The 108,205-nt window shown below is 48.7% G+C and overlaps 2 protein-coding genes and 1 long non-coding RNA gene across 10 annotated transcripts; all 3 read left to right on the top strand.

Annotated features, from left to right (window-relative positions):
* The first annotated feature begins 14,042 nt into the window (after positions 1–14,042).
* Positions 14,043–60,190, top strand: GRHL1 (grainyhead like transcription factor 1). Of its 2 annotated transcripts, none has more exons than XM_067703709.1 (16): positions 14,043–14,246; positions 17,473–17,659; positions 20,170–20,240; positions 22,109–22,499; positions 23,548–23,624; positions 25,072–25,228; positions 25,414–25,525; positions 26,498–26,592; positions 45,200–45,358; positions 49,616–49,703; positions 50,941–51,080; positions 52,157–52,194; positions 54,284–54,375; positions 54,712–54,797; positions 57,292–57,356; positions 58,535–60,190. In XM_067703709.1, exons 1-16 carry the CDS (start codon positions 14,227–14,229, stop codon positions 58,647–58,649), a joined length of 1,893 nt encoding a protein of 630 aa, XP_067559810.1. In that variant the 5' UTR covers positions 14,043–14,226; the 3' UTR covers positions 58,650–60,190. The 2 variants fall into 2 exon arrangements, with proteins under 2 accessions (XP_067559810.1, XP_067559812.1); XM_067703711.1 differs by having other exon boundaries at positions 14,045–14,246; positions 49,616–49,667.
* A 9,027-nt stretch (positions 60,191–69,217) lies between these two features.
* LOC137205478 (uncharacterized) lies at positions 69,218–86,830 on the top strand. Of its 4 annotated transcripts, none has more exons than XR_010934162.1 (4): positions 69,311–69,827; positions 70,443–70,499; positions 70,640–70,870; positions 75,788–76,202. It is a non-coding gene; the product is annotated as an uncharacterized lncRNA (long non-coding RNA). The 4 variants fall into 4 exon arrangements; XR_010934161.1 differs by lacking the exon at positions 75,788–76,202 and adding an exon at positions 86,195–86,830 and having other exon boundaries at positions 69,313–69,827; XR_010934163.1 differs by lacking the exons at positions 70,443–70,499; positions 70,640–70,870; positions 75,788–76,202 and adding an exon at positions 86,195–86,830 and having other exon boundaries at positions 69,218–69,827.
* Positions 86,831–95,735: 8,905 nt separating this feature from the next.
* On the top strand, positions 95,736–107,290 carry KLF11 (KLF transcription factor 11). 4 transcript variants are annotated; one of them, XM_067703705.1, is made up of 5 exons: positions 95,736–95,943; positions 97,538–97,807; positions 99,089–100,049; positions 103,081–103,364; positions 105,804–107,290. In XM_067703705.1, the coding sequence occupies exons 1-4, from the start codon at positions 95,902–95,904 to the stop codon at positions 103,359–103,361; spliced, it is 1,554 nt and encodes a 517-aa protein (XP_067559806.1). In that variant the 5' UTR covers positions 95,736–95,901; the 3' UTR covers positions 103,362–103,364; positions 105,804–107,290. The 4 variants fall into 4 exon arrangements, with proteins under 4 accessions (XP_067559806.1, XP_067559805.1, XP_067559807.1 ...); XM_067703704.1 differs by lacking the exon at positions 105,804–107,290 and having other exon boundaries at positions 103,081–105,614; XM_067703706.1 differs by lacking the exons at positions 95,736–95,943; positions 105,804–107,290 and adding an exon at positions 96,034–96,201 and having other exon boundaries at positions 103,081–105,614.
* Positions 107,291–108,205: the final 915 nt, after the last annotated feature.

The raw sequence follows: 108,205 nt of genomic DNA, 5'->3' as shown, positions 1-108,205 counted from the left end.
CATCCATTCTAATTGGGCAGGGACAAATAGTCGACAAATAAATAATATTTGGGGTAATGAAGTGTAATGAAGAAAAAGTAAAGGGTAAGTGATCAGGTGGGCCATTTTGTAAAAAGTAATTGAAGGAGGACCCTCTGGGGAGGTGACATTTGAGCCGAGACCAACCTGTATGAAGTACAATGAAGGGAGCAAGCCCTGTAGCCATCCAGAGGAAGATCATTCCAGGCAGAGGAAACACGCAGAGGCTCTGAGGCAGGAGTACGCTTGATGGATTCAGGGAATAGCAAATCGTTTGGGTCAGCTGGAGTTTGGGGGTTGAAGGGGAGGGAGATAATAGATGGCTTGGAAGAGGTTGCCTTCAAGGCCATGATAAGGGCTTTGGCTTTTGTCCCAAGTGTGTCACAGGAAGCCATTGGACATTTTTGAGCAAAAGAAAGATGTGATCCAACCTATGTCAAAAGGATCAGCTGCAGTTCTTAAATGTAGGAATCATCAGCATATAAGTAATATTTTAAAACGGTGAGACTAGATGGGGTCTCCTAGGGAGTTAATATAGAGAGAAAAGGTTTTCATAGATGCTCTTTATGAAGTTGAGCAAGTTCCCATCTACCTTAGTTTGCTGAGAGGTTTTGGTCAGGAATTGATGTTGATTTTTTTTTCAAATGCTTTTCCTGCATCTGTGAGATGCAGGTTTTTCTTTTTTAGCCAGTTAATATGGTAGTTTACACTGAGTTACAAATGTTAAACCAACCTTAGATTCCTAGGATAAACCCCACTTAGTCATGATCTATTATCCTTTTAAAGTACTGTTGAATTTAATTTGCTGAAATTTTGTTAAGAAATTTTGCATCCATGTTCATAAGGAATGTTGTTCTGTAGCTTTCTTTTCTTGTGATTTCTTTATCCAGTTTTGGTATCAGAGTAATGCTATAATCACAGAGTTGAGTTATGAGTTATGAAGCATCCCCGTCTCTTCTTGTTTGTTTTCCAGAAGCATTTGTGTTGGGTTCTTCCTCTTATATAGGAGGTGCCCAATGCATGCTATTACTGTGGCAGTAATCCCCCTCTTCCCTTTCAGGCAGTAGGTGGATAAGCTTTTCCTGTGGTTGAATAGTTTTTAGATGTGAGCGCACTCACTCAGAGAAGTAACACTTCTTTATTAGGCTTAAATGTAACTCATAAGGTTGAAATGCATGCAAAACCTTATTTTTTTTCAGTTTGTGGGTGCTGAAAACTTTTTATACCTTTGAGCAATCTGTCTCAATATTTTTAAGTGTATGGAACTTGTTAGCAGATAGTGAAGTGAAGCTCATCTGGGTCTGGATTGGGAAAGTTTTCTTTGTGGGAAGGTTTTCAACTATAAATTCAGTTTGTTTAATATCTATAGGGTTATTCAGGTTATCTATCTCTTTTTGAGAAAGCTTTGCTCTTCAAAGGACACTTATGAAAATGAAAATTTAAACCACTGGCTGGGGGAAAATATTTGCAAAAAAAAGTTTGCAAAAACAAGCCCTGACAAAGGGCTCGTATCTGTATAAATAATTCTTACAATTCAATAATAAGAAAGCAAACAACCCAATTAAAAATGGGCAGAAGATTTGAGCCGACACTTCACCAAAGAAAATACACAGAGAACGAATAAGCCCTTGAAAGGTGCTCAACATCATTAGTTATTAGGAAAAAGTAAGTTAAAACCAGAAGGAGATACCACTACACACCCAGTGGAATGGCTTAAATTTTAGAAGACTGCCCATAGTAAGTGTTGGCAAGGATTGGGAGCAACTGGTGCTCCCAACTGCTGACGGGAATGTAAAATGGTACAACCATTTTAGAAAACAGGTTGGTAGTTTCTGAAAAGTGAAAAATATATCTACTATATGATCCAGCCATTCCACTACTAGGTGTCTACCCAGGAAAAATAAAAGCATTTTCCACACAAAGACTTGTACGCAGATATTCTTAGCAACTTTATTTGAGATCACAAAAAAAGGTAAACAATCCAAATGGCCATCGACAGGCGAATGGATGCGGTGTACATCCATACAAGGGAATACTTAGCTATAAAAAGAGACGAACTGTTGAAACAAGCGACAACACTCTGCTCAGGGGTGGGACTGGGGGGAGTATATGAGAAGCATGTCTTTCTATAACTTAAAACATCGCTTTCCAAAGATCTGAACTGGAAGATTATTTGAATATGAATTTTATGGAATCAGCACCATGATTTGAAGTGCTGTGGTACTTCAGCTGAGTGAAGAGTTGAATTTGCTAACAAGCCCTCCAGGTGATTCTCATACACCTGGAGGGCTAAGCTCATGGCCATGCAAAGATAGCATGCATGTGCAGAAATTGAGTTAAAACCACTGGCCTCAGGGCCATCCACAGGCAGGGGCACTCAGCTCCACTCAGCTCCAACAGCCGCCTTCCATATCCTCGCTGGGAGCTACTTCTGGGTCCTTTCCACCCTCAGGGCACCTTAGTAGGCTGGGCAGCCATTCCTTCTGTGCTGCCATCACCCCACCCGTGTTGGCACAGGGCACCCTGTAGGGGGTCTCCTCAAGCCTTCTCTGCCTAAATACTTGCCTCAGCTATTTCTAAACTGCAAAAGAACATGATTATGAAATAAGGCAGAAGCAGGCAAAGTGCCATAATGGATGTGCAAACAGAGCCCACAAGGAGCATTGACGGGGAAGAGACCTACACCCCTGGAAGGCGCGGGCGTGGAGGAACTGGATTCCTGGGCAGGCTGCCCCTGCCAGAAGCGGGAATCAAATCTTTTCAAATTGATTCCCCTTTCAGGGGAACTAATAAATTATCTTGCCATTAGAGTGACTTGTGATACTTGTTCCTTTGGATGGAATCTCTTTTATGAATAAATCTCATTTAGTTTTGTTTTTTTTTTAGTTAAATTGCTTACCACTGCAGTGAAACATAATTTTACAATTTAGGGGACCACCCTAAAGGGAAGTAGAACCAAGTAGGATTTCACATGGTCTCAGATCCAGTAACCATTGTAATAGTGTGAAATCAGATACTTCTAGGGGGTGAAAATAGAATACAGCAGATACTTCTGGGAAAAAAGTCTTCAAATTGTTTTATGTCTCTCAGTGATCAGTCTAAGCTCATGGCCATGCAAAGATAGCATGCATGTGCTGAAATTGAGTGAAATTTCGTATTTTTAGTTGTCTTAGATCATCAAAACATCTCGGAAAGCACAGCTGTGAAACGCACTCATTAAGCACCTATCTACTTATTGAACATTTTACACGTTTTCTCACTTGATGTATTTAGATAAATCTATCCATCTACAGCTACAGCAATTAAAGGTTTCATCACAGTAGATTAAAGCAAAAACTTTAAATGTGTTAAAATTTTTCTTTAAAAATTTAAATCCGGTGAAAATACAATGAGCGTCTTTTCCCACGAGAATACAGAACATTGTCCCAAACAGTTCATTAGTCTACAGGAATAGCTCATACATGTTGAACGTAGTTCTGTTGGTTTGGGGTTTTTTGTGTTTTAATCCTTAAAAAAATGCAGGTTTCTTTAGGCAGCGTGAGATTCTGTGTTAGACTTAAAAGGAATGGGAGTGTCTCCTACCTGCCAGGTTTGGCTTCTCTTGCATGGGATCAATCAACATTGTTATGGGAACGTAATGATTGTTCACAGGGCGAGGAGCCTTATCTCACCTGAAGGGTAGCATTTCCCTCTGGCCGGGAAGCAGCAGACCTGTCACTACCACTCAGAAGTGGTACTTCTATAGCCCAAAGGAAGGAGGCCGAACACTGACCTGCAGAGTGTCTATAGTCCATTGTTATCTCTTTGGGATTTTTCCTCCCTCCATTGGCACAAAGCCACCTAGGGGGGGAAAAAAAAGAAGTACTAATTCCACCTTATGTTGACACAGAAAGCTATACTGCTTAGAAGGAAAGAAGAAGCATTACTTCCGAGTCTCAAGGAAAACCTTGAATAGAATTTCCAAAGTATGGTGGCTATAAAATTCTGTTGAGTTATTAAATATTGCAGATAGCTAGAAGTGTTTAAAAGTGTGTATTTTTATCTTGAGTATTTAGCCGGTGACTTTTTAAAATTTAAAATGCCTTTGCATTCTTGAAAGCCGAGTAAATTCACACAGTATTGTCTCACAAAATGTTTTCAAGAAGCCCTTAGTGTATGTTCCCTTGTGAAGTATTTAAGCATAAAGTGATTGTAGTGCCGGACTTACCTGATAATACACTACGACTTGAGAAGAACTTACAAAAGAGTCCTTTATTGACTATAAATTAAGAACCTGCTATTTCAGCTGACTTGGGCTTTTGCCCTCTGCAACAATGAGTTCCTTCTGGAAAATTATCAAATATCAAATATCCATAAAACAGGTAAGGTACATGCTTTATTGATATCTGAGTTGAACAGGCTGACTCACACAGATATTCCCAAAGGAATTTTTAAGTTAGAATACCACTTAAATGTAATTATCTTTTGTCACCACTGTTGTCCACGTTAATTCAGATTAAGTGATTAAGTTAAACATTACCTAAAATGAAAAAAATGGTCTCTGAATTTTAAAACTCCCAAAGTTAAAGTAGCAAAAATGTGTTCTTTACCATGTTAGAGGATAAGAAAATGTTATAAAACATGTTTACTGACTTTCGCCTTTCTCTTCTTAGAAATTCACACCAGCAATAAAAGTCTCCCTGGGACGGTCTCTGCTTGGGGTCCCTGGCACCCTAAGCAGTCAGCCTGCTGGGGCCCTCAGGCAGGGGCCAGCCCCTCGCCACGCCCATCTAGCCACAATGTCTTTCTCAAAGTGCAGCCCAGGGATCTGCGTCTTGATCAGACGGGGCTCCCCTGCCTGCCCCCTTCTCACCACTGCCTGAGGATCAGAGTGGGTGGATCGGCCTCAGAGTCTGCATTTCATCCCCTGGCACCGCACTGCCCATCCCCAGGCGCAGAGGATAGGGACTACCCCCCACCACCTGCCTCCACCTCCCCGACCCCAGCCTACTTCAGTCCCCCCTCTGTCTGAAAAGGCATCAAAGGGAGCTCCATTCTTTCAGTTCCTCTGCACCCACAGCGCCTCCTGTTTTTGGCATTTAGTATAGCCTGATTCAGCGTGTGTCCTGTTGTCCTAACTAGGCAGGAAGTTGGAGACTGGGGGCCATTTCTCATGGCTCCATATAGAGCCCCACATCCAGTATTTGTTTAATAAATGCCTTTGATGAAAGTAATGATGATAAAAAAAGGAAAATTACAAAAAGCTTCCTACTTTCTTATCAGTTACCACAGTGCAATGATCACTACTGAATGAACGTAGTTGTCTGCCTTCCAAATGTTGGTTTGGAATCAAACTGAAGTACTTTTAAGACAGAAGGGGGAAGGAAATGGGCATAACTTTTGCCCACGGTCTACCTGTGGCCTCATCCACTAACTATATAGTACTCAGAATGTGCCAGGCACCGTCCTAAGCACTTGACCCAAATCGCCTCTATTAATCCTTGCGTCATCTCGGATGATGTGGTGCTGTATTATTTTACAAATAAGGACATTGAGACATTCTGATCCCAGGTAGCCTAGCTCCAGAATCCGTGGGCTTTACCAACTTACAGAGCTATGTCTGGAAGACCTCAGCCCCTGGTGATGTCAGTTTGGAATCTAAGGAACCGCAATGCTACTCCAAAGAAGAAAACATTAACATATGTGAGGAGGGTGTATCCTCACCAAACCCCTCCTCCAAGCCTCCTCCCCAAGCCTGTTTGTCCTTTGTGCTCAGGTCTCAATCACAGCTCCGTTGGCTAACCACCCAAGCTATATGTTGCCAGCCCTCGCTACCTGTCACCGCCAACGTCTCATCCGTCACTCAGCCCTGGTAGTTCCACCACCGAGTTTCTCTCTGGCTAGTGTCCAATCTTCCGTCGACACAGTTACCGCCCACCTCAGGCCCTCATCTCCTCCCCACGGGTAGGTTGCAAAACCTCTCACCTTTCCAAACATTTCTCATTCCTCTGCCAGTTATTTTCCAAAACTAGAGCTAATAGCACTTTGAGGCTCAAAACCCTTTGATGGCTCCCTGCTGCCTGCAACCCGATGGGCTGGCCTGGGGTCCATTACAACGTGGCTCCCACACGACTTTCCCTGTCTCACGCCCTGCGCCTTCTCCCTCCATCTCGGGCAAGAGGCTTCTGAACACTCGCGCTCGGCACCTTTCTCATGCTGTATTCTCTGTCAGGAGTGTCCTCCCTTGTCTCAGGAGAACCTTTATTCCTCCTTGATGACCCTGCTCAAATGCCATCTCCTCCACTTTCCCCACCTCAGCTCCCAGGCAGAATCCATCCTTCCCAATGCATGGAGCACACGTCTCATTAGGGCATTTACAACATTCGTGCTAACATGCCTTGGTCTCCAGATGGAGCAATTTGATTGCCAGACAGTGAGTTGAGTATGTACCTGTACACCTGGGGCTGGGTGGGAGATTTTGAGGTTAAGACACCTGAGACCTTATATGAAAAATAGAGTTCACAAAGATAAAGTGATAAATGTAACATGTCATAGAAGCAGCACATTTAGGAGATTTTACACATCTAATTGGTGATAATGAGGTTTATACAATTAATTTCCACTTACCACCATAGCTTATCAGAAACTTTGCAGGATTTCTCTTCTACACATTTTCAGTGAGACGCCGGTACATCGGTTTTGCTTTACTAAGGATCATATGTATACTAAAAAGCACGTTTTGTGCTTTGCCTGGTCCTCCATCTACTTGTTAGAGCCTCTGATTTCTTTTCTCAGAGCTGCTGTCCTCATCTGTTGATCCCCACAATGACCCCAGGGTAGAGTCCCATGGAGTTTTGTGATGCTTTGAGGCACTTTTATTAAAAGGATTGAAGGATACCTACGTAAGTAATGCTCAACTGTCTCCCAGCTCCCAAGTAATACAGCCATAGTGATGCCCACGATAATTTCAGACCAAACACACACCAGTCCCTTTCCCCTCATGGAAAGCAATCCTGATTTCTACTTCTTCTTTCTCTTTTTTTTTTTTTTTTTTTGCGGTACGCTGGGCTCTCACTGTTGTGGCCTCTCCCGTCGCGGAGCACAGGCTCTGGACGCGCAGGCTCAGCGGCCATGGCTCACGGGCCCAGCCGCTCCGCGGCATGTGGGATCTTCCCGGACCGGGGCACGAACCCGTGTCCCCTGCATCGACAGGCGGACTCTCAACCATTGTGCCACCAGGGAAGCCCTCTACTTCTTCTCTCTTGATGCTTGTCTCAAAGTTCTCCTGATTTTTCCCTTCTCCTTTTTTCAATCTCTAAATCTTCCTTTCTCTAATTACCACCAACAGATGCAATTCAAAATTCCAGATACTGGAATTGATAGTCTCATGGTGTAGAAAAGATACACAAAAGTGAGTGTAACTACACATAAAAACCGAGTTCATGAAATGTCAACTTTGGGCAAGTGACAGTCCCTTTCCCTGTTTCCTACCTATGAGGTTAATATCTCTTGTACTAAAATTTGATGAGATGCTACAGCTTTAAATGGATATTGTTTTATAGCTGAAGATGTTTTACCACTAGACACCTTTTCTTTTAAGAGTAAAATATGCAAATGTGAGCCAGCAAGCAGAGCCAGGGCCTCCCAGCCCCCCTGCCTGTGGCGTTTCCTTGAACTGGCAGGAAGCATCATGGCTCCACCTCACTCCGTGTTAGTCACAGGCAAGAGAGGTTTCCTGTTGCAACTGTTGAGCCTTCACTGAAATGACTGCTCTACAGTGAAGCCATAAGAAAAGAATGTGAGATATCTGGGTTCTAGTTGCCAGAAGGAGGGTGACACCCAACTTGACATGGCTCCTTCTGCCTCCATTCAGAAACAGGGAGAGAGTCTGGATGGAGGGCCACGTATTGGACGAGACTCACCTGAGACCACAGTCATCCTGGCCCAGCAGGTGGCCAAGGTGAGGCAGGGGCAGAGTCTCCAAGAGCAAGCACGTTTGCAGCAATGCCACTGAAGACATTTGAAAACAGAGTGTGTGGCGAACACAACGTGGAGAGTCAGTGCTTGGGAATCAACTTAGAGAACGATCAAACGCCATCTCCCAAGCCAGATGTTGTCACAAGGAGCCCCGGCCATGGCCCTGCCACATTTAAAGTGTCCAGGCTGCTTTATGACGGGGCCACAGGCGAAACCCCAGAATATCAGGCAGAAATACTCACATGTCAGCTGCACCACCCCCTAGAGGGAAAGTGTGGGATTTGGAAATGAGATGCCTGGGTTCATGTCCCGAATTTACTGGCTACGAGACTTTGAAAATATTGTTTGATCTCTCTGGACCTCGTTTCTCCATCTACAAGATGGGCGTAACCCTCTCTACCTCATAGGGTTGCTTTAAGGATCAGGTGACTCAGGTACGTGATTGCTTTGAGCACCGGCTACCTCCAGGAGGTTGCTGTCATTACCATCCTGAATAACAACAATCGTTGATCCTCTGTAATGTGCTTATCCCCATGTTAGATGATGAGGGATTTTTTAAAATATGATATATAGTTTCTGTTCCTTAAGCAGCTTATAATACAGTGAGGAAAATGGGGAGATGGAACATTTAATGTTTATTGAGTTCTAATAGGTCTGGCATTGTTTGAAACACTTTTCATGAAACAAAACAAACCTATCAGCCCTTGGTGACAGGGATCTCTCACATTCCCCACTTGAGGAAATTGAGGCTCAGAGGTTCCAGAATGTCCTAAATCACAGGGCTGGGAGGCAAGGGTGGAGATTCCACACTCTCCCTTCCACACCCCATTTGCCCGGAGCGGATGACTTTCATCTCACAAGAGGCACTGGCAAACGGGGTGAGACACAATGGCTCTGGTGAACTGGCTGGTACAGATTCTTGGATGTCAGGCATGGAGGCTCTGCCCTCATCTTGCTACTACTTCAGCTATCCCTTCAATATGGGCTGTTTCAGGGTGAGGTCCCTGCCTGTGACAAGCCCTGCACATGGCTGGTCAGGCTGTAGTTAGGTTGCATGGCCAACAAACAAGTGCTTGGACGGATGGGACAGGGTTCCTGCCCTGCTGGTCTCTAAAGAAGATGGAAGCAAACCATTCAGGGCCTTTGAGCCAGGCATCGCGTGAGATTCTTTAACTGCATTATCCTTTGTAACTCTGCAAAACTTGATACTGTTTTCCTCATTTTACAGTTGAGAAAACTGGGGACTGGCAGTGAAGTAGACTGCTTAAAGTAAAAACAGGAGGTAGATCTGAGGTTTGAATCCAGATCTTATACACTTCAAGTCATCCCCTCAAACTCATGCAAAACTGAATTAACTAAAAGGCACAGATGCTTGTGATGAGTGGTTATTCAGGGGTAGCTGAGGAGCTGGGGGAGGAATTTGTATGGGGTGGGAAGGGTTCCTGGAGGAGATGGCATTGGAGGTCGGCCTTGAAAGAAGATGCAGGACAGGGGTGGTGAGGTGGAGAGAAGGAACAGCACAGGAAACCAGGGGCCTGAAATTGCAGGATGTATTCAGGGAACTCTGTGATGGGGTCCAGGGCATTGGGGGTTTTTAACTGGGACATAAATTTGGAACTGTAGGTTGGGGCCAAATTGGGAAGGAACTTGAATGCCAGGCTTAGGAGCTTGGACTGCAGTCTGTAAACTGTGGGTAGCCAAGATCAGAACTATTCTTAGCAACCATTCTTAGAGTTGGGGGACACTGGAGCTGGAAGGGACCAGATGACCTGTCTAACCTCATCCTTTTCCAGAAGCCCAAAGAGAAGTGACTCTACTGAGGTCACCAGCAGGTCAGTAGAACTTGGACTAGAACACAGGTCTGTGACTCTCCCAATCCACCTCCCGGTCCGCCTCTTTACTTCCACAAGTCTGTTAAAACCAGGTGGTCGGTCTCCTACGGGAGAGGGGCCCAAAATTCATTTCCTATTCTGAAGCCCACGACTTGGGAAGTTACCTCAAAGATCCTCCTTCTCTTAAAAAAAAAAGGACCCAGGGGCTTCCCTGGTGGCACAGTGGTTAAGAATTCACCTTTCAATGCAGGGGACACTGGTTCAATCCCTGGTCCGGGAAGATCCCACGTGCCGCGGAGCAACCAAGCCCATACGCCACAACTACTGAACCTGTGCACTAAAGCTCGAGAGCCACAACTACTGAGCCTGTGTGCCACAACTACTGAAGCCCACGCACCTAGAGCCCGTGCTCTGCAACAAGAGAAGCCACCACAATGAGAAGCCCGCGCACTGTGACGAAGAGTAGCCCCCGCTCGCCGCAACTAGAGAAAGTCTGCATGCAGCAACGAAGACCCAACGCAGCCAAAAATAAATAAAATTTAAAAAAGAATTGTTGATTAAAAAAAAACCACTGATTGCTTACTCATAGTGTCTAGTTATCATACATCCATACGAAGAAATAATATGCAGCCATTTTTAAGGTGCAGTAGATGTATAGGTGCTGACATGGAGAATGTGCAAGACCCTAAAGTAAGTGAAAGCAAGCAAGCTGAGGAGGGCTGGGCACAGTATGCATCCCACTGTATAAGAAAAGAAAACATGTGTATGTTTGTGGATGCATATGAAATATCTGGAAAGCTATACGAAAACTGGTAACAGTGGTTATCTCTGGGGAGAGGGACAGGAGGGAAGAGGGAGCAACTCTGTGCTCTAAACCCTCTGTATTGCTTACATTTCCTTCTTCTGTTTTTACTATCAGCATGTATTATTTTTATAATTTTAAGAATAGTAAAAAAATTTTAAATAAGGTATTGCCAACAGCTCATAGATATGGATTTTAACTTCTATTTTAGAGAGCTCTTGGAGACAAACTAAATAAGCCAATACTCAGATTTACAAAATAGACCCAATTTTTTTATTAGTACATCTAAGTTCTAATAACCTCGGGCCTTTACTGTTCTTGTTTTTGGATTTATGGTTTGATATTTATTCATTCATCCCATATTTATTTTGTGCCTATCGCGTACCAGGCAGTGGGACTGAAGCACGAGGTCGTGCGTCTTCTGCAATAGGAAAGCCATTTAAGCCAATCCCCGATGTGGTCCAGATGGGAGGAGGCTGAGGGCCAGAAGAGATGCCTGCAGAGGAAGGTACCCATCCAGTGAACACTTCCTGGACAGCTTCTATGTGAATACCAGGAGGCTGGGGACCGTAAAATGAAAGCGGTACAATCCCTGCCCTCTCTTGAAAAGCTCCCACTTATGGTGGAGACAGAAACAAACAGAAAATCGAGTATTACAAACAGAATGTGCTAAGTGTGGTGATGGGGTGATGCACAAGTACCGTGGGTGCACGTGGGCCACTTAACCCAGCCTAGAAGGCCGGGGAGGACAGCTGGAGGAAGGGGAGGGGGTCCTAGCCCAGCCTGGATGCTTGAGTGGAGTTTGCCAAGCAGGAAGAGGGGGAGCAGGGGCTGGGGGGCAGGGCGTGTTCTTAGCAGAGCAGAGCAGGGCCAGGAGCAGAATTGCAAAAGGGTGGGCGGAGCTGTTCAGTCACACTCGTGCTAAGGTGTCTGGACTTTATCCAGAGTGTAAAAGGTGACATGATCTAAAATTTGTGCTTGATAAAGGTCACTCTGGCCACATCTGGAGACAGATTAGAGGAAGAAGAGGGACGGATGAGGTAAAGAGACATTGTTTCCCAACTTGAGTCACGTCTGCGGCACAGCTCTGCTGATTTGCACCATATCTGGGGACCACGTGTACTATTATTTGCTTAATCATTTTTAAGTTAGCCCACTTTAAAAATATAATTTATTTAAACAAGATAGTGAAGAATAAAAAAGAACAGCCTCCCTGGCTCCAGCGTGGTACCCAGGGCTAGAGGACAGAAACTGGAAATGGCAGAAGGGCATGTTGGTGAGAAGCATCTGTGGTTGCCGGTTTAGGTCCCAAGAGGCCTAGAGAACAGGGAGCAGGAAGTTGGTGGGAGTGGATGAGGGATCAGCTGGTACTGAATGAAGGCTCTAATGGCCTCCATGTTGCTAAACGCCCATCTTTCTTAACCTCCTGGCAGTATGTGACCTGGCTGACCACCCTTCCTCCTTGCTTCCTTTTCCTCCAGTGTTGGTCCCATTCTTTTCTGTCTCTCCGCCACTGAGGTTCATCCCATCTCCAGGCTCTCAATACCATCTCTGTGCTGATGATTCCCAGATGTCATTTCAAACCTGACTTCTCCCAGGACTCCAGGCTCATACCAAACCATCTGCTGATACATCTACTTGGATCTCTAATAAAAACCTTGAAATTAACATGACCGAAATGAAACCCCGACCTCCTCCAGAGCTTCTCTGCCTGCAGTCTTCCCCATCTCAATGATGGCCAAGCATTCTTTTCAGTTTTCAGCTGAAAACCTTGTAGTCTTTGACTCTCTGTTTTTCCTCTCACACCCTATATCCGATTTTCAGGAAATTCTGTTGGTTTTACCTCCAGAATAGATCCAGAATTTGACCACTTCTCACCACTCCACCCTACCACCCGAAGCCAAGCGACTAGTACCTTTGGCCTGGTCTCCCTGCTCCCACATTTGTCCCCTACCCCCCAACAGCCAGCTTATTTACTTTCAAACAGGAGTGAGGTCATGTCACTGCCCTATTCCAAACCTTCCAATGCTTCCTCATCTCACTCAGTAGATGCCAAAGACTGTACAAGGGCACCCAAGCCCCACAAGGAGTGTTCCCTGCCCCCATTACCTCCCTGAATGGATCTCCCTTGTCCTTCTGTCCTCCAGCCCTTCTGGGCTCCTGCGGTTCACCGAACGCACTGGGCGACCCCACCTTCCCCAAGGCTGAGCCTCTGCCTTTATTTTGTCTACGGTCTGTTACCGCAAGAAGGATGCTGGAAGAAGGCAGGAAATTTCGTCCCCTCTTTTCACTGCAGTATCCCCAGCATCTAGAACAGTGCCTGGCATAGAATATTTGTTGAATGAAGGGCAGACCCTGGAGAAGGGAGCTTCGGCTCAGGAAGGACAACTGCGGCCAGGAATAAGTAGGGGTGGAAATGGATGGAAGTTGGCTGGTGAGAGGAGTGAGACGGCTTTAGGGGTGCCGGGAGGGGCGGCAGTCGGGGAGGAGAGTGCGGGGTGGCGGGTAAAGTCGGGATGTGGTTCCCAGAGGGCTAAGACGTAGGCAGAGATGGAAATTCGAGATTGGTGGGGTCGTCCAGAGAGGTGGGGCCCAGGAGACGGGAGGGGCAGGCACTTGGGACGGAGGCGGCTCCCGCGAGGCTGGGGCGACCACGCCACGGGCACCCACGCTGGCTGCACCGGGGGCGGGGGAAGACGACGGGTTAGGAGACTGTGGCAGTCTTCCAGTGACTGTCACATAGTGGACAATCTGAAGTGGATGAACAGGGGGTTCTAAAGCCAGAGAGTGTCGGTGGGCAAGACGAGCAGGGAGACATCTGAGCCTCCTCGGGTAAAAGCCAGAGCCTCGTAAGTAAGTGCACGCGGAATGAGAGGTGAGCGGGGGCACGAGGAGGGCGGGGCGCTCCACAGACCCCAGGCGGGAAGGTGCCCGAGGCAGCCGAGCGGCGGACCGCGGGCACCGGTGAGGGGCACAGCCGCCGGGTGGGGAAGCTCCACCACTGGAGCAGCGGGCGGGCGAGGAAGGAAGAGCGCCCAGCGCCCGGGAAGGCGGCGCCAGGGCACGGCCCGTCCCGCGGGTGGGCTGCCGAGGGCCGTGACCGTGGGGCAGAGCTGGGACGCAGCGCCTGGCCGCCCTGCCGTGGGAGCGCGGAAGACCGCCGAGGAGCTGCAGGTGCGCACTGGGAGCCTCGCGGCTTTGCCAGTCCGGACGGGTGGGAGGCGCGAGCGCCGGGCGCGCCACACGGACGCGGCCACGCGGAGCGGCGGACCCCCGCCCGCGTCGCTCGGCCCCGTCGCCTCCCTTCGGCCCCGCCCCGGCGCCCCGGCGCGCCGGCCAATCAGGCAGCGCCGCCAGGCTCCCGGCCCCGAGGCCCAGCCCTGTGCTTGAGCGTCGCCAGCCAATGGGAGGCTGGGCCCGGGCGCCCTGTGCTCGCTGCCCGCGCGGAGCCGGCTCAAAGCGAGAAAAGCGAACCCAGCCCGTCGGGGCCGCCGCTCTGGACCCGCCGCCGCCGCCGCCGCCGCCGCCGCCGCCGCCGCCGCCTCCTCCCCCCGGATCGGGTGTACTGTCCCAACCCGAAAGTCCAGTTCTGCGGCCCGGCAGCGGCGAGCGAGCACGATGACACAGGAGTACGACAAGTGAGTGAGGACGCTGGCAGGCGAGTCCGGCCGTGCGGCCGGGCTCCTGTTGCCCGGCCGGCCGGCCGGCCGGCCGCACCTGCCGCGAGGCAGGGCGGGCGGACGGGCGAGGCGAGGGCCGGGGCGGGTGCGAGGTCTGGCGGGCGGGCGGGCGGGGGGCGCCTGTGCGAGGCCGGGCGAGGAGGCGGGGGTGCCAGGCTGGGAGGGCGGGCGTCTCGCGTCTCGCCGCCCGCCTTCTTCTCCGCCGCGGCCTCTGCCTGTCCGCACCCCAGGCCGCCTTTGTTCCCCCGAAGACCCCTGAGGGGACCCCTGCCTTGGGGGCCTTGACTCCTGAGAGGAGCCGCCACTCCCGGCCTCCGCGTCCTGGTCTGGGGGACCACCCCACGGGCGCGCCCCGCTGCTGCTCTCCGGTGACCCGGGTGCGCGGCGGGAGCTTCGGGGCGCCCCGCTCGCGGGCTGGGGCTCTGCCCGCCGGCGGCCCCGTGTCCCCACCGGGGCGTTTTCGCTCAGGGGGGACAGTGGAGCTCTTTGGGACGCGCTCCACGGCTGGAAAGGGAGAGCTTCTCAGGTAATCTCTGTCGCTCAGCCGTGTCATTCGGCCAGGCTGCTAGAACTTCCGAAAGGAGAAATTGAGGGGAAAGTGGAAGTGCTCCGGTGTCCTGGCATTTTCTTTTCCCTGGCTGAGAAAATTGTTGCATTTTTTTCCCCACTTGCCTCACTGATGGTAATTACGGATTATTGCAACTAGCAATGCTCAGAAATATCAAGAGGATGGAACTTTGAAATCAGGATGGTAGACTAGAGAGCACTGTGCTTACTAACGTGCTTTTTTGGCGATCGTGATTAAAGAAATATTTTCACAAATGTAAGGCGATAATGTAACTGGGTGAGGGACAGTTCTGTATTTTCTTTGCAGCCTTTCTGTAAATATAAAATTGCTGCAAAAAACAGAAGAAACAGAAAACCGCCAAAAAAACCCAAGTAAATCGCACCCGACCAGTCAATGTATTTGAGATCAGTAAATCCAGGGCAGAGGGGTAACTCTCCCAGCTTTATAATTATTTGCTGAGGATCGCTTTGTTTAAGGGTGCTCTTCTTGTGGATGAGAGGTTTAGATATTATTATGTATGGATAACTTAAATTTCAATTAATCTTGTGGTGTAGAATATGCAGATAAATTATTGCTTGAACTGTATTTCAGAAGTCTTCCAGAGATCATTGGTGAAGGGTTTAAGACTCAGGGAGAGGGCAGTGATGAGGCTTTAGGGACTAACAACAGCCTGACTGTCATGAGGAAGTAGACTAAAAAAGGCAGCTGGTTTCGTGTTTATTTCTTGACTTATAGTTTAGATAAGGCATATTTCCAGAGCTCCAATTTTGGCCTGAGGCATAGTTTGGAAATCTAAGACACCTTCAGGGTGATCACAAACAAAACCATTGGCAAAAAAATATTTGTTTTCTGTTGCTTGTGCAGATTTGGGATGGGGGTGGGAGAAGAAGGGAAGCTGAAAAACTAGCATTATGGGAATTGAATGAGCCAAGTGCTGTCATAATCTTCTGGAAGTAGGTATTACACTATTAATAATAGCGCAGGACACCAAATCACCCCCAGAGTACCACTGGTTCAGTGGCTGTTGTTCTGTCCTCCTGATGGCGCAGGGAATGCCCCTTTGTATATTACATTTTTTTTTTTTTAATTTGAGATTTGTGGGAAGTCTTCATTTTTAAACCAACCATGTGCTTTGAACAACCCATCGTGTTTATTTTGTGTTAAAATAGTATACCACCTCAAAACTTTTCCTACCAAATGTGAGCTCCTAGGACTTTAGGAGTAAAAACATTGGCTTTGAAATAAGACAGTTTTGACTGAGGATAATTAAGTTGTAGGATTTTTTTTCCCCCCTTTTTTCAAAGATGTTCTCCTTTTTCTGAATCTGTATCTGTTTTTAAAGGGCCTGGGTGACTGCCAAACCCTAACCTTGTTGATTACTTGAGACGATAATCAATCTTTCTACATTCACTTTTAGAGTAGGTAGGTCACCTTTAGGCAATTTACATATTTCGTTTGTGTGTTGCAATGAGAACTGATCCTTTAATTTGCTTTGTTAGGATGGTGATAATTCAGAGCAGTTCTGAATATTTAAAAAGCTTTTCTTAAAAAAAAAACTGCTTGATTTTGCTGGAGGTAGTGTTCCACTTTTTCTCTTTATTGACTTACTAAACAGAACCACTGAACAGTTACTGAGGCTGTTTACATTTCAAGTTTTTGGAATCAGTCATGTTTGCTTTAATCTTTTAAGTTAAATCTTCTATAAGACTCTACTAAGTTCTCCGTTGATTTTTCTGGATTTTTCCCACCGAACTACAGTGTTAAAGTGGAAGAGTTCTTGCCCAGTATGAAAAACCAGTAAAGATTTTTAAAAACTGATTTCTCCACTTATTTCCTTAAAAACCTCTTTTTGTTCAGTGGCTGCATTTATTGTTGTAGATTCTTAAGTGTTTATCTCTACGATAAACAGTTAACTCCCATGCCAGAGAATTGTGCCTCCTTATTGATTTACAGTCCCCTTTGGCCACATTCCATGCTCAGTCTGCTGGTAATCAGTAGAATATTCTAACTCTCTCATATACCCCCGAGGATTAAACCAAGTCGCCCTTTTTCTTTCCGTCTTCTCCTTCTCTCCCCTTTGTTTGTAGTTTTTAAGGCATGGCATCACCGGGAGAAAGAGGGAGATATCATATACCAGCATGGTGATTGAACCATATATATACTCTGTGTAAGAGGGTACAGTCCTGAATGTATATGTCTGAAGAGAGTGAATGTTCTGTTTTGCCTTACTTTGTCCTTGTGTTTGTTTTTGTAAAGTGTTTGCATAGCCTGACATTTTCTTGGAGTGGGTTTTTGACTTTTGGTTTTGGGGTTATTTTGTGCCAGGTAGTGTGTCCTGGGTTCCATGTGCAGGTTAACTGCAGGTTCCCTGTGCTGCCTAAATACCTTATAGCTTACTGGGTGACCCACTGGGCTGCATTTAAGCGGGTTGTCTTCTGATCTTGTCTTAATTTAACTTTACTAGGGTCATTGATGAAACAATGGACTATTTTATTGGAACATCAAGGAATTGGTTGTTTGCCTTTTAAAGAATTAGCTTATGATGACCTGCAGTAGAAAAAGATGTGAGATAGAGATATATATATATTTTTTCTTCTTAAAAAAATTTCTCCTAAGCAAACGGCCAGTGTTGGTTCTTCAGAATGAAGCACTTTATCCACAGCGTCGTTCCTACACTAGTGAGGATGAAGCCTGGAAATCTTTCCTGGAAAACCCTCTCACTGCAGCAACCAAAGCGATGATGAGCATCAATGGAGATGAAGACAGTGCAGCTGCGCTGGGCTTGCTCTATGACTACTACAAGGTGCGTTTGCCTGCTCTTTAAAAACCCTAACAACAGCCCCAGGCACACTTGATTCAACAGCATATAAAACAGTAATTTGCTGGTAGAATGTAATGCAGGTTGCTTCTGTAGTGACTATAAATAGTTTAATGAGTACTTTGACTTACTGTGGTTCAAAGCTGAAAATCTACAATCGTAGAATCAACGGGTCATTTTTAAAATGTGTAAAGTAGCCAGCTGTTCTGGCTCTATCTGAAAGGTGAAGCTCCCATAAAAGATGTTACCTGTGCCTTAATGAGATTGATCATTTTTCCAGAGGTAGTTCTTAGTGCCATCAAGAGTGGACGTTGGTTCATTTACCTGTGCTCTAACCTTTATTCCTATGTAGTCAGAGTGGTTTCCTTTTCCCTAAATGATCTTACAGAGCATTTGATTTGATTGATTTGATTGTGGGATTCATGAAAAAAACAAAACCCGTATTTTCTAGCCTTGGACTTTCTGGTTCTAAGGTCAGGATATATTTTGTTGCCTGTTCCTAGAGATTTGGATTAGTCTTAATTAAACACAGCCTGTTCTCCGCCTGGAGTTTTACATGGTGTTCCTATCTGGAGATGACACCCCTGATCTGTACCGTCATCATTATCCTAATAATACTAGCTACCACTTACTGATTACCTGTATTGTGCTAGCCATGTTACCAGAATGAATGTGATTTCTGATCCCTCCAGCAATCCTGGAAAATATGTGCTATTATCCCTGTTTTGCAGATGATAAAAATAAGATTCTCAGGTCACACAACTAGTATGTGTTGCAGCCAGGGTTTCAGGTTGCGCCCAAGCGCCCGCCTCAGTGTGCCTCGCTGCCCTGTGGGGGGCAGGCTCTGCTTGCTGGCTTTACTTTGGCGTTCTTCTCTCTGACCCATAGCCCGTATATATATAAACTGTAAGGTACAGCCCAGGAATGGCTATATATTACAGCTTATTTTTACCATCTCTTTGTTTTTGAAACGTTCAAACCTATAGAAAACTTAGAATAACAAGATAATTAACTCCCAGATACTCTCACCCAGATTCACCAGTTGCGTGCCCTCTGTTACATTCTGACACTGTATTCTTCTCTGAATACAAGAAATGCAGAGGGTAAAAAGCAAAGAAGATAGTTTGATTATCAAAATGGGGGGGGCGACCTAAACAAAAGATTTAATTGTTTTCTGGTATGAGGCCATGTGTCCAGCTTGTGTTTGAGGTCTGAGGTAAGTTTTTTTCCCTTAAATATGAATGGAAACTTGCACAGTAACCGAGGATGCTAGAAGAAACCCTTGCCTGGGACGTGTGCCACAAATAGAACTTGTATTATCTGTTCTTCCTATGGCTTGTTTTATTGACTCAGTGTAAAACCATAAATTTCTATGTATTAAGTATGAAGTTTGAAGTTACATATTTTTAATTGAAACTTTTGAGAATGGGAGAAACCCAACAAGTTTAGTGCCAGAAAGACCTATGTAATAACACTAATTGCAGTGGTTGTATGTGTGTGTATTTTAAATAAAGGGTCATCCTAAAAGTATTTTACATCTTAGGAGATAAATCCTCATGTCTGTCCATTAAGGGTGGCAATCTTAGTAGTACTGCATGTCAGCCTTCTTGCAATAGCTGTAGGGTTATTTATTTTCCTTTTTAAATAAACTGACTTATTTGTTTCAATTCTTTGGGTGTAACCATCAGTCATTTTTATATAATAACTTTGGTAAAGCTTTAAAAGCGTGTTGTTAATACGTAAAACAATAATTTATTTTGTCTTTAAGGGTAGAATAAGAATGTAGGAATAGAATTTCTACGTTCACATTGAAAACCAGTTTCAAATATCTTAGTGGTTTTGGAGTACATGTTGGGAATAAGTCTCAGCTGGGTTGATGTCTGCAGTACACCCAGTAATGTTTGCCTGCTGTCACCTCCTATGCAAAGGGGAGCAGAATCAAAAAAGGAATAGACCCAACAGAGTTTGATTTGTCCTTTGGGTAACAGACAGTGTGAATCCCAACGTATCTAAAGAAATTTATCATTTGGAGCCAACATTTGGATCTTGGAGTGAACCGTTAATATGACTGATCATTTTGGTTTTGCGTTTGATCTGAAAGGAAGGGTAGCAGAGAAGAGCAGGGAGAATGTTGAAAGAGCCCAGTTGTGTTTTCAGTAGCTTCTTCTCTATTACATTATGTAGATAAATGGGTAGAACCAGACCAGAGGTATTTCTTTTAACAGATAAAACCTAAACTCAATGACAAAGTAAATGTTGGATTTTCTGAATTTATTTGGCAACTAAATAAAAGTTGGTTTTTACATATCAACCCGGTGACCAGATTGTAAACTCCTTGAGGGCAGATACTGTCTTATTCGTCGCGTGTCCTCAGAGCCTGGGGTTCGGTAGGCAGTCAGTAGGCATGTGAATGGTTGAGCTTACTGAAAAGTAAGGACTGTGTCTCTACTTCATGAGTAAGAACTAAATTGTTGTCATGTGTGTTAATATCTAAGGTTCCACGAGAGAGAAGGTCATCAACAGCAAAGCCAGATGTTGAGCACCCAGAGCCAGATCATAGCAAAAGGTAATGTTTAATACAGAGCATAGAACAGTACACTTGAAAATGCCAGGTTTCTGTGAAAATAAAGCAAAAGTTTGTTTAAATGAACAGGCGCTGGTGGAAGAGATGGGTAAGTTGGCCTCTTAATATCTGAATTCAGATTTCATTACTGATTTGTCTCTCACTAATAATTACGATTCTATTGCTGAGAAGTCACCCGTTTCTTTAGGTGTAGTTGCCTTTTCTAGAAAACAAAAGCAATAACTTTCTCCGCACCCAAAGGGATGTTTTTAGTAACCACGTGAGTGCACTGTTTGCTTATTTGTCTTTTAGGTTCTCTTAAGAAGGATGTGTCTTAAGGCAATGGTGGGGGTCCATTAAAAAAAATAAGTATCAATGGTCTTGAATAACTGCCTAACTGAGTAGAATTTAATAAAGTATGTTCAGCTGTATTCCAAACTCCTGTTGAGGTTATTTTTGAAATCTTTTAGGTTAAAACTTTCAGAAATTCAAATTAAGCCTTGACTTTATAGCCATGAAGAAAAAAAGTTAAATGTGCCTTTTAAATTGCCCTGTGTTCTATTAGTAATAAAAGAATAAAACATTTTTGAAGAAAGAATGATCACTCAGAATCCCACTGTGCTCACAGTTTAGTTGTTTGCCGTTTGGGCGTGCAGGCGCATTTTATGGGGCTGTGATTATATTCACAGATAGGATTTTCTTCTACTCAGTATATTTCATAAATATTTTCCATATTGCTGTTTTAATCTTCATAATTTGGAAAAGGGCTTATGGCTTTTATTTTTTAATTTTTGTTATAGGCACTTTCAAACATAACAAAAGTAGAGAAATAGTATAAGCCAGTAGCTACTCAGCTTCAACTGTTATCAACTTACTTCCTCCTTTTTGATCTACTCTTCCCTCTTCTCCAACTTTCTAATTAATTAATTTTTAAATTTTATTTTTGCTAGAATATTTTAAGGCAGACCCTAGCTATCCTTAACATTAAGGCTGTTTCTGATTTTTGCTATTACAAAGCCTTAATGAACAGCTTTCTAAATAGCTTTTTCCTTTCTCGCTAAAGAAATTTCTTTAAGACAGTCTTGGGAGTGAACTTATGGTTTAAGGTTTGAATATTTTATTGATCTTGAAATGTGCAAAGTTGCCGAATAGCTTTTTTCCCTTAAAGGTATCAGCCTGTATGGTTTGAGGGGGCTTTGAAGATGTATCAATTTTACTCTAAACTAAAAATCATCTTATATTGCCCAGGATATTTATTAAGCCAAAAGTAATTTGTGCAAATATAGGGAAAGCAAGTGAGTCTAAGTACTGGGAGAGGTGGTGGTTGAGGACCAAGTACCTCACACTTCCTGAGCCCGCGTGCCAGGCATCATTATACGCATATTCTCGTTTCATCCTCATCACCACCTTGTGAGGATAGGCACCATCATTATCCCCATTTTATAGATGAGCACGTAGTTACTGAAGGATTTTGAATCTACCTTGTCTGACCGTAGAGTCTGTACTTTAACCACCAGCCTGTACTGCTCCAGTTAATCACGTTTGTAGCTTCAGGCTTCTAGTAAAATATGATCATTTTATAGGATTATTGGAAATAAAATATAGTAGAGGAACACTCTGAGTTCTCAGCATTTCAAATGAAATTTTACTCGATACTTCTGGATTTTACTTGCCCTGTAACTATAGAGCGTTTTTTTCCCTTTCTCTGGTAACGGGTTGTTGTGCCATTTCCTATTTATTTTGTTTCTACCAAGTATAGTATTATTATTGCACGGGACCCAATAGCCCAATGCCATTAGGAAGATAAAAATTGTCAAGGAACTGTATCAGCATTGAGTTTGAAAACACAATTTTCTTTTCTTTTCTTAAAGAAATAGCATCTCAAACGTGACTGAGCAGCCCCTCATTTCTGCTGGAGAAAACAGAGTGCAAGTGCTGAAAAATGTGCCATTTAACATTGTCCTTCCCCATGGCAACCAGCTGGGCATCGACAAGAGGGGCCATCTGACAGCTCCTGACACCACGGTCACTGTCTCCATAGCAGCGATGCCTACCCACTCCATCAAGACGGAGACCCAGCACCACGGCTTTACTGTGGGGATCCCCCCAGCAGTGTATCATCCTGAGCCCACAGAGCGTGTGGTGGTTTTCGACCGGAACATGAATGCTGACCAGTTCAGCTCTGGTGCTCAACCCCCAAATGCTCAAAGGCGTACTCCAGACTCTACCTTCTCAGAGACCTTCAAGGAAGGCGTTCAGGAGGTACAGGAAATGAAAGCATCTTCCTAAGACGCTGTGTGTTTGTATAAGTATTGGGTTCCACCTCTTCCTTGTTATGTAAGCTTGAAACTCAGCCTAAAGTCAGTGGATTGGGAACAAAAGAGTTGTTTTTCTTTTTTTCTTAAAGAGAAAAGGTCCATGGGTATAATTTGTAAACTAAACCTATAAAACCAGAAATTATTATCAAGGGCACATGGCTAATCTTACAAGCAGCTGAGTTAACAATTATGATTTCAGCAAAGTGATTTGCTGGAGAATGAGAAGGAGAGCTGCATACTTAATCTTCCGTGGACAGCAGACATAGACACACAGTCTGTTTTCGGCTTTTGTCCTAGACCAAAACAAGCTCCCCGCAACTGGTCTTAATATAAAATGATTTATCATATATTTGCTTAGTGTTTCTTGCTTGGTACATTGTCAGGGAGGCGGGTAGAGCTTGATGACAAGTGCATTGTGTGACATTTACCAATTAATTCCAATTACTTCTGAGGGCTCTGTGGTGATGAACACGTCACTCGGGTAAAAGTTAGGGGCAGAGGACGTTTGGAACTGTATTTAATGACTTATGGGGGAAAGGAGCATCCGTCTCCACTTACAGAGTTAGTAGAATAGTAACCTTTCCTGGGAGAGTGCACCGATCCATCCAGCCATGGTGCTGACTTGATACTGTATCTTAACTTGGTGCAGCGATAGAGCTAACTCCTAAAAGTCGTGAGATTTTGGTTGCACATTCCAGAGTTTGGACAGAATTGGGATGTGTGGGAAAGATGGGAAGAGAGAAGAAGGAAGCGCTTTGTGGGAGCACTTATGTAAATTGTCTTAATTTAATCAAGGGATGTATAAATGGATATTTTTTTCTTTTTAATTTTCTTTTAAAATTTTTTGTAGCGTCAAAATTTTTGTTTCAGACAAACTTTGGAAGAGTGGTGGGTTGCTGTAAGCCACATGCTCTGACGCTGTACCAGACGTTGGTCTTTAGTGAGCCTGATAACCAGTTACATCGTTGTGGCTTATCACGTTGATATTTCAGGTTTTCTTCCCCTCGGATCTCAGTCTGCGGATGCCTGGCATGAATTCAGAGGACTATGTTTTTGACAGTGTTTCTGGGTAATAGTTGTCTTTTAATTTGATTTGTAACTTTCAGCTTGTATGACTTACTTCCTTTTTGTTAATTTGATCTTGGAAAATCAGAGGTGGCTTTCGCAGCTTTCAACTTTACTTCCTTGCAGTCAGTGTGGTGACGTCTTTGCTGGAGGACGTTTGCTTTAGTGCATTCAGTTTTGCACTCTGAACTGTGTTTCATGTTTCCCTAATTCTTGGTGTTGGTGCTTTTTCTTTCCTTCGGTTTCCTTACGTGATGGTAGTAGTAGTGGTAGTAGAATGGAATCTCAGAGAAGAGGTGAAGGGATTAAATTAGATCTGAGGTCCCTTCTGTTTGCAAAAGTGTATAATTCTGTGAGAATTTAGGAATAACATCAGGTGGATAAAGGCTTTTATATTTTTATTAGTCTCACTAATGATAAAATAAATGGAGTCAACTGTTTACTGGGCTGACAACCTCTTTTATATGTCACAAAATTGCATCTCAGTCTGGAAATATCAATATTTTCCAAGTTATATATAAACATCTTTAGTTTTTTTAGGAGTGTAATTTCGTTTTATGCATTTTTATGTGTGCTGTATTTTTAAATAAAAGTTTTATTTAAAAGTCTAGGATTTTATGGGAATTGAGACTGCCTTATAGACCTGCCTCAAGGTACAGGAGTCACAAACTCAAATGCCTTCAGGATCTAGGATAGGGGTCAACAAACTTTTTCTGTAAACGATCAGATAGTAAATATTTTAGGCTTTGTGGGCCATACAGCCTCTGTCGCAACTGCCCAGCTTTGCCCAGCTCTGTCGCTGAAGCACAGAAGCAGCCGTAATGTGTAAACAAAGGGCGTGGCTACATTCCAATAAAACTTTATGTATAAAAATAGGAGTAATTTGCCAACCCCTGGCCCAACAAGGTTATTAAAAAACTTCAGGGGAATATAGACGTGGTGCTATAAGATAAAAGAAAATGTAGACAACCGTGGAGCGCCATCTGAGTACATTTAAATTATAAGCAAAAACAACAAAAAAGTGCTGGCAGGCCAAATCACATTTAGTCAGAGGCCTCCCGGCCTCCTGTTTGCAACCTTTGCTGGGTAAATACCAGGTTGGTAGCATGTCTTGTGAGAGTTCCTTCCGGAGTGCTTTTCACTCATTCATATCATTGATATCCTTTGCCTCCAAACTTCTAATTTGTTAACATCACTTCACAGATTTTCTAGTAGGCATTTAGTAGTCCCACATCTGAGAGATTTGAGAATTTCTGGGTTGCTTAAGATTATATTTACTCTGGAAAAAGCAGCAACTGCTATCTATTTATAGCATGACATGGTCAGTTGGATGTTTCTAGTCATCTGCTCTCTGCATACATCCACACTAAAGCATGTCAAGTTTGAGCTCAGGCATTTAAGAAGCTTCCAAGAGAGTGAATTAGAGATCTGTGAGTTTTTTTGTTTTCTAGGAACAACTTTGAATATACCCTAGAAGCCTCAAAATCGCTCCGACAGAAGCCGGGAGATAGCACCATGACGTACCTGAACAAAGGCCAGTTCTATCCTGTCACCTTGAAGGAAGTGAGCAGCAACGAGGGCATCCACCACCCCATCAGCAAAGTCCGAGTAAGTCCTGCTGTCAGTTCTCGTCTCTGGGAAAGCTGGTCAGAGCTTACTAGTTCCAGGTCTGAGGCAGATCTAAATTAAGATCTGAAATTGCAGCTTTAATTCACCGCAAAATCGAGAACTAAGTTTTCCAAAAGGTACTCACGCCTTCGTGTCTTTACGTCGTGACGCATTCTCTTTCACAGAGTGTGATCATGGTGGTTTTTGCCGAGGACAAAAGCAGGGAAGATCAGTTAAGGCACTGGAAATACTGGCACTCGCGGCAGCACACGGCTAAACAAAGATGCATTGACATAGGTAAGTAGCTCCGGAGCCTGCTTTTATTCCCAGAGGTGCAAGCATCCAGTTTTCTAAATCCAGTTATTTTTGGCAGTGATCAGCTTCCTGCCGAATGCATTTGAATTTTTATGCCAGCTACTGATCTGTTCCAAACATTGTCCTTGGCCTCCTGGAATCGGTGCTCTTAACATTACTTCCTTCATGAGGACATATGCCCCATGTGGTGGCTTTCCATGTGACACTGGGGCCAGGAGCTGTAGCGCCAGCTCGTGTAAGAGTGTCCTGCTTTTCAGTCTACAAATTGTTTGAGGGGTAGTGTCTTCTTTAAGAGATTCTGATTATTTGGAGATGGTAATAGGTGGAGGGAAAAAAAATCACCAAGTTAAAGAAAATACTGCTGCTGTGCAGCAACACACACAGTCTTCCCTAGTTACATGTTGAACTGCATCGAAAGTCTCTTCTGTCTGTAAATAGACCCAGAGATTCATCACTTGGAGTAAGAGCAGCAGACCTGTGCAAATCCATATTTAGTCAGGTAGCTTTGTGAAAACCCGTGTTCTTGCCATGTATATAATTTTCATGTAAGACCATTGTCTGTATCGCAAGATGGCTCTTAATCTTTGTGTTACTTCTTTTCTTTGCCTGTGGTAATATTCATGTTCTCTTTCAGAAGAATGAAAAGAACTGAGTTCCAGTCTTGATTCTCTGGACTTAGTTTTGTGGCCTTGGGACAGTTATTTAAACTTTTTAGACCTAAGTGTCCTAATTTTGATAAAATGGGATAAATTTAAAAATGTCTAAGCTTGCCTCCATTACAAAAATTGTGATTCTTTTTCTTCCTTTTTTGAGCTTCTTTCAACCCAGCAAAATGTTAATTTAAAGTATCCAGCAGTGATAATATTAAAAGCTGAATCTTACATTGAACTGCTGTAACCTCATGTTGGAAACTAGAAACCACGACTTTCTTTTTCTTTCTCGTCCCTCATACAGCTGACTACAAAGAAAGCTTCAACACCATAAGTAACATTGAGGAGATTGCTTATAATGCCATTTCTTTCACTTGGGACATTAATGATGAAGCAAAGGTAGGTAACGAAGTCCAGGGACTCCTGTGTTAACCAGCTCTTTGAGGAGTGGGAGGAGCTTAGTGATTGGACAACCGATTTTTTTTTTGTTTTTTTCAGTTTTACTTGTTTTCCCTCCTTTGCTAAGGAGGAGGGAGAACAAGCGAGGCTAGGAAGGCAGGTCACGGCCATGGTCATGAGGGGCTTGAAGCAGGACAGGACGAAACAGGCCCCCTGCTCAGCCTGTCCGTGTGTCCTGTTCCTCAGCCAGCTGGTTCTCACTTTCTGTCTTTTCACTGGTTCACATTTTCTGGACATATGGCACTTTCCCAGATGTACAGAACCGTCCCTCTCCCCTGTCTGTTCTCTTCTCCCGCAGCAGGGCCAGCAGCCACTGTCTGGCCTCGAGTCTGACTCCTCACTCTGGGCTCCATTTCCTCCTTTGCAGAGTGGAATCAGTTCCTGACTCTTCCCTCCTCCGGGTGTGTAGTAAGGGTGATTGGAACAGGGCCTGTGAAGCTGGTGACGTTTCTTCAGAAAGGTCCTCGAGTACAGGTTGTCATTAGTGCTCCGTCTTGTGTCGCTACCCTGGGAACACAACTTGCTTACGGTTCTTCTCTCTTGGGCTTTGACAAGTGAAGAGTTGCCTCCAATTCAGATGGTCATTTGGATAATTGTATTTGGAAGTTTTAGTACCTTTTAAGAAAAATTAAGCAGATTTTTCAGTCATGCTGCCCTTCCTACAGCCTTCTTCCCTTTTAGTAGAACCCATCTCTTCACTAAATTATTAGCACTCTGGTATTTTTTTTTGCCTTAGTTTAAAATTTGGAGCTCAGGCAACACAATAGAAACACATTAATTTCGGGCAGTTGCTCAAGTCAGACTGATCTTTACTGTTGGTTGCAGTCGTAGGAACACTTTTGTATATCAAGGACCAGGTACAAAGTTACCATCACCTTCCTGTCCTTTCTCAACCTTTCTTCTATTTTCTCTTTTATTTATTCAACAAGAATTTTAGCAATTATGGAATAAGACACTGAGTTAGGTGCTAAGTATTGTAGAATTTAATTTTTTCCCACCTAGCCTTGCTATTAAAAATCATATGACTGGATTCTTGAGACCCGTGTTAACTTTGTATTATAATTACTTTCCTTTTGTACTATGGTTATGGTGTCTAAGGCAAAAGTGTGTCTTAAGAGTGCAGGATGTAGTAAGTGGGGTCTGCCAGTCTGTTAGGAAGCTTAAGTTGCTGTAATTGCCTTAAAGTTATCCTACTGACCACCTCCATCCTATGCAAACGTCTTCAGGCTGCTTAGTCCAGAGTTTGGTGCTTGATTAAAGAGTGAATTCACTACAGAGAAGCTAGTAGAAGGAAAAGTAAACATTTCGTTTTATACAAATGTTGTTAGAGTTATTCTGAAATTAAATATCATAATAGGACTCAACGTGCAAGCAGCCTGTAAGAAGAGTTGGCCGTGTGCCCCCCGGGTGCTTCTGTTCTTAAATCAAGCTAGGGAAATTTGTCCTATTTGCCATTAGGGCCTGATGGAGAAATTGCGGAGGAGCTGATCAAGCGCATCGAAGTCCTGAGTTCATTTTTCTGACTTATCTGTGACCTTGGACTGGTCCCTTGATTCACTGGCTTAGTTTTCCCCCTCTTTTCCGCCTAGGAGAATAAAAAGGCCACAGTGGTCAACTCTCTTCTTTGCTGGGGTGTCGTCAGGACTAATAAGCACTTGTCAGGGTACATGGAGATCTTGGCGGAAAGGCCCTGCGTGTGGGCAGGGTGCTTTGTTTGATGTGTCACTCTTCAGGGTGGGAGTAATGGAAGTCCAGATGACGGGTAGGGTTAGTGGCTGGTTTTACTCTGAAGGCCTTCAGCTTGTTTGTATTAAGAAGTATTGTCGGAGGCATGTCCTAAGTAGCCTTAATAGCATTGTTAATTGATGTAGGGAAATTCAGTTTCATTCTCCTTTCCAGACCCCCAGCACTGACTTGATTTTTTAAGCCTTTGCCAGCCCCCAGATGGGGCTCGTGTCATTTCTTAATGAGGCTACTGCCTTTTGAAGCTGATATCAGGCATCATCTTCAAGTGTGTGTTGAAATTAAGTCTGTAGATATTTTGCTTTCCCTGCAAGTTGATGTTTTCTGTTTTCACACTGAAAGTACTTGATGCCCCAGGGCAACTAGAGTGAATAGATATACATGCAGAATCCTGTATAGATTTTTTTCACTTCTTATTTTGAAAGCAACCCACTTTCTTGTTCTAATTTAGGACACATTTGTTGATTCTTAATTCCAGGTCATTCTCCCCCACAAACATAGGGTTTCTTGGAGACATGTGGCATTCCCTTCTTCCCCCACTTTTTAAAGATATCTAATATACCCTTTTGGCCAAGCCAGGAGGAGCAAAACCAGAATTCCAGCCCAGGGTCAACATGAGAATCTTCTCTGTAGCTTCTGCTGCTCTTTGGAGGTGATTGTTTTTAGGACGTGTCAGGTTGAATCTTGAACACCTTGGCTTAGGTTCTAGGTTGGGAAAAGCACTGTCCAAGCTAGACTCATCCTGTCCCTGTACACACTCCATCACCGGCATAATCATATACTTGCTGTTACCATGGAAACTTGAAGACGTTATGAAACTTGTTTAAAAAAAAGTTATTAGACTTCAAAGCAGCAGGGGAGAAGGAAGTTGCTTTGAAAAGCAGGAATATCTGAGAAGCAATCCCCCCGGTGGCCCTGATCTCTCTACTGTATGTACCTATTTCATTCATTTTTCTGTACTCCACACAAAATTAGATTTGTTTGGGTGGTCGGGCATCTTTTTAAGAGTCAGGAATATCTACACAAATTATAGTTTATCTGACATTCACATTTCATTGAGAAATAACTTAATCAGATTTCTTCCCTCCTGATATATGGCTGAGATCAGCTGCTTGAGGTAATTTTGGCAGGGAGAAGAAGTGGTTCCCTTTGAAACATTAAAATATGGTGCTCTGGTGAGATGCTGAAGTTTACAGTTTGTAAGATAGGAGGGCACTGGTCACTTTGGGAAGAGAGGATTAGGAAATTGTTGGGCATGAGGAGACATCAGGAAGGTGGGAGGAAGATAGACACAGACTTAGACTATAGAAAGATTTCATCCAAAGCCAGCTGTGCACCTTGCCCCCAGTTGCAGGACTTCATAACTTTACCCAACAAATATCCAAGTGCCTGCTGTGTCCATGGTACTGTGCTCCATCCCGGCAGAAACGCTGGTATTGTAGTTCAGATGTATTGTGTGTCAAATAGGCATTTGTGGCCTGAGATCCTAAATATAACATCATGTTTCTAAGGAAAAGAAACTTTACAAATGAACTTTGGAGCCGCAAATAATTTAGAAGTTGGGGTTATCTGTTCTGCACCAGTTTCAGCATTTCCACAACCAAGTGAGTAACTCTAGATAGGCTGCACATCATGGACTAGGGTATAATTTTTTGCTTGGATTGTAAATCTAAGAGTTTACAAGAGCTTTGAGATTTGGATAGTGATATGAAGCCTGAAGATCTAAAATAAACAGAGGAAAAAGAAGTTAGGGAGAGAGAATTAACTTCTTTGAATGTCGGTTTTATGCCAGGCACTGTGCTGAGGTGCCTTCTCTGCGTTCACACTTAACGGGTCAGTGCTGCCTGCTCAGTACCCGTGAGAAAGTGCTTAGTCCTCCAGGTGGGAAGATGTTTGCTGCTTGGTCATCCAAATGAGATCACCTGAGGAGGTAAGAATCTACACCTTGTAATGGACAGAAGGTGTTCCTGACGGGGGAATATTTAAAAGTGTCAGCATTCATATTAATAGAGCAGCATTATGGATTCACTAATATAAATTCCCGTGGTAAGTAGACCACTTTTGCTACAGGGAAACAGTTTATGTTGATTGTTGGATGAGTGATGTTTACCTACAAAGGAGAGGAAATTATAAACCAAAAAACCTCTGTATGGAATCAAGTGAACATTGAGTCAGCCAGCTCTGAGGGATCCCTGGCCTCCAGGGGAGCATTCCCAGGAAGGGATATCTCTTGGTGGTATAGGACATGGTTATACTTAACTAGACAGTATGAGAAATGGGAAAACAGGTGCAGTTGAAAGCAGAGCTCAAGATCGCTTTGATCGTCTGTGTGTGGCTATGATCTCCATGAGTATGAAGCAGACCTTTTAAAGATGTAATGAAACCCCAGGGATACAAAATATCTAACATGTTTTTCCCAGAGGTGACTTCTAATCCTTACTGGAAGGTGGATTGGGGTGCAGCTACCATTCATACATTTCGTTTTTTAAATAGTAGCAGAAAAGAGCTTGCCGTCAGACACGCACTAGAGCTCCACCTGGAGTGAGCAGTGTCAGACAAGGAATAGGTGTGGAGTCTGAGTTTCTTTATACTGGATTTTGCACCCGTGGCTTAAAACAACCCGAAGACTCGTGAGTTGTCCCGCCATGCCGTGCTGGAAGCCGGTGCTTCCCGATGTCTTCATCAGACCCACAGAAGGAGGCACTCCGGGATCAGGTGTGATGAGCCTTCTCGCGGGCAGAGGGAACTGCACCTTGTCCTTGTGGCAGGATCGTATCTCTGGCGGGACAGAGCCCATCTCAACAGGCTGTTCATGTCTTCATGGTTCACTTCCTTCACATGTTTCACCTTCAGGGTGGTGCCTTGGCCTGCAGAGAAAGGATAGGACAAAATCAGAGCATCCCCTTCCCCGGAGGGAGAAAACCCTCAGTGAGAGAGCACTTTGTGCTTTTACTTTTAATTATGAATCTGTCAGCTCTAAGGAGGAACTCCAAGGCATTCTGCAGGATTGTCCTTTGGAACCAAATGTTTTCTGTCATGGAGAGGCTCGTGTTACAAAAGAAAGAGGATTAGAGTAGAATGCAGAGCCTGTCTGGAGCACTGAGAGGCTTGAGCACGGGGGGCCTGGGTCCGGCTGGAGCCCTGGTATCTTTCCCTTTTGTCTCCTGTCTCAGCAAAAGTGTATGGGGTTCCTGCCGAGGATTACTGAGGCTCCCGGAGTTCATTCTGTCAGAGGGGTGGAACCATGTTGGTAACTTGAACTTAAGACTTTTTTGTGTGTGTGTGTGGTACGCGGGCCTCTCACTGTTGTGGCCTCTCCCGTTGCGGAGCACAGGCTCCGGACGCACAGGCTCAGCGGCCATGGCTCACGGGCCCAGCCGCTCCGCGGCATGTGGGATCTTCCCGGACCGGGGCACGAACCCGCGTCCCCTGCATCGGCAGGCGGACTCTCAACCACTGCGCCACCAGGGAAGCCCGAACTTAAGACTTTTTGTGTGTGCTGTGGGATGCAGATTTATGAGTTTAGTAACAGTTTGTTGTTTTGTCTAAGCGTAATATTTGGAATCCATCGTGAGAGTAATTTTTAATTTGTTTGGACTGAGCGTATCGCTCGCATTTATAGGGATTCCATTCTGGTGAAGCAGCCGTCAAGTGCTCCAGTAAAATAAGGTGTTGCCAGTTTGGTTGCATTAAGCAGGGACAGGTTTGGTTTGTTTCTCAACTTTACATTTCCAGTGTGAACGGGAGGGAGGAGGGAGAGGTGAGTCAAACATCTTGCAATTGCAATTAAATATAGGCAGGAGATTTAAAACAAAAGTGTATCCTCCCTGACCTAACTAGAAAAGGAAGCCAGGAAGCACTGTTACTTTTAAAACAAAGATAAAGGACTTCCCTGGTGGCCCAGTAGGTAAGACTCTGAGCTCCCAATGCAGGGGGCCTGGGTTTGATCCCTCCGCAGGGAACTAGATCCCGCATGTGTGCCGCAACTAAGAGTCTGCATGTCACAACTAAAAAGTCTGCATGCCACAACTAAGAAGTCCGCATGCTGCAAATAAGAAGTTCGCATGCCGCAACTAAGAAGTTCGCATGCCGCAACTAAAAAGTCTGCATGCCGCAACTAAAAGGTCCACATGCCGCAAGACCCAGAGCAGCCAAAATAAATAAATAAACAAACAAACAAAGGTAAGAGACTTTCAGAGTCCAGACAGATGCAGGCTAGACTCTCCGTGTGTCCTGCCCTTAGACCCTAGAGAAACTCAAGGTAGCCGAGGAGGCTTCTTAGCTGACGTTCTTTCTACTCCAGGGGTGTCCTTCCATGCAGTTGGAAAATACATATTTATTAAAGTAAAAAATAAAACTTTTGGTGCCAGAAAGATAGTCACATTCCTTTATGGGGAATGAATAGTCTTTAGAGTTGTGGTTTGATCAGTATTGGAAGTGACAAGAAATTTTTCTTGATTGGAAATGTGTGGAGAATGCTTTTCATTAGCTGATAACAGAATAAACTCTTTACTTGGCAATTGGAAAGCTGACTTTGAAGAACCTGTTCTGGGTCTGATTATGAGGGAGGTTTCTCTTTTAAAGCGAGGGTTGTTGGGCTTTGGCTGCAAAGGGTTTCACGTGTTACCCTAGTGTCTGGGCAAGAGGTCCATCCTGAATCCGGTGGACCTTCAGAACCTGCAGGTAACAAAAGCACACGTTTATCGCTGCACACACCTGAGGGTGAGGGCCAAGTCACGATGTTTCTGGTTGGACAAGGGGGACACGTGGCAGCTGAAGAAAGCCTCGGTTTAGTAGTGAAACTTGCGTCTTGTGAAACGGATTTGAGGCACCGTGTCTGGTCAGCCACTAGAAAAGTGCTGTCACTTGAACTTTTTTATCAGTCTTTTTTTTGGTGGGGGAGAGTTCAGGTTTTTCCCCATCCTCCACCCTGCCCATGTCATGAAACAATGAGCTCCTCTCTAGAGCTTTTTCTTTTTGACACTTTGTCACATTAACCCTCCTGTTCCTGGTCCTTCCTGGAAATTCCATCTCCAGTGGTTTTCTAAATCTGTCATTTCAACCAGTTTTGCTACTTGTAAGCTAAACCAGAGGGCTTTGACCCTGCCCAGACATTTTTAGTCATAACTGAATTTACCTGGAATAGAGGTTTCAGGGCAATGCAGGGTCTGGGAGTTCAGGGGGTTTTTATATGGCAGATCTTCTTCATCCGAGACTCCAAATCTGGTAGTAAATATAAGTGAACTCTACGTTAATTACTCAGGGACTTTTTCTTTAGCTTTTTAAAGTTCACAGTATCTAATTAGAGACTTTGATTGGAAGTCAGCTTCCTGCCAAGTCTTCCCTTATGACCTGTCTGCTCCCCTGCCCTACTCTGTGCCTAGAGATGCTGGAATGTGGCCGGTGTTTGCCTTGTGTCACACCTGCATCCAGATTTTCGTATTTCAAACAAACGTTCTACTTATTTGGGACAACACGTGCCCGATCACTGTATCTGGCAAGTGTCCTTAAGTTCACCAGGCCCTGCTTGTAGGATATGACAGAGGGAAGATGGGCCGCAGGTGCCTCCAGAATGTTTCTCCCTCTCTCTTTTTCTCTCTTTGGGACTCTTCCCTGGCCCTCTGCAATCTTTGCAGGAACTAAGGCTGCGTGTGGGCGGCGTGGGAAGGCAACACTGTGGCAACAGTAAGGGTGATGACTGCATCCTTGTTTTGTCTTTGGGGAAACGCCCCATGCCACGTCCATGTGAGAAGATTGCAAGTTAGTGCTTTGCTCTTCCCACACCCCTTTCCTCGCTGCCCCAGCCTTCCAGTTCTTTTCTCTTGATGGTTGGTTGACGGTCTGTGGAAGAACACAGATACTAGTTGCACGTTTGAAGGCTTTTCGTTCGTGCTGATGTTATTCCGTAGTGGGATTTTTTTACTCACCTCACGTCATGAGAATAGTGGGGAAGCGTGACTTTCCTAGGATTAGCTGGTGAATCAGCAGTGGAACTGGATCCTGCTTCTGAGTTTATGACTCAGTCTCTGATACCTTCTGGGGCTTAATTAATTAATTAGACCTGCACATCGGGAGAAAGTAGGGGAGCAACAAGGCTCATAGAGAACTAAGATAATCAGGCTTTGTTTGGTTTGGGGTTTTTTTGGTTGGGGGGGAGGGAATGTTGATTAAGATTGTGTCTGCTGGGGCTTCCCTGGTGGCGCAGAGGTTGAGAGTCCGCCTGCCGATGCAGGGGACATGGGTTCGTACCCTGGTCCGGGAAGACCCCACATGCCGTGGAGCGGCTGGGCCCGTGAGCCATGGCCGCTGAGCCTGTGCGTCCGGAGCCTGTGGTCCGCAACAGGAGAGGCCACAACAGTGAGAGGCCCGCATACCGCAAAAAAAACAAAAAAGAAAAACAACAACAAAAAAGATTGTGTCTGCTGTATAATGCTCAATAAGTGTTCCTGTCTGATGAGACTTTAGAATTGGATCTTGATTTCTTCCTTTAAACTGTTTCCCACTCCATTGGTTTCAGCCGGCATAACTTCATATACGCATATTGGGAAAATAGTGATTGTATTCTAATTAGCACTGTTGGATTTGGTGAGAATAAACTATGTTATTGACCTCATTATAATTTCATTTATCAGAAGGTTTCTAAGAAAAGCTACTGAGAAATATTTTAGAGTGATCTTTTTGACTGATATGGAAGAGAGTTAAATTAAAACTTGTTCTAGGGCTTCTGCTTTCAACTTAGTAGATCAGTTACATCCCAGGAATGAGGTTAGGAATGTGATCTCTTTATTTGACTAAGTTGAATTTTAATACTAGAAATGGGTTAGAGCGATAAAGACTCCCAGAGGCAGCGGGGATGGTGCCCGTGACGGCTGTCACTGTCTGACGGGGCGAGCCATCTTTAAGTCCCTTGCGCGTTAGGAAGTCACAGAGGGACTTGGCGTAGACTCCCCACGTGATCTGGGGTATAGGACCTTGACCTCATGCCTCCTGAGCAAAAAGGGACCTTCTGCTCACAGCCATTTGGGGGTCAGTTTTTCCCCTACTTCACTGAACAGTTTTTCCGTTAGGTTCTTCTTCAAGCTTTCTGTGCTTCATTGTGTCATTGTGGTTTCAAGAGCACAGATTTGGAGCAGGAAGCATGGGTCCTGGTTTTGTCTTTGTCATCTGTGTACCGTGTGTCTGTATCTTCAGAGCCTGAACCTCAGCCATAGTTGGACACTGTCTTTCTTGAATTGAAAGGTGTTGAGTAGCCGGATTCTGAACCATGTGATGCTCGTGTTAAAGGTAAATGTTTCCAGGGAACACAACAGGGATAAGTGCATTCTTGGGACATAAAACATTTTTCAGTTATCAGCTTTGTGAAGTGTCTTCCATAGTTAAATCAGCCCATTTTCCTTTTTTCTTTTCTTCCTTCTATTAGATCTTTTCTCTTTTCTTGCGTATATTTACCAAGCAATTAGAACTCACTTGAACTATCTGAATGTGCACCATAATACACGGTGCACACGTGTAATTTTGACACAGGGTAATCAGGCATGCTCGCAGCTCTGTAGGCTGACACTTTTCCAAAAGTCTGTTGTATATAATCTGACTTAAAAGAGCAAAACACCATTCTCCCTTGAAAATTTTTTTCAGTCATTATTGATCAATTTAACTCATTTCTAACGTCCTTCCAGGAAATTCTCTGCAGGCTAGTTATCAATTGCTCCTGTGTGAAAGGACCGGCTAGAAGTCGTGCTGCAGAGAGTTGACTTTCTCAGCTGTACGTTCATTCATTCAGCAAATTATTCACTGTGCTTCTTTTTGCAGGCAATAAGGGAGGGAATAAAAGACGATGCCAGCAGAAAGCCCGTCCTCAAAAGAGGTGACACTCTCTGTGTGATGATACAGGCCTTAAGTGAGGTTTTAAAGTGCTCTTTAGATTTCCAGGGCAAAGGGGTACTTTCAGCTAAGGGAGTCAAAGGCTTTATGGAAGAGATGGCACTGGGCACCATGCTTTGAGAGATTGCAGCCGCAGAATATTTTTGCAAAGGCTGTTTGGTGGGACCTTTTTTCTTCCTTATTTTTCCCCCACAGAGTAGCTGTTGTGAATTTAAGTGGAAACGAGGCACCTGGAACACCTTACTTAGTCTGCAGAGGTGCTGTGACACATTGAGGCCCAGACATTGCAGTGCAGGAAGCAGCATTGGGATTTGTCTGCGGCAACACTCTAATCTTGGAGGAAAGTTGTAGATGTTACCACACCTGTCAATATGACACAAAGCTACAATGAAGGGATAACATGCTTAGTTATCAAATACAGACTGTTAGGTACCTGTAGTTTCTGTAATGGAAAGATGGTCACTGTAGGTAATGTTTTAAAGTATAAACGTGAATAGATGCTGTAGAAAATTACCTCATGGCTCCCTATGTGAATTTATCTCTGCCCTAGAACTTACCTGTCTGTCTCTATATATACATCAGTGAGCCTCTAAATTCCATAACCTCTTCCAAATTGGGGGGGTATATAGAGTCCATTTAATTATTCATTCAACAAATATTTATTTAATGTCCAGTATGTATAAAGAGCTGCTTGTTGTCCTCAGTTCTACCAAGATGACCTAGGTGTTCACATCTGCTTGGAGGAAGGATGTGATCATAAATAACCTGTGAACTTGGGCAGCAAGTTACCTAACCTCTAAACTTCATCTGTGAAATGGGGTCAGAGTAGAACCAACTTCATAGGTTGTTTTGAGGGCCAAAGAGTCAGTACACTGCAAGAGTACAGTAAATGGAACTCAGAGATCATAGCAGCATGTAGTTTTATTTGGCTGGAGTTTATGAATTTGGGGTCCTTCATTCAGTGAACACGTATTTCTTATTGGCCAGGCACTGCAAGGATGCCTTGGGAATGTAAAGGTGAGTGGGACGTGGCCCAGTTCTCAGGAAATTCAAAATTTAGTGGAGAAGATTGCCATTCTAGTACTTACAGTGATAAAAGTAAACACAGAGGAATAGAACTTACCTTGGAATAGGAAGATCAGAGAAGGTTTCTCAAGGGTGACACTTGAGTGGGTCCTAAAGGATAAGAACTAGCTGAGCATTCAGAGCCCAGAACGAGCCTATAAACTGGATGTGTGTGAGTACAGAGCTCAGATCGGGGCTGGACATCCAAGGCAAGTGGGCGACCAGATCCTGAAGGCCCTGTGGTGCACCTAGTGAGGACCTTGGACGTCTCCCTGTAAATGATTCGTCTCAAACCCTTGGGACTGTGGACCAAGTATATTGGGGTTGGAATTTCTTTGCATTTTCAATTCAGTGATTAGACTTTTAAAATCACAAGTATATTCTGGTGCCAGTTGCTGCCAGGAGGCTTCAGTGCTAGTGTTTGTGCTTAGGTGTTAGGTTTGAGATAGATAAAGTCCAGGTGAATCCTTAGGGTGCTGTGTGATCAAACATTATGTAGCTGTTTGAATAGAGTCGTATTTCTCAGACTAGGACTGGATATGTTTTTAGGGGTTGAGGAACTTTTTTTTCTCTTTTAAAAAGGATACGTGTATTATTCACATTTGAGAAGTGCTGCTCTAGGTGGTGGAAAATATGGCTGGAAAGGCGGATTGCATCACATACGGCATTTGACTGCTGAGGAATTTAGTCTATTACATAGGCAGTGGTGAGCGACTGAAAATTGTTGAGTAAGAATGAGTGATTAAGATTCTGTGGTGATACTGGTGTTTGGTGATTGCCTAATGTCAGGGAAGCAGCCTCTCTTTTTTCATTTCTTTTCCTGATCTGTAGCCATTTTACTGTTTAAAGGGCGCTCTCCTAGAGGCCAGAAGAAAGAAGGGTTAATTTATGTAAATTTATATTAGCTCTTTTTTTTTTGTCGAGTCTTTTCATTTGTTTTTTTTTGAGGGGGAGCACTGTTGTGTGTATTTAAAGTTTTGTGAGGATTTGAAGCTTGTTAAATTAAGATTTGGAGTTAATAGCTGGATTTTTATATACCTATGGTTTTTCTATCTCTCATTACCAGCTTTTAATTCAGTACCATTTAGTAGTAATAGGCATTAGGAGAATACAAAAAATATACTAAACACTGGAAGAAATTTTTAAAATGGGTCACACATAATTCCTGCCATCAAGGGGCTTAGAGCACTTATAATCACAGTGTGACAGAGTGACCAAGTGTTCAGTAGAGGTGACGGGGGTGTGGATACCAGGCCCTTGGCCTGAAATAGAAGCTCACAGTAGGGCCACAGGGTGCTGGGGGCAAGGCTACTTACTACAATGTGATAGATAGTAAAACAGGGTTGTAATTCTTTTGGGGTAGTTAGAGAACGCATCTCAGAGAAGTTATATCAGCTGTTACTAGGTCTTTATTTATAAGAGAGATGTCAGTAGAGAATGGAATAAAATTTACTTTAAATTGAGGGGCAGAGAAAATAAAGATCCCCAAAGTGTGTGTAAAAATTCCTGTAAAGCAGGTGTGAAGCTAGAATGGGAGTTTGGAGCTGGGTTTTGGAGGGCCTTAAGAATTTGGGTCCCTTCCTTCAGACTCTGGAGAAGCACTGCAGGTTGCTTATGACTTAGTTGTCCCGGTCACTGAGGTGACATTATGTGGCTGAACGCCTGTGGCCTCTCCCTCGTATGAGCATTATGCTTTGTTACTCTATTGTAGTGTAAACATCAGAGCCCTTAAAAAGAAAACTTTATCCCTTAAAAAAACTTAATTAAAAAGAAAACTTTATCCAAACTGTCATAAGAGTGGTTCATATAATGTTCTTAGTGAATCTAAAGGTTCACATTTTGAAATTTTTTATTCCACTCATTGAGAAAACCATATTGTGGAAGTCAAAGGAAATGATTTTCACCATTTTAGAAGCAATGTTATAATAATGTGTAAAATTCCACCTAAATCTCTCAGTGGGGAAAAAAATTAAAACTATATTATTTGGCTGTCAGGTTCTTGTACAGGAATAATAATATAGAATGAGTATTACTGTTGTGGTAACTTTTTGAAAAGGAACCGCCTTTTTATTTATGAAAATTATCCTAGTGTATTTAAGTTAGTCAGTTTCATCATTTAGCTTCTGACTCACCTGCTTATAATTTTTGTAACTTCTTCCTGATGAATTCCAAGTGCATTGTTAATGCTTTCTTCCTGTGAATTAGGTGGGTGAAAAATTATTTCTAGAATATCTCCCCACAAATGAAACTCACTTGTCAAAGCTCATACATCTGACTACTCCCTTTAGACTAGAGACTCCATACGTTTTCTGGAATTGTGCCTTGGTTTGTGGTACTGATGGTAAAGCCCCCAAAGAACAGGCGACTTGGGGGTTTATAAAATTTGTTCTCAGTTGCTTTCACTCTACGACTGGGAAATGAACTGCTGATGGTGACCTGTGTTTTGAGCAGACTAGTTCCCTGTGTCTTTCTTCTCCTTTTCTTTCCATTTGAGGAGTAACAGTGGACACAGCAGCTGGCTGGTGAACAGTATTGTGCGGCTGCCATAATGCTTCCTGGAAAAATCATCATAAATTAGTTCAAGATCTGATTTCTTGTTGGTTCTGTGCTTATAAACATTTGGAATGAAAAAAATCTATACAAGTTACTCCTTTGATAATGTAAATCTTTATTCTGTTGTTTTTTTCTCATTTTCAAACTGAGGTTTGAAAACAAGATTAAATCTTTTGAAAAATTCTAAGTGCATGAAAACAAAATTAAATTTTTTGAGAAGTTCTAAGTGCGTGAATTCTTGGCCAAGAATGAGGAACTGTCTTAGAAAAATGGGCTGGACATTGAAAGAGGAATCTTGCCGAGCATCTTTCCACCTGTTGAGCAGGGTCTTTTGTGGTTAGTTTTTTTTTCTCTCTAGTGATTTTAGGTGGGAACATTAGTTGCTCATCTTTTGAGATTTGTTCCAATTATTTGAATAAAATCAAACTTTTTCTCCAAATAAGTGGCAAGGAAGTATGAAAACAGAGAAAAGGTCATTACTTGAGTTCTTAAAGATCTTTATTTATGTCATTCTAGAGAAGGAAGGTTGTGTATCTTTCAGCCTACTCTCAGACTTCAGAAATAAGGCGTTTTAAGTGTGTATGTGTGTGTGGCTGTGTGTGTGGATGCACACACACGTGTATTGTATAGAAGAGGAGTTGGATGTGTAATAATCCATCTTCCTTTTCACCTCTTTCCCACCTTCTGTAGGTGATATTGGAGTTTTTCTGTAATCTCATTATAGAAAATATTTCTCTGCACAATGAGTATGGTCTGAACATTTGTTTTATCCAGAGTTGGGTGACTTGGCCTGTTGTCCAAGGCCAAGTCAAGGCCAAGTCACCCAAGGTAGAACCCAGTCCAGGTGTTAACACGGTGAGGAGCAGAAGACATCCGCCGTGTTGCTGCCCCAGGGCCCAGAGCACAGCTCTGCCTCGTGTCCTACACTTGCTCTCTCCCTCTTTTGGGTGCTGCTGATTAAAGATTGTCACCTTCCTAAATAAAGATCCACAGACACTGACTGAGCTTCTCCAGCAGAACTTAGTGTAGTCCGTCCACGAGCGTGGGCTGCATTGATCAAGAGTGTGGGTGTGTGGGTGAAGGTCACACTAATGGGAAGTCCATAGCGGGTATCTTCTCAGGAGGTCACCTGTGGGGAGAGTGGAAATACTGAACTACAAAAAGCGGGGGTAGTGCTTCCTCGCTGTTTTTACCACATTGTGATGTCGTAAGGATCAGTTACTATCCCGGCAGCTTAGAGAATGGTGTAGCTCGGGGGGTCAGCAAACTGCAGCTCTCAGGCCCTGGCCAGCCAGGGGCCTGTTTATGTGAATAATGATTTTTCAAGATACCACCACCCACATCTGTTCACGTATCTTCTGTGGCGGCTTTCGCACCGTTACTGCGGAGTTGGGTGGTTGCATGGCCCACAAAGGCGAAAACTCCATCAGGCCCCTTTGCAGAAAAAGGTGACCCACTGCTGATGTAGATAGATACGAGAAAGCTGTTTTAGGTGTCCGCATTGAACTTCTTCTTGGTCATGTTTGTTCACTGCTCCCTCGGCATCTTCCTCCTCTTGCTAAAAACCTGTGTGCTGAGCGTGTGCTGTGTACCAGGCCCCAGGAACAGGAATGGCTGCTTGAACGTTGTATCTGTCCTCTGCGGGCACGACGCCACCGGCCAGTCTCACACCCGAGCACACAGTTCATCCATACACGTCAACCCCCATGAAAATCAAACGTCCTGTGAGGGCTAAACATAAGAAGTGAAGTCTGACAGGCTTTTAATAGGTTTTTTCCTGGTCTCTGTCTTCTAAAGTAGGAGTTCTTGAGAATTTACACGACCTTGTTGAATAGCAAAGTTGAGCAGATGCTTTCATCTTTATCTTTCCTTTGATTAAATGAATATTATTCTTATTTGATAGGGCTGTACCTCTGTAAAAAAATTTTTTTTAATTAAAAAGAACCTGATGGGATACATATAAATACATGTAAGCACATTGGAACTCTTTCAAGAAAGGAAACCATATATTGGGACTCGTTTTAATAACCTCAGAGTTTTGGAGCCAAAGGAGATCTTTGATCGCTCAAAGTGTGTAAGTACATAGAAGATTAATTACTTGACGGCAGTGATTTCTATCCTGGCCGATCACGAGAATTACCCAGGGAGGACCTAAGACAGTTCTCGAGCCCGAAACCCACCCCAGGCGTGGGAGCAGGAACTGTAGACGTGGCCTCACCGTCACCGTCTCCGGTACAGGCTGACAGCCCGGGGATTCCAGGTGAGTCAGGGTGTGAAGCACTCGAGCTCCCAGGCAGGATTATGCTCCGGCCACATTTCGAGAACCACTGCTTTGTAAGATTCTTAATTTTATACAGGTAGCTAGTAGATAACTTTAAGTGGCAACTTCACATGGTACTCTTAAAAGAACATGATTTGTAAAAAGTTGATTGATCAACGTATTACACAAAATTACTGTCACTAGAAATACAGAGTAGGGATATAGGATTCATCATCTTTCAGTGTAAGTATGCTGGGACTGCAGTTAAAAGTCATCTAGAGATCGTCGTCTAATCCAACCCTGTGTTTGACAGTGGGGGACCCTTGCCCGCATCACAGCACAGTTAGTGACAGAGCTGGGACCAAAACTTAGGCGTTTTCCTTCTCAGACCAAAGCCTTTCCTGCTGACCACATTACCTCTTGCTAGAACATATATCAGGCATCTTGCACCCTTGCCAGCCTTTGGTGTCCCCCTCAGGGCCAGCTGTCCCTGTGACCGTCCGGCTTGTTCTTGTGCCGCCCCCATTTTTCTCCTGCAGGGCTTCAGCCCACCGTTGCTGTACCTCGTGTCCCTGGCCTAGATACCGCACAGCCCGTTCACTGTTCACTGGTATGTTTGTGTGTTTATCTAGAGAAGGTGGCACTTTTTTAATGCTGAGTTAGGGACGCCGTACCCGTTCTCTGACACATTTAGAACACCGCCAGGTTTAGAAAGAGTTGATATGAAAATAGGAGAAGCATGTCCCTAAGAAAGCAATTGTAAGTGATCATGAATAACAGTGAGAGTAATGCCTTTCTGAAGGCTCCGTGTTTATACTGATCCTGGGATCTGGCTCCTGCTTATTTTTCTGCTTTGAATAGAAACTTGACACTGGGAAGCAAGGGCAGGTTAGGTTTTAGGTTGGATTACCATGAAATCCTCTTGTAAAGGGAATACCACTTTGGGTCAGAGACTTCCTGGAATTGTTGAGGGTAAAGTGTAACTTTCCCAGGCACCTGTTTTTGAGTTAGGAATCGAGCCGGGTGGCCTGGAATGATGGAGAAAATTTCAGATTTTCCATTTAGTTGTAAAATGAAAAATGTGGTGGTTTGGTTACTTTATGTGCTCAGTTGTTTGCGTGAACTATTGTCTTTCTGTCTGCCTTTCTGTTTGTTCTTCTTTCATCTATTCCATAGACTATCTTTTTAACTTTGATTTATGGATTATATATGAAACGGTTTTTAAAAAACGTATAGGAAAAGATATAAAGTCAAAGCACGAAGTTTCTGTAGTGGATTTGAAATTCATGTGTGCCACTTTTGCCTACATATCTAGATTTATGTATTTAAAAAATTAGAGCAATTTGCTTATTTGCTGAAAATTACTTAAATGAAAAGAAAAAATCATAGGTAAGATAAGGCAGTCCTAGATCAGGAACCGTGTCAAGTGGAGAAATGGACCCAGCCTGCTGAGTATTTACGATCTAGTCAGGGACATAAAACATACACGTATAAAAATGGCAAACCATTCCAGGTAGTAAAGAAAAGCCAAGTGATTTGTCTATAGGATAAAAAGTTGGTTTGGGAAACAGAGGCAGCCAGGAGTGAAGGGGGAAAGTCTTTTATATGAATCCCAGCCCTTTGCTTTCTACCCTGGGGACAGTTTAAAAAGTCTCTCCAGGCCTCACCTGTAAACAGAGGATAACAGGCCCTCCAGGCTGTGCTGACGACACCAGGTCACGTGTGTAAGGTGCATGCCCAGCACGACAGCTCAGTGCTGTCGGCTCCGTGTCACAGTGCGGGCTGAATGCAGACAGTCTGGGAGCAGGGCCTTGAGTCGGACCTTTAGATGGAGAGCAGCAGAGAGGAGCTGTGGAGGGGACTGGACCGGGACAGGAGGGGACAGGAGCAGGAAGAGGGACAAGGACAGAGGGGAAGCAGGGCCACGCTGCCAGCGCGTCCTCGGCTTGAGAGGGCGGACGGGGCTGAGCAGGGGTGGCGGGGGGGCGAGTGAGGGATTTGGACAAGTTCTCAGTCTTTTTAGGATGTTTTGGTCTCTTCCTACTTAAAAACAGTATATAGACTAGAACAAGAATAGAAACCCTGGTTCAGCATTTTGCATACCTTCTGGAGAGCGTTCTTTGTCCTGTGGCTAGAATGTTTTTCTCCTTACCCTCTGTTCCCACTCTGTGCTCTCTTATCTTACCTTCTTACAGGTTTTCCCCCCTGTGCTGACTGCAACGTCTCCCTCCCTCTCTGGGTCTTGCTTCAGCCAGCGGCGCCCCGCACGACTGTGGCGGATCTGTTCTTGGTTGTTAGGGCTTCAGGGTTGTCACCTCGTGCAGGTCTGGCAGGAATCCAGAGTAAGGGTCTAGGGTCTTTGAAATGTGCCAACCGGTTTTAAAAACTGTAATTCCAATAATACCCACTATGTGGTGCTCATGCATCAGAAATAAATTCTAAAACTAAAGCATTGACGGGGAGCTCAAAAACCTATGACCAAGCGTGGAGAGCTTAAAATCCAGGATCACAAACACGGGGCGGGGCGGGGGCGTGGGGAATGGAGCGTGTTCGTGATCTGTACAAGGTTCACCTGGGTCTCTCTAAGGAACAGTTACCTAAATTCCAGAATATTTGGACATAGATGTTACAGGTCATCCTAGGAGGTGGTGTAGACATAAAGACAGGCGGATCCCCAAAGAGTTTGTTGCAAGCTCTAACACAGCTGCAAAGAGAATGTGTACCATTTGGAACATTCAAAAATGACATCAAGAAAGACAGCCAGCCTCAGCCCCACCATGTGATACTAAATAAGTGTTCTGGGGGAGAACTGGCAGGGGGTCAGAGCTGCTGTCTGTCTTTTCCCTTTAAGGTCTGCATTCTTATGACCAAAGGTGGTTTTAAAATAAACCCTTTGTTACCTCTTTAAAAAATCTTTTAAACAAGAAGCTGAGCTCTCATTTAGAACATATCTGGATAGGTTCGGTGACATTACTGTTTTTACAAGCTGTGCAGAGGTTGACCATCAGTGCCTGGTGCTTACAGAACCTTTTCTTTGCTTTGCAGGTTTTCATCTCCGTGAACTGCTTAAGCACAGATTTCTCTTCTCAGAAAGGTGTGAAGGGGTTGCCTCTGAACATTCAGATTGACACCTATAGCTATAACAACCGCAGCAACAAGCCTGTGCATCGGGCGTACTGCCAGATAAAAGTCTTCTGTGACAAGGTAAGGCTGCCGACTCGGCAGGGACACTTAGAATACAGCGTGCAAGGGGCACCCTTCCTCACAGGAAAAGACCAGGAGCTGCTTAAGTTCAATAAGAATGTATTGCTGATAATATAAAATAGCTTATTTTAAATAAGCAATTCATGTTTTAGCCACGCAAAATCACATTATATAGGGGAGAAAAATAATCTCCTTTTGACTGAAAAACTGGAGGGGTCGATGAGCACATTTATTTTCTCAGGCGTGTCCGATAGGGTGGCACACAGGGACTCATGCCAGCTGCACCCAATCCTTGGTGGCCCCTCAGCTTACGGGGACCTGCAGGCCACGGCTGCGGTGTTGGAGCTCTTCCTGAGCTCTGGGTCTGAGGACTCTGCGCCTGTGTTGTCACTGGCTCGCCTCCCTCCAGGCTGTTTGGCAAGTTGTCAGCCAGCTCACTAAGGTAGGAGAAAGTGAGCTGCAGATTCTTCTTGACAGCAGCAGGTAGGCAGGAAGAGAGAGCACAGGCCCAAATGATGTCAGTGTCATTTCTGTCCTCTGGTATGACGCCCTTTTTTCTGGAGAAGAGATGTGCACTTTTGCCAGGTGCAGAGCGAGGGGCTCAGCTGGATTAAATCCAGAGAGAAGCTATAGGCCCACGCTGGTTTGGGGTTTGGAGACAGTGGTATCCTCAAGAATGGGGCGGAGCCGTCTGCTGAACTAAGATTGAAGAAGACTCTGACTTTCCCCACTCGGAAATATCGGACTGTATTGTTTTTGCCCGTCTCCTCTTTTCATCCTATTAAAACCTCTCTGTTATTAAGATTTTTAGAAGGTACTAGGAAACTGGCAGTGTATTTGCCATCAGGGGTCTGGTATCCTGGCCTGTGTTCTGGGTGCACAGAGCAAGCATGCGGCCCTACGTGGATGAGCCTGAGAGGCCCTCCAAGCCCAGAGGGCTCCCTCAAACACCCAGGCTCAGCGATGTTTACCGAGTACCGGCCATGTGCCTGATAATGTGCTAGGTGTATTAGTCCTCTGCTGCTGTTAACAAATTACCACGAACTTAGTGGCTCAAAACTACACACATCCATCATCTTACAGTTCTGTAGGTCAGAAGTCTGACCCAAGCCTTACTGGGCTAAAATCAAGGTGTTGGAAGACTGATTCCTTTCTGGAGTCTCTAGGGGAGAACCTGTTTCCTTGCTTCTCTGCTTTCCAGAGGCCGCCCGCGTTCCTTGGCTCATGGCCCCTTCCATCTTCAGAGCCATCCTCACACGTGCTCCTCTGGCTCGCCTGCTGTTGAGGACCCTTGTGATTAGATTGGGCTCACGCAGGTGCCCCAGGAGACTCTTGCTGCCTTAAAGTCAGCTGGGGAGCAGCCTCCTTCTCCTTTGCTGTGTAAGCTGACAGAGTCACAGGTTCGAGGGTTCAGACGTGGACAGCTTTGAGGGGCGTTAGTCTACCCACCGCAGTGCTTTAACATGTGCTGCATTTTACAAATGACAAGTTACATCTGCTGTAGAGCAGGGATTTCTGACCCTAAGTCACATCTCTTTCCTTCATACCACATTCTTCTTTTTAGCCAAAAGACAAACTATTGCGATGTCCATGTTCTTTTTTTAAAAATCTAGGGAGAAATTAAAGTTTTATCCGTTTAAAATGTTTTCTGACATCTGCTGTTTCTTTTATTTATTTATTTATGGCTGCATTGGGTCTTTGTTGCTGCACCCGGGCTTTCTCTAGTTGCAGCAAGCGGGGGCTACTCTACTTTGCAGTGCGCGGGCTTCTCATTGCGGTGGCTTCTCTTGTTGTGGAGCACAGGCTCTAGGCACATGGGCTTCAGTAGTTGCAGCACGCGGGCTCAGTAGTTGTGGCTTGCGGGCTCTGGAGCACAGGCTCAGTAGTTGTGGCGCATGGGCTTAGCTGCTCCGCGGCATGTGGGATCTTCCCGGGCCAGGGCTTGAAGCTGTGTCCCCTGCACCGGCAGGCGGACTCTCAACCACTGCGCCACCAGGGAAGCCGTCCACTGGCTTTTGAACACGTGGACTGAGGCCCCGGTGACCGTGTTCATGTCTGGTTTCCGTGTCAGTTCTGGGCTGTTTCAGTGCTTTGGTCACATCCTCCTCACTCTTGGTCTCCGGCCTCCCCGCATGCCTGGCATCTCACTGGACACCAGACGTGTGAGTTTCACCTTGTTGGATGCTGGATGTTTCTGTCATCCTGTGCATCTTCTTGAGCCTTGTCCTGAGATCTAGTGAAGTTCCTTGGAAACAGGCTGACCTTCCCAGGTGTCCCGTTTGCCGGCTGCTGGGCGTGTCTGGAGCAGCGCTCAGTGTCAGGCCGTTCTTCCCCACGGCTGAGGCGAGCTCTTCCTGGCTCTTCTACCCAGTGCCCGTGAATTATCCGTTTTTCCAGCCTGATCGCTGGCATCGGGCGCTGCTTCTGGCCCTGGCCTAGTCTTTTCAGATGTTTTCTGCTCCCCGACTGTGGGTGGCTTCCTCACACTGTGCGCTCTCGGTGCTCTGCTGAGTGTGTGGGGCCCTCTGAAGACATCCAGGGTTCTTTCTCTCCCAGCTTTCCTCTTTGCCACTTTGCCTGCCGCCTTGATCTCTCTGCTTCGCCTCTGCCTTCTCATTCCGAGGAATCTGGCTCGTGGAGACCCCCGGACATCCCTCCCTGGGCCGCAGCCTGGAAACTCCGGAGGGTGCTCAGCACCTGGGGGTCTCGCCTCACTGGTTTCCCGTTTCTAGGGAATTGCTCTTCTTTGTTGCCTGGTGGCTGGGGCCTTCAGAATCCTTGTTTCATGCACTTTGTCGTTCTGCCAGTTGTTTCTGAGCAGAGGGTAAATCTTGAGTGGAAGCAAAAGCCCCTTCTCATTCTTTGTAGATGTAGCTGATAAATAAGGAGGAAAGTGTCCTGTTTTGTAAAACTTCCTTTTAGGGAATATAACTTACCATCTACATGAAGTTATTGTTAGACTGTTAGAAGGACCTGAGAGATACCGACCAACTCCAGTCGGTAACTCGAGGAGACTGGTGATGTCTGCCTGTTCTCCTCCGTCAGGGAGGTGATGTTTGCGTCAGTATCACGTAGCAATGTTGATAAGCAGGTTGTATGTTTATTGGTACATTAGTGGAGCAACACCTTCTAAAAGGCAGAAGGGGGTTTTGTATTCCGTATTTTAAAATGTGGTTTTGTTGTACAATAGTGCCAAAATCAGTGGGATGATTTTTACTGCCTCTCTTTGCTATTAGGGAATTTATTTACAGAAAAGTAAGTCACCTTAAGTCAAGTAAGTTCATACCTGAATAACTTTGTAAAGAAATCTACGTCATCCAGAAAAAATGCCAGTAGCTCAAGCAAAATGACTAACGAATAGTTTTGTTTTTATTGCACTTGCTTGCTTACTTTCAGGTCGTGCTTGTTACTAACAGGCTTGTGGGTTCAGCTGTGTGGCAGTGCCGTTCTCTGGGTGGTTGGAGCACACTGTGTACCTATGTCCTCTTTGTAGGCCTGGGAGCATGCTTTTTCTCTCTTAGGTGACTGCAGATTTCTAGTTAAATGTTTGCTTTTGTGAGTCACAGGTGGTCCTATCTGTCACTTAGTAGATGCCAAGTCCTTGGACAAAATCAGTTTTCGGTGACCACATTGCCCATACAGGAAAGTACACTCAAAGCAGGGTTAACTTGTGTTTTTTCTTTCATTTTCTTGTTAATAGACAACGAGAAAAGTCACTTGTCTTTGAAGCCAGTGTGTGGTACATTAATGGATTTTCTTAACTTTCCATTTAACCTGGCCACGTCCATTGTTGAGGGGAATTTTGCTCTATTTGTTTTGTTTTGTTTTGTTTTTTTGCGGTATGCGGGCCTCTCACTGTTGTGGCCTCTCCTGTTACGGAGTACAGGCTCCGGACGTGCAGGCTCAGCGGCCATGGCTCACGGGCCCAGCCGCTCCACGGCATGTGGGATCTTCCCAGACCGGGGCACGAACCCGGATCCTCTGCATCGGCAGGCGAACTCTCAACCACTGCGCCACCAGGGAAGCCCTATTTGTTTGTTTTTTGAATAAGTGTTTTCCTGTGATTTCATATAGTTAAAAATAGTTTTAAGAATGGGCTTTTTAGAGGAAACTACTGTGATAAGCTTCATGAGTATAATAAGCAATGCAGCTTATGTCCAAAGAGGAGATATTTTCCCCCCATAGGTCAGGATAAGAGTTAAATATTTTCAAGAGGATCAGATAAACAGCACCGTGTCTTGTCTTCTCTTGACCTAGGGAGCTGAACGGAAAATCAGGGATGAAGAACGAAAACAAAGCAAAAGAAAAGGCAAGTGTACTGACCCCAGCTCCCAGTTGAATGCCTGTAAGTAGAAGTGTTTTCACCAAGCATTTTAGACCTTTTCCGTTCAGAACAGTGACTTGAAGGCTTCAAGCAGAAGATAGAGTAGTGGATATTCTTTACTGCTGTGAGGTGGTAGCTTTGCTTCCTTTAACCAGGTACAAGGACAGGTGAGGGCTGAACTAAGTCATTTTCTGGGGAACTGCAGGAAGGATTCCTGAGTTTCTCCAGAGTTCAGACGATTTTGCCTGTCAGTTCTGGTTCAGGTTGCTGGCTCCAGTCCTGAAAAATAACACACAGTCCACCCGAATAGCTCATGATGAAATTGGAACTTGTCTAGGTTTTTAAGAATAACACTCTTTGGAATTCAGGTTGTCTTCATTCCAAATGAGTGTGGCGGTCTTATGTTGAGTATTCTGACATTTGCAGAATCTGTAGGGCTTCTGTTTGGACATGGCACTGGGAAAGCTTTTTTTCTTTTTCTTTTTTAATGTGACCAGCATTCATGTTCACAAAATCCTGTAGCTTTCAGCTAAAAGGAAAAAAATAAAAAAGGAAGCTGCTGTGTGCAGGCAGCGCTTCATCCACAGTGTGCGGGCGGCCGCGCCTGTCCTCTTCGTGTCTGGCGCCCAGCAGACATGGCCTGAGTGCAACAGTCAGGGTTCTCTCGCTGGCATCACGCTGCAGCCTCACGACGTCACTTCAGAGAGCAGCTAACTGGCTAGGAAAGCTCGTCACTAAGCACCGCAGGGTGGGGGCTGATGGAGTCTGTAATTCAATTAATAAGAGTTAGATAGTCATGCTGACTCTCAACCTCCCTGAGGTTCGGTTCTGAAGATGAGGGTCTGAAGTTGAGGTTCGTGTTCTGAATTCAAGCGTACATCGCTGTCAGAACAAATTATCTAATGAGGAGAGCAGGGGTGAAATTACTTCCAAATTATATTTATACAATCATAAGTTTTAGCCTTTCAGGCAGAAACTCAGCATGCTTTGCCTCTGTTCTGGATCTCAGGTTGTGTGTCTGTGTGTGCTTAAAGATGGCTTTTTCTCTCCTGAGATGCGCAGTTGATTTTAGTGCAAATACAAACAACCTATTCCTTCACATAAGCTGTGATTTTTCTCAGTTCAGGCAGCATGACCTGTATTTGATATTCTTCTACAATTTAAGTTTCTTAAACAGTGAGGAAAATGCTCTGTGGCCTGCCTCCAGTCTGCGTATGTAAGCTGTTGACTGTGGTGTCCTCATTTTTTTTTTTTTAAGTTTCTGATGTCAAAGTACCGCTGCTTCCCTCTCACAAACGAATGGATATCACGGTTTTCAAGCCCTTCATTGATCTCGACACGCAGCCTGTCCTCTTCATTCCTGACGTGCACTTCGCCAACCTTCAGCGGGGCGCTCACGTAGGTAACCAGGATCCCAGGGTGGCTGCAAGGAAGTGAAACTCCGCAGAAAGAAAGGCTTTGGCATCGTTCATGGCAAACAGAAGCCAAAACGTCGTGAGGTCTGGCCAGTGTTAGGTGTCAGCTCTTTGGAGTGTTCGGTTTGGGCAACATGATGTCCATGCGGTCAAGTATGTGTAAGCATTGTTGGTGGAACCCCAGTACAAGACCTGGCAAGTTAATTCTGTGTGGATTTATCTATTTGTATCTTATCTCATTTAAAGGATACTGGAATAGTAACAGAATTTGGAGCTTGAGTCAGTGATCCTGTGAATTTAACTTACATGGGTCTGGACAGGAGGGAAAAGCCAGTGGAATGCCTGGGGTGGGATCCTTAATGGAATAAAGAACATCTGAGGGCTCTCCCTGTGGTTTAAGTTAGGGGATCATCATTGGCACATGTTTGGCTGTGTTTGGGCGGCTAATGTGAAATTTAACAAATACGCAGTCAGCTTTGCTTGGAGCAGAAACTCAGTGGAGGTAGGAACTGGGTGGAGTGGAGCGTGCCCGCCAAGCTGAGCTCAGAGAAATACCCCAAAGACATCTGCCATGCGCTTTGTACACAGATTCCTACAGGCAGATGAGTTTTCAGAATTCTTCAGGAAAGTCACTGCCAGTGTCTTCAGTTTCTAATGAGAAGCTTTGGGGTGAGCAGGGGTCAGCAGTCTTGTGCTGTAAAGGGTCAAATAATAAACATTGTAGGCTTCTGGGGGTCAGACGGTCTCTGTTGTGACCACTCACCTGTGCCACTGTGGGCTCAGAAGCACCGTAAACGCTGCGCCATGAATGGGTGTGGCCGTGTGCCAATAATAAGCAGGCACGGGGCCAGGCTTGTCTCGTGGGCTATAGTTTGCCAACCCCTGAGTTAGAGGAGTTCAGGACATCCCGAAGAATCTGGGCATTGAAAAATAAGGCTAGAAGGTTTTGTATGAGATTGGTCACGTTCAAAATTATTTTCATTTTAGGAATAATTCATTTAAGGTCTAAAGTATTTTAGCATATTCTTGAAAAGAAATCTTTTTTTTTTTTGGTCTTAGGTCCTTCCCATTGCCTCAGAAGAATTGGAGGGTGAAGGGTAAGATTTATGTTTTGGTTTAGCAAATTCTTTGTATTTTGAAACAATCTCAAACATATAGAATAATTATAATACAACGAACTCATTTTTTCCTGAGCCATTTGAGAGTAAGTTGCGGACCCAGTGACCCATGCATCATTCCTAAATACTTTGGTGTATGTTTCCACAAATGAGGATGTTCTCCTGCGTAAAGAAGTCAGGATATTGACATTGAGACCTTAGTACCATCCAGTCCATGTTCCCATCCAGGCTTTGCCAGTTGTTCCAGTGATATCCTTTATGGCAAGAAAAGGTCCAGTTCAGACTCCCACAGTGTATTTAGTTGTCCTGTCTCCTTAATCTCCTTCAATCTGGAACGGCCTCAATCTCTCCTTGACTTTCCTGAGCTAATACCTCTGAAGGTTACAGACCCGTTGTTCTGCAGGACATCCCTCTGTCTGGGTCTGTCCTTCGTTTCTTCTTGGTTGGGGTAGATGATGCGTCTTGGCGGGAACGTCACAGGCAAGGCCCTGCTCTCAGTGTGTCCCGTCGGGGGCACACACTTCCAGGGCACCCTGCGGCTGGTGACGTTCGCTCTGATCGCTTGATTCAGGCGGTGCGCCAGGCTTCTCACTGTGGAGTTGCTCTTGTCCTTTTGTAGTACGTGTTTTGAGGGGAGGTGCTTTATAGCTTTGTAAATATCTCATTCCTTCCCCCACTTGGCATTTCTTCATTTACATGTTTATGTCAGCACGGACTCGGGTTTCTGCTCACACTGTCCCGGGGCTACGGGGTCCCTCAAGCTTGCCCCTGGATCCCTTTGACACGACCCTCCTGTCCTCACTGCTTGAGCACTTCCTCACTTTCAGGCAGAGTGTGTTCCAGGCACTTGCGTTTTCCCTTCTCCGGCCCTCAAATCAGCCTCTTCTCCAAGAAGCCCTGGTTCTTTGTGGAGACTGGGCTTTAGAAACCCAGAGGCGGCCTCTGGGTGTGCTTGTTGCTGTTGAGGTGTTGCCGCTCCCCGCACCTGGGGGCACCCTCCCTGGCCCACACCAGCAGCCCTCCCGCTCAGCACTCTACCATGTTGAGGGTCCAGTCCCCCTCTTTGGGCCATCCTGGCTCCCCGTGCCCACCCGAATTGGCCACAGGCCTTCTCTCTGCCTCTTTAACTCATTGTGTTCTCAGACATAAATCCTGCAGGTGCTTTCGTCGGAGGCCTGTTACGTGCCGGAAGCTGAGACGGAGTATCTTAAGGGCCAGCCTCTATTCTTGAAGTGATGATTCTGCTCAGAAGCAAACACTTATTTCATTTTCAGTGTTTTTTACTATTTTCTTGCTCACCTACTCTGAACCTCACAACATTGAACACCGCATAACTTTGAAAGCCAATCACTCTGATCTTTTCACTTCTTTCTCCAAACGTACTGTAAACATTTCCCCTTTGTATTTCCGCTGACACTGCTGTATTTTAACCCTTTGGAGTTTTATGCTACGATTGTCTCCAAAGTCCTCCAACTGGTTCTTCTGCTTGTAGGTCCTGGAGTCCCCTCCAATCTCTACCACACACTGATTACAGCATTCTTGTCTCACAGAACTTTCAGATTCCCTGATAACTGCAACATAAAATCTAGAATTCCTCAGAGCTGAATGATCAAGATTTTCCAGATTAGATTTATCTTCTTCTGGAACATTCTGTTTCAGCCAGCCTGGCTTTGCATTTTCCCGCTCACACTTCCTCCCTCTTTTGACATGCCCTCTCCTCTGTTACCACCTTCATGTATGTCTCAGATCCCACCTCCTTCATAAGTGTTTTCCTGAAAAGAAACTGCGTTCCCACACCGGCAGCTTGAGCCGTGTAAGAACAGCCAGGGTGTCTGGCAGGTGCCTGAGTGAGTATAGTCCCAGCTCTGCCATTCAGTAGTGTGAGCCTGGTTCACTTGGCATCTTTCCTTGGGCCTCAGATTTTCATCCACAAAATAAGGAAGCTGGACCAGATAGAGAACGAAGGTCATTTTAAATCTAAGATTCAGCGATACACCCCCAAACTCCTTTTGTTTCTGCAAGTGATTTAAGGTGAAGTCACTAATTGCATACTTCGGATCACCTGCAGGTCTAACTTGAAAAGGGGACCTTATGGCTCGGAAGACGATTTTGTGATCCCTCCTCCTGCTAAGCTGAGCCGGGTAGAAGAACCAAAGAGAGGTGCGTTGGTTTACATTTCCTAGTGGGAGTTTTCAGTGGGAAGTGAGCTCTGAATTTGTCAAAAGCATACACTGCTCAAACAGATCTCATCAGTGTTGACTTCCTTGGGTGTTCCTCCGTCAGACCAGCTCCTGGCTTGAGCTGGGCCCTCCAGCAGAGTAAAAGAAGCTGAAAGCTGTGTTCCTTAAGACAGATTTTATATCGGTTCGTGTTTGCTGTCCTTGATATGGACATCTCCTTTTATTTTAGCCAATACCCACGGTCTTTTCTCTTATTTTGCTCCTGTCAATGAAGTGCACTTTTCTTTTTCCCTCCTTATTCCCAATTGGGGGTCAGTGCTGCTCTATGTGCGAAAGGAGTCGGAAGAAGTCTTCGATGCCCTGATGCTCAAGACTCCGTCTTTGAAAGGCCTGATGGAAGCTGTAAGTAAGAGGAACTTTGTGGTCCTCTTTAAAAAGTAAAAAGAAACTTACATAGAATTTGATTGGAACAAACCTTACCAGAATGTCCGGATTTGTGTGTGGTACTGAAGCCTTTCCTGAGTCCCAGCGCCCTGTCTGTGGCTGCAGCACGTGCCACGTTTTACCCCACGTCCCAAGGTCCTCAGCGGCTGCAGGGCTGTCCCCACCTCAGACTGCTGCACCCAGCGCACTGGTTCGTAGACAGCAATCACTCAGCAATGTCTAATCCTCTGAATTGAGTGAATTTGTGATGACCTATGGAATGGTTTAATTTTCATAGACTTGGTTAAAGGGAGATTGCCACTTAAACGACTTAGAAGCCGGCAAAAGTTAATTCTAGTGAATAAAATCTTAAAAACTTCACGTGTAAAACAGTGGCTCCTTGGTCTGCCTTTGAAACTCCTGATCTGGGGCGTGACCGAACTTGTGTCAAGATCTTACTCAGAGCCTATTCATGAAAATGTAGACGTGTGACCAGAGACAACCACAGCCCTTCCTGCAGGATCCCAGCAAAGGGCCCACAGCAAACTGACCCCAGCCTGCCCTTAAGACATCAGAGAGAGATGTGAGAAGGGTGCCACGCTGATCTTGGCTTTGCCCCAGGGTGAAATTCAAGGAATCAGCACTGTGTCTTGATATTTATCAACCTCGGGCCCTGTAAATCATGGGGATCTTTGAGCTCGAAGCACGCCCATAACTGGGCTGGAGATAGGTTTCTCCCCCCCCCCCCCCCCCCCCCCGACTACTGCAGTGTGTTGGATTCATTTAAGAAACATTTGTTAAGGGCCTGCTTTGTGCCAGGCACCGTTCTGGGGCCCTGGAGTTAGAAGGGTACGTGACAGTGCCAAATGGAGCTTAGATTCTAGTTAGGAAGATAGAGACAGTAACGTAAATGAAGACATTACTGTGTAATTTGCCAGGTACTGGTAAATGCGATGGAGAAAACTAAAGCAGGGCAGCGGGACAGAGGCTGGGGGCGCTATCGCTCAGCCCCTCAGGGAGCTTGGCATTCACAGCGCCTCTTAGCCCGTTCCTGCCACCCGTAGCCCTCTGCTTCCTGCGATTTCTCCTGGGTCCCTCTGGCTTACCTTGTCTTCTGACGGCCCTTCTTAAGAATCACGCAAACTCTTGATTATGGGGAGAGGAGAATGTGAAAAAAAGACTCACTATACCAAATATAACTTGTTCACAACTCATGAGGAATTCATTACAGTCTTGCATCTCCTGGGCGGGGATTACATAAATATACAAAGAATTACTATCCAGTGATACAGAAAAGAAATGAACTTGTTTGTATGATGGGAGCTTGGGTTTGGTTTGAAATGTGTATTTTTGTTAGATTGAAAGTTGATCTGAAGGTTGGTCTTCTGAGGCCCCGTTTTCAGGGCCCCCTGGAGCTGTGCTCTTCAGATTGAGGCCGGGTGGGCAGTGGCCCCAGTGTGGGAGTGGTCTGCACAGCAGTGCAGATAAGGCGTTTGATCTGGACTGAATCAGCTGTTTGTCCTGTAGTAATCCATCCCCTTCCTGTACAGATAGCGCCTGTGCCCTGAGAGGAAAACCTCCAAAGTTTGTACCTACTGATTTCATCACACTCTGTGGACCACCCATTGGTCATGAAGGGAGGAGGGGCCACACGTTGGCCGGAGCCTCGCTGCCCTCTGGAGAGGCTCTGGGAAGCCCTGGCAGAGGTGCAGGCCTTGCTGTGATCGGGCCCTTGGTGTTCCTTCTGGGCTGTGGGATGTGAAATCATTTCTTTCCTTCTCATAATTCTGTCCCCGAAATTTACTCCTGCTTTGTGCTGGACACGTTTTAATCCCACAGCAGTCCTGGGGTGGGCGAGGTGAGATAAGAGGAGGCTGAGGGTTAGAAAGGTCACCTGCCAGTGGAAGGTGAGTCAGAACTGATCCCCCTTCGGTGTGTCTGACTCCAAAGCGAGGCCTTTATGTGCTGATTAAAGTACCTGTGACAAGGTGGATGTGTGTCATTGTACGCTTGTCAAAACCCGTGGACGTACAGCTCAGAGAGGGAACCCGAGTGGATGGTGGACTTCAGTTCCTAATGGCGACTGAGTCGCCACAGTGTCGGCTCAATCACACACAGCAAGTGCAGCACACGGGTATGGGGGGCAGCGAGCAGCTCTGTGCTTCCCGCTCAGTTTCTCTAGAAACGTAAAACTGCTCTGTGAGGTATTAATTTAAAAAAAAACTATGGCCATATAATAGACTTCTGACATCTGTAATCTCGCGAGAAATAACAAACACCCGATTCCAGCTTTCTCCAAAGGCAGGTAACACCCCTCCCCAGGATACAGACGGGCTCTCATCTGTGTCTTTGCATGTGCATTTGTGAGAAATGGAAAGTGGAGTGTCTGAACCACTATATTAATATATATATTGTTTGTTTTTTCAAGCCATGAAAACAGCATTTTGTGATTATTTTTCTTTTACTCTTTCAGATCTCAGACAAATATGATGTTCCCCAAGACAAGATTGGGAAAATATTCAAGAAGTGTAAAAAAGGGTGAGCAGTGACGGGCATTCTTAGTACCTCTAAATAGTGTTAATATTATATAACGTTCATGTTATTCACGTGCATTTGTGCCCAGTCAAGAACCAGTTATAGAAGCATCAATGCAAGAATGTATTTTTTCTTACTAAATTATCCCATAAAGTTGATTTACTTTTCTAGGACATTTTTATGGTTGTTTTTCAAGTAGAGACTTTGTTCTTCCCATGCTTGGCTGCAGCGCAGTGGCTCCAAATTCCAGAGCACGTGATGAAATTTACTAAGGATGACAATCGCTACCCCGTTTATTGAGCCCTGTCGTGAGTCAGGCACTGGGCTGGGTGCTTGGTGTGTTATTTAATTCTCATGTTACCCTAAGACAGGCGCTACTACTCATAGTTTTTAGACGAGGCAGCCGAGGCCCAGAGAGCCTGAGAGGCTTGTCCAAGAGCAGGTGGTGAGTTAGCGCTGAGGCCATGACTCAAGCTCTGTTTTGACGACTGCAAAACCTTTGCCCTTCCCACTCCATCCTCCTGCCCTGGATCATGTTTTCAATGGCAGAATGTTGCTTCTTTGTCCAGAAGTTAGTATTTTTAGTACTGTTTTACTTAAGCGTCTGTGCTGTGTGGCATGGGTAAGCAGGGTATAGGATAAGAATTTTTTGGCTGAATTCTAAAGCAAATGGAATTTTCTAGATGGGCCTAGTGGGAACGGTGGGACTTGATAGTAGTAGTTCAGCTAAACCTTAAGGGTAATTAAATTAAAGGGAAGATAATTTGTCAGGGAGCCCTGGCTTCAGGTCATGTAGGTTCATCTTACTGATGTGCTTTCAAAAGCTGGACCAATGAAGTGCTCCTCTGTAGGCTTATTTTGTTCATTATAATAAATGCTGTTTATTGAATGATTACTGCATGCTGAAATAATAACAATAGCTAAGCTAGTGTGTTTTCTTTATCACATGCCCTGCGTGGCAAGCGTTTTACTTGAGTCCCTCGTTTAATCCCGACAGTAATCTTACAAGGTGGGCACTACTGTTAATAGCCGTTTCGCAGATGAGGAGGGGGAGGCATAGGGAGGTTTCGGCAGTCGCCTCCCGCATCCTAGCTAGGAAGGGGCAGAGCTGACGGTGAGGGCTGGGCCTGCCAGCAGAGCGGGCAGCACTGAGTGGGTCTGTCTCGGCTCCCCTCTTGCAGGATCCTGGTGAACATGGACGACAACATCGTGAAGCATTACTCCAACGAAGACACCTTCCAGCTGCAGATCGAAGAGGCCGGGGGGCTGTACAAACTCACCCTCACCGAGATCTGAGGGCGCCCCGGCCCACGACTCCCAGCGAGCTCAGGGAAGCTGTCACGTGGGCCTTTGGGTTGGCAAGCCGCAGGTTCCCCGGTCGGCCACCTTCCGAACGTGGGTGGATGTCAGTGGAAGGGGGGTTCCTTTCCAGTTGGAGATGGAGCTGCGTTTGGCTTGGAGATAGCATTGACTGTATTGCATTGGCGTTTTTCAGATGACAGAGAAAGCATGTACCACGATGTTTGAATTTTCTGATATAAATACTTAGCATTAAAAGTGAAAACTTTGTTCCAAGATTTACTAGATCACCTGGGAACCTTAAGGTATCTGCTACGTTATTTATAAAAATATTGTCTCTTCAGTGCTAGTGGGCCCTGCTCACTAGTGCACCTCAGACTCGGTGTAACTGTGACCGCCTCAGGTTATGGGCGCGGCACCCCAAGAGGACCAGGTGCGCCCTTTCTCCCTCGGCCTCTCATTCCCCAGTAAATGTTTACTCCAATAGGGCAAGTTACCGAAGTCTTCCTTTGCAACTCTCTCCAACATATCGACTGCCTCTCTCATGAAGAACCTAAACGGTTACAGTGTGCGTCCGTGAAAGCTAAAGCTGCGTGCATGTAAGTGCAATACGCCTTGAAGGCCCGCGTCTGTAAATGTGTACATACCTGTCTTATATAAATAGATAATATATACATGTGTCCGTGTACATACAGTGAAGAGATGTGATAAGGGCTACCTTAAAGACTTTCTTGAGACGAGAGGATAAGTTATTTTCGATCACCTACACCCAGCAGATAGCATACTGCGCTTAGTGGGACCCACTCCGACGCTTTCTTTGCGTTTTCCCAAACACAGCAGTCATTCGGTAGCATAGCAAAACCTTCTCAAACGACAGAGATTCTGTTTGCTCTTGCAAATGTTATTATGTGGATGTCAGCACTGATTAACAAATGAAGTAAAGGAAAAAACACTGCTGCAGCTCATGACTGCTGTGTCTGCTAGTATCAGTCAGGTGGACCTGACAGAGGGAATAAACACAGTAATCGTAACACATACTGTGATTACTGTGAACCGGTGACACAACTCAAGACGGAGTTCTTCCTGATCTTCCTGTTATGAGAAATGACTTCTGTTGTATCATGTTCCGGAACCTTCAAGCTTTAGTTGTCTAGTGTGCTAACAGTTCTAGAAAGCATTCATGAATTTATGAGACTGTGTTACTATGGCAGGGGAACGTTTTGTACACACGTTGAAATACATAAAAATCCTAAAAAGTGTAATTTTGTAACGGAACTAAAACCGCAGGTACCTTTAGGCTCAGGGAGGTAGGTTATTTGTATAAGTAGGTTTGATAGTTACATTCTTACCTTAAAATATTCTAATGAAGTATGTGAACTAAATTGCTGGTTTTCTAAGATAAGATATTATGGGACACGGGTCATATAAACAACATTTTATATTTTGTTTTATGGGATCGATTTTGTCTTGTTTTTAATTGTACAATTGAAGATGTATGTTAAACCAAAGGGATTAAATTTTATATGTCTATTTCGTAATATGTCATTTCCTGTTATTCAGTTTGACTTTTTCTTTTCATTAGTCAGTAAAGCAAAATCTGAGATCTTAAAATAGTAGAGCTGAAAAGAATCACTTTAGCATTTTCTCCTTATTTCCCAACATGTATATCTGGGTCTCTTCCTTCCTCTTAATTTTTCCTTAGACGGGTCTGAAATGATCCGAGTAATTGTTAACTGAGGGGGCCCTGAATTAGTTTTCACCTACTTCCAAAATTTAACCACAAAAGCTTAAGAGGAACGCTTTCAGACCTAATACCTTAGTGTTCTTGGTTTTTAAAAGCTTAACAGAAAACGTCTATTCCCTGGTTGTCCAGTGGTTAGGACTTGGTGCTTTCACTGCTGAGGGCCGGGGTTCCATCCCTGGTCGGGGAACTAAGATCTCATAAGCTGTGCAGTGCAGCCACAAAAAAGGAATAAAAATCTACCAGTAATGTCTCAGTTCATCAGAATTTCTAAGTCAAACGGCTATTGTAAGCATATGCAGGTAATCTAGGGCCTAAATGTGATAGACACTAAAATATATTTCTAGTGAACACATGATCACGTGAAGGAAGTAAACTCCCTGATAGATGTCCTGCAATATCTGTGCACCTTGCACTCTAATCCTTGGGCCACGCGTCAGAACTTCTGAGGCGCGGACTCCGCTCCTGGTCACCCAGCGGCTCCAGAGCCTGTGGGCTGAGGCCCACATGTCCTCTTCCTGCGGGGCCTTCCTAGACTCCTCTGCCCGGTCCCCTCACACCGCCTGCCTTCCCGCCTCTGGGTTTCTTTCTCCCTTGGTCACTAGCTCTTTCTTTTGCCTCAGAGCTTGGCTTTGCCCTGGAGGCGAGAGGCTTCCCCAGTCTCCACAGTGGACGTGCCCGGGTCGCCTAGCCCTGCACTCCTACGGCACATTGTGACCCAAAACTGCCTCTCATCTCCCTGGATCGCTGGCACCCAGCCTGGTGCTGGTCACGTGGCAGGCGCTCAGTAACTGATTTTGCAACGATCAAGTGCCAAGCTGGTGCCCTTGACGAGCCCCATCCCTTGCAAGACACCATCAGGGAGATGGTTTAGAAGTTAGAAACTCAGAGCTGAGCAAGGCTGGACCTGGACCTGTAGGGATAGAGTGGGGGTCGTTCGCTTAACCTGGCGGCAGTCAGGAAGGCAGAGCCACTGAGGCCATCGTGGGGAAGGGGTCGCAGGAGAAGGCGAACGCGGCTGCAGGTGTGGAGGGCCGGACCACACCTGCTCGGGGCCACCAAGCGTGCCCTCATTCGACATGGCTGTCCTCTGCTCACCCTGTGGAGGTGGCACGTTAGTGTCGTCCGGTATCAGCCGTGTGGCATCTCACCCGCAGATGTTGGCCACCAGGATACAGCAAATATAGGCTGGTAGGGGGCATCATCAGGCCTTGAACCCACGCCTCCCCTCCGCCTCCCCCTCGCCAAGGGCGTCATGGCAGGTGTGAGTAACAGGCCCGCAGACTGTTCCTTCTCTGTTCGGGTCGCTTCTGTCTGACACACACACCCTTGGCCCTGAACTCCTTTAGCCGTCACCCCCTTCAAATCTTTCAGCCAAATTTTAAAAAATTTTATAAATGTAACACATGGCTAAGAAAAAAACATAAGCCATTAGAATGAATGGAGCTCCATGAGAGAATCTCTCTGAGGGATGAATTTCCTGCCACCCCAATCCCACACCTCGGAGAGAACCACCGATCATTTTTCTAAGACCACACGAGTCCTCGAAGCAAACTCAGGTGTACTGTGCATACTGTTTTGCAGGTAGGGTCGTACTATTTTTTTGCAGACGTTTTCACAAAAACACTATCACTGTTCTTTAGACGTGAGTTCTTTTTAATGACTGCCTTGTGTTCCATTATATAAATAACCATCATCTAATCAGTACCCGCTGATGGACACTTAGGCCAAGATTTTGCCATTACAAACATTGCTGCAGAAGAACCTGCGGGCAGGTCTGTCCTTACATACTTGTGAGGTAGAATTGCAGGATGAGTTCTTAGCAGAAGAATACTGAGTCAGAGGCTATGGTCTGTAAACATTCTGTAGAGACTGTAAAACTGTCACCCAGAGTAAACCGATTACATTCCTGCCCACTGAGCATGAGTCTGTTTTCTCAGCATCTCACTGCTTTAATTTGTGCGCCTCTTGAGTGCAGGTGAGCGTAACTTCGTGTTCAGTGGCTGTTTGTTCTGTGAACTGTGTGTTTACTTCCTCGAAGGAGTAATCTGTTTGTTGTCCCGCTTCCTCACTTCTTACGCACTCAGCCCGGGGCAGCCCGACTTCTGTCCCTGCCACACCGCCTGTGGAGCTCTGTGCCGGGTGCTTGATGATGTCCTTTAATCCTCACAGGACCAGTGAGGGGGGATGGCGCCCCATTTCACAGAGGAGGCTCAGGAGATCACACTGCTAGGGAGAGACAGTGGTACGTCCAACCCCAAGCCTCCGTTTCTTGCCACTGTCACATGCTGTGTCCACTGCAAATGCTCTTTTCAAGGTAACCGATGACCTAATTGCCCTTTTCTCTCTCTGTCTCGGACATTCAACGTTAAAGAAAACCTTCTAAATTACTTTGGCTTTCGTGACGGGTATATCAGCTAGAAAGTTTGGGTCGCAAATATCAGAAACTCTCCAAGCTGGTTAAACAGTAAAGGAAATATGTTGCTTTCCAAGCTGAAAGGTGGCCCAGCTTGGTCCTGGACCTTGATGTCACCAGCAGCTTAATTTCTTTCCTCCTTTGGAGGCTCCGTCCTCAATTTTACTCTCCTTGAGGAGTTCTGCCATACTCTCTTTCAGGGATAAAATGCTGAGGAAGGCTAGGCAGGCTTTTAGGAGGGTAATGCCTCTGGTGGGTGGGTGGGTTTTCTTGCAGAGATTAGGGAAGAAAATTGGACTTTCCCGAAAATGTTTCCAACCAGCACGCATGTGTGTTCAGGTTTCATTGTGTACTTGAAGGAAGATGATTTCAACGATCTGGGTGGAGTTTTCCTTCTGGCCTCTACTCCTTTCTGTGCGTGGTCTCCTCTTTCTCTTTATAGAAAATTAAGTCCAAAGCCTGCTCACACGAGTTCACACCAGCCCCTGGCATCAGGAGACTCTGAGGCCGGAGAGCGAGTTACACAGTCACACCTGGTCACCTCTCCATTCGTTGCATGGCCCCGCTGAAAAACAGCACGCTTAATTTTCAGGAAAATCGTAGCTGATAAAAACTAAAATAGTGCAACATGATTTTTTTTTACTCCCTATTTCCTTTGAGGCTTTCCTCCCTCCCTCCCCTTCCATCCTCCCTCCCTCCCCTTCCATCCTCCCTCCCTCCCCTTCCATCCTCCCTCCCTCCCCTTCCATCCTCCCTCCCTCCCGCCCTCCCTCCCTTCCTTCCCATATGTTAAGAACTCAACCACTGACCAGGGGAATCATGGGAAGAGAAAATGCTTGAGGGTTCCAGGTGGCCGGCTATTTAGGCCGGAGGAGAGGCCTCTCCCTGTAAACAGCCCTCTTCAGGGGTGAGGCATGATCCCTTCTGGTCCCAAAAGCTTAAAACTCACCAGGCTGTTTATCACGCAGACTGCTGTGCCTGGGCCACCTTAAAGGAGGGCAGCAAAGTGCCAAGAGTAGTTCACATGTTACCCCCTAGAATGGGTACAGAAGCTCTCCCCCAAAATGATCTAGACACAGACTTAAAGCCTTCACAAAAATTAGTTAAAAATGGACCACAGGGGCTTCCCTGGTGGCGCAGTGGTTGAGAGTCCGCCTGCCGATGCAGGGGACGCGGGTTCGTGCCCTGGTCCGGGAAGATCGCACGTGCCGCCGAGCGGCTGGGCCCGTGAGCCATGGCCGCTGAGCCTGCGCGTCCGGAGCCTGTGCTCCGCAACGGGAGAGGCCACAGCAGTGAGAGGCACGCATACCGCAAAAAAAAAAAAAAAAAAAAAAAAAACACACACACCACAAAAATGGATCAGAGGCCTAAATGTAAAATATTATACAAAACTATAACATTCCTAGAAGATAACACAGGAGAAAACCTAGATGACCTTGAGTATGATGATGAATTTTTAGGTATGCTCCATTAGAGAAATAATTGATAAGCTAGACTTCATTGAAGTTACAAACTTTGGCTCTGCAAAAGACAATGTCACGAGAATGAGAAGACAAGCCACAGGCTGCGAGAAAATATTTGCAAAAAACACATCTGATAAAGGACTGTTATCCAAAATACAGTTTCCAAAGAACTTTAGAAACTCAATAATAAGAAAACAAACGACCCAATTAAAAAAAGAAGCCAAAGACCTTAACAGACATTTCACCGAAGAAGATACACAGGTGGCAAATACGCATATGAAAAGATGCTCCACGTCATCCGTCATCAAGGAGATGCAAATTAAAACCACCAGGAAATACCGCCACACACCTATTGGAATGGCCCAAATCCAGAACACTGACGGCACCAGATGCCGGCAACGACGTGCAGCGACAGGAACGCCCAGACGTTGCTGGTGGGGATGCAGGATGGTGCAGCCGCTTTGGAAGACAGGTTGGCATTTTCTCACAAAACCATATTCTTACCATATACATGATCCAGGAATCACGCTCCTTGGTATTTACCCGAAGGAGTTGAAAATTTGTATCCACACAAAAACCTGCACATGGATGTTTATAGCGGCTTAATTCATTATTGTCCAAACTTGGAAGCTTGGAGCAACCCAGATGCCCTTCAGTAGGTGAGTGGTTAAATCACCTGTGATGCATCCAGACAACAGAGTGTTATTCAGAGCTAAAAAGAAATGAGCTCCCAAGCCACGAAAAGACACGGAGGGAACTTAAATGCATATCACTAAGCGAAAGATGTCAATCTGAAAAGGCTACATCCTGCATGGTTTCACCTATAGGACATTCTGGAAAGAACAAAACAATAGGGAACAGTAAAAATATCAGTGTTTGCCAGGGGGGAGGGGCGAATAAGCAGAACACGGAGGATGTTTAGGATGGTGAAAACATTCTGTATGATACAATAATGATGGATACACGTCGACATGTTATTATATGGTGTCCAAGCCCACAGAATGCGCAACACCCAGAGTGAACCCTAATACAGACTGTGGGCTTTGGGTGATGATGAGGTAGCACAGAGGCTCATCAACTGTGACGAACGTCCCACTCTGGCGAGGGATGTTGATAACGGGGGAGGGAGGCTGTGCATGTGTGAAGGCAGGGGGGTAATACATGGAATATCTCTGCACTTCCGATTTTGCTGTAAACCTAAAACTGTTCTAAAATAATAAAGTCCTAATAAAGAAATGTTTTTCCCGCACAAATGCACAGACCTGCTCTCCTTCAGGCCTGAGGTGCCCGAGAACGCGCAGCCGGCCAGAACCCAGCCCGCCCTCCCCTCCTGGCTGCACACCCAAAGCCAAGGCTGAAGAGTGACCCTTTGGGCGTGCGTGGACTGCCTGTCCTGGCTCCCCATCCCTGGGCAGTGTTGGGGTGACCCTATCCCAAGGTGGCCTGTGCGCCCAGATCTTGGGCTCAGCCGTGCAGGAAGGGTGGTCCAGGTGGACACAGCCCTCTCGGCCTCCTGGGACCTGAGGCCAGTCAGCTCTCTCTGCTGCGGTTCCCGGACTTGCAGCAAGCCAGATTGTCCCCCAGCCTCACCCTCCCATGTCCACGTCCTGCTGGACCACGTGGAGGCCGTGGCCTCCTTGCCCCGTGGCCGCAGATGGAGCCCGAGGTGAGCCTGGCAGCCGGCACAGATGGCCCAGTTACCAGGCGCCCACATGGAGCTCCCCACGTCTGTTTGCATGCGGGCTGCGATAAGAGCAGGCAAACATCCTGCAGGCCACGCAGGCTGAGGGGTGTGGTTCCAGAAAGAGAAGGTGCCCCAGGGACAGTAGCTCCTCTCCAGGAGGGTCCTGGGGGAGAAGCCGAGAGAGAGGAGGAATCCGCCCTTACAGTCGGTCTGCCTTTGATTCTCAAGGCAACGCTGTGAGGTGGGAGGAGAGGGGTTCATGATCCACTTCACAGAGAAACAAACAGGCTCAGAGAGGCTCGGCGGCCTGTCCCACATCACACAGCAGCAGACAGAGCCGGCCATCCCTCAGCCCTCCCCAGAGCCGCATGGCGCCGGTGTCTGAAGACAGCCATGTCCCCTTCAGTGTCCACCCTGCTCCCAATAGCTGACTCCCATTTCCCATTTTTATTCACGTGGAGTCTGTCCTCCAAGCCTGGTGTGCCCAGCTCAGTAGAAACAGGCAGGATGCCCCCTCAGGCTGAACCAGCTGCTTCCTCGGAGGCCGGCTGGCCTGCTACTTCCCTTCCCACTCCCTCTGGGTTGGATGGGGGCCTTGAGGGGCGTCTGGTGCCCCCCAGCCCAGATTTCCAAGGGCAGCCATCTCTGGGCAGCCCTCAGAGGGCGCAGGTTGGGGGGCAGCGTGGGTGACCCTGAGCGAGCCCACAGCACGAGGGCTGCCGTCCAGTGAGGCGTCATCCTCTTGCTTTTCGTTCTTTAGACATGGTTTCCTGTAGGTCTGTGAACACATTTAAAATAACTGATTGAACACCTCTGTCCAGTAAGTCCAATATCTGGGATTCCTCAGGGACAGTTTTATTGGTTGGGTCTTTTGCCTCTTTATGAGTCATACTTTCTTATTTCTTCTCACGTCTTGTAATTTGTTTTGTTGAAACTGAACATTTTAGATAAGGCAGCACAGCTACTCTGGAAATCAGACTCTCCTGCTTTCCCAGGGTTTGTTGTTGTTTGTTAGTTCGGTGGCGTTTCTGAACTAATTCTGTAGAGCCTGCATTGCACGTTGAGCGTGGACACTGAAATCTCTGCTCACTTAGTTTAGCGGCTGACCGACGGTCAGAGATTTCCTGAAACGGCTGGAACCAGTGAATCGCCTAGTCTTTGCGGAGGGGCTCAGTGTGGATGCTGGGGTGCAGCGTCCCCGCTCAGTCCCGCTGCTCACAACTCTGCCTTAGCCCTCCAGCTCAGCCCGAGGCGAGGGCTCAGGGCCCCCTCCGGTCTCTTCTGGGTGTGCACACAGCCCTAGACTGTGCCTGGCCTTCCAGGCTCCCGGGAGCCTTTCAAAGCACCTATGCCTTGTCATGGCCCAGTTTTTCCCCGTAAACCTTTTGGTTGGCCTTTGTCTGCCCCACTGTCATCCGGCTTCTCAGGCAGCTGTGAAATTGGACAATTCCATCCAGATATTCTCGACAAGTACCCTCGGGGAAGAAGTTTTTGCACTGGCTGGGCTCTGAGTTGGGTCAGATACAGAGAGCTTTGCGAGCAGGGTCTTCCAGGGAACCCCCAGGTAGGCCAGATGATAACCGTTCTCTGGGAAAGGGGCTCTGAAGGAGCTCCAGCTCCTCTCTGCCCCCTGCGGTGGCTGCTGGCTGTCATCGCGGCTGTGGGTTTTGGATTTTCAAGACTCCCTTAGAGCTGAAGAATACAACAAGACACTACTCTGCAGTAAAAAGAAAAGCTATAGACACACCCAGAAACATGGGTAAATCTCAAAATAATTATGCCAAGTTAAAGAAGATGACCAAAAAAAAAAGAAAAACCATATTATATGACTCCATTCACAGAAACCTAGAAAATGCCAACTAATCCACAGAGCCAGAAAAGTCAGTGATGCTTGAGGTTGGATGGGGGCAGGGAGGGGTGGGTGAGGTACAAAGGGCACAAGGGAGCTTTGGGAGTGATGGAGACGTTTGTCCTCTTCACTGTGGCCATGGTTTCATGGGTGTATACGTAGTCAGAACTTATCAAACTGTACCCTTTAAATGGGCCCAGTTTGTTATATGAATTCTACCTCATTAAGTCTTTTTTTAATGTAACGACTACGTGAGTTACTAGTAGTAGATACTACCTGAAAACAATTTTCTCCCTTCTCCCCCCACCCCCACAGCTCCCATCCACCTGCATCCAGAGCTGACGCCAAGGTGCGTCTCCCGAAGTCACAGGCCACCGGCCAGGTCCCCGTGGACGTGGGCCCCCCTCTCCCCTCCCGCTCCAGCCCCTGGGCCTCTGCCCCTGCTGCTCCCCTGGCCCGCACGCCTTCCCGCGACTGGCCCCTTCCCCTTTACCTGGTGGATACCTACACGCCCTTCAGCTGAGCCGGAGCTCCCCAGGCCAGGGCCGGGTCCGCCCGGGTCTCCCCCAGCAGCTCCACTGCTGCTCTCCGCCCAGGCGCTGCACCCCAGCCCCACCCCTTGATCCTGGAATCCTGTTCGTACAACTGCCTCTGTCAGGAGCAGGGAGGCTCTCGGACGGGCCCTGGGAAGCACTTAGCAGGAGCCGGGCTTCAACATCCGCTGCTTGAAACAAACTCAGCAAGAATCTGGAAACAACCTGAATGTTCAACCCTGGAGGCCCGGGAAGGTGGCTGGCGGCGCCCCTCGGTGGGATGCTCCGTGCTCGGACAGACAGTTCGGGGGCATCTCGGGTGAGGTCGGTGGACCCGAAAGGGCGGGATGCCTGGACAGGTGCCCCACGGGCCGCCTGTTTCCCACCTATGACCTGGCGTGGGCAGGCCTCGTCGAGGGAGGAAACTCCGAAGCTGACCCCCGTCCACCTCTCTCCTCTCTGTTCTCGTGTCTCCTCCGAGAGCCTCTGCCTCCGGTGCGGAGGGACAGTTAGCTCTGCGGGGCCTCACACCCACCAGATCCCCTGGGCCGCCGCCCCGGCACCTGGCCCTCCGTTCCCAGGAAGCCCTCCCTTTGGGAAGCCAGGCCCGAGGCTGCAGAAGCCCCGGTCAGGGGCAGGACGGGGAGGCGGCCGCAGCGGGGCCTCCGCCCACCGAGCGCGCCGGGCCTCCACGAGCTTTGTGCCGCCTTCCCGGGGCGGCCGGCAGCCAGGCAGGCGCCGGCCCGTGGGTGTCTCAGGCCCAGCTGGCCGCCGGCCGCCCTCCTCCCGCGGGCCCTGGCGCACGGCCGCCGCTGGAGCGACGCTCCGACCTTTCCCCCACTTCCCGCTCTGGCCTCCGGATGATTCCAGGCCCCTGCAGTTGACAGGAGTCACATGCGGCTGGCACAGGGCCTCCCAGGCCATCCGCTCCTCCCCTCTCATCGCTTGGGCCTGAAGGCCGCCCGACGGAGCAGGGGAAGACCTCTGGCCCCGCAGAGGGCCGGGCCTCTGGCTGCAAGGCTGGGGCCACGCCCAGTGCCCCGGCCCGGCCCAGGGCCCGCCCCACCACTGTCAGGCTCCTTCCCGCCCCCGCCCCAGACGTCCTGCTCCCGTGGGCATCCGCCCTGGGGGCGGGGCTCAGTGACCCACCTTCTCGCGCTGCCCACGCTGTGGGTGGTCCTCCGCCTGGGAGCCTCCCTGTGGCTCGAGCCTCTGTCGTCCGCTTTTAGTTCCCTGAACACTCCCCCAGGCCGGCTCTCGGCTCCCCCGCCCAGGGTCCCAGCCCCACTGAGCTCCCTCAGCCCTCACACTCCAGACACAGCCCTCAGGACAGAGGCAGACAGCTGTTCTCTTCCCATCAGGCCCGTGACAACACGGGGACAAGGGGCTTTGTCACAGAGCCACCACAGGGCAGCAGGGCCCGGGTGTGAGCGCAGGTCTGCCCGAACCACAGCTGGAGGCGCAGATGGGGTAACAGAGGCACCGAGAGGTAAGCAAGGGCCAGACAAACTGGGCCTGGTGACCCCAGCTCCACACCCTGCCTGGACCCTGGAGCACAGAGCGGGGCTGGGGGAGGCAGGAGGGATTCGGTTGCAACCCCGTCACGCCTGCACGAGGGGCAGAAGCCGCTTCCCGGAGGGCGCTGGGCCAGCCTCGACCCTGCGCCCTGCACCGTGCAGCTCACCGGTTGGGCGGGAATGTGAGGAGGTCACCTTGGCTACTCCCGGCATCTGGACAGGGCGGCAGCATCATGGGAGGGAGCCCCGTCCACATGGAAGCCTGAGGACGTCGGTGCTCCCCCTGCTCACCCTTGTCCTCTGCTCTGGGAAAGTGCTTCTCCCCCGCTGCTTGCTGACTGCCGGGCAGGGGCACCCAGAGTCGGGGACCTGCTCCTGGGAGAGTCGTGGGGACTTAGCGAACTGGGAAGTGGCATCCCCCGGGCCTGCACCCTTCCTGCGTCTCCGGGCAAGCTCTGGTCTGCCTGCAGCTGCCCAGCTCCTGGGTGGGCTGCCCCCTGCCTTCCTGTCCCTGCAGGGACAGCCCCTGGGGGCTCCCAGGCTGCAGGGAGGTGACTGCAGTCCCTGAGCGAGCCCTTCTTATCTAGAGCTTGAAAGGACATGGTGCGAGGGGAGGAGGACCCAGAGCTGGGGGCCTGGGACAGGTGAGAAACGGAATCCAGTGGTACTTATAGAGGTGTCCCAGGCACACAGAAACACCCACGGGGCCGATGCCTAGCTGCTGCGCTTCTCTGCTGTGCGACGGCATGGTCACTGAACCTTTCCTGAGCTTCAGTTTCTGCAGTTTGAAAACAGGAGCCATGATAAAACCAGCTTCGCGGACGTGTGTGAAATGGAGAGGGTGCTGAGCTGGCTCAGAGTCTGTGAGCCAGGGATGCTGTTAGGACGTCCCGTCCCGGCTCCAAGCGCCTGCCCCCACCTCCTGTTAAGAAACCACAGCTCTTCCCCTCCCCTCCTCTGCTCTTCGCTCCCTTTCCTAACAATTTGGTCCAAAGCTTCGGGGAGGCAGAGCAAGGTAGGCATTGGTACCTGGCTGGGCCTAGAGTGGGTGTGGGGCGAAGAGGGCGTCCGCCCAGACTGAGAGGGTGGGGGGGCAGTCCGTGGAGCACGGGTGGGGAGTGGTGCCCAGCGGAGGCCCAGAGCGGGCATCATCCGTCTCAGAGACACCTCAGAATTCTCCGGCCTGGCGTCTTCCTCAAGTAGTGTGACGTCGTCTGCTCAGGGGCTTCTCCATCCTGGGGGTACTCGGTTCACCTCGCCAGTGTGGACAAAGCCAGCGCGCTGGAGAGGGCGTCTGCAGAGAGCATCTCTCTAAGGATGCTGTCAGATTCTGGACAGAGAGCTGTGGGTGAGCCTGGGAGAGGGGCCTGGAGGGGGGAGGACAGAACTGTGACCAAATCAATGAAGGCCTCATGGGGGGGACAGGAGAGGTGTGTAACCCCAAGGGACAAAAGGGGTTGGAGGGATGAGAAGACTGGGAGAGAAATCTGGGTCCAGCGTAGTCAGAGAACCCCACTGAAGGCAGCCCTGAAACTGGGGGTGCTCGAGCACCCCTGCAATGAGAGTGCTGGGAGGGCAGGGTCTCAAGTGGCACCTACCGCCTTACGCAGGTGAGGCGCGGCCGTGACAGATGTGCGCGTGTGCGTGTGCCTGTGGAGGGTGGGTGGCCTGGTGGGTTTGCCAGTGGCCTGGCCTCTGACTCTGGGAAGAGGTGCTGTGGGCCGGGCCGCCTGGGGCCGCTCAGGAATTCCTGAGGGAACTGTGCCAAGTCAGCCTGTTTCCCGGGACACTTTCAGCCGTGCTGTTCCTGCCCCAGGGAGGTTTGCCTGCAGGTGGCGTGCCAGTCTGGAGGCAGAGGGAGGAGGAGGCTAACTTTCTTGGGCTCTGACCTCACCCTGGGCACAGTGCTGGGTGCGGGGATTCTGGCATCTCAGCAGGCGTCCTGGTTGCAAGCAACGGAAAATACTCTTAGTCAGAGAGCTGGGAAACCATGGGAAACAGGAAAGAACCACAGCTAAGGCCACACCCACAGCGTCCCAGGACACGTCCTCCACCCACCCCGTCACTGGTGGCTGCAGGGCCCTGCACTGGGCCCCAGTTCCCCTCTGGGCCTCGCTCAGGGTGAAGGCTAAACCAAGGTCACTGCCAGGGCCTGGCCACTGCAAGAGCAGGGAGGTGAGCCTGGGCCTCCGCAGCGGAAGACAAGCCGTCCCCCTCTGTGACTTCCTACCCAGGGATTCCCGGAGGCAGGGTTTCTGGAAGGATGGGATGCAGGGTGGCCCTACATACCCACATCCCCCATGACCCCATCCCAGGACTCTCAGAAAGGTGGGGAGTTAACCGGAGTCTAGAGAGGTAGAAGCTGTGTGGGGAGGCCTGGAGGCTGTGATCTGGGAGGCCTTCACAGAGGAGGTGACGGTGATTCTGGACCATGCAGGCTGGGCAGGAGCTCCCTGGGAGGAGACATGGAGAACGTGGGCAGAGAGCCGGGCCTGCTTCGGAGCGGCCGGGCTTTGCTGGGAGTGCCTCAAGCGGGAGCTCAGGCTGCAGACCTGGAGGGACAGAGTGATGGAGCCGCCTGCCTCCCCCTTAAAGGGTGTCCTTCCATGGGAAGGGCTGGGCACATGTCCACCCCTCGGCCCTGGGCCCCTCCCACTGATGTGGGCACCTTCCCAGTGGCTTCCCAGGACACCCCGAGGGCGCAGACCCAGGCCTGGGACTTGAATTTCTCACTCTGCTGCTGTGTGTGTTTGGAACTGGCCCGGAGGGAGGTGGAGCCACTGAGGGGCTTTGAGCAGGGGAGCTGCAAACCCGCTCTGGGCTACAGAGACAGGATTCTGGGTCCAGCTGGACCAGAGACAGGACATACTAAGGCCAGAGGCAGGGCTGTGAAGGCTGTGATGAAATCCAGACACAGACAAGATGGTGGGGGACACCCGTGAGAGGGGCTCCATGACTGGTAGCTGGTGGAACACAGCTTTACGTGAACAAACCTTCCCGTCGGAGGGAAGGCAGCAGGACAGTCCCTCCGGCCTGTCCAGGCAGCAGCCCTCGCACACGACATCCCTCCCCCAGAGCAGGGCCCTGGGCGGCAGGCTCAGGGCCAGGTGGCCTTCTGGGAAGGTGGCTCTGATTTCCTGGAAGAACCAAAACAGCAAACGCACAGCCTTTCTCTGCACTTCCCACTGTGCCCCGGCCTCTGCTCAGGGAGAAAAGGCTGTGTACGCAGCCACACTGAGAGGGTTGGCTGGCTTCCCCAGCGGTTGCTGGGACCCAGGGGTTGCTGGGACCCAGGGGACGGATGGCAAAAGGATCTGAGGGCACAGGGACCCAGGAGCCTGGGCCGTTCCCCACGGAGCTGCACCTCACACAGGGCGGGAAGCACGGCCAGGGGCCTGGGCATCCATGAGCAGCAGGGCAGGGCCTGGAGACCGCACGAATCACTTGCGTGTGCGCATGCGTGCGTGTCTGCACTCATGTTGGGGGGTGTGTGCACGTGTTGGGCTGCCTCACGCCTTTGCTCAACAGAGGCTGAACAGGCCCAGCACATAAGAATGTAGCAGGGACCAAGGTGGTCGAACCTGCTTTCAGGCCTCTCAGGCTATGGGGGAGGCAAACAAGATGTCACCGGGGTGCACAGGGAGACACAGGAGCACACTGATGGGCCCTGGCCCGGGGCATCTCAACAGAAGCTGAAGGATGAGTAAATGTGTGTGGTGGGGGGAGGGTCAACATTCTGCGCAGAGGGGACGAGCATGGGACATTCTGGATCGTTCATGGAGCACAGAGTGGGGAGTGTATGCATGTGCACTGGTGAGGAATAAAACAGAAACCCAGGGCTTTCCTGGTGGCGCAGTGGTTGAGAGTTCACCTGCTGATGCAGGGGACACGGGTTCGTGCCCCGGTCCGGGAAGATCCCACATGCCGCGGAGCAGCTAAGCCTGTGTGCCGCAACTACTGAGCCTGTGCTCTAGAGTCCGTGAGCCACAACTACTGAGCCCATGTGCCACGACTACTGAAGCCCGCACACCTAGAGCCCGTGCTCTGCAGCAAGAGAAGCCCGTGCACCACAACGAAGAGCAGCCCCTGTTCGCCGCAACTAGAGAAAGCCTGCGTGCCGCAGTGAAGACCCAACGCGGCCAATAAATAGATAAATGAGTAACTTTAAAAAAAAAAAAAAAAAGAGTACTACTCGTTTCCGGCTCCAGCCATAAGAGGTAACAGGTATCAGACTTACCTTCCCACCATAAACAACTAGAAAACTGGGCAGACTATATGAAGCAACTGTTTTCATGCACTGGATGACACTGCAGGGCAGTGGTCCCCAGAGAAGGACACACATGAGGGCAGCTTCTCTGCCTGGAGCCAGCCCAGGCACTTCCTATACCACACACAGGAAGTGAGGCCCAGAGAGTGGTGGTCTCACCAGACAGAGACAACAGAGGCTGGAGTTCAGGGCAGCTGAGGTGGCTAGAATTTATGGGGTCTCAGAAGAACAGAGAAGAGACTTCAGCCAAGAATTATGCATAGGAGGAGCCCCAGAAGGTTGTGTGGGCGTCCCCTTGAGTTTTTGGAGCAAATACTAAGCTGCACAGGTGCCGGGCAGCTGTCAAAGAGCCTCCTGGGAGCGGTAAGTGGAGGGAGACTCCAGAAGACACCCTGTAATGGGGACATCAGAGTGATAAGACCTTGCCAAACACACTAGGTATCCAGTGGTGACCTCAGAAAAGCGACCATCTTTTAAAATTTAGGTTAGTGCGGTATCATTTACATATAGTATAATTCACCACTTTTAGGTGTACAGTTCTGAGTTTTGACAAATGCATACAGGCATGTAATCACACTACAATCAAGATATAAAACACTTCTGTCACCCAAAAACATTCCCTGTGCCCTTTGACTGTCATCTTCTCACCCTCCTCCAGCTCCTGGTGAAAAAACAGCACTTTCAGTGTAGAAAGACACTAGCCCTGGAGTAAGGGCTGCTCTAGACTAAAAGCCTGAAAACAAGTCTTGACAGGATAAAACTAACTTGCAAAAAAATGTAACTAGCTGCTAAAACAAAGCTCGGTAATCTTTAAAGGAAGACAACACAATTCAGACTCTCAGCAATGTAGTTCACAATGTCCAGCATCCAACCAAAAATGATTAGACATGTGATAAGGCAGGGAAATGTGAATCATAACCAGGAGAAAAGTCAGCCAATAAGGAGCCCTGGTGAATTCATGGGGCAAGCAGGCAATACTTTTTGTCCTTATGTATTTTCCCACTGATAGATGATACAGTTGCCATAAAAGTGTTAATATTGAAAAGGAGTCCTCAGAAGCAAAAGAAAGAGGACCTCAGGCATTAGAGCCAGCCAGAACCCAAGTAGATCAAGATGGCCAGTAAGTACACAGTGTGGACAGGCCTGGAGCCAGGCACTGGGACCCAGAGATGTGGGCTACACAACCACATCCCTGAGAAGTTCAGCCTGGGTGAAGACAGACGTGAGAACTGCGCAGATGGTAGATGCCAGCAGAGAGGCACAACAAATTCTCGGGGGGTTAGAGAGATCACCTGTTCCTGGCGGAATTATGGAAGGCTTCACGGAGGAGACTCCTTTTGAATTGAGCTTTAAAAGATGGTTGGATGTCAACTGTATCTCAATAAAACTGGGGAAAATTAAACTTAAAGATAGTTGGGAAATAAAGAAAATAGTTTTTAAAATCACCCATTAAATCATCCCATTACCCAAATGTGATCACTGTTAGTGTTCTAGTAAGTTTCTTCTTTTTGAATTCTCTTTTTCTCTTCTCCTAAACGTAGCTCAAACCTTGGCTCCTCAATTCTGTTTTGCATTTTCCAGTTGAGGTCATTTCAAAATAGGATTTTCTGAAAATTCTTTGTAACATACTGTTTTTTTGTTTTTGTTTTTTTTTGCGGTACGCAGGCCTCTCACTGTCGTGGCCTCTCCCGTCGCGGAGCACAGGCTCCGGACGTGCAGGCTCCGGACACGCAGGCTCAGCGGCCATGGCTCACGGGCCCAGCCACCCCGCGGCATGTGGGATCCTCCCGGACCGGGGCACGAACCCGTGTCCCCTGCATCGGCAGGCGGGCTCTCCACTGTGCCACCAGGGAAGCCCTGTAACATCCATTTTTGACGGCTGTGAAATATTTCGTTAAATGTTTGTGACATGGTCCAATTAAGCTGTTCTCTGTTGCTGAATATTTAGGTTATTTTCAATTTCTACTTAATGCTGCAATAAGCATTTTGTTCTCCCCTGTTGATGATTAGGCCCTCAAGTTAGATTCCCACGAGTGGAATGATTGGCTCAAAAGATATAAACATTTTGAGGTTCCTGATACCTATTGCCAAATGACTTTTCTACATTTGACTTTGTACAGGCTTACACTCCCTCCATACTTACTCTCTTATGTTGTAATATGTGCTTTCATGCCTTCTCCCCAACGAATCATGTCCTATCCACCTTCCTATCCTCAGTGCCCAGCACAGGGCAGGATTCCAGTGACATCTATTGCACCAATTGTAACCACACTTTTGTGAAAAAAAAAAAAGGAAGGGTCAGAGTCAGGGATAAAAGCCCTGAGAGATTCTCCAGGAGCCAAGACTCGGCCAAGTGTAGGTGGACACGTGGGTCTCTGGAGCCTGGCTCGAACACCTGGTGTGGAGATGGGGCAGCTCTGAGAGATCTGCAAGTTCAATATCTCATTTGAAAGCTGGGGAGACTGAGATCCAGGTGGGGCGGGCGGCTTTCAAGGGCCCAATGCCTGTTCCTCTGCGTAATGGCCCCAGTGGTGTGGACGGGCAAGCCAGGATGTTGGGGCATCAGGCACCCACCGCGACCCGCACAGCCAGGGACCTCACGTCACAGCACTCACTCTGCTGTGCTGTGCATGTGAGGAGGTGGGACAAGAGGCAGAGGCCAACCCCCTCTGAGCCAACAGTTGGACTCAACGACAGGAGTCGGGAGAACGATATTTGACTTGGGGGAAGCAGGGTTTGCTCTCTGTTCCGTGAGAGGTTCCTCTTCTTATCGTCCAGGGAAGACCCTCTAAATGGCTGTCACCCCTTCAGAGACCCAGTGTCACAGAATCACACCATCTAAGAGGCGTCTGGAGCAGGAAGCTCTTCCTCAATCTCCCAGACCAGCTTCAGCCTCTGAGAAGCAGAGACCGGGAGCAAGTGTCTGAACCTTTCTGAACCTCAGCCTCTTGTCTGTAAACAGGGGCTGGTCCCGCCTGTCTCCAGGGCTACTGGGAGCACCCAGTGGGGTGGTGGCTGCAAAGCCCTCGGGCCTTGTGCTTGGTGCAACGTCATTCAGGACCCAGGCGGGCGCTGCGAGGTGTACTCTTTAGAAACCCCGATTCCCCATCATGGCTGAGTCCCACTTTTCTCATCCCCTCCGGTTGACACCCCAGGGATCCGCACCTCCCCTTGTTCAGGACCTTCTGGGTCCGTCCCACACTGAATCTCGACAGGTCTGGTGGCTCATTTGGCCAACAGAAGGGGCCAGAAGTGAAGCTGGGCCAGTCCCAGGCCTAGACCTCGAGAGACCTGGCAGCCTCTGCGCTCCTGCAACCCAGTCGCCATGCTGTAGGGAAGTCAGGCCATCCTGCTGGAGAGGAAGGCCTGAATGCAGCTGCCAGAGTGAGGCTGGCCAACTCGGGAAGCGGGGTAGCCACGGCCTCAACCCGCAGAATCGTGAGAAAGAATAAATCACTGTCATTTTAAGCCACTGCGGTTTTCGCGGGGGGTGGGGACGCTTTACTCGATGACAGATAACTAACACCCCTGCCCTGCATCCCAGCCTTCCCTCTGGGTCTCTCCAGTGCTGTGCTGGTAAGTGTTTAACAAGCAGCTCTCTGGGCAAGGGTGGGGGGCTAATCTGTAGTGTTTTTCCGATCTCTGTGGTGTCAGTATTCTCATCACGGCTGATTTCAAGCTACAACGTGACACCGCTAAACATGGGCTGGAGGGGACGTGCAGAGTCAGGGTGCGAGCCGGCTCAGGCCACCACAGCTCTCCTCCCTCCAGCACGTGACAACCCGCAGAGGTCGGTGGTGAGTGAGCTCAAGGCAGGTGACATGTGTGGCTAGAAGCATTTTTTTCACAGGCACTCAGAGTTCCGGGCTCAGCCTTACCTTCAGGGCAGCAGGTGGCGGAAAGAATTTGGAGTCACGCACACACCCGCCTCTGCCTCTCCGCCTTTGCCATGTGGAAGCAGGGCCCTCGGCAGGAGAACTGGGGCCCCACGTCTCTGATGTGGGCAGGTGAAGGCCTGCGGAGGCGGCAGCCAGGCTGTGTGTGCCGGGCTGAGGCGCTGCCCTAAGGCCAGGGCAAGGGCCGGCCGGAGGAGATGGGTCTGAGCACCAGCCCTTAGCTCAGCCCCTGGGGAGTCCTTCAGCCGAGTCCTGAGCCCTGTAGGAGCGGAGGGCATGCATCTGAGTGAAGCCCTGGGGACTGGGGAGCCTGCCCTGTGGCTCCATACACCCCCGCCACCCACCGGCCCACACGCACACACACGCGCACGCACACACACACAGCAACCCAAAGGCGGAGAGGCAAGGACAGCAAGGGCTGAGACTTGCTCTTTGCCGCCAGGACCTCAGCAGCTCTCGGCCCCTGGGTGTGATGGTTAGTTTCACGTGTCAGCTTGGCCCGGCTCTCATCACCAGTTACTCAGTCAACACTACCCTAGGGGGTAGCTGTGAAGGGGTTTTGTCCACGCGGCTAATGTCTACAGTCAGGTGACTCTAAGTAAAGGAGGTCACCCTCGATAACGTGGGAGAGTCTCATCCAACCGGCGAAAGGCCTTAATAGCAAAGCTGAGGTCTCCGTGAAGACGAAGAAATTGCACCCGTGGCTGCAGCGGCGGTCCTGCCCAGGAGGCTCCAGCCTGCTGCCTGCGTCACGGATTTCTGACCCGCCTAAGCAGCCCTCACACATGTGCACGTCGGTTCCTTGTGACAAATCTCTCTCGCTCGCTCTCTCCCCAGATACACGTGTAATCTTATACAATATATATTATATAATACATATTATATATGGAAATCATATATATACATACAGAGATTTATTGCAGGGAATTGGCTTCTGCAATATATATATACACACACATACACATCCATATATATACACATACACAAATACATACCTATGTACAGCTACACACACACACACACACACACATATCCTACTGGTTCTGCTTCTCTGGTGGAATGCTGCATGATACACTAGGGGTGCTCAGAATCCTGTACCATGAGTGTGACCCTCAATAGCAGAAGACCCTCGTCTCAGCCCCTCAGCCGAGGCAGGGGTGCCTCTCCTTGCTGGGGGTGAAACAGGCGAGCGTAAGGCAGGGGCTGCCCCCAGGGTACCCGAGGGGATCTGCAGTCCCAGTGCTGCGGCTGCAGACAGCGCTGCAGAAAAGCCTTATCTCCATGAACGCTTTGTGCCCTGAATCCTTTCTCCTCCCTCGAGAGAGGGCTCGGGGTTTCTGAATCCAGAGCTTGGGAAAGGCTCCCGGGCTACATCTGGGTGTAGCCCGCCCCCCGGCGACGGGCCCAGAGCCGCCATCTTGAACCTCCTTGAGCTGGGAGGTGGGAGGACTGGAGGGAAGAAAGGGGACGCTGAGAGGGACGTACAGGTGCAAGGCTGACCCTGCACTACTCGTTGGGTGTGGACGGAGGCCAGCGGAGAAGGAGCCGGGCCCAGCCCTCCAAGCTGCAGGTGGGCAGAGGGCGACACTCAGAGGGCGTCAGGGAGGACTTGAACCTGGAGCGGGGAGGGGAAGGGGAGGGCTTGCAGCAAGTGCTGACGGGAAAGGCCTCTGCTGGGTGCTGAGATCAGAGGTAGAAAAGCAGCAAAGACGCCGCCTGGGTAGTTTGGGGGCAGACAGAGACATTGGGGTGAAGAGGAGGAATGTGGGTCCCTCCTTCCACCCTGATGTCTGGTTAACATTGAGAGTAGTTGCAGGGCGTGGATTTGAATTTCAAGAACCTGGACGGTGGCAAGGCTTCTCTGAAGGAGGCCACAAAAGGTGTCTCAGAGGGTCATCGCCCTAAAGCTCAGAAACTCAGGTTTGTGCCACTGGTGTCATGACCTTGGTCTGTCTGGCATCGGGTTCTCCAACCATAAAATGGAGGACATCTTACCTGCCCTTTGCGTGTCCTTTTACGGCACAGCCGAAATGAGGCTGAAATGGAAGTCAGACTCCTCTCACACTGTTGAAAAGAATTGAGGTGTGTGTGCGCGTGTGTGTCCACACTTGAGGACACACATAGACACAATCGGTGCATCAAGTCTCCTCAGCATGGAAACACACAGAAGGTGGCTTTGACATTGAAAATATGGTCCTGACAACCCAACAAACACAAACTGGCAAAAGATTCAACCAGACACCTCACGAAAGAAGATGTACAAAGGGCCGATAAACACATGAAGAAATGCTCAGCATCACTAGTCACCAGGAAATACCCATGAAAACCACGCTAGTACGTGACTTCAGTCCCTCTGGACAGCCAGAATTAAAAAGCCTGGCAATATCACAGGTTGGTGAAGTTGTGGAGCAATTGAGGCTCTCACACGATGCTGTTGGGAGTGTAGAAAGGCGGAACCATTTGGAAACACAGTTGGGCAGAATCCTATAAAGTTAAACACATTTACCATGTGGCCCAGCGATTCCGTTCCTAGGTTCTACCCAAGAGAAATGAAAGCATACATCCACACAATGACTTGAACGTGATAGTCACAGCAGCTTTATTCCTAAACACCCAAAACTGGAAACAACCCAAATGTGAATGGATAAATAAAATGTGGTACGTCCATACAATGGTGTACTATTCAGCAGAAAACAAAAAAGCCCAAATTACTAATATCAGTATACTCACCAACATGGATGAATATCAAAAACATTGTGCTAAGCAAAAGGAACCAGATATAAAAGAATACATGCTGTGCGTTTCCATTTACATGAATTTCTATCGTGACAAAAGGCAGACCACTGGTTGCCAGGGGCCCAGACAAAGGGAGAAATTCACTGCAGAGGTGGACAGGAAAGTTTGGGGGTGGTGAAATGTTGTGTCTTGAATACATACTCACCGAACTGTACACTTTAAATGGATGTATCCCCTTGAGCAGAAATTACACCTTAAAGTTGGTTTTTTCAAAAAGATAGCTGAAGAGCATGGTCCCAGTCTCCACACACTTTCCTAAAGGGACTGACAGCCTTTCCCACAATGTGTTAGAGGCTTCCCACGGTGAAACCACCCTCATGTCACTAGCCTGCTGCTGTCTTTTGGGAAGTCCTTCAGAGAAGGCTCCAAGCCCAGCTCCCCCTGCCCCCAGCTGGACCGCAGCGAGGGATACTCATTGGGAAATTTAAGAGATTTAATTCTGGTACACTTTTTCAGTTACAAGAGTCAGAAATCCCAACTCAACTAAAGGAAAAGAGAAAAGGAGGGGGAATTTACCTGCTTACACAGTTAGGAAGTCTGCTGACATCCAGGCCTCAAATGAGTCATCAGGGCACTAATTAGGTCATCTCTGCTTCTCCGTCTGTTTTGGCCCATCTCTCCTGCTGCTGACAGACTCCCTGCACAGGGGTAGTTCTATGGCCCCAGCACATCCTCATAGCCACCCTGGAGAGGAAGGAACGGTGATTCCTACCAGCCGCAGCCCAAGTTCCAGAAGAAGCCTTATTGGTCTGGCTTATGCCACATACTACCCTTTAACCAATCACTGTGTCCTGAGGAATGCAGAATTATGATTGGCTGTTGTTGCCACTTGGTGGGAGAGGGGCTGGTCAGATCTTGGTCACATTTTTCTGATGAGGCCTTTCAACCCTCAGGTAAATTCCTGGAGAGGAGCAGACATGTGAGAGAAAGAGCTTTGTGCAACTGCATTGCAGCCTCTAAACTCCCCAGGATATTTGTGGGGAGGGAGGAGAGCTCCAGGCCCCTGACCAGCCAAGAGGGCCAGCTAGGTGCGTGGGTTTGGATATAAAATCTTCTTTTTAGGTTTCCATAGGTACTGAAGGGTGTGAATACAAGTAAACAGAAGGAGGCCCCCGAGGCAGCAGAGTTCTAAGATGGCCCGCATGATCTCTCACACTGGCCTTATGCCCTGTTTAAGCCCCTCTCCTTGAGCATGGGTGGACCCATGGCTTGCTTCTAGCCAATGGGATACGCCAAAGATGAGGTCACTCTGATGACTACATTCCCACCCCAGCCCCCATAGAAGACTCTGTCTTGGCTGACCAGAGAGAGTGTCTCTCCTGCCGGCGTGCAAGAAAGGGCTGCCATGCTGTGCTGCCTATGGCAGGGAAATGTAGGCGGCCTCCAGGACCTGAGTATGGCCTCCAGGACCCAAGCACGGCCTCCAGCACCTACATGCGGCCTCCAGGACCTAAGCTGACAGCCAGTAGGAAGTCTGGCCCTCAATCATGGAGCCGCAAGGGAAGGAATTCTGCCAACAACCTGAGAGACCATAGAAGCAGGTTCTGCCCCAGTTGAGCCTCCACATGAGAACACAGCCCAGATGCCGCCTTGACTGCAGATTAACGAGACCCTGAAGAGCAGAAGCCCCAGCTAAGCTGTGTCCAGACTCCTCTTTCATTATCTCATGGAAACTGAGATTTTAAAAAAATGTGTGTTGCGCTTCCCTGGTGGTGCAGTGGTTGAGAGTCCGCCTGCCGATGCAGTGGACATGGGTTCGCGCCCTGGTCCGGGAAGATCCCACATGCCGCAGAGCGGCTGGGCCCCGTGAGCCATGGCCGCTGAGCCTGCGCATCCGGAGCCTGTGCTCCGCAACAGGAGAGGCCACAACAGTGAGAGGCCCGCGTACAGCAAAAAAAAAAAAAAATGTGTGTTGTTTTAAGCCTCCAAGTTTGTGGTAATTTGTCACTCAGCATAGAAAATAAAACACCCGCATTTTTTCTCTGCAGCAGGGAACGACTGCAGTGGCCACAGATGGGACCCCCAGCTCCCAGCCTTGCACCTGTCAGTCTGCTCTCCACACCACAGTGAGAGGCATGGTCCTAAAATGCAAATGGGATTGCCTGTTCCTGTAAGTCCTATCAATGCCTGCTCTCCGCTCTCAGTATAAAATGCAAACCCTTTAGCATAGCCTGCAAGGCCCTTGATAATCTGGTCTTTCAAATGAGTTCCCAACTGCCACCTGTCTGTGTGTGGGAACTGGAGACCAGTTCCCCCCAGCCCCTCATGTTCCAGGCTTTCATGATCCACACACACACACACACACACACACACACACACACACACACACACTCCTTTACTCTTCCTTTTTTCTTTCCTCCTTGAAGCTCAGCTCAAATATGGCCATGAGGCAGGGTTCTGACCCTAGGATGAAGTGCGTATCTACCCTGGGCTCCCCCTTCCCCGTGCAGTTCCTCTGGCCCAGACCCCAGTGCCTGGTCACCTATGTGTCCCCCCAATCCCCATCGTGCCCCAGACTGTGGACTCTCGGAGGGCAGGAAAGGCTCACTGTCTCTGGAACCTGGGAGCAGCTCAGGGCTGGCCATCAGGAAGGGTCTGCTGAAATGAATTAGTGAATAACACGTCCACTTTCTGGATGGGGGTGACGGTCATTTAACCCTTTCGTGCCCTCTAAATGAGGAGTGGGAGCTACACATGAATGGGGCAGGCTTGGGAACAAATGCGCCCCAACCCCAATCCCTGATCTGAACTGCCATGGCGTCTGCAGCCCAGCTGACGTTTGCTGGAACCCAGAGAGCCTGGTTGGGCTCTTTGATCTGTGCTTCTGCCGGTCCGTTACCACCATACCAGCAAGGTCCTCTCATACCCAAGAAGGGGAAACTGAGGCTGAGGCCAAAAGGAGCCTGCCTCACCATGACCACTGCCGCCCCTCCCCAGTGGCGGCCAACAGCCTGGGTGTGTCCCTCTGCAGGGGAAGCAGGCCAGGCCCACCCACAGGCTGGGGAGAGATCTTCCCCAGGGTGGGGCATTTCCTGCTCTCGGGGTACCAGACAAAGCCCTCAGTGGGCCCTGTGGGACCAGGAGCTTCCAGCACTCCTTCCCACGTGCCTCCACCCCGAAGCATGTGCTGGGCCTGTGACACCCTCGTCCCTCCCTTCTTTCGCCGCCCAGAGCTCTGTGAACCAGGAAGCCAGAAGGTGGGGAGACTGAAGGGTCTCCAAGCCCCGCTCTGAAAAGGCTGAGCAGCAAAGTGTGTGTGTCCGAAAATGCTCGAGGGCCTGGCTGCAGGATGGGGTGCCCTCTGAGCGTGCCCTGGGACCACCCCAGCTGAGGCCGGCCCACCAGCCAGGCGGTGCAAGCTCAGTGGCTTTGTTTCCTACACCAGCGTTCCGGAGGTGCTTCCCCCAGCCCTGTGGGACTCTAGCCCCTGTCCCTGCCAAGGTTCCTGGGGGTCCCACATCCGGGGTGATGGGTGCCGTCCCAGTGTGAGGTTCCCAGCTGCCCCCTTCTCCCTCAGTCATAGAATAAGAAGCTCTCCCACCCCCAAACTCACAAGCTGGTTCTGACATGAAGGCAAGGCTGGGTCCAACCAAGCCAAAAAAATTACCTGCTCGGGATGGGGATAATTTGACTGCCTATAAGGGCCATGTTTTGTGGAATATCACCTGCAATTCTTTTTTTTTTTTTTGCTGTACGCGGGCCTCTCACTGCTGTGGCCCCTCCCACCGCGGAGCACAGGCTCCCGATACGCAGGCTCAGGAGCCATAGCCCACGGGCCCAGCAGCTCCACGGCACGTGGGATCCTCCAGGACCGGGGCGCGAACCGGTGTCCCCTGCATCGGCAGGCGAACTCTCAACCACTGCGCCACCGGGGAAGCCCCTCACCTCCAATTCTTAACACAACCCCGCTAAGGAGGTATGATTGCACCCATTTTAGAGTTGAAGAAACTGACCTCCTAGGAAGGTAATGGTCGCCGCCCGGGTGACCACAGGAGAAAATGGAGGGAAAAATGCTCTGTAAATATGTGTGTAAGGGAGCATCATGACGGCTCATGTGTGCCGGCTCTTAACTCAGGTGGCCTGAGATCTGGGGTCAGGCCTTGAGATCAGACAAATCAGAGGTCAGAGGTTCCCACTGGGAGAGAGTCAAGCCTCCCTGGGTCCGTAATCGCTGCCCAGGCTGGGGGACCTGCCCCTGGGAAGCCGTCTTCCTGCAGAAGGTGAGGTGCCTCGTCACCTGGCAGCTACCACGGCTCCTCAAGCCTCCTCCTGAGCCCAAGTGCCGGGGCGTCCAGGTGCCTGCAGGGCCCGAGGCCCCAGGAAGCCCCGTTAAAGGAGCCCGGAAGGCAAAGAGCAGGCCGGCGTGCTGCACGCAGTCCGGAAGTGGGAGTGCGAGGAAGGCGCTGGAGGGCGGCTGGTGTGATGAGTGAGGACTTCCTGCTGAGGCTCCCTTCCCTGGGGGTCAACCCCTGCCTGAGCCAGTCAAAGCGGCTTCCCAGCACCAGAGAGGATTGGGAAGCAATGCTGCTGATGAATACGGGCGAGAGAAGACGGAGGGCATTTGCCAAAGACGAGGAATTTGAGTCTTTCTCCCGGACCCTCGGCCAGCCTGTGGGGCTGCCATCTTGGTAGACGCCTGATGAGGGGCCATGAGCTTCAGAATGATTCCCTGGCAGGCTCTGCATTTATCGGGTTGGTATATATGCTGGAATGGGGGTATCAAGCTAAAACTGCATCCCCGGGACTTGTGGTACCTAGCTAATGACAGATAGCACGGCCAACTCAGGCAAGGGCTGAGGAGGGACTTCCTGGTGAGAAGGCTAACGCTCTATATGAGAATGGGCTGCCAGGTGCGGTCACACAGTCTGGAGGCCTGTGATACTGTGGGGTCCTGGGAGGAGCTGCCCAAGCCCCCAGAATCTCAGGACTGGCCCTGGGGCCCCAGCAGCCAGCGTACCCTCGGCAGGAATCACTCCACAGCCCTGATGGATTTCTGCCCTTTCTGGCTTGGGCACATCTCAGGTTGGGGAGCTCGTCCCTTTCAGGGCATCCCTGCATTTATCACAATCCTAACACATATTCCCATTCACTATCGGTGCAGAGGGAGAAAACACGGCCAGTCCCAGAGCTGGCTGCAGAGCTGTTCTTGGAGGAGAGCCACCTACGCGTGGGTCACTGGTTGTGGAGAGAGAGTCCCCAAGGCCTGACCACTCTGGGTTGGGGGTGGGACGGAGTTAACGGAGTGGGGTTGAGGGAGCCGGGGACGAGAGAAGAGGGGGGCACGGCACGTGGAGAACAATCCCTGGAGGACAGAGGACTTGGGCTTTTGTAACAGGGATGTTCCGTTTCATGTTGTCATTGTTTATCCCCCCTCCTTCAGCGTGACCTTCGCTCAAGGCGTCCACACACTTGGCCGTGATGGACAGGGGCTTGTCCAAGGGGAGTCCGTGACCAAGAGATGAGAAGAAGAGGAGAAATTGGTACAAACAGGTCTGAGAGCCAGAGGTGCCTGGGAGAGATGGAGCCCTCGGGGGATCCCTGGTGATACTGGAAAGGATGCAGATTTCCAGCTGGATGAGGGCTGCACGTGAGCACTTGAAGCTATTCTAGCTGAGTCATAAGGAACAGGGGGGCTCGGGAGCGCTGAGGGTCTGGGAACAGCCACGGACAGTACTGTGGATGGAGATTGCTGTTGGGCAAAACAGGCGTCGGTCTCGCTAAGAATTGGGGTGTCAGCTCTGCGTGGTGCATCCCCTTTCCTGGAAACCCAGGTTCCTCAGGGTGGTTGACAGAGGCCCCCCGCAGCGGCCCCCGCCTTCCTCCAGCCTCCCAGGACTCCCTCCCTCTCGGATCCAGCCACACTCACAGTTCCCCAAAACTCCATGCTTTCCCCTCTGGCCCGCTTGGCCAGGTATGTACTGCTCCCTTATCTACACGTGCACAGGTGCACACACACCTGTGCTATCTGGAAAACCTGCTCTGATTCATCTCTTACAGTGAATTATTTTTAAAAATTTTTCTTACTCTGTAATAATTTTAGATTTACTGAAAACCTGCAGATAGTACAGAGAGTTCCGGTACGCCCTCCACCCAGCTTCCGCTAAGGTTAGCGTCTTACATAACCGTGGTTCGTCAGAATGAAGAAATCAACATCGGGACAACACGACAGACTAAACCGCAGACTTTATTCAGATTTCACCGGTTTGCCCACAAATGCCCTTTCATTACTTCCGGATCCCATCCTGGATTTCGCGGTGCATTTAGTCCTCGTGTCCCCCTAGTCTCCTCCGATCTGTGATGGTCCCCCGTCTCTCCTTGACCCGTTTTGAAGGGTCCTGTGAAGCATTTTGTAGAGCATCTTTCAATCAGAGTTTGTCTGAGGATGCTCATGGTTAGACTGGGGTTGTGGAATCAAGGAAAGAATGACACAGACGGGAAGTGGCCTCCTCGCCTCACCTCGGGGGCCTGTAATGTCAATACGACTTATCACAGTGAGGTTAGCCCCCGTCACCTGATCATGTCTGCCCGCTCTCTCCACTGTGAAGTTTCTATTGCCCTTTCCATACTGTATGTGTTAGAAGTGAGTCACTACATCCAGTTCCTACTCTGGGGGAGAAGATTTAGGCTCCAGTCCCTGGAGGGGGTTATCTCTGCATGTCATTTGGGATTCTTCTTGGGGGAGAATTGTCTCTTCTCTGCCATTTGCTTACTTACAATGCATTTTAATGATCTCCGCTTTAAGATCTTCATTAGGTCTCCTCCTTCCAGTTGAGCTGAGTGGCTAAGACAGCTCCCCACCCCCCATATTTCCACAGCCTGCTGTGCTTTCCGCTCTCGTTGCACTTACCAAACTATACCGTTATCACTGCTTTCCTTGTGAGCCTCCCTATCACTGGACAGCTTTCCTAGTCATCATTTACGAGTAGTTATGCGGCAGGCACCTCTCAGTATTTGTGTGAGCATCATCTCATTTAATCCCCACAACATTCCCGTAAGTAGATGTTATTACCATCCCCATTTTACAGAAGAGGAAACTGGGGCTCAGAGAGGCTAAGCAGCCTGCCTAAGGTCACACAGGTAGTGAGCAGAGTCCGTGAGGCCAGGAACTGTGTCACACCTATCTCTCCCTGGTGGCTGGCAGAGTGCCGGGCTTCACCATCAACTTGCTTGCCTTGCAACAGAAAGAGCAAAAGCCAGAGCTGCTGTTGTCCACACCTGCTTGGGGGAGCTAAGCACAGGGGCCAGGTCCTGCTGGCTTACTGCCCCAAGTCTCCGCGAGGCCCCCGGGGTGGCGGCACCAGCAGAGGCGTCGCTCCTGGCAAGGAGGTTCCCACCTCTCAGCGTCCCTGCCCGTTAGGAGGGAGAGAGAAGGGCAGTGAAGATGGCTCCCAAATCGTGAGCCCGAGCAAACTACCTCTCTCAGAGCCCACGATGGGGTGGCAGCCTAGCGAGTGACCCGAGGGACCCAGCGGGGATCCATGAGTGACACGGAGCCAGAAGGGTGTCCAGGCAGGGGCTCCGGACAAATCAGGGCATGAGGCATTTTCTAAACTCATCCTGGCTAAGCAGTTCACTCATTTCTTGGCCCAATCAACACGGGCCTGCTCTGAGGTCAGAGCTCCCAGTTGAGGGTAGAGACAAAAGGGTAAATAAACAAATGGTAAATATAACAAATGTCACTGTAGAGATGCCGCACGGGGACACCGAGGAGGGAGGGGCACTGACTGCACCTGGGACGGGGGCTTCATGGGGAAGACGAGGGGCTTCAGGGCAGAAAGGGAGCCGGGGAGCAAGGGCCACCACCCAGGAGCCCCTGGTACCCGGGAAGCAGCGGGCAGCAGGACCAGCCCACCCGAGGGAAGCGGGGCTATGCCCCCTGGTTCTGCTGTGCTCAGCTCTGAGCTGGGAGCTGGTACCTCCTTCGAGGGTTTAAAATCCATTCCTATGCTGAGTCAGGCCAGCTTGGGACCACCGGGGCAATGCAGCCCAACCAAGGCTCGGCCTGGCGCTCCCCAGAGGCCAGGCGTGAGGAGCTGGCGTCCCGGCAGGTCCCAGCTCAGGCCCTGCAGGGCCCGTGCAAGTCCCCCTGTGAGACGCTTCTCCACCGGCCACTCTGCCAGCACCTCGAGCTGCCGCCCGCTGGCCCTGCTGCCCGCCTGGGCTGGTGCCAGCACTGCACTGGGTCACTGGGGAAGCCGGGCTGGCAGCACCTCCAGGTACAGGCCATTGGCCAGGCGGACAGCCTGGGCGGCCGCGCGGACACTTGGAAGGCTGCCCGCCTAGGCCAGCAGGTACTTGGTGCTGTTGCCCAACACCGCACTGGCCTCTGAGGGCTTGCTTCTGGGGCTGTTCTCAGGACAGTGGCCCTGGGGTGTCCTCCAGGGGGCCTCACAATGTGGTGGAGGGCACTGAGCCCGGAGGCGTGGGTTCTGGTCGTTTGAGAGTGATTTGGATGAGTCGTTCCCCTCCTCTGGGTCTGTTTCTCTTCCCACAAAAAAGAGGAGGACGGACTAGATGAGTACTTCTCGCAGCTTGCTCCCTGGACCGGTGGCAGCAACGCCATCTGGGAACGTGTTAGAAATGAAAACTCTCTGACCCCCTTGGAGACCTGCTGTGTCAGACGCGCCGGGCTGGACCTAGCAGTCTGTTTTGACGCAGCCTGCAGGGGGTTCTAATGCTGCTCAAGTGTGAGAACCGCTGGACTGCCTGCTCTCCTCCCAGGTCTCTCCCCAGGCTTATTTCCACCTATCGGGCACCCGCTGCCTAGGCACAGGTGAATGAGGTGTGTCGTCAACACTGAAATGTCACCTCCACTCCCTGGACGGCTACCTCCCACTTGTCCCTTAACACCAGCTCCAATGACATCTCCTGCAGAAATGGTCCCAGACGGCCCTCCCGCCAGCTCCGCAGGCAGAGGGAGTCAGGTCCCCTCTGCTCCCCCCGCACCTGCGCCTCCAGTGTGGCCGCTGTGGACAGTACATTCCCTCGTTTGTAGGTCAGTCTCTCCTGCCGAATGGTGGGACCAAAGGGGAGGAGCTGGTCTGGTCCCTCCATGGTCCCCTAGCACCAAGCACACAGCAGGGCTCTCCTTCCCCACAGCACCACAGGCTGTCCTGCCCAGGCTCTCAAGGCCCCACTGAGCACCCATCCCCTCCGAGAAGCCTCCAGGGGCCCACTACGCCCACATCCGCATCCCAAGCTTTCCTTTGGCAAATGTTGCAAGTTGGAGGCCCCTCTACCCGGGCCTGGGGACCTGACATACACACAGCCCGGTTCTCCCTCTTAGAAGGTCTGAAGATGCAATACACAGAGAGGTCGTGCCCTGGCCTGGGGACACACAGAGAGAAGGCAGAGCACAGCAGCCACGAGGCAGCCGCAGCCACCATGAAGGGGACTCACACGTGCTCTTAGTGCTTGTTTTCCAGGAGGAGATGGTTGGGAGAAAGATGCACTGGACGTGGGTCTGAGAGATGGAGCCTGGCTCCACCTGTGCCAGCCAGGGCTGCTTCATCTCTCTAGTCCTCAGTTACTACCCCATTTTACAGATGAAGAAACTGAGGGTGTTAGGAGTGACGGATGCCTGCTGTCAGGTTGGTGGATCAGTCATCCAACAGGGGGGTTGGTGGGTCGGTGATTCATTAATCCATCCACTAATCAATCATTGATTAGGTCGCTTAGTCAACCAGCCTGCTGGTCAAGCAGCTAGTCAGTTTACACCATGTTCCGGTCCTTGTGTGGCTTCCAGACAGTGAGCTCAGCCCAGCGAAAGAGAAAGGCAGGAAGGATGGGCCGGACCCAGGCCTTGCCAGCAGCCAGCTCTCCCTGGCCCTCCCACCCACCCTGGCAGCAGTCGGGGCAGGGAAGGCAGCCTCTAGACTCGCTTTGTTCCTCTTAGCTCCACAGCTGGGCTCTGGCCAAAGGCTGAAACACTCAAGAGCTGGCAAAACCCGGGCTGGCCAGCGTGCCACCTGGAGAGGGGATGCTGAGGGTCAGAGGAAAGAGCCTGCCTGCCCGCTGTGGGTCCCTGCCTCTCGGCAGCTGCCAGGCCCAGGCAGAGTGAAGTGGAGTCACGCCAACCATCTGTTTCTGACTAGGCCTTGAAATCAGCTCCTCCAAGTTCAACGTGGAAAGGGAACGACCCTTGTGGAACCACGGTTATCCAAGATGGAACGGACCTCCAAAAACATCTAGTACAGAGATTCCCAGATTTGGGCATTTCACTGACCATAAAATATCAGGACAAGTTTGAGGGGCTGCCATAGGGTTGCCAGTGTTTTGTTCTCACAACTTAGAGTATGATGTACCATCTGCTATCACCATCGCTTCCTAAAAGACGTGACACTGTAACAAGAAAAAATAGGAGGATACGATCTCTGAGTAAGTGAGGGTCTGCAAACTGGGCTTAACTATAGGAAGAAATGTATTCTTTGCCCTTATTTTTCTCATTCATAACAAAACCTTGAAAGCTAACTTGATCACAATTCAAGACTGATTATTTTGCAGGTCAGGAAACAGGCTCAAAGATGACAAAGAGACCTGCCCAGGTGATCCAGCACTTTAATACCAGGAGCTCGGACACCAACCCATTACTCTGTCCAGGGTCACTCCAGCATCCTAACTGGGTCCTCAGTGCAGTGGGCAACTGCTGTCGCTCTCCCTGGCCAAGTCCTTAACACGTTTCCCGCTGAGTCTGTTCCAAACCTTTCTCATCTCACTAGGGCCCCCTCCCCAGCAGATGGCTCCTAACGTCACCAAGAAGGTAGATCACAGGTCATCACCCTGGCCGTCTCTCCTCTGCATCCCAGAATCTTCCTGACTCCCCAGCCACCTTCTCTTCCTTCCCCTGTTCTCTGATGAAGCAGGTCCTTCCTCCTGCCCAGGGCCAGCCTCCCTGTTAAGTGCTCTCCCAGCCCTCCCCTGACACCACTCCCCAACCTCCTTCCCTTCCCTCTCCCTCTTGCGTCACTCGTTTTCCTCCGCTGAGCCCTTCACTTCAGTGTATAAACACGCTCAAGTTCCTGTACTGTCATTTAAAATTCCTTCAAAGTTCACAGAAACCGAAATCACGATGGCTTTCAAATACATGAAAAACTCTCAAGGAAACCCCACCAAAGAAATGCAATCTACTGTTATGAGTTCTCATTTTTTCCACTGAGCTTGGTAGAGGTCAAAAATTCCAGATGGTTCAGTATTAGTGAAGGGAGAGGGGACTGGCTTTGCAGTTCACTGTTCACGGGGTAAATGGACACAAAAGCATGTTTGGAGGGCAATTTGACAATTTTCCTCAATTAAAAATGCACATACCCACGTATCAGAATTTTCGTAGCAGCTTTACTCATAATAGCCCCAGACTGGAAAGTCCTGATGTCCATCGACAGGAGACTAGATGGACACTGTGCTGTATTTTATATCAACAAGAATAAATGATCTTCAACTACATGTAACTCCATGGCAGACCCAACAGAGAACAAACCATATGATACTCTTTGTACAAGTTTCAATACATGCAAAAACATCCTATCGTGTTAGAAGCCATGATAGGGATTATCCTGGATGGGGTCAGGGAGGGGGCTTCTAGGATTCTGCTAATACTCTGTTTCTTGATCTCCATGCTGGTGACACAAGTGTGCTTGCCTTGTGAAAATTCACCGAGTTGTACACCTAAGTTTTTGCACTTCCCTATATCTATGCTATACTTCGATAAAATTTATCAAAAGGGAAAAAAAGGGAAAAGGAAAAGAAATGCAAGAGCATTTCCAGCAATTCCAATTCTAGGAAGTAATCTTGTAGTTATTTTTGCATGTGGGCAAACAATGAATGGACATGATGTCCTGGCAAACTGGAAATAGTCTAAATACCCCAGTGATTTAAGCAGGAGTGGTTAAATAAAGTACAACACGTCGATATAACAGAATAGCATTTAACCGTGATAAATCACGAGGGTGACCTTTTTGTACTGATTTGCAACAGGCTCCAAGACATGTTGTGAAATCAGCAAGCAAGATGCAGAAGGTGCACAGAACGCTGCCTTCTGTGTAAAAGTATTTTTTCCGTATACACAGACTCTCTGGGAGGACCCACGAGAAAGTGGTGGCCGTCTAGCTGGGGGCATCATGCTCTACTTTATCCAGGAGTTATCTGTGTCGAGGCCCAGTCTGCCTGCTGGACCGCACTCTGCCTGAGGGTCTGTGGGGCCTGGTGCCAATGAGGGCCTCGGTGATGGCTCTGTGTCAACGACTTGTAACTGTCTTCAGTTTATAAACATGTCAATATCCACTGACTATAGGCAGGATCAGCATCTGGGGTTTGGCAGCAACCACAGACTGGTGTGTGTGTGTGTGTGTGTGTGTGTGTGTGTGTGAGAGAGAGAGAGAGAGAGAGACAGAGCGAGAGCGAGAGAGAGAGGCGGGGGGGGGGGTGCGGGGGAGAAAGGCTTCATGGAGAAGCCGTATCTGGGTAGAGGTGGGGAAGAAGAGAGAAGGGACAAGCATAAGTGAAGACCTGTCTCTCTGTCACATGGACCGATGCAGGAAGGGTAGGGCCTTACGCTTGAAGAGCCCCGAGCCAGCCTGCTGCCCAAGTTTCCAGGTATTCCTGCTGTCCAGGGAGCAGAAACTGAGCTGGAGGTGAGAGAAGCTTGTGCTCCAGACTCCTGGAGAGTCGATGCCACCTCCTATTCTGCAGAGACATAGCCGGCCACATGGCCTGGCCACATTGGCAGAGCTGGGATTTGCATCCGGGTGTGACGCCAAAACCCTGCACTTAGCACTTGGCTGAGTCGTCCTGCTGTTCGGGGGTCAGGAAGCGCTTTGCTGAGGAGTCACACTGCAGTCTTACAGAGTAGAAGTGGAGAAGGGTTGTGGTGTTCCACACAGAAGGAACGCCACGTACAAAGCAGAAGACAGTGATCTGACCTGATGTGGGCGGCACAGGGTTCCCTACGGAGGCAATGGGGGCAGGAGGGAAAGGGATTTGGGGAACTGGCCAGAATGATGCAGCACGCACTGGCTGGGGCCTGGTTACGGAGACTCATGGATTCCCACCTAAGGAGTAAGTTTCAGTCCCATAGCTGTTTGGATTCCAAACTGAGGGTTTGATTATGGGTTCGGTACCATCTCTACTTCTAGAAGATCATTGTGGCAGTGAGATGAGGCACAGATTACAGGTGACGAAGCCAGAGGTAGGGGGACCCGTTGGGAAGCAGCGGAATAATTCAGGTGAGAGAAGATGGTGGCTTGGACCAGAGCAGGAGTAGGTGATGGAGAGAAGTTAAGAGTTTGAGAGAGATTTAGGAAGAAGAACACAAAGTAATTGGCAGAAGGAAGCAAGTGCAGGAAAAGGAAGGGTCAAAGGTGACTCTCAGATTTCTGGGTGAAGGAATGAGGTATCTGGTGGTGCCCTTCTGGAGGCGAGAAACCCGGATTGGGGTAGAATGGAAGTTGAGTTTCAAGGACATTGAAGTAGAGGGGTCTGCAGCATGTCCAAGTGGGCAGGCCAGGTGGTGCTGGCCTTCATTCACTCATTCAACCAGTGGTTACTGCGTACTTGCAGCGAGCCAGGCACTGGGGGTTCACAGTGAATTAAACAAGGTCCCTAACCTTGGGAGGGTTCCTTCTGGTGGAGAGACAATTAACAAATAACCGAAGAAACAGAAGTTACAGGCCATGAAAGGTACTGCGAAGGATCTGAAGAAGATGAAATGGAGAGAAGCTGCAGGTCAGCCTATGCTCCCTCTGCCCAACAGAGCAGGCCTGTTGAGGAACAAGCTGGCCAGAGCCCTGGGTCCCACCTGCTTCCTTATCAGTTTAAGGGGGAGGGCCTGGTGCTCTGATGGCCTGTTCCTTGGGCCCAGAGCTTCTCTTGCTCAGAGCCAATCCCCACAGTGCAGGGATCCTCTACTTTCACCTGCTCTTAGCTTTTAGGGTCAAGGCTTCTGCACTGTGGCCTCTGCACCGTGCGCTGTGCCGAGCCATATCGAAACCCAGCAAATGTGGGCCACGTGGATGGATGAAGGGCTGTCTCATGCCTCGCTGCAGGTTGTGAGGGTGCACATAAACACAGCCTGCACTTCAGGAACCTGGAGCTGCAGAACTGGATAAACCGCACCCTGAGAAACAGGCAACCGAAGTACTGGGGGAAAAAAAGGTGTCCTAGGCATCGCTCTCATTCAGGCCTGAGGACTTCCCATAGGGAGTGACGCTTACACCTGGCCTGGGAAGAATGGGTTTCACCAGGAGCCTCTCGGGTGGGCACCCGTCTTGCCCCCCACCCCCACTGAGCTAAGCGGAAACTGCAGCCCAGAACTGCCTGGGGACCGGAGTCAGCGGCAGACACAGGCCTAGAAGCTGCGGTAAGCAGCAGATGCAGGCGATGTCACCTGGAGCTAGCCAGCTTTCAAAACTCTTCCAGGCCAGGGATGCACTCCTAAGAGCGACAGTAGATTAATACCAATTAAAAAACAAGAAAGCAAAATCTGGGTTGAGGTTTCCAGGTGAGCCGCCTCTTCTGGACGGATTCACTTCATGGGGACCTGCGCTCCGTGAGGCTGCGGGCGGTGGCCCCTTTAAGCGTAATCCTCCTCCCAGCCGTCCCAACACGCTCGGGGAGTTCCCCGGCCGCAGCTGCGTGGTCCCCGCCGGCCGCGCCGCCGCCACCGCCGCCGCGACCTTTCCCCTACTTTCCAGGGCCTCAAGCTCCGCCCCCTCGCCGCCACCAAAATACATGCAGCATCCCGCCCTGCCCGATCACGCCGCTGCCAGGCTCTGATCACGCGGCTCCCCGCGGCGCCCATTGGCCGGCGGCGCACGGGCTAGGTGCGCATTGGCTGGCGCCCTCCAGGCCCCGCCCCGTCGGGGCGTGGTGTATTTTGGTTTGCCTCCGCGCTCCGCCCCTGCGGCCGCTCCCTCCCCAGCCGCCCCGCCCCTCCCGCACCGCGAGGGCCGCGCCAGGGCAGAGCCGCGCGGGCGGGCGGAGGCGCACGCCGGCCGCTGGAGCTCCGGGTCGCCGCCGCCCGCCGTGCACGTGCGGCAGCTGCTGTACTGAACTCCCGCCGCGCGGCCGCTTTGTTGCCTCCGGGCCGCCGGCACTATGCACACGCCGGCCTCCGCGGGCTCGGGCGACGCACGCGCGGTGAGTGGCCTCCCATTGGAGCGAGGGGCGAGGCGGGGACGCGCTGCCAGTGCGGGCCCAGGGCGCGGAGGAGGCCAGAGGCGCGCGGGGCATAACCGCGCGCGCACCGTTAGGAGCCCGGGCGGCTTCGGGAGTCGAGAGGGGCGGTGGCCGCACGAGGCCGCGCCGGGAGGGGCGGGAAGTGGGCGTGTGCCTCGCGCTGCTCTCTGCGCAGCTTTGTCTACCGCTCCCGCAGCGGCCCCGCCCCGCCGGCTTCAGGTGCGGGGCTATTTCCAGCCATGACATCACCAGGCCCTGAGGAGGTGGCCGTTGGGTGGGGCGCGGCTGGCGGGAACGCGGCACGCGGGCGGCGGGGGCGGGGCGCCGGCGAAGGGGCAAGGACTGTGGGAACGCGGCGCACGGGCGGTGGAAAGGGCGAGGGGGCGGGGCAACGGCTGGCGGGAAGGTGGGGGCGGGGCAAGGGCTGTGGGAACGTGGGGGCGGGGCAAGGGGCGGGGAAAAGGCCGGCGGGAAGGCTGCACGGGGCGGGGGGCGGGCCCCGGCGCCTCAACCCTGGCGGGCTCCGGTCGGGACCTGAGGGCTGCGAGGAGTTCGCTGGTTGGACCTGGGACCTAGTCGAGCCGCGCGGACCGCTGAGAGGCCGAGAGAGAAGTGTGGGAGCCCCGCGCCGCCCTGTCCCTGCCCGCCTGTGGGCCAAGCAGGCGGCAGCCTGCACGTCTGTGACTTCGCAGTTCGTTCCGAGGCCCGGGCTGCGGGCAGAAGTGGGGCTAGAGCGGCGTTTGTAAAGGCGGCGGCGTTGCCTGTGTGCTTTGGGGGACACCTGGGCAGGACAGGTTGGATGTTTAGGCAAACTGAGTGGAAGTGTGTATCTTAGTAGATGTAGAATTTCTCTGCGAAGAGATCATTCAGTCGCTTCCCGCCCCGCTCTTGCTTGACAAGAGACGGTCTGCTGCGCTGGGAAGTCCTCGGGGCCCGGGCTTGTGGCACATCTTACACTTTTTTCCTCTCCCCGCGCTGGCCTTGTGGCGTGAATCGGTGCTCCTGGGTGTGGGGACCGGGGCTGAGCCAGTGCAGGCTCTCCCGCCCAGGGCTCTGCTGAGTGACGGCCTCACTGGTGTGGAGCCTCCGGGGTTGTCGCAGATGCGTCTGTGGGGACGCTCTGGTGGCTTCGCCGACTCAGAAGGGCTGCGCTCTCATCTTACCCAACCTCAGCCATCAGTGTCTTTTCCTCCTCCCCCGGGGACAGTTTGGTAGTAGCTACTGCAGCTCACACTTCTGGAAGTGTTATTAATCATTTCCCGAAGGAGAAGCTAGCTTAATAACCTTTGTTAACAGTCAGGATTTTCCGTGGAAGCCGCTGGCGGACCGAGTCCATTCCTCCTCCTCCCCCCACTGCCCCCCACCCGCCGCTGCAGAACGCTGGCTCGGAGCGAGTGGTCCTCGGCGCTCGGCAGGCATCCTTCCCTGGAAGCCAGAGCGCGTGCGCGTGCTGCCGGGGGCGGGGCAGGCTTCTGGTGTGCGCGTCCCCGTGCTGTCCCGGTCCCCCCCTCCCTGTGTTTCCAGGGACTCAGCCACTGTGTTGTGTCGACTTTAGGTTGACATCATGGACATATGCGAGTCAATCCTGGAGAGGAAGCGGCACGACAGCGAGAGGTCTACGTGCAGCATCTTGGAGCAGAACGACATGGAAGCTGTCGAGGCTCTTGTTTGTATGAGCTCCTGGGGTCAGAGATCCCAGAAAGGGGACTTGTTAAAGATAAGACCCCTCACACCTGTCTCTGACTCTGGGGATGTTTCCACCATTGTGCACGTGGACGCAGCCACACCCGAGTTACCAAAGGACTTCCATTCTTTATCAACTCTGGTAAGAGGAGGGGGAGAGGAGCGATTTGTGCAATGGCTGGAGTACCTTCAGTAAACATGCTGAAGAGCTCCTGGGGAGATTCACCCGATGCTGGCAAGCAAGTTCATACCCTCCCCTGTATGGGTCCTAAGGGTGAAAACTTCTTTTATCTCTTGAAAATATGCTTTCCATTGATTGATCATAGCTTGCAGCCACGGGGTGAAAATGTCCGTAGGCTGAAACGTACAGATTAATGGGAGAAAGCAAAATGTACTCATTTCCCTGGGGAACTGAGGGTGGAGGCTTAGATTCCCCAGATACCCCAGGCCAGGGTCAGGATCCGCTGCCACAGCTGGGGAAAGCCTGTGCTTTGGCACTGGACAGCTTTTGTTAGCTGGGTTGAGACCCTGGCCTCTGCCACCCTGTGGCAGCCAGCTTCTTTCTTGGGTGAGTTGGGTGTAGTCAAGCACTGGTTTTGGTTTTGGTTTTCTTAACTTGCTACAGCTCTGAAGTTACTGGGGAAAACTGCTTCGCAACTTGGAGAAGTCGAGAGCTGTCAGTTGCTAACAAAACTGAAAATTATAATCTAATTGTCCTGGGCTGGAAGCCTGCCCTGGAAGGAGAGTGTGGAAAACCGACTTGGAGAGAGAGGGATGAGAAGGGACTTGGGGGTAGTGGAGAGGATTGTACAGGTAGTGGGCCTGGCTGCCCAGAGCACGTCACAGCGTTGGGATCGTCCACTGAGAGGCTGAAGATAAGTGGGAGTGGTGGGGGAGGTGTTACAGAGGCTCACTATAGGCAGAACCCCTGGTTAGAGCAGGGCCTTTTATGGGTCATTCTGACAGGTTTTACCTCTCATCCAATAGGCACAGGATACGTGTGTGATTGATTGGATATGTGTGTGTTAAATGATTACCACTGAGATTTTTAAAAAATTTTTGAGAATCTAAAATTATTGTGTAAAGCTTTCATCTTGAATATAAGTTTGATTTCTCATTTGCAGCCCTAATATGCAAATTGTTCATTTCAGTAGCTGTGCAAGGCCAGGAATGGCACTGGCGTCCTTATAACCGAGCAGATGGATGGGTTTGAGAGAGGTCGGGAAAGGGAGAGAAAGCTAGAAAGTAAAGTGTCTCATGCAGCTTTTATATTCACTGGGTGTGATTGTGAGCAGACTTTGACCAGTTTTTTCTAGATACTTCTTTGTAAAGACCTTGGGGACAACATGATCAAAGTAAGTTCCTTAAAATTTAACCAAAACAACCTTTTCACACAGTACTTTTTTCTTTTTTTTTTTTAAAGTGCATGACTCCTCCTCAGAGCCCTGACCTCCTGGAGCCGTCAACAGGGACAGTTGTTCCTTCCCAAGTAACTGATTCCAAAGCACCTGTGGTCGTGGCTGTCGCCCCAGCCTCTACTGGGGCAGCCGGAGTGCTGAGCAGGAGGGCAGAGAGCACCCTGCCTGCTTTGAAGGCAGAGCTGCTGGAGCCGGCTGTCAGCCCTCACTGCAGGGCCACGGTGACAAGTGTCATTTGCCACACTGGGGGGAGTCCTGCTGCTGCCCACGTTCCTACCACCCAGACTGAAGCACACCAACTTTCGGCCAACGCGGAAAGAGAAGCGCAGTTTTTGGGGCACGTTGAAGCTGTGCAGAACACACACCTCACAGACAGTGTGCTCAGCGCTAACTCAGCATCCTGTCAGCCTTGTTTGCACAAGTCCAGTGGCCTGAGCCCCACCAAAGACCAGCAGGCAGGGTGGCCCGTTGCAATTCAGACCTGCTCACCAAAGAATTATGAAAATGACTTGCCAAGGAAAGCCACCCCTCTGATTTCTGTCCCCATTCCTAGTCCCCCTGTCCTTTGCCAAATGATCCCTGTGACTGGACAAAGTGGCATGTTATCAGCTTTTTTGAAGCCATCTCCCCAAGTGTCTGCAGGGACTGTCAAACCCATCTTACCCCACGCTGCTCCAGTGCCCCAGCCTGTGTTCGTGGGACCGTCTGTGCCTCAGGGAACTGTGATGTTGGTTCTGCCCCAGGGGGCCCTCCCGCAGCCTGCCACGTGTTCGTCGAGTGGAATGGCTGTTGGGAATACCAAGTTACTGCCCCTTGCCCCTGCTCCAGTGTTCATTGCATCCAGTCAGAACTGCGCCCCTCAGGTAGACTTTTCCCGAAGGAGGAACTATGTTTGCAACTTCCCAGGCTGCCAGAAAACCTACTTCAAAAGTTCCCACCTCAAGGCTCATCTTCGCACTCACACAGGTGAGAACTGAAGTAGGTAGGGCATAGGGAATGTCGGATCCCGTGATCGGGAAACACACGTCCAGCCGCCTTTGAGTGGGAGCGAAGCTGAGAACCGCTGGAGAAGGTGGCCATCTTTCTTTGGTTCTGAAAAGCCTTCATAGTCTTGGGGTGAACGTTAGTACAGCTGTCAGTGGTTTTCCTGGAACATGGTATCTGGTCACCCCAGTAGCTAAAATGTAATATAGTTCTGTGATTGTGAACCTGTGATTGAGAGGCTTTTAGGGTGAGGCTCACATTCCCCCTTTCTCTTCACATTGCAGTAGACATTCTTTCTTTGCATTTTAGAAAGTGTCCATTCACGTTCAATAAACATCAGTGTGACTTACTTAGGCTAACTATGGGGAAAGAGCTCTCCAAAGTATGGGAAAGTTTGAATTCTAGAATATTTGAACTTTAAAGGAATATTGTTTTTTTATTTTTGGAAATATGTGGTTTTAATTCAGAAGGACTCACACAAGAAACTAACTAAAATGACTTAATGATCTCTTCATTGTCCTGTCAGATCCAGTAGAGTTTTCGGCAGTGATGGAAATGTTCTCTGTCCATTAGGAGGGTAGCCACTAGCCACATGGACTTGAAATGTGAACAGTGTGTCTGAGGAACCGAAGTTTAACGTTTTCATTAAGGTTGTGTTTATATAGCTACATGGGGCTGGTAGCTACCATGTTTAGCGGAGGTGTGAGGTTGCCTGGTAGGTAGAACTTCTGCTGTAGTTGATTAGGGCAGAACGTCTCAGGTGTTCTGTGACACTCTAGTTCTTTGAGTTAGTGTCACTTGTTTTGTTTTCAAGGGTCCTGTGGTTAAATAGTCTGCTTGTTAAACTCACCTTTCAAAGGTTCACACACATATGTATATATAATAAGCCCAGTTAACAGGACGCAGGTTCTGCAGTAAAGATGTGCTTCGTAAGCTGTCTTGATCGTGGAACCCCAGATGCCGGCTAGTGGCCTGGGGGACAGCAGTGAATTGTGAAATACAGTTTAGGAAAGGCTGAATTGGAGGGAGTTGTCATAGTACTTTACTTTGAAATGCTTTCCTGGTAGAGTGGTTTCTAATTAACACATTAGAACTCCAATCGTGGCAGCTCCCGCTTGCAGAATGAAGCCGCATCTGGAAGGCGGGCCTTACGGAAGGAGCCCTGCTGTCCTCCACACTGCGGAAGGGGCTGTGTGCTTCTGGGCTAAGGCCCCAAACCTGGCCTGTGAAGAACTTGCCTCTCTGCCTTTACTGTCTCTCTCCAGTTCCACATTTCTGCCCTTCACCCTCTGCCCTCTGCCTGTCTCTACTTACTGAAAACCCTTTAAGGGCCATCCCAAAGTTAGTTCTTAGAACTCTTCCCTGATCTCTCCTTCTTTATTTGACCCTGGTGGTTTGTTGTGTTTTTCACCTTATTCTCCCTTTGTATTTTTAGTTACGTACATAGGTGTCTGATCTCACTGGATATAGACTCTTGGTTTCTGTCCCAAGAGCCTGGCGCTAGTCATTGGTGATGCAGGGTTGCTGTCATGGCTGTATCGGTGTGAATGGGCACCCCTAAGGGGCTCATTGACTTGGCAAGCCCTGGTTTTCTCTGAGACTGCTGAGGTGAACTTCAGATCACATCCAAACACAGATTCCACATGTGGGGAAGCGCAGTGGAATGAGGTTTTACTGTTTATTCAGTCAGCTTCCCTTGGTAGGAAACTAAGGTGATCATACAAGCTCTTTTCAGGTTTCCCAAAGTACTTACATTTAAGTAACCATAAAGGTTCTGAAGAATCAAATTCTTGTGTTATTTCATAAACACTAAATTGGAGTTTTTATAAGAAATAGAAATCTTGGATAGGTTTACCTTAGATAAGATAGTTTTTCACTGTACCAACATGAAAATTTGTTTAATTAGGATACGGTCGAGTGAGCAAAGGCTACATTTTTGACATGCTGAAAACATAGGGCACTTTGTAAATCCCACGCCAAAGGGTGTTGGTTCTCTGTCCAACATCTGGCCATCTGGTATGCTGCCAGCACTGGTGGTAGTTTCCTGGGAACAGGTAACCTTATGCTTTCAACATGGGGTCTTTGAAATCCATCACAGCATCACTGTGATAATGAATTTTCCTTTTAAATCAGCTTTGAAAAACATCAGATATTTAGTTGATCTCTCTCCAACACTCATTCATTCAAAACCATTTATTCACCACCTGTCATACAAAGTGCTGTGCCGGGGGTTAAACTGTACATAGATGGATGAACTAGACAAGTCGTAAACCTTCGGGAAGGTCGGTCACATGACAGCACGCAACAGCATTTATCAAATCCCTTCACAAGGTTGCACAAGCGGTCTATGGTGGTCACAACCTGGTCAAGATCAGGGCTTCAGGATGCAGGAGACGGAGCATTCCTGCTGGCTAGAAAGGCCCAGGATTCTGCGGACAAGGGCTTCCCACTCACCCCTGTACCTCCAGGAAGACACAGTATGGGCAGGACACCTGCCGGGGGCTCTGAAACTTTGAGTGAATGACAGATGCTTGAAGCTTGTAACAACAAGAAGGTAGCTGTTAGAATTCTAACCTGTTCTGCAATTAACCTCTTTGTCAGTGTAATAACAAATATGAAGATGGAATTAATGATTCTGAGAAGTCTTGCAGGTGCTAGGAGGGATTTTTTTTTTACATGTGCAGCTTCCAGAGAGGGAAGGAGTCATTCCTTTCAAGAATTTACCTCCTACCCCAAGTTCACAGTCAAAGATTTATTTTTATTTAAAAATATCTTTAGAAGGATTAGATTAGTTTGATGTCTTTGGGCCCTGACATATTACATCTTAGGTGTGGCAGGAAGAAATGCATCTTGGACGATTTCTTGACTTCCAAATAACCTGATACCAGAATGATAGGATATTACTTGCTGCTTAGGTTTTGACGAATACAGTTTTAAAACGACATGAATTAACCTGTCCAATAAGGTGCTGCACATTTATGTTTTCTTTACTTTGTGTTTTCTTATCTCTCAGGAGAGAAACCTTTCACCTGTAGCTGGGATGGCTGTGATAAAAAATTTGCTCGTTCAGATGAACTCTCTCGCCACCGCAGAACTCACACTGGGGAGAAGAAGTTTGTATGCCCGGTGTGTGATCGGCGTTTCATGCGCAGCGACCACTTGACAAAGCATGCCCGGCGCCATATGACCACCAAGAAGATCCCTGGCTGGCAGGCGGAGGTTGGCAAACTGAACAGAATTGCCTCAGCAGAGAACCCTGGGAGCCCGCTGGTGCACCTGCCGGCCTCTGCATGAAAGGTCCTCCAGGGAGTTGTGGATGGGAATTTTTCAAAGCCTTTTTTCAGGAATGGAAGTGATGGTTTTCTCTCCAAAAGAAATTGTCTTGAGGGCTAGGGGAGCTGGTTCTGATGAAAGTATGTTAACTTGTCTTTTTTGGTGGGGAACCCTGTTCAATATCTTTTGTAGTTTCAGAAGTTGTTTTAAGGAAAATGGAAGAAAATTTGATAATCTAAATCACCAGCATTCAAACAAACATTTCGGCAATAAATTTTACAAAATCTGGATTTTTTTACAACCTTCCTACTCCTGTTTTGTAGAAATGAGACACATTACTAATTTTTATACTGTTTTTTATAAAAAAAAATTTATATTGTTGGTTCTCAAATTACCAATTTCTATATAGATGATTTTACAATCTTCTTTTCAATGTTTAACGATGTTTTTATAGTAACCCTACTTTTAGTAAAGTTGGCACATTATTCAGACAAAAAAACTTTACAACTTTGCAATCAGGCCTTTTAGATCTAAGAATTTTTTAGAATCAGAACTGGTTGAATAGGGGCCTCTTAAAGAAATGGGGGGAAAAAACTTCGCAGTCAGCTTCTTCATAACATTTCCAAGGGAAATTCCAGACAACTATTTCTTTAAGGCTGTAGCCCAAGGAATTAAAATTTTCATTAAGTAGACCTTAGTCACCTGTGTCCATGGTGTGACTTGTGAAGAACGTACCCCAGAGATTAACGTAAAATACTCGGTAGATACCCGGTGAGCAGAGAGCTGATGTAGGGTCTGAGTGTCTGTACTCTGCTGAGAGCAGACCATTCAGAGTCTCCTGTTTGTACCTCAAACCCCCAAAAAAGAAAATGTAAGCACTCAAACCCAGCTGCTTTGTCAGTTGTCAGTTTGACTTCTTTTGCTGTGGCCTTATCCAAGTGTTTTGTGGGTAGAGTAACTTAGAGAAAAAGATGTCCTTAGTAGTTGGAGGAACTTTCCACCAAAGTAAAGCTTATGTAAGGTGAAGCGGACATGCGTATGGTCCAGCTCCAGTGTTCTGATTCCTTTATTTATTAAGTATTAAGAACGACGGGAAATGCAAGTTACACTAAGCGGCAGTAATACTACCAAGCTGTCCTTTCATTCATTTTGTTTGAAAGAAATTGTTTTGATCAAACAGAAAATTACTTGGAATGGGGTATTTTGCAGTCTGGCTAGAGAATAGACCATGGGCATCACTTTGAAGCTGTGAGCACAGGTCCTAGCATTACAGAGACTGCGCCCCAGTGTCCAGGTGTCCAGGAAGCTGCTGAGACTGCTTTGGTTGGGCAGCGTTGGGAATCCAGGCAAGAGAGTGCATGTAAGGAACACAGTGATACTGCTCTGCCCTTCGAGCCTGGGAATGGTTTTTATTGTGCCGTGTGTATTTAGATTTTTGTCTTTGCCTCTTATTTATTTGCATTTACCTTTATTAAAATGACGGTAAGGTGAAATATTGAATAAATATCAGGTTTTGTGTTCAGGTCTTTTTAGTCTAATAACCCTTGCCTGGTCATTCATTGTATGTTACTTGATACCCATGAAGTATCAACTGCTAATTGACATACAGTTCTGTAAGCGCCGGCTGTGTGTTTAGTAGGCTTCCGTGTCTTTGGAGACTTCTGTAATTGAGTATTCCTACTGGTCATGAGACGTGCTACAGTTGGAAGAGAACCAGAATTAAATGTCTATAGTTCGTGATTCCCCACCACCCAGTTCTTTCTTGCACTTATATCTTAAATCAGCATAAACATTTCTTTGTGTGTGCTGTAAGTGGCATTAAATCTGGATATTTTTAATTATACAAAGTGATGTTAGTCCTGCGAAAGTTCTGGTGGATAATACAACGTCTTTGAGTATTTGGTTGCTTGTCACCGAGAACTTCATTCTCTGAGCAGTGTTGTTGCTAAAGGATAGATGTGTAAAAAAGAAAAAGTTTTGATTTACACTTCCATTTCCCGATTAGACTTTGAAATACCTTCTGTAAACAACATTTTTGGCCCTCTGTGATTGAAAGATTGTAAATTGGGAAACAGCTTCCTCTGAAAAATGCAACGTGAGAACCAGAACCCCGCGGTGCGTGTTCAGCGTGGAGTCCTTCCGCTGCGGCCCGGGCATCGGAGGAGGGCGCGGGCGGCACGTCCCCCAGTGCACTTTACTGCCTGAGCAGTTTTGCTTGATCTTTTTTGACTTTGAGCCTTTCAAGTAGTTAATAAAATGTTAAATGTTTCAGAATTATGTTTTATGTAACAGACTTTGACTTATTATTTAAATGAATATGTGTGATGTAACTTTTTTCTTTGGATCATATAAAACTTTTTTGATTTGCAAACTGGACTTGTGTCCTGTGTCATTCAACTGCACTCCGGTGTACCCAGTGCCTGACCCTCCTCTTTGTTTTCTTGGGTTCTGTTCTACTTTCAGGGCACCCTTTGGCTTCTTTGGAGGGTCCTTTGTGAAGGAGCAGCTTCTGTGTTGGCCAATTTGACGTCAGGACCGGTCTTGGCAGTAGAGGACCATGGCTGCTGGGTAACCCGTGACCCTCATCCTCATGCCCTCCGTGTGTCAAGAGGGGAGTATGGGAGGCAGCCTCTTCCCTCCCTTCCCCCACCCCCAGCCCAAGCTTTAAAGGTACATCAGGGAGCCACAGTCTCCGCTCCTGCCCCTGGAGTACGTTCTCTCTCAAGCCCGCTCTGCTGGGGCTGTGCATCCACGTCCCGCGAGGGGAGGCCTCGTGGGTGTGGCCAGGCACTCGCGTGGGCTCAGCTCCTGGTGCCCGTCGTGCTTGTCTGTGAACGGCACTGGACAGGGTTGGTGGGTTCCCCTGCAGGCCGCACCGTGCTGCTCTCTTACCTCGCTGCTCCTTCGCCGGTCCCCCTCCTCTCCCTGACCCCTCTTCTATTCCCCTCACAACCTTGGTGATCTTTTCCAGCCTTGGCACTTAGATAAAAATAACTTCTCTACCATGAAGAGCCCCGCATGTATGTCTCTCCTTTACGCTCCACACCTGGCTTCAAATTCCTGTGTCCAGCTCTCTGCTTGACACCTGTCTAACCAGCATCCCAAACTTGAGACGACTGAACTCCCCATCTCCTCCACACTTGCTTTTCTCACAGTGACCCCGCTGCCTTTAAAAAGGACAAGGAGTCCATCCTTCTAGCTGTTCAGGTGCAAAACCTTGGAGGCGCCCTGGGCTCCTTTCCCGCTCCACAGCCAGTCTGTCACTACCCTGTTGACTGCCTTCCCAAGCCAACCATTCTGGAATGTGACTCCATAAGCCACGCTAGTCCCGGTTATGCGTGTGTGCGTGTGTGTATGTGCAGGTGTGTGGGGAGGCGGTAAAGGATCAATGCGCTTTGCATTTAGCAATCCACTTAGAAAAGTCTCTCCAACTCCAAGCGCCTTTGCGCCTAGGTGCCGGCCACACACCCGTTAGCCTCAACTCTGTGACTCTGTACCTGCTCTCCTCCCTTTGTGCCACCAAGATTTTACTTTCTGGCTGTAACATCCACTGTTCCTTTGCTGTCAACCTGCCTCTTTGTTTAGGGACTTCTTAAATTAAGGACTTCAGACATGTTGCTAACACCCAGGCCCCATCCTGGGAGGAAGTCCGGGCACCAAGGACACCACACCCCAGGGGGGTGAGACACACTCAGTCCCTGCTAAGTTAGGGAGGCTCGTTCTCAAAAGCCTCTCACCACTCTGTAGGAAGCCTAGTCGTCCCAGAATTGCCCAGAGCTGGCTCTGCAAACAGGTTTCCTCTCCCCAGCATGTTCTCATCTCAGCAGACAAACTGGTCAACAAGCAAAGATGATAAGGAAGAAACAAGTTATAAAATAAACGTCACAGGGATGTAAGGTACAGCATAAGGAATATAGTCAATAATACCATAATAACTTTCTATGGTGACAGACGGTAATTAGACTTACCGGGGTCAGCTTTACGCAATGTAGAAAAATATCAAATCACTATGTTGTACACTTGAAACTAATATAATATTGTAGACTATAATTTAATTTTAAAAAAGAAGACTGTGTTTAAAAAAAAAAAAGAAACAGGTTGCTACAAGTCCAGTGGTGCTGGGGGAGGAGATGCACAGGCAGAGTGAGATGATGACAAGGTGGGGCAGTGGCAGCTAAGCTCTCACCGCCCAGCTCTGGTGGTAGCCTCTGGGAGCCTTCCCAGGGCTCCCCTTCTTTGGACTCCTTCAAGACTAGAGGTTCTAACCACTCGGAAGAACTTGCCAGTTTTATTGAATTTGATTGTAAGTCTTGTGGGTCCCACAAGACTTGTGGATGGGTGGGTAGGGGTATAGATGGATGGATGGATGGATGTGATGTGATTTCTATCACAGGGCAGCTTACATTTTAGCAGGTAGATTAGACTTGCAATGTTCAGTAAAATATGGCAAGTTCCTACTGGAGCGGTCAGAACCCCTAGTCCTGAAGGAGTCCAGGGAAGAGGGCCTGGGAAGGTCTACCAGACTCCTGGCAGGCTGCTTTGGTAGGTGGTGTTGATTTGGCCTGAGGCAGGCCTGGGTGCAGGTCTGACTCCATCTAGCTCTGTGTTGCTGAGAAAGGTACTCTACCTTTAGACTGCTTATTTATAGTGAAGACTAGGTAGAGACAGCAGGTAGTGTGCCTGTCTCAGGGTCTGGCACTTCTACTTTGTACGTGGAAGAAAACCTTAGTTTTCTATCAAAGGGAGCTAGGGCCCAGAAATAACAGAATGGGCTTAGAGTATTCCTGTGTTGCCGGCTGCCATCAAGAGTGTCAGGGACTGTGCTAAACGGCACAGGGGCTCCCACTGGCCATGTTGTGACAGTT

The sequence above is a fragment of the Pseudorca crassidens genome, chromosome 14, assembly GCF_039906515.1.
Source record: "Pseudorca crassidens isolate mPseCra1 chromosome 14, mPseCra1.hap1, whole genome shotgun sequence".
NCBI classification, from domain to species: Eukaryota; Metazoa; Chordata; class Mammalia; order Artiodactyla; family Delphinidae; genus Pseudorca; species Pseudorca crassidens.
This window is presented reverse-complemented; position numbering and strand designations above follow the sequence as displayed.

Excerpts from the sequence above, each read along its gene's own strand:
- GRHL1 (XM_067703709.1), top strand. The coding sequence starts at position 14,227 with ATGACACAGGAGTACGACAA. Across the intron at positions 14,247-17,472 it reads ATGACACAGGAGTACGACAA|CAAACGGCCAGTGTTGGTTC; the intron begins GTGAGTGAGGAC and ends ATTTCTCCTAAG. Across the intron at positions 54,376-54,711 it reads GGTAGAAGAACCAAAGAGAG|TGCTGCTCTATGTGCGAAAG; the intron begins GTGCGTTGGTTT and ends ATTGGGGGTCAG.
- KLF11 (XM_067703705.1), top strand. The coding sequence starts at position 95,902 with ATGCACACGCCGGCCTCCGCGGGCTCGGGCGACGCACGCGCG. Across the intron at positions 95,944-97,537 it reads GCTCGGGCGACGCACGCGCG|GTTGACATCATGGACATATG; the intron begins GTGAGTGGCCTC and ends TGTCGACTTTAG. Across the intron at positions 100,050-103,080 it reads TCATCTTCGCACTCACACAG|GAGAGAAACCTTTCACCTGT; the intron begins GTGAGAACTGAA and ends CTTATCTCTCAG.